This window comes from Leiobunum rupestre, chromosome 10, assembly GCF_980474605.1.
Source record: "Leiobunum rupestre chromosome 10, qqLeiRupe1.1.hap1, whole genome shotgun sequence".
NCBI lineage: Eukaryota > Metazoa > Arthropoda > Arachnida > Opiliones > Sclerosomatidae > Leiobunum > Leiobunum rupestre.
In genome coordinates, this window is record NC_143393.1 from 12,390,164 (window position 1) to 12,534,342 (window position 144,179).

Here is a 144,179-nt window from a genome sequence, read left to right on the forward strand (position 1 = left end):
AAGGGCATCCTTGACGAAGCCCTATTCTACTCTTGACCGGTTCTTTGGTAATATCATCCAGGGTGTATGTATAGGTGCAACTACTGTACAAACTCTGGATTAATTCTACGCTGTCCTTAGTTACACCTTTAGTTTCGAGGCTCTTCCATAGTCGATTTCTATCGACACTATCATAGGCCTTGGTGATATCCAGAATGCCAAGTAAAGATTAAGTTTCCTGTGTCGGCTAATTTCTATTAGTTGAGTCAGAACGAATAAGTTGTCGGCTATCCGACGATCTTTTCGAAAACCGCCCTGCGCTTCGTGCAAAGAATTACTATTTTCAAGTTCCGCATTCAGCCGCTCTCGTACCAACATTGCGTAAATCGTGTACAGCACGGATGTGACTGCTATTGGCCTATACGAGTTCAGTTCATCTTCTGGCTTATCTTGACCTTTATAGATCAACGTCACGCGCGCTTCGGTCCAAACTTCTGGAATAACCCGATCTCTACGGAAGGCATTAAGGATTCGTAACAAGCAGCGTCTAGCAATAGGACCCAGTGTTTTCAGGCATTCCGCGTAAATTTCGTCAGGACCGGCTGCCTTTACGGAACGCAAATTTTTCAATACTAATTCCAATTCCTCCTTAGTGGCGAGGGGGGGGGGGCAGAAAAACATAGTGTAGGGAATTGGCATAGCGCTTTCCATACGAACCTTCGGGAATTGGTGTATATAGCGTAGAGCCTTCACACCAAGCGCGCCAAGGGAAAATAAAATATGTATATTAGTTTCACATCAGTGTATTCGAGTGGGCAAACCCATACACCCTTAGTAGACACAGATAGGCAAACTAATACAAAAACTGTTGAAGCTACGTGATTTCTTAACGTTTCATATACAAATTGCCATCCTAAGAGTGGGTGCCGCCCACCCTCAGGATACTAGAGTGGGCAAACCAATACAAAAGCTGTTGAGGCCATGTGATTTCCTATCATTTGATATATTAAATACCATCCTATGTTAAGGAGTGGCCACCGCCCACCCTCAGGATACGTGGGTGGGCAAACCATAACAAAAGCTGTTGAGGCCATGTGATTACCTATCATTTGATAATAATTTACCATCCTTTGTTAAAGAGTGGCCACCGCCCACCCTCAGGATACGCGGGTGGGCAAACCATAACAAAAGCTGTTGAGGCCATGTGATTACCTATCATTTGATAATAATTTACCATCCTTTGTTAAAGAGTGGCCACCGCCCACCCTCAGGATACGTGGGTGGGCAAACCATAACAAAAGCTGTTGAGGCCATGTGATTACCTATCATTTGATAATAATTTACCATCCTTTGTTAAAGAGTGGCCACCGCCCACCCTCAGGATACGCGGGTGGGCAAACCATAACAAAAGCTGTTGAGGCCATGTGATTTCCTATCTTTTGATATATAATTTACCATCCTTTGTTAAAGAGTGGCCACCGCCCACCCTCAGGATACCCGGGTGGGCAAACCAATACAAAAGCTGTTCAGGCCATGTGATTTTATATTATCTCTGTGATTAAATTAGTATTTTCTTAGAGCAGATATTTAATATGGATTATTAACAACTGCATAAATCATAAATCAAATCAAAATCAAATCAAATATATTTTATATTATTCTAAGAATGTATTTATGTACTAAGAATATGGCAAGATGGAGATTCTGTCCCCATGGTCGCATACTTTTCAGCTTAAGGGCCTGTTGCCAGGTAACTTTTTTTGGCACGTTAAGGCTTAGCAAAAAACCGATATTACGTTCGAGAAAAGTTTCCAGCTTTCTAATATTTCAACAAGCACTATATAAATAGTAACTTATGAGTCCTGGCTGTCGGAAATATTACTTCTTGGCAATTTCTGGGAAGATGTTTTATTTAAGCGCCTATTGACGCTTCAATAAAACATCTTGAAGGAAATCGCCAAGAAGTAATATATCCGGGAGCCAGAACCTGCAAGTTACTGTTTATTTGGTGCTAGTTGAAATAATGGAAACTTTTCACCTTACCCTAGAAATAACTATACTACGGTTGCGAGTGTTAATGCCAAATGGCTCTACTCAGGATGGGGCAAATGACTCTGAGTCTCTGACCACTTCTGTTATACCCGAATGCAGAGTCATAAAACTCTCACCATAGTTTCTATAAGTTTCCGTTTCCTGAGTTCGTGAATGAGGCTAGTGGCTGAGTGAGCGTGGCAAGTAATCAACACGTGCACCGCATAGTCCACCGCTCTGCACCGAGTGCTAATGTCGGAAAGGCTCAGACAAAAACGTTGCTAAAGCGCCTTAATTGGAAGCCGAAGACGAACGAGACGCGCAAGAAGTGCATCGTACAGGCGCGACACTTGGATTTTCATTAAACGACCAGAGCTAGGGTCCGGTGTAGCTTCCATGTGGGGATATGGTGGCCTGTGGGACTACCAATGGAAGGTCCAAGTCGAAGAAACCTCCCGCCCACAGACACTTTTTAACCCGTGAGTGTAGACGGGAGAAGGAAATCTATCCATGGAGGCCTGCTCGAGAGTGGTACGACCGAGGCGTAACGATAGATCTGTCGGGAGTTTACGGTTACGGGAGAAAACCATATATTAACACTTGAGAGGTTGGAAGTTGAGTCCCCAGGTAACGCCATAATCCGAGATTCGATTGTGGGCTATTCGCATCGAGCTGTAGAGTCACCGAACGGTCGGAAGAGATGTCCAGACCGCGATGTCATCGGCATGTTCCCCTTGGTCCACGCCCCTGGGACAGAGCTCCAGAATCCCAACAAGGATGACGCGGAATAGAATGTGGCTGATACAACCGCCTTGCGGGAGCCCCGCGTGGCTGAGAAAGGGGCGGTGACGGTGCAGTTAACCCTGTCTTGAGATGTACGACATCGTAGAAAATCTTTCACCCAGAGAAGAAGATTACCTTCAAGGTCAACGCTTTGGAGCTTGTATAAAAATGTTTGTACGCTGCCGAAACCATCCTTGAGATCCAAGAAGACCACCAAGCAGTTCTGATTAGTCGCCAGAGCACACTGAGATTCCGTAACAAACCCTACGACCCCGGTGAAAGCCGGATAGCTCCGGAGAAAGAATCTTGTTCGTCTCCATAAACCAAACCAACCTGGTGAGAAACAGTTTTTCATAAATCTTTCCAAGGTTAGGAAACAAAGAGATGGCTCTGTATGAAGAGGCATCCGTGAATGACTTTCCAGGTTTCAAAATAAGATGAAGAATGGCGTGTTTCCACATCGAGGGCATGAGGCCGCCATCCTAGAGGCTGTTGTAGAGCGCTAAGAGTGCCATCCGAAACGCCACAGTTGCGTTTTTAATTATGATGTTTGACTGCAGTCGCGTTATGCAGACCCAAGTTAACTTCGTAAAATCCCTCTTTAAAGCCTCACCAGACATTGTTCTGGAGAATACGATTGATCTGGACAGATAGCCGGGTAAGGATGGACCTCGATGATGGGCGATTGAGCTAGACATTTCACCACATCAACCGGATCGGTGATCACCTGCCCTCTGTGATTGAGCGTGACTATCTTTGAAGGACGAGTTCCCGACTTGAACCAAAGGACCGGAGACCGAATCGGCGTTAACGGGGTAAGGGTATGGATCCTGTTACAATAGTTTCTCCAACTGTCGCGTTTGGTCTCCCTGACCAGCCTCTTGAAACCGGAGAGTCCCCTTTTCTAGTCGACCTGTTTGGAGTCTGGCTTGCTCAGCACATGAGTTGTTACACCATTTAGGCTTCCGAGGCACTGTTAACACACCACCCTCCACCAGGGAATGCCACTTTTGCCGCCATATAGAGTAGACGTTCAGACGATTCCACCGTTAAAGGAGAAGCCCCGCGAGAGTCATCAAGGATACTGCGGAAACGTTTTCAGTTGGCCTCGGAGTAACGCCAATGGGCTGGACCCATGCGACAGTTGGGAACCCCTAAAGAATGTCCCATAAAGATGGAGAGGTGGTGGCTTGTTACCCGATTGAGGACCGTCTACGGCCGGAGGACAACGAGGTCAGAGCTGACGAATTCCAGGTCAAAAGTGACGTCGGGACCCCTATTTCGATGCCGAGTGGAGTATCCGGTGTTGAGGACGACCAAATCATCTTGAGCCTCTAACCAGTCCGGAATGAGCCGTCCCTGAGTGTCGGTGTGCTTACTACCCCAGAGGGCGTTGTGCACGTTAAAGTCTCCCAAAATTATAACGGGGTCTGAGCTCCAGCGAGAAGACGAGTGATGAGTTCTTTAGGGACCTTACCCCTGGGCCATTGAAGTTGAACAGCGTGACCCAACTGAGAGGAAGATGCAACTTGAGAATAAATGTCTCCTACCCTGCATAGGCTGGAGAGGGGAGACGAATGACTTGAATGACTTTGCAACGATATTGGCCAGACCTCCTCGGTTGACGGTTGACGGTCGCCATGGGCGAGAACACGACACGGTCGGCTAGATATCATAGAAGCCGAAATGAAGGTTAATGTTATCCGTAGGGGTGGAAAACGTTTCTTGAAACGCGAGAATGGAGTGTGTGAAATCACCAGCATCTCTACAATATCCGGAAGCTGCGCAATGGTATCCGACGATAGGAGATCAGCTCGAGAAATGGAAGAAGAGCAAGATGAAATTTTATCACGCCTTTGCAATATTTTGCAGGCCTCCCCGACAAAAACTGCCCTCTCAGTCTTTGATGAGAGTTCAGTTCAGTACGTTCCAGTTCTAAAACCGTCGGCGCGACTCGCATGAATGTACGTCAACAAACTGGCAAACATGTTTCCCGAAAATCAATAAAAAACAAAGACTACAGCCCGTTACAGGTCCCTTCCTAGAGTATATCACCTCCTAGGCAGTTCTTTTATATGGATTTGTAACGGATTAATTTTTTGATTTTAGTTGTTGAACGTATCCATTTTTAGGGAGTTTCCATTCTGAGAAGAATAACATCGTGGCAGCAAGGAACAACAGTTATCGTATATAGTTCTTAGTTACGTCTATGCGTTCTTGATTATACTGAATTAAAAATGGCCTTCACGAAAATAATCGAGTTTCTCATTAATAGAGATATTTAGATCGTTAAAAAAGTAAGTTCCGAAAAATCACCACTTTAAAGAACTCTCAGAGTCTGTCGGATTGCGGTTCCAACGATCGCCGCTTGCTGCTACTCGAGTCTACATCCATTCAGAATTTCAGAGTCTCAGAGATGAAACCGTTTTCTGAAAAAAAAATTGTTGAGCCCGTTTCTCGACGTGAAAAATAATCTCGCCGAACATTTTCTCGCTATTGCCAATAGACGCTTCGATGAAGAAAATTACCAAGAATTAATATTTCCGAAAGCCAGGACCTGCAAGTTACTGTTTATATAGTGGTGGTTGAAATAATGGAAACTTTTCTTTTGTACGGTATGCAACAAGTGTTTCCTTTTAACCGGGTAGCTGTTGTTGACATATTAAGGCTTATATAAAACACTACGTTCTGTTTATAGGTGGAAACAGAGACTTACAGGTCGTACCTATCGAAAATATTACTTCTTGGTAATTTACTCGTTTTATTGAAGCGACTATTAGAGGAAATGTTGTCTGCCTGCTGCCCTGGAGTACCTCACGTGTGCAAAGACTTCACTAAAAGTCCCCCGTATACAAATAATCTCATAAGTAATATAATAAACATAAGTATGGCACAGAACGAATTCGGTTAATGATAGGATGTCGTGCTGTGATTGCGAAATAGGAAGTTTTCGCACAGGAAACTCGTCCCTTCCGTTGGCGAAATAGTTGGTTAATTAGATAGCGAGAAATACGAGCATAAAAAAACTAGATTCTGAAATGGAGCCAGCTGTTTATAATAGTTATTTTTATCATTCCATTCAATAATTCATCATTATTGACGGATTTTGAAATGACGTTTTAGCGTGCGACACTACATGTCTTGGGCACACAGCCTTCTTTGCGTGCTTTTTGACCATAACATGTAGAGGTATTTTCACGCGCAAAATGAATTTTAAAAGCCGTCAATATTTCAAAAGTTTGCGTTATTTACACTTTTCAAAGCATTTTAAATTTCAATAGGCCTTGGCAGAAAAAACTGCCGGCGGACCATCGGCGATTTTCTGGGCATCCTCTAAACAAGGATATTATCCTTGCTCTTAAATACTAGGAGCAGTTCGTGGAGAGTTGTCAGTCCGTACTCCGTCGGTACGTAAAGGCTTACGTTGTCATTGGCAGACTATCATTAAAAAATTTGCATTGGGTGAATAAGAAGTGTCATACTCATGTCTATTATGTTACTTATGATAATCTATATAAAATATTTTCATGATACATTTTATTATTTTTTCGAAATTTACTTTGAATTTTTATACATAGAATTATCAATCAACCGTTTTGAAAAATTTAATTTAATTGTTTGCAACATCCTATGTTTGTGCTGAGCACCAACTCAATGGTGCTGACCTCACTGTACCGCTAATTAGAGCATAACTCGCCGATCGAACGCCCACTTCGCCGATATTTTCTCTGGCGCCGAAGCGCTGCCGCCGCCGACCCAAATCAAACCGGCGCTATGCTCTACCGTTGAGCAATGAAAAAAAAACTGCTCTTACAACCCTTGACCATCGTGAAATTGAAACCGTACCGCGAAAATCTGTACGGTAAGAAACCGGACTCAACTGAACTCGCCGTTGAGTAAAGGCTATCTATTTTGAAGTAGCCTAAGATTGTCTATATTCAAATATTTCCGATCGTGGGTACCAGAGATTTCGAGTATAGGTGACAGCAGAATAGTTCTTTTTATAAAATAACCTTGGCCATCTTGTTGAAATGTTGCCACCCCGCTTCGGCTGTGGATCCGTTTTCTCTCCCACTAAAGAGTTTATGAACTCATTCTTAGGCATTGGCTGAACTATTCCAGGGCAACATTTCAACAAGTTGGGCAAGCGTAAAGACATTTTATAAAATCAACAATTATATTAGGGTGACAGCTACGTGAAAAAATGTGCGGCATGATGGCTAACATCCCATAAAGCCCCATTTTCATGCTCGCTGGTAGCGGATAAAAATCGTCAAAATTCGCATCCGTCACTCGCAAGCGTGAAAATTAATCTAAAATATCTGTTTGAAACAGATCGACGCGGAAAGTGAAAAAGTGTGTAGCGGAAGCGGATTTTGTCGATTTTTACCCGCTACCAGCGAGCATGAAAATGGGGCTTAAGGAAAATTCCTCCCATTTAGTTTTATTTCAAGTTCTTAACCATTTACTTCTGATATCACCGTTTTTAGAGACAGACCCATATCTCGGTAATAAATCTATTCAATAACAATGACTGGGTAAATAAGACTATTGATGACTTTAAAAACGAAACTTTAATAATAAAAACCTGTTCTTATTAACATATAAAATTATTTGAACTGATAAATGAGATAAAATAAATGTAATTATAGGCCTAAATATAATTTATACTACGACTCACGCACGCTCACAAATACCTAATCCTGGTAATGTTCTTAATCCAGTAAAGGTAGGACGACACGCGAGTGTATAGACCTGGCAGCATTGACCTTCCACAGCCGATTCCTGCAGAGACCAGTCCGACTATGGTCACCTTCCCTCGGTTGCAAGTCACCAGTAATGGCCCACCAGAATCTCCGTAGCAAGAGTCGCGTCCACCCGTGGTGTACCCGGCGCATATTTGCGTCTTGGGGAAGTGGAACTGTTGCTGGCGAGCCACTACGTACCACGAAGAACATTCAGTGTTGCTGATGATTGGAACATTCACTTGGCGCAACGCCGGCACGAAGAAGTTGTCGGTTTCCTTGGTGAAACCCAACCCTACTGCGGTTCCCACGTAATCTGTCAAAATATATCAATGGAACCGTAAGCCACATCATCAGCGTGTCGGTTAGTTGAAATAATTACTGTTGGCAGTGATGTAAAATGAGGGAAATTCTTAAGAGCAGCTACCAATTTGATGGCGCCACCTAGGAGCAACAAACACAAGGAGAACGCAGCTAGCCTTTAAACACGCTAAGACAGTGTTGTGTACAAATTTCATTGGACGAGCCTTTACGCTCAACGTTTTACCGAAAGGGGGAATACAATTTCCGAATTTTCCCCTTCCGACGGTAGCAGGCACTGTAACCAATGAAAATTGTACACAAGAAAATGCACGACTTTTGACGGGTTGAGTTATCCTTGTGTATGGTGCTGTGTTTGTTCCTCCACTAACTTGTAAGTACTAAGGGGGTTACGCTATTTAAACCACCAAATAGATAAGAGCATCGAGCGAGATCTAAAACAAAATATCGAGAGGGGTTCTTACGCAAGCGCTCACTATGACGACGAGGCAAAGATCGCGAATAGGCTTCGTGCATAGTTAATTTTAATCATAAGTATCGCCCCCTACCGACTGAGTTTTAAATTGAATATATGAAAGCTGTCTACTCGTTCAAAATTATCTGGGCAACAGTGAAAGTTCAACCGAAAAACTTAAATTATCTGCTATTTCTTCACATATACAGTTGGCACTCGAAGCCTGTTAGGTCTAATAACTTGGTATAAAGTCCACCAAAAATGTGCGATTATTCTACAATTGCCTTAGTCGATAATTCAAAATAACGGAAAAAAATGACGCCGATCAGTTTAATAAAATATTTTCGGCGGCGTAATCGTCGGCCATTTTCGGTATGGAGATACAGACCGGAAGGCATACAAGGCTGCCAGATTTCGATAGACCGAAAATGGCCCACTCTCTCAAATGTTTTCGTTTTAAAAACGAAAATTTTGCGGCGTAGCTATCGACTAAGGCTATAGGCCTTTGAATTTAACTTATTTTTTTTGTAGCTCATTCGTCACGAAATACTTAAAAACCGGGTGCCTCCGACGTATGAAAAGCCTTGGACATCAGAGTAAATTCGACGAAGCACCCGGTTTTTAAGCATAAACTGAACTGAACCTCTACGTATTTGGTGAAGAATGCGCTACATAAAAACAAGTTCAGCAAGCGTTGCTTATTTTAAAGAAAGGTCTATTTATCCTTATGTCCAGGACTTTTCGTAGTGAAACGTCATCGACACGTCACCCGTGACGCAGCTGCAACATCAACACAAGAAAGCCAATGATACTTTAACCTAGGAGCAACCAACACAGCACCGCACACAAGGAGAAAGCAACCCGTCAAAAGTCGTGCATTTTCTTACGTGTACAGTTTTCATTGGTTAGACGCTGCCGTCGGAAGGGGAAAATTCCAAAATTATCTTCCCCCTTTCCGTAAAAAATCCAGCGTAAAGGTTAGTCCAATGAAATTTGTACACAACATCGCGTTAGCGTGTTTAAAGGCTGGCTGCTTTCTCCTTGTGTTTGTTGCTCCTAGCTTTAACTAACTTTGCCGAAGACAAGGAACTGACACAATCGTGAAACATTTATAAACTTAAGACCATACTTCTAGTTATTATATTACTTATAAAGTAAAAAAATTGTTGGGCGCAATCGTAAGTATAATCTTACTAGTGTAGGAAACTCCTTCCGTCGGCAGGCAAACTGGCAGTATGTCGGCGTTGTAATTGAGGGGATTCGCCAATTTCAACAGAGCAATGTCGTTTACGTAGAATTTCTTGCTCATGAAGCCAGGATGCACGAAAATTTGAGCCACTCTGGCCACTACCCCCGACGGGCCCAAGCCCAGGTTTAGTATAGTTCCAGCTTTCACCGAGTAACTGACGGGAGAGTAGTTAACTACGCAGTGGGCAGCGGTCAAGACGAAGTACCTGGACAGGATTGTGCCTCCGCAAGAATGGAAACCGTTGAAAGTGACGCTGACCACCCAAGGGAACTCTCCTTCGCTGGCCGGAATACCTCCCACAATTCGACTTCGACGGTAATCGACCAGTTTTCGACCACAGTGGACGACATTTCCCTGACAGGAAACTCCATTCCTTTTCAACATAAAATACGCTAAAGCTAGGACTACAATCTTGGTTAAGTACATGATTTAAATACTGGAGACGGCGGAAGCTCGTGCATAACGATAGAAAATTTCGTCTAATGAGTATCGCGTCAATTTTTAAATAAAATTATTGAAACTCCATTTTTACATTTATATAGTCATACTGTTTATAAACTTTAAAAATACACCATATTTTTTGGTAGTGTTTTAAGTGTATGAAAAAAAGTCCTAAACCAAGTGGAGAAATTTAAAAAGTGTTTTATTCTCTCAATAAAATGTAAACCTAAGATAACTATTCCAACCACAGTTAATAAGCGCTTAAATAAAACATTCCTCAAGAAAATCGCTAAGAAGTAATATTTCCGAGAGCCAGGACCTGCAAGGACTGTTTAAATAGTGCTGGTTTTAATAATGAAAACTTTTCACCAGTAAACCGAACTTCGTGTTTTTTCTAAGCCCTATTATGTCAAAATAGCTACCTTGTTGAAAGGGAAAACTGGTTGCATACCGTAAAGGTGAAAGTTTCCATTATTTTAACAAGCACTATATAAACAGTAATTGGCTTGCAGATCCTGGCTCTCGGAAATATTACTTCTTAGCAATTTCCTTGAAGAGGTTTTATTGAAGCGTCTATTAAATAATAAAAATATCGGGCAACTCAAACCAAAATATTTCAGCCCCCTTTTTTTCTGAGTGCCCTAGTCCTAGCGCCACAAATGGATAGCGGGCGGCCTTAGAATTACAGTACGCAGTAAGATAAAGCACGGCCAACTTCGATCGCACTTTAGCGGCCCCGTCAATCGCCTGAATTTAACGTGTATATATTTTCCCGCCAAAATTTAACGTTAGTCACAAATAAAAAATCAACAAAAAACCACTTTTTTTAAATAAATGTAAAAAAAGATTTAATTGAAACGAATGTAGGTTAATATTTAAATAACAGTATAATATTTTTTTAAGATTCTAATTTTTAAACGGTGTTTATGAATTAAAAAAGAGTTAAACAGAAGCCAAGAACATTCTTTAGATGCTGCCAGCAACATAGTATTATTGCGTAATAAGCGCTATAAATTATAATTTTAGGTTTAAACAAGTTTTAAGCTTTCATCTTTTTAAACCTAGAATAATATAGTCTATTTAGTAAGGGTATGTAATTTTATCTGACTGAAAATGTTTTCCATAATAAAGGTACAAACCTGAAGAGAAATCATCCTCCTTGAAATGCAGGCTGCAGATCTTCTGTGTATCTTTTGGTACAAAATAATCCCGACAAATGTTTTTTAACAATAAACTTCGAAGGCTTTCTTCGCTAGGAAACTCCTGCAAAGATAGGTCTTTCCAATTTACATGGTTTGATGTATTATATGGTACGCAACACGAAAGCATTGTGATTAATATTTCTATATCTTACCTATTTAGTTCCAAAGATGTACCTACATGATGTAAGTATCTTTTATCTACAATAAGATATCTTATTAGTTTTAAGATTCTTACTGTTAAAACTAATTAGATATACGTAAAATACTACCTAAGAACGGTTATAAACTCGTTAATTTGCTATAGATATATTATTAATGAAGATTTAATATTAATAAAGATTTATAAAGTTTAAGAGAGACATTATTTACACATCAAAACGCTCTAAACACATTTACAGCCTTCAAAAGTGTTCTAATATGGCACCTTCACGTAAAAAACGCGTCTCTTTTTCTTCGTGTATTTTTTATTAAATAATATTTTTTTTAAACTATGAATTATACATATATATATTGCGAAAAGATAGTTCAACTTACTAAACCTTGTTTTTTCTAAAAAGAATAGTGGCAAACCGAAGAAAAAACCTTTTCCCGCGATTTTGCTTGTATTCCCCGCGGTAGAAGGTTTTTGGTCGTAAGTAGCGCCCCTAGCGGGATTATTCACACACGCAAATTAACATTAGATGTGATCATGTGAGGCGATTGATGGGGCCGCTAAAGCGCGATCGAAGTTGGCCGTGGATAAAGTATAGGATGAAAAGTGCGAGCCAGCTAGTGTATACCCAAATGGACCAAGAATAAATGTTTAACATTTATTGATTGGGATCTCAAGAATAAATAACGTAAAATTTTCAAATTAATTTTAACAGTTTAATATTTAGATTTTTTGAATGTATTACCTATTTTGTTTGCATTTGACGAAAAAATATTGGTTTTCAAAACTTAAAATTATTGGGTACATTAGTTATCAGTAATCAAAAGATATATTTACGTATAGACTTGGGCTATACTGAGTGATCATCATACCTGGATGTGATTGGAGTGTTTATTATAAATATTATTTAGTGTTATTATGAAATAAATAGTGTTGTAAGTCGGAAAATTTTCCGCGGAAAATTTCCCGCTCGGAAAATTTTCCGGAAAATGACCGAGGCCTTTTTTCCGGAAAATTTTCCGTATTTTTCCGAAAAAAATAAAAAAAAGTTTTCATTCCATGATTTGTCTAATATATTGTTTGCAAATTGAAATGAAGCGGTATTTTCGCCTCATTTTTTCGAATCTGGAAGGAAAACTAAACCTATAGACTAGTTTAAAGTGATTAACAATGTAACGCCATTAATGTTTTGTAGTATGTTTACTAATATTAGACATTTTATATCTATAAAAAGTTAAAAACATTAAAAACCCTTAAAAGGTAATTTATGTTTCAAATTTTTATTTTTCCGATTTACGGAAAATTTTCCGCAATTGGGAAAATTTTCCGGAAACTTTTCTGGAAAATTTTCCGCATTTTATTTTTCCGGAAAATTAACATCCCTAGAAATAAACCACTAAAAAGTCCTATAATAGTCAAAATTGTTGCTATGAATAACAATGAAAAATATATTTCACAAAGTAAATATATTTTGGTCAAGGGCGTATCCAGGATTTTACTTCAGGGGGGATTTTGAGGGAAAATTTCAAGAGGGGGGGGTGCTGACGGAAGTTTCACTGATATTCATTAGGCACCCCCCCCCGCGGTCATCAGCATTTCGGGGGGGTTTGAACCCCCAAAACCCCCCCTTAAATACGCCCTTGATTTTGGTCGGGATTTCCGTACAAAACCTCGGTTTTCGAGAAAGTTTATATTGATTACAAGTATATTTTTCGTCTCGTAACCTTTCTTAACATATTAAAGAATTGAAGGGGCTTTCAGACTATACAACTTTTAAACGCCAATTAGTTTGAAAACTGAATTTTACCAAATAATTGGCAGTGAATTAAGTAATGTAAAATAAATAAAAGTCGCTAGATGACTTAGGCCTAAGGTGATGCCTTGGGTATTAGCCTAGCTGATTATTATTATTATTAAACGTTGGTACACTTTATCCATCTATTTGAAATTCAACCATTAACAGTTTGCTAATCCATTGAAAAAAAAAGTAAAAAAATTAAAAATATTTGTACGTACGACCATACGTTTCGGGGGGGGGCATGTGCCCCCTGTGTCCCCCTGGCTACGCCACTGATGTACACCTCTATGTAACTTGAATACCGGAAAGAGAAAAGTAGCGACGGGCATTCGTTTTGCCATGACAACCGAAAACGTTTTTGACAACATGATTTGGAAATTTTTCCATTGAAAAAAAAAACCTAGGAACCTGAAGGATTTTAAGGATCCCCCCCCTGAAAAAATAAATATAATTATTATAAAATGGGCAAATAAACAATACCTCGCGGGTCCTGGTTCTCAGAAATATTACTTCTTGGTGATTTCCTGTGAGAATGATTTATTTAAGCGCCTATTAGTTTAGGTTTTCAGTGTTTTTTAAAGAACTGATACAGTTTTCTACGTTCGTTGAGACGAGCGAAATTTATTGTATTTTCTTTGAGCTGAGGGCGAGAGAGCTTTAGCAGTATTCAATTCGAAAATGAGCGAAATAAGTAAAGAGATAAGCTATCAGTAAACGCGTTTGATATTAGCAAATATGAGAGACAGACATTATCTAAACCGCTCTTGAGAAGAGCGTGAGATACAAATATGTCAGGTTAATGTCAGGATGAATATTCAAAAAATGCCCATCACTACATTGAAGTCATAGATGAAAATAAAAATTACGGATAATCCCATTGAAAGAACCCAAATCGTTCGCTCTCTTGTGAACAATTGTCGTACCAACAAAAATTTAATATAAACCCATTTTTGGTGTGAGCAGCGTAGTGTGACCCATTATTAGTACATCGGATATGAAAATTTATTTTGGCCCGAAACCAAATGATTAGTCTGAATGTTACTTAATATTGGCAAAATTATTATCCTAGTTAAATATTTTTGGATATGTTTACTAATAATTGCACTAAGCAAGGCTTCCTATTTTTTTCTGTGTGGTACAAGAATGTGACAATTGAAATTTAGGAAATTTTCATATCGTTCGAAATTTGGAAAATCTATGGAAATTTGGGGCTCCACCTTCAATATTCTTAATTAGCAAACATATTTAATTATTGAAATTACATCGTAAATACTTTCTCATATATAAAACAAACATCATAACTTCGATAAAATGCTGAGGGGTCAAAGAGTTTTATACGGCCTTTAACCAACGCAGAGCAGGTCAGCAAAATGACTGAGAACTAAGGCATTTTCTACTAAGAGCTATTCACATCCACCATTTTTTAAGATGGCATCCAATATCAACCAGAAACAATTTCTTATGGGAAAAAAGTGGTAAGGAGGACCAGACAATTGGGCACATAAGTAATCAAAAGCAAAATGTCCCCTATGGAGTCTTACCCGTTGAAAGGTTTTTGCATGCACATACATAATGGCTAAGTCAATAGCACAGCCCAACAAGAGCTAAATGTTGAAATCCCTAGTTCAAACCCGTTTCATCTTCATAACGGTACAGGAACAAGCGCAAGTTTGGTTATGGCCAATATTCTGTAGTTTGCTCAAGACGTCGGGGTTAAGTTGCACGTAGATGACGGCGTACGTAACCGCCAGACCGGTGAAAGAGACGAAGAGGTTCTTGGTAATGACGAAGCATCCTCCTATTTTGATCCCCGTCCGCAGAGTACTAATCTGATGGTAAAGTAAAGTGATCTCCGACTGGTAACCAGCCTTGATTCCTCTTTCGACCAACAGGGGCAAGACGTCGAAGGCGTCGGCCAGAGCTTCGGGTATCTTGGAGGCGTAATAGGTGACCATCATCAACGTGAATAAGTCGGCGCAATTCAGGATGACGCTGTAGATGAAATTGAGGGTTGTGGTGTTGCCAGCTCTTTTGATGGCCTCAGTGACGCCGTAGCAAGTGTGAAGCAAGGTAATGGCGTACCAAATCAGTACAATGTACTGCAGGATCGAATTTGCCTCCTGGATGAGTGAATTTATTTTACTCAATCTATTCCTTAATCCGGCCAGAAAAATTCCCCAGTGATCCAAGTCTTCGAAAATGGCCAAGTCTCCGTTTAGCTGGTTGGCTATGCGGACTATAGCCACGCATACAAAAGAGTAGAAACTACCTATCAGCATTCCGCACCCGATGACGCAGTACGAGTAAGCGATGAAGTCCACCACCGTGACCATTCTGGACCACATCATCGTCAAGCCCTCCGGTTCGCAGCTTAAGCAGTAGAAATCGACCGTGAAAACGTACTGGTTATCCGTCGAGGCGTCCATGACATCCACGACCGCCAAACCGGCCAAAGTTGTGCAGATGGTTAAGATAATGGCGACAAAGATCTTGAATTTTCTGAAAAGACGTTTTAAACATTTGTCATCTGAGGACTCTAAATCGACGAACAGGGTGACCAATAACGCTTTCACTTGTCTTCGACGAAAGAACAGGAAGTACAGGGCTACCACTTGTCCCGTTTGACTCAAAATGTATCCCGCCTGGATGTAGAAAGCGTCTTTGCGATTCGTCTTAATCACGTAGACTATATTGGTCGTGAACGCATAGTGAATGTAGATGAAAGATAGAATCAGCCATAGTTTGATGCAGGTCCATTTCCAACGGCCGACATACGAGTGATATAGCGACGCAATATCCTGGTCGCTCATCGTTTTGAGAACGCTCACTGGGCTTCTTCGATGGAACCTGATCTTAGTCGCCCTCATTTTTACGACTTATGTCTCTTGGGCTGCTTGAACTTGAAGATAACGAAAAATGTTTCTTTCTTTTGGTAAAGATCGCCCACGTTTACGGTATATGAGTGGGCTGGGTTTTTTCATTGATTTTCTATCTCTTATTATGTTTACATTTTGGGAGTTTCGATAAATACCAGTATTGACTTATTTTCGCAACGGGGAACCTGCGAAAAAGAATTACTGTATTACACTGGCAGCTATTAAGGAGATCCCACTCCGGATTGCTAAAAATATATTGTAGATTCAACCCAGCGTAAATACTTGTCTTAGCATAGCGATTTCCAATTTTTATTTTGCTATGGAACCCTAAATTATCCACCTAATTAGGCTAATTTTGGCGGAACCTCAACTAATTTTTTTTACTTATCTTAAAGACTCCTGACACAAACAAAGATGGCCGCGCTGTGAATTTTCGGAACCCTTGTAACTCTTCCACGGAGCCCCAGGGTTCCAAGGAACACCTTTTGGGAACCGTTGTCTTAGCAGACGAATCCTTCCACCTGATTTAATGGCTTTAAACGCCACTAAATGGTTTGGCCTGAGGATCAAAAAAGATCAGTTTCGCATAAAATTGTTTTTCACTTTAGTCATGTAGCACGACTGGTTTTAAGTAGAGGAAAGGTGAGTGGCTGATCAGTGGTTCGGTTATCAGTAATTTACGCTTAATCTACTTAACCGATTTCAATTATTTCTGCACCACAAGATAGATAAAAATCTGGGTTTAATAAGAATATCGAGAATATACATATACTACCCGTATGTAAATGGAAAATAAGAGTACGAAGTTAGGATGGTTACTAAAAGCAACCTGTATTATGATAAGACCCTTGTTATTAGAGAGAGAAAAACGACTTTCCTGGAGAGCGTAGTGCCATCTATTAATGGCAAAGGAAGCTAAAATAGCGAAACGAATACCGTCGCCAGATTTATAATTATTATAATTAAACAACTTATACCCTACTTACAAGGAGACGACCCGAGGTGTTACACACCGATTTTGTTCAAGCTCGGGGGATTGATATACCTTCATGTAACTTGAAAAATCCTAAAGGGATTTTATTCAATGGGCAACGGTTTTGCCATGGCAACGAAAAATGTTTTTGACAACATAAATTGGAAATTTTCCCATTGAAAATAACATGGGATTTTGACCGATTCCAGGGGTCCCCCCTGTGAAAAGTTTAAAAAATTTAAAAAAATTTAAAATACCAAAATTATAAAAAAACTTATAAAAATTGACGAAAAAAAAATCAAAATTGATCACATTTTGATCAATTTGAACCTAATGGGTGAAAATGAACCGATATGGCTAAAATTGAAAAAAAAAATGTGAGAAAAAATACAAAAATACAAAACATTAAAAAAAATATTTCAAAATTGATTAAAATAATTGTTTTTCAAAATTGAAAAACAAATACATAAATTTGAAAAAATATTGATCAAAAACAGTAGTTTCGATCAAAATTCAACGGCATTGACGGAAATTTATAAGTTGTGTAAAATGGGATTAATGTATCGATAAATTGCGATTTTTTTAAAATCAAAGTATTTATTTTGGTCAATTTGATCAAACTTGACCAAAATTGGAAAATAATAGATCTAAATTAGCCCAATTTTAAAGTTTTGTAAAAATTATATAAAAATAAACTAAATTCGACCAACTATCTCAAAATTGTTTGAAATATTTTTTTTCAAAATTGAAAAATGTTAATAACACTGAAAAAATTATCAAAATCAATAGTTTCGATTCAAAACGATCAAAATTGATAAGAATTGATGGAAATTTATCTATATAGATAAATTGCTTTTTTTAAATTATTTTCCAAATTTGGAAAATAATAGATCAAAATTAACAAAATATTTAAATTATAATTACTATTATTATTGATTATTTTAAAAAACAGTGTAATACAAAATTGTTCTATTCGTTGTTATTAAACGTTTCTCGGTTTTTCTAATATTTTATCTCATATTTTACCTATTTAAGTACTATAATACTATATAGGAAAGAAATTAGTTCGTTATTTCTTTATTTCACCGAATTTAATGAATTTAACCCAATTTGATTTGATATAAATAATTTTTAATGAATTTAACCCAATTTGATCTGATATAAATAATTTTAATGAATTTCACCCAATTTTATTACAAATAACTCATTTTCAAAGGTTTACCCAAATTAATCCAAATATTTAATTTTTAAAAGGTTTTTAACCAATTTTATTTGATATAAATAATTACAGATTTTTTAAATTGTTTATACTTTTTTTTTTAAATTTAAGATTTTCCTAATTTTGATCTATTATTTTCCAAATTTGGAAAATAATTTGAAAAAAGCAATTTATCTATATAAATAAATTTCCATCAATTCCTATCAATTTTGATCGTTTTGGATCGATATTGATTTTGATAATTATTTCAGTGTTATTAACATTTTTCAATTTTGAAAATATATATTTCAAACAATTTTGAGAAAGTTGGTCGAATTTAGTTGATATGTATATAATTTTTCAAAACTTTAAATTTGGGCTAATTTAGATCTATTATTTTCCAATTTTGGTCAAGTTTGATCAAATTGACCAAAATAAATACTTTGTTTTTAAAAAAAATCGCAATTTATCGATACATTAGTCCAATTTTATAAAACTTATAAATTCCCGTCAATGCCTCTGAATTTTGATCGTAACTACTGTTTTGATCAATATTTTTTCAATTTTGAAAAAAAATATTTTAATCAATTTTGATTTAATCAATTTTGAAATATTTTTTCAATGATTTGTATTTTAGTATTTTTTTCTCACATTTTTTCCAATTTTAGCCATATCGGTTCATTTTCACCCATTTGGTTCAAATTGATCCAAATGTGATCAATTTTTTTAAAATTTTTCACTTGGGGGACTGGAATTGGTCAGAATCCCATGTTATTTTCAATGGGAAAATTTCAATTTTCTGTTGTCAAAAACATTTTTCGTTGCCATGGCAAAACCGTTGCCCATTGAATAAAATCCCTTTAGGATTTTTCAAGTTACATGAAGGTCTATCAATCCCCCGAGTTTGAACAAAATCGGTGTGTAACACCTCGGGTCGTCACCTTGTTAGTGAACTTTAACGTAAATTATATATCCCATATAAAATATAATGTTAAAAATTAATATAATTTAAGTTATTGTCAAATTTACAAACGAGCCAATCAAAGCGAGGGGTACTTCTACGTCCCGCCTTTTGGGTCGAAATGTAGCGTAAGCATCTTGTTTGGATTTCGACGCTAGCGACATCTGTTGAAAAAAAGAGCTACTTCACGTCGAGCCGACACTTGCTACAAACGTTTACAAATTTACACGCTGCTAATGAGTTCAATTATCGACATTGCTCGATTATTTCATACCTACTTGGCTGGCAACTGTGATACGAACTGCGCATTATTCAAAGCCCACCGCATTTCACTATGGAGAAATAATACTTGAATCTAATATTTCTGTATTATATCGATAAATAAAATCTATTATCAATAACTGTTTTGTTTACTTCAATATACGTATTAGGAAATTTATTGTTGTCAAAATAAAATTTTAGTGGCTTTAGTGTATAGATCAATTGTACTTAACTTAAATACTAAGCTACATAAAGGCTATCCCTCAACAGATGGAAATCATACCAGTTTTCTACTCCATTCAGACAGTTCTAAAACCTTTAACTAAAAATATGAACTACCAAATTGTAGACAAAAATATCGCGGTATGCACTCTACGATATACTTTGAAACCTAATTTAATGGCTGGAAATCCCGGAAAAAGTGTGAACTTTGGCGTTTTAAATGCCGTAGTCAAAAGAATCCACGCCAACAAATATTACACGGAATACGTACAGAACGAGGTGGCCCACCTAATCGATGTTCATGCTACATTCAACGCCGTAAGGCCAAATTGGAGATAAAAATTGGGCCTGGCGACTTCATATATACAGGAACTATCTACGTTATTAATAACGTAAGTAGTGATATAGGTATATATTGATATATATAACTATTTTTAAGTCATGAGGGTTTTTAATATCGGCTTCATATTTGTGTTGCGTTTTGTGGTTTTAGTTTTGGCTAATGTTTGAATATTTTAATAAAATATTCTATAATTTTGTCATGTTCAGGTGGATAAAATTTATTTATATCAATGGATATTTGAATACAGTTGAAATAAATACGCTTATTTTCAAGTGTTATGATGGATAAAGGATTGGTACATTGCCCTTAATTAGAACAATATTTTTAATAAGGCAAAAGGCATGTTTTAAGAAGTATAGAACCACGTCAAAATTGTGGGAATCTCATTTCCGAGGATGGCGAGGAGACTCTATCATATTTCCATGTGACATTTGCTCCAAACGGTTTGATAGAAAATGTACTCTTAATCGAAATATTCGTGAAGTTCACGAAGAGAATAAGCACTAAGGCGAGTCTTGTATATAATCGTTCGTGCGCCGGGATCGACTTTTAAAACATTTAAGTGTTCACGCGCGCAGGAATCCATATCTCTACTTGGAATGGTTATCGCGGCAGATTTTCGTCTCGATGTGGCTGACGGTTTATTTGACGTCACTATGTTAACTTAACAAACAACAACGTAAGAGGGGAGCGCGCGCAGAGGGGATTTTTTTCTCTCGTAGGCGGGGCCAAAGCCGTCAGAGTTATTTTACCATACGAAGTAAGGCAGGATAAGCATTCCAAGTAGAGGTATGGATTCCTGACGCGCGTCATACTGAATTTACTACCCCAGATGTACCAACTATAACTACCGAACGACCACCCTCAGAAATCAGAGATATTTGTGAACCTGCCGATAATTTTCATGATAATATTGAAGAACTTTCAGTTTTGAAAAACGCTGTAGTAAGTACACGGTATTCTTCAAAGTGTACACCCGCGGACTTTAATTTATTGATTGCGGAAATTAAATATGGATTAATAAGATATTTATAAAAACAGAATTTATAGCCCGGTGTACCTAGTAACAAAGACCATACCACCGGAGGCCTATCATCATAGTGCCCTACGCCAGCGTCCACCTAGCCCGGACAGGTGACAAATCCAGCATGGGTAGCAGAGCCCTACTACTGATGGTCGCACCTTTAACGCAAGCCACGCAACCCAGCAGAAGGTGCAGCAATGGGTGGAACAATCCCCACTTCGCACACAGCAGTGGGATTAAGAGTGGATGCTATAGCAACTCCAGCCGACACCCTAGGTATACCTACGTAGGTAAAGAGTCAAACCCTTTGGAGAGAGCTCCTAAAGGGGAACGACGAGCACGCAGCAGTCCAAGTAACCCGGCACAGCTGGCACCGGAGATCCCGGTGTGACTCCAAAAGGCCGGGAAACAGGATCGCCGTGCCCTCATACGGAGGCCCGCCGCCCCACAGCAGGCTACCCAATCCGCCGAGGCGGCCAGCTTGCACGGACCCTCTCCATTAGCCTGAGCCGAAGTTCAGTATCCAGCCCAAACCTGACCGAAGTCGGAGGTGGAAATAGGACCATTTGATCAGAGCTAACATCTCCCAGTGCGCCACCGCCCTTTTGGGTTACAAGAGCCGGACCCCGACTCCCCGGTAACACCACCAGTTATTGCACACTCTGACCCATTTAGGGCCAGAACATAATAACAAGGCAATGGAGGTATTTCAAGATGTCGGTAGTGGTTGGATAATAAATTGCATTCTGTTTTTGTAAGTGGATCTAATAAAGTACCGGCCGCTTGTAGGTGGATCCATAATTGTTGTTCCCCTTGTTTTTTCCGCAATTGCAAGGGAATCTTCAGTATAAAATGCACGGTTAAAAAGTGCTTTTTGTGGTGTATTCTCGCGTAACTGCACCCCACCAAATACCACAGTGAAAGTACCAATCAATATAAATCATTTGAAATGGAATTAGATTGCTCAGATATATTACTTTCCCATTTCAACTTAACTCGTCTAAGCTGAAATAAATTGAAAAAATAACAATCTGTCAATTAATATGGTTGGGGAAAAAGTGAGGTTTTCCTCTTCACGTTAGTGATAGTAAAGTTCCAGAAATTCGACAAATTGACCTCCTATATATTGTCTCCGAAAAAAAACATCATTTTGTTTGATTCAGAATGTGAGCAGATTGCTATGCAATTTTACTAAGGTCTTTGGCCGACACCATAAGTTTGCTCTAAAAAAACTAAGGGTAATGGCCACATATACGTATGCCGTTATTGTCTTCACCGATTTAATGCAGTTAATTCCAAAGAAAACCACAAAGAACATATTGAAAACTGTAATATTCATGGACCGCAACGCATTAAAATGCCCCTGAAATAGCCAATTTTTAAATTTGACCAATTCGGATGGTTACAGAAAGTAGGTGGAATATTCGATTTTTTGGGGAATTATTTAATGTGGTATAATATTTTAGGTTCCCTACGTTATAATTGCCGACTTTGAATCAATTATCGTGAAAATTACGACAAAACTGGCGAAACACGAAGCGTGTGGTTTTAGCTACGTAGTTCTCACCCCAGATAGTAATGAGTCCTTATTTTTGTTTCCCCTGTAATAAATATTATATTAGTTAAATTAAATTATATATTATTTACAGATGCTATCGACGTGTTTTTGGAGAGTCTTCTAGCGGAACCGGAAATCATTCTCGAGTTACTGAAGAAGATACCGATAGACCTCACACCGACAGAAATTGAAGCGTGTACTCATTGCTGTGTTTGCTCTGAAATCCTGACATTTCCGGATCCACCGGTCAAAGATCATTGTTATTATCCAGGTAAATATAGCGATATATTTATGGGTATATTATATTATTAATGATTTAACAACCTTTACGACGTTTCCGGGGAATTGCACATAACTCTTGCAACCTAAAGCTACGAGTTGGAAAGTTCATTCAGTTATTATGCACTTCGGTAATAGTTAGTGTAGGCTCGCGTGGCCACCACCCTCCTACGCATTGTAACCCGGCCACCTGAATTAATGGCTTTAAAAGTCGCTTGATGACTTAAGCCTAAGGTGGTGCCAAGGTATATTAGCCTACATGTAGCTGATTATTAATTTATCGCGGTACGTTTATAGAATAAAAATTTAATGATTTTACAATGGGTTACATTTTTTAGGGGTTAAATACATATTTACAGTTATGATGCTCACCTCAACATGCAGAGGATTGTCTAAAGAAGGAAGAAGCATTTACTTGCATCCCTTTTAACGCTGAAACTAATTAGTTTTACTTTTGGATGACTTCATTTTATAGATTCATCCCCGCATCTCTGGAAACACTTGTCTCAAATTCAGCGAAGGGTGGACCTGACAAGTTCACTATTCTTGACTCTATTTATTCACCAATGAAGTTGCACATTTACTTAAAAAATTAGCGTACCCTTATGATTACATGTGTGATATAGAACAAGTTGGCAAGCCAAAATATACCTATCCTCGGAAGAGTTTTTAATTTTCAGTGAAGCGTAAGTGTATCCGTGGTTCTGCGGTAGAACGCTCACCTGTCGAGCAAGAGGGCTCGGGTTCGAATCCCGGCCGATTACCAAATTATACTACACCCAATGACAAAAAGAGGGCGCTTTTGGAAAAACCTTTTCCCTGATTCTAAGAAACTGGGTACGCAGTGATTACCCTTTGCCCGAAAATTCGAAAGCAGGTCTGACAGACAGACAGACAAGGTGATTGTACAACCCCTCCTAGGGGACTTTAGGGACAAAGTCCCCTAGGAGGGGTTATACAATCTGGGAGGCTTTTAATATTCAAACATTAGGTTTTTGAACAGACATCCTTTTTACCTCTCCGAGGGGACAAAGTCCCCTAGGAGGGGTTATACGTTCACCGTGTCTGTCTGTCTGTCTGTGTGTCTTCCTTGCGAACGCGTTCGCATTTTCCGTGCAAAGGTTAATCATTGCTTACGCAGTTTCTCGAAGGGTTGGCAAAACCACCGTGTGACGGTGAGAATTAACGGATTCATTTGCGGTTTGGTTTTGATGGTGTTTTTTCGCTCACCGTCGTGACGGTTTGGTGTATTACGTTTTTGTAATGTTTATGCGTAGGTTGTGAATGTTGAGTTCGTGTTATGACGGTTGTGAGTGTTGAGTTTGTTGTGTTTGTGTTTTGATGGTTGGGTATGTTGAGTTCGTGACGTGTTTGTACGGGCGTTTTATCTCCAAATTCTTCTTAATGACTTTGGGACGGACCGAGTGCTGAGTGTAATGCTACCTCTCAACGTCCAATGGCAGGGTTTCCACCAATTGTACACGGTATTCGTCTTAGTATCAATTTGCGATTTATTAGCGCCGGCCGGGAATCGAAACCGGGTCTGCCTTGTGCAAGAGATTTACTCTAACCACTCAGCCACCAACGCTTATTAAGTTACGGTGTTTTTCTAAAAAACAGCTTAGGCGAATGTCATTTACAAAGTTATAACGTTAGGTACTATAATTTATTCTACATCATTTTAAATATTTATAAATTATATTAATCTTATATTTAATGAAATATTTATAAATTAAATTAATCTTATATTTAATGAAATATTTATAAATTATATTAATCTTATATTTAATGAAATATTTATAAATTATATTAATCTTATATTTAATGAAATATTTATAATTATATTAATCTTATATTTATAATTATATTAATCTTATATTTAATGAAATATTTATAATTATATTAATCTTATATTTATAATTATATTAATCTTATATTTAATTAAATATTAATCTTATATTTAATTAAATATTAATCTTATATTTAATTAAATATTAATCTTATATTTAATTAAATATTTATAAATTATATTAATCTTATATTTAATTAAATATTTATAAATTATATTAATATTATACTTATAAATTATATTAATATTATACTTATAAATTATATTAATATTATACTTATAAATTATATTAATATTATACTTATAAATTATATTAATATTATACTTATAAATTATATTAATATTATACTTATAAATTATATTAATATTATACTTATAAATTATATTAATATTATACTTATAAATTATATTAATATTATACTTATAAATTATATTAATATTATACTTATAAATTATATTAATATTATACTTATAAATTATATTAATATTATACTTATAAATTATATTAATATTATACTTATAAATTATATTAATATTATACTTATAAATTATATTAATATTATGCTTATAAATTATATTAATATTATACTTATAAATTATATTAATATTATACTTATAAATTATATTAATATTATACTTATAAATTATATTAATATTATACTTATAAATTATATTAATATTATACTTATAAATTATATTAATATTATACTTATAAATTATATTAATATTATACTTATAAATTATATTAATATTATACTTATAAATTATATTAATATTATACTTATAAATTATATTAATATTATATTTAATTAAATATCTGAGTATTTTACTTTATTTGATCGTGTTCAGGAATTGAACTCGGGTCACATCGTTACAATGCAGATAGTTTACCGCCGAGCCATTGACTTCCTTTAAGAATATAAAAAGTAAAGAAACCATTATGATAAGGCGGGTCTGTCTGTCTGTCTGTGGGTGGGTCTGTCTGTCTGTCAGGCCCGCGAACGCGTTCGCATTTTCGGGGCAAAGGTTAATCATTGCGTACGCAGTTTCTCGAAATTTCTGCGTTCGCAGTTTCTCGAAGGATTGGCAAAACCATCGTGTAACGGTGAGCGTTAACGGATTAATTTGCGGTTGGGTTTGGTTTGGATTGTCTTTTTTTCGTCAACGCTCACCGTCGCGACAGTTTTAATTCAGTTTGATTGGATATTTCTTTATTGTAATGTTTATGTGTAGGTTGTGAATGTTGAGTTCGTGTTGTGGGTGTTGAGTTTTGTGTGATGAAGGTTGTGGATGTTGAGTCTGTTGTGTTTGTACGGGCGTTTTCTCTCCAACTTCTTCTTAATGACTTTGGGACGGACCGAGTGCTGAGTGTTATGCAACCTCTCAACGTCCAATGGCAGGGTTTCCACCAATTGTACACGGTATTCGTCTTAGTATCAATTTGCGATTCATTAGCGCCGGCCGGCCTCGTGCAAGAGATTTACTCAAACCACTCAGCCACCAACGCTTGCTAAGTTGCGGTGTTTTTCTAAATAACAGCTTTGGCGAAAGTGTTTTAAGCAGTTTTAAAGTTATTAACGTCAATATTCCCTGTGCCATTTTATTTTTTTGATATGTATAAAATTTTCAATTGTGGAAATTGATCAATTTGTAGTTAAATACGATCATCGTCAGGAGTCGAACCCGGGGCACATTTTTAAAACGCGGACGTTAAATACTAGTAAAACCGGGATAAAAATAAACGTAATATTTGTTTGGGTGGGAAGATTATAAACACCTTACGTAGATGTTTATTTTGTTTTTAAAGTCTACATTTTTTACGTATGAAAATTTAAAGGTCAAATCTTGTTTTAGCGCAGTTAGTAGATAAGATAAAAGGTAAAAACCCGTTAGTTTTTTTTTAAATTTATTTAGTTTTTTCAGTCGTATATTCTTATCTATTGTGTTTAGCGTATTTGTTTTCAAGCTTAATAGTTCATTCTTGGACGAAGAAACACAGGGACGTCTCGCGCGTCTACAGCGCTTTTTTTAGCGGCGGAACTTTGTTACGGCTGCTGTGAAAAAAGGGGAAGAAAAAGAGGGAAAAGTGATACAGATAGCAATTAGGCGCCATCAGTGGGAGAGAGATAAAATACACTCTTTTTTAAAGCACGTGACCAAACACCATCTTCTAATTTAAGCTAAAGGGTCAAAGTTTAGGAAGTTATTCAGCTGCAGTAACTTAGTTTTTCTTTTAAATTAACGTTCGTTATTTACATGTAAGAAATTAATTTTAGGCCTTGGCCAATGCCTAAGAGATCTCTAAAATAATGTTAAAATTGGATAAAATGGCTGAACCAAGCTGATTTTAATATTGTACGCGTATCCAAAAACACATTCAGACTTGAATTTCTGATAATAATTACATATTTTCAGCCATAAAGCAAATTAAAACTTACGAGAACTTTCTTTATTGGAGCCATGCGTTTTTCTCACGTTAATTAAACCTTCACAAACCTAGAGCAGACCGGCTCGGATTGGTCTAATCATGTGACCGTAAATAGCCAATAATAACTGACTCACTTTGGTCGCTAGCGACACCGCGCGAGATAATTAGGAAATAGGCAACCCGCAACAAAGCTTCGCCGCGAAATATTCGCCGTGAGACGTCCCTGTGTTTCTTCGTCCATTATTCATTTATGAAGAAAATATCGAGTTGCTCTGGTTTTCAACTCGGTCGTCATTACTTCGTAATTTATTTTAAACGTTTTCTCGACTTATTAAGATGTGTTTAATGCAGTTCATCATTTATTTTAAACGTTTTCTCGACTTATTAAGATGTGTTTAATGCAGTTCATCAATTGGGTTCGTTTGTGTTTATTTATAAAGAACCCTAACTATTCCGTCTTCGGTCATTTATTGATATACGTTTAGTCAAGTGGCTTTCTGTGCTTTGTGAATGGTAAGTTTTTCGCTTCTTGTTAATAAATTTTTTGTTGGTGTGGACATTTGGATATCTACGATTCCTAATGCAGTCATTGATTTCCTGGGTGTGCGAGTCATTATATGATATTGGAAATTGGACGGTATTGGTCGTTTTCATGCGGTATGTGTCACAACGTCAACAGGACGTCTACGAGTCGTACACAACCAGATATCGATATTCTACGGTATCTTCATCAAGGGCGAACGTTGAAATAAAATGAGCGTTAACGATGCGGCAAATATTTCGTAAGCGAGAAAAATACAAATACCCTCTGTAGCTATTTCTTTCATTAAAATTGGCTTCGTATTATATTTAACTGCTAAACTTGTACCGTAAATAGGGTTAAATTCAATTGTGCATTGTTTTAGTACGTCTAACTCACTGTTGTAACTACTTAATTTATAATATTCTGAATAAATTAATCTCGGTTGTTTCGTCTCAATTATTTTAATTATAATTAAAATTTTATTCCGGGCGGGATTGAACCGGGATTACGTTTTTAGTAAATAACTCTGAATTGGGGAGATTTATCTTTAAGGGTCATCTCGAGAAATTAATACCGCTAGGGACAATTCTTCCGAGGAGAGGTATATTTTAGCTTGCCAACTTGTTATTTTTAATATAATAAATTTGATTGTTCTACTTAATAGAGGAATTTCACGACTTTTATGTACGCTTAGACCCACTACAAATAGCAGAGCTTCCGTAAAATGTGCATGGAATTTATAAACTTAACTGTGCACGCTTACACTGAACCGGGTCTAGCCTGGGAAGCTGCGCTTTACATGACAAAAGTCCGACTAGAAGTTATACAAGATATAGACATTCATTTGTTTATTGAGCGTGGAATAAGAGGAGGTGTTTCGATGATAAGTCATGGGTTTGCCCAAGCGAACAATAAGTGTATCCTTAAAACTTATGACCCCCAAAAGCCGAGTAATTTTATAATATACTTGGACATGAATAATGTATATGGTTATTCCATGGTAGATTATCTCCCAATGAGTAAGTTCTCTTGGGTACCGGACAATGTCCTTTTCCAATACTCATGTGATAAATTTATCGAACGAATAAACCTACGGCTAACTTCATCAAGATCATAATTGCTATCCGCTCGCCCCCGAATCGCGGAGTGTAAGTATAGATATGTTTTCACCATATTTTAAATAATACTAAAGGACCTAGATCTCTCGGAAAAAAGACACTCTCTCCAAGTTGGTTCCCAGTTTCATGAACAAGGATAAATACGTCATGCACTAAAGAAATCTAAAATAAAACGTTTGCAAAGACATAAAAATAATCAGAGTTCGTAAGATATTATCGTTTAACCAGGGGTCATGGCTGCGTCCATTCATAGAGTTCAATACTGAAAAGAGGAAACAAGCCAAAAACGATTTTGAGCGAGATCTATTCAAGCTCCAAAACAACAGCGTTTTTGGTTTAACATTTAAATATTAAAATTTTTTAAATATTAACCTAGGTAAAACGATGCAGAACTTACAAAACAGAATAGTTTTCCAACAAGTTCAAACACCAGAACGGGCAATTAAAAATGCTTCATCTCCTTATTTTGAACGAACTCGTAAGCATCCATATGAAAAAAGGACTCTGAGGTTTAAAAGACCAATGTACACGGGTTTTACCATTTTGGAGCTGTCTAAGCTAAGCATGTATGAATTTCATTACGATTTCACCATGAAGACCAAGACCTACCAAGGAAACTCGCGACTGCTTTTCACTGACACTGATAGCCTTACTTACGCCATCAGAACCGAGGATGTCTACTCCGATTTAAAGAACAATTATAATCTTTTCGACTTCTCTCACTGATCACATTATAGCAAAAATAAAAGCGTCATTTGGGAAGATGAAGGATGAATAGAATATAAAGTGGATATTTTTTTTTGTTTGAGATACACACACATCGGTGTCGACCCGAGGCCTTAGACACCAGCACACACACAATAACTGATTAATCAGGGCAAGATATGTGTAACGGCCACGCCAACGGGGGGATACGTGGGGACAGGGGTGGGGACACCCGTGGCGGAAATATCCCGACCACCCGTTGGGGGATTGGTAGTCGTCCTCACAAGGCCTTCCACAAACTCTGCCTCCCGGACGCCTGGGATTACAGGATATAAAGTGGATATGACTTCATACAAAAAGTCTCGCTCTCGCTTGATTTCATACCTTTGGAATAGTAGACAACTAATAATTTTTATTATCCAATAAGAACTCGAATAGCTAAACCACGTGATTTTCAAAGAAAAGTAGTACAGTCAGAAGGTCAACCCGGTTTTATTAATTATTATAGCGAAAATTGGGAGGTTGTAACTGTTTGGCGTGAGTTTAATTAAGTTTTAGTTAATTTAGATACGAATTTAAATGCCGCGAAAGAAAACTGCAGCCCAGTTAACTTGGCTGAACTGACTTTTCACTGAAAAGTCACTTCAGCCAAGCCTTGGCCCAATATTGCATTAAGAGATCAAATTGTTATTCTTAAATACAAATTGAACTAATAATTATTTACATAATAAATAAAACTGAATTATTGAGATAACAATTAATTTTAGAAAGCAAATCCTAAAGATATCGTGAATTTTACAACTGAAATTCATTGAACTCCTTTTAATCACGGGAGAACGCCTATATAAGTACGTATGTACCTGCGATAGTCGGCTTCAACTCTAGTGGGAAAATAGTATTCATCCGCCTTTGAGGGGGGAGCCCTAGAAATAACACGGTTGTTGGGCGACGGCGAGAGCGAGACTTTTAGTATGAGGTCATATCTACTTTTGATAGAATATGGAATACCAATTCAGGAATTCTGTGGTCTCAGACCTAAAATGTACAGTTTCGTTTACTTTGTCATACGGTCATTACTGGATAAATGTTTTGAAAAATGCATGTACATAAAAATGTTTGAAAATGGTTATTTTACCCGTACGATAGAATTAATGAGTTAAAATAATAAATTGGTTTGACCTTTTGAAATAGCATGCAAACAAAAACAAAACATTATTATCCGAGCACTTTGATTTTGTAGGAGTAAAAAATAATGAAAAGCTTTTTATAATATCTCTACGTTTATTGATATTTTTAAATTAATATTAGTTTTATTTCTTAAAAATCCAATCTAGTTCTGAACATATTTCAGTTCCCCTTAAATAAGATTTTAAGAAATATGTCACTTTCTATGATTTATTGTTCGTAATTAAAAGCAAGTTTCGATAAGATTGAGTTTATTGTTGTTAAAAGTTCTATAGTGCTTTGCCTAACAATATTTTGAATAACAGGTAATAAAGTATACTTCAATTAACTCAATTAACTCAATGAAGGACAAATCTTGTACATAAATTAGAAATTTAATTAGCCTGACGACGACGCTGGTGTTTGGCGTCGAACGGCCGTAGCTGTTTTTTAATAAAACATTTTAAATTGTACAACAGTGGTTTTTTCTTATTTTTAAATTTCCAAAGTATACTTCGGTAAGTTATTCGATATTTATTGAATATTTTGAATACATTTTCTTTGAACATTTTATCATTGACAGTTTTATTTTTCGAAAATCTAGTCACAATATTAAACATTTCTACACCTCTACTGTGATTTTCTTATAGTTGTAACGAATTAAAAGTAATAGTTTTACTGTTTCTTTCAACGAAGTCCCATTAAAGTGGAACCGTGTATGGCCAGAAGTAATAAATAAGTGTGGAACTTACTTATCGAAGCCATGACCCCCTTGGCGTAGCGGCCGTCATCTTGCCGCCATTTACACGACTTACAAGGATGCTGGCGCGTTCATTCCACCTACTTCGCCTTCCTTCCTATCCTCGTTAACCGAAACTAGACTAGGTGGCAGGGTGGAAATAAGGATTTTTTTGAAAGTGGACATGTGACCCCCCCTGGCTTAGAATAAATAAACTGGACCTTGACCAACGGGGTCTCGATCGAGAAACGGTTTGAAAGAATTATTAGATTGCCTCAAAAATTCGTCTGTTGCTGACGTCACCCAGATGAGATCCCAGTGATTTTCATCTCAGTGACGTAGCGATTTTCATTAGCAACGAAGTAGCCAGCCTTAGCCCTTAGCAGCCAGAGCGTATCTAGGCAACCTTTTATTACTAAAATTTACTAACCTTGGACCAGTGAACGCCGTCTACTACATTAGAATATCGTGTTTTAACTTTTAACCGTTTTCAATAGGGTGAATTCAAATTGAAGTGTACAAACTTATAACTTAGTATTTTACAAATTACTAACAAAAATATAAAAAACCTCGAATTAACTAACCCCCCTCCGATTTAATTTATAAACTGCTCCGAGCAATTTTTAAACTGGTCATTTGCCCACTGCTACCGACTTATTTCCGACGCTGCTAGGTGGCGCAGCGACGCTGTAGTTATAGCGTCTGCTAAGGGGGTACACTGCGTATCAGTTGTCTGTTAAGCCTATGCTTAAGCATTACTCTAGTGATTGTTATGCAATAATTATTTTATATTTCGGTTTGTAGTAATGGATAAAAAACCATAGGTCAAGGTCATTCCGTCAAACTTTCTACAACCCGTTTACATTCCTTTTCCCATAGTGTCACAAATGACTGGAATTCTCTCCCTCATTCTAATATCCCAGCCTAATTATTCTAAATTTAAAGTATACTTAAATTGGTACTTCTTAATTCCTTGGATTTGTAATTTTGTTAAAATTTTAAATAAATTTCTGGATTATTTTACCCAATGTGTCCAAGGGCGTATCCAGGATTTAATTTTAGGGGGGGGGGTTGAGGGAAAATTTCTAGGGGGGGGGCGCTGACGGAAGTTTCACTGTTTTTTTTTATTAGGCGCCCCCCCCCCCCAGTCATCAGCCCAACCCCCCCCTTAAATACGCCCTTGCATGTGTCCTTTTTTTAAAATCTATTTTGCATTTTGTGTTGCAATTTCCATGTATCAACCAGTGGCGTAGCTGAGAACTCAGAACCTTCCCCCCCCCCCGTAAAAATCTGAATGGGGCCCCCTTTTCAATTTTTTTTTATGGTGAGGGACCGCTAAAGCTCGGGCCATCAGCTACGCCACTGCATGGTATCAACCTTATTTTCTTTCAGTTTGATCTCATTTATTGTATTATTATGGTGTATCTTTTTGGTATGTCTGTAAAAACACTTGCAATATACCTAGTAATAGCAAAACGCGTATCCCACAAAAAGTCAGACTCCCCCCATCTATCTGAGCAGATAAAATAACCAAACAAATGTGGGGTCGATTAGTTATGAAAATAGTTTCACAAAATTTATTTAGAAAATAGCTAAATATTTATTTAAAATTGTCTATCTTTACTCAATATAATTAATAAATTTAATAAATAGGGCAACTATATAGTGCTTCTGTACAATAATGATAGAAGAGGGGGAATTTGGGGGAAGTCTGACTAATGGACGCCAACCTTCAAAAGTTGAATAACACAGGGGCGCGTTAAAATTATAGATAGTGAGAAATCTCACTTCACGAAACAAATAACGAAATACGTGGAATTTTTGGCGTTAAATAAGCTTAGAACGTTTTTCGTTATTTCTTTCTTATTACAAGGAGCGTTCGCCATCATTAAACCAAGATTTAACGATAGTAATCGGGTTTTTCCGTTTCAAAATACGCAGTAGATTAAACCGAGGCTTAAGACTGGGCAAGATTCCGCGCCTTAAAATTTTCGTCTACTTTAAAGATACATTCTGAACGAACCAATGGATGAAAAGTTATGAAACTAGCTTTTAAATAAACCTTGAAACTTATTTCAAGTCATATTTATAATTCACCGATGACAAAATTCGTGAAAAGTATTAATATCGTTCCGAATTACAACCTACTTTCTAAAATCTCATTTTTCTTTCTAATACGCGCGTTGACAACACAAACTTTACCTAGACGAGCAGATGCTCGGTTATCTACATGGTGCGGGAAAAATATTATTTTTGAATGTTATAAAGCGATAAACGATTTTTCAAGACGATTTTATATTACATTTAAGTTCATATAAACTGGAAAAATTTTCAGTGGAATATTTCTTATATCATTTGGTAGGTTAATTAACGTTTAATTATCGCCAACTTTACATTAATTTCAATGGGGTGGGGGAAAACGTTTAACCAAGTTTAGGCAGCGCAGATGGCGTTACTGTCGTTTTAGCCAAGAATCTAATCGGTACTTTGTCAGCCATTCGATTAAGCGTTCTAGTTTGTTATCCGATTTCTATGGTACGGTCACCGTATGCAACAACTTCCAACAAGTGTTTCCTTTTAAGTTTTAACCAGGACAAGGTAGCTTTTTTTATATATTAAGGATTTGCAAAAACACGACGTTCTTTTTACAGGTGAAAAGCTTCCATTATTTCAACAAGCACTATATAAACAGTAACTTTCAGGTCCTGGCTTTCGGAATTATTACTTCTTGGCGATTTACTTGAAGATATTTTATTTAAGCACCTATACCGTTTTCTGAGTTTTTTTGATATCAGCAGTTGAAAACGACTGTTTACACCAAGGTTTACAGATTGAATAGCACATGTTTACTGATCTGAACAAGCAAATGAAACATGAAATGTTGATCGATGCGATCTTGAGAGTAGTAAAATAGAAAACGCTACGAGGCGCTTGGCTGATATCCAGAGTTAATTTTAAAAAATATGGTAGCTCTGTTTAATTTGTCCTCTGCTACTAACTACTTCCGGGATTGTGGTTAACTTTTTTCGCGGACGTTGAACGTTTCGGGATTTTCTTTATAGTTTAAATGTAAAATTAAAAATTTCGTTAAAATATTTTGTCAATTTTTAAAAAAAAACGATATGTTTTTTATATTTATATGAAGTTATGTCTGTATCAAGAATCGCTTTACGTTTGGAGATAGCTAAAGATTATCCAGTTTTGTCTCATCTTCATTTCAGTGGTAAGCCTTAGCTAGTTTTGCTGCGCACTTTTTCCAAGAATCCCACTCCTAGACTACTCCATATGTCTTTTTGTTCTATATATATTATATATTATTTAACAACGGTTTTATTCAGGTTTCATATAATCATATTGAGTAATAATTAAAAAAATTATCAGTTTTATATAACCTCTCACTTGAATAATTAATGCATTATTAAATGACAAGAGTGAAGAGTCAGCTACCTATTATAATTGCATTAGGTCTAGAAATAATGTTAACACAATGATGTTTTTTGGCATAAAACTATGCATTATATGGTTTAGCAGCCAAGCCAGATCACTTAAGTAGGTCATGTGTACAAACTGAAATTGGGGTTTTTTTATTTTAAAATAGCTCGTAGACTTTTGAAACCAATGGCTGATTCTGGTGACCTACTCCAGAAAGATAGTGCATCTGCGTTTAATGAGCACTCTGAAACTGAGGTAAGAGTGTCTGAAGTTCATTTTAACATTTATGCATATAATTATTCTAAAACTATGAATGAATAGATTGAAAAAAAGCCTTGTTCCAAGAAAAAAGAACTAACTGGATGTAGAGTCATGAGTGATATTTCGATTGAAAATTTAGAAAGCAAAGGTAAATTTGTTTTTAGGAAACATTTTTGAATGATGTTGAGTGAGCAAGCAATGTTTTCTATGAGGGTGCATTCCATTTCTTATTGAAAAGCATATAAAAACACAAAATAATTATTTACGATTTTAGCTTACATTAAAATAACTAATGTTGTTTTGCCTAAATACTTTGAAATTGCGAACCTAAAGAACCCAACCATAAAGAGATTATATATATTGGTTAATTAATCAAAGCAAAGTTTGGTGATTTTGGGGTAAATGAAACATTTTATTCAGCTTCATGGTTAAGAGTTCTTTTTATAACCTGAAAGATAAGCATAGTTTAAAATTTTGAATCATTTTGCGATTTTAATAATATAAATTAAATTAAAAAATTTCCATATTTTTAAAAACTAAGGCTTGCTTGGCTTCATATTTTTGCATAGCTGAATAAATTAAATCTTACTATACTGAACTTGACATTTTTACAGATGAATCTGGAACATTTCTACAAAGCTACGCCCAAGTAGTTGACTCTAAAGCTAGTGATAAAAATCTTTCCGGCGCTGAAGGCGGTAAACACGGAGAATTATATAAAATGCTTGAAAAAGAATCGTCACCGGCGTTAAGTGAAAGTAGCTGTAGCAGCTATGAAAAAAAAAACAAAACTGTGATGCAAGTTCCATATTTTTCTGGGAATCACTTTATAGAATCAACTAAGGGTATTCTTCACCTTTATAAAGAAAAGTACGTTACTTTTAAAGGATTAAAGGGGCTTGTAGACTTTGTTTAAAATTTCTTGAATTATCAGCCTAATAATTAAATTCCAACTATAGTCCATGACTAATAAATTTTAGATGACAGAGTTGAATTCACTGGGTTTTTGAATTTTTTTTATTGAAATGTGGGCAAAATACCAATTATACTAACTTTAGACAATACTGAACATTTCTGTGTCAAAATTATTTTGCGGAAATGAAAATACGCAGAGATATTTATTTTGTAAAATTAATGTGCTTTAGCGTTTCTTTCGTAAAAATTTGGCCCACTTAATTGTCTTAGGTGAAGTAGGATACGTGATGGGCATAAAAGAAATAAGAAATAAAAGTAAAGCATTTCCCAATGTTAATTGCGGAAATGTTTAACTTGCGTAAACTAAGTGTTGCCACCACACGTTCATTAAGCTTTCGTGCTTGGTGGGGCGCAGTACCACCCCAACCCCATTCCTGCTAATTACAATGGGCCATATAGCATCGCGACTTAGAGGACATATTACCAAGAAAAAATATAATATATTTTGTCTCCGCCCCATAAAAAAATCACTTTATTTAGTGTATTCTACTATACCACAAACAGTATAAAAAAATTAATATCTCCATATGTTTTCATTTCCGCAAAATAATTTTGACACAGAAATGTTCAGTATCATCTAAAGTGTTCAAAAAAATAAAAATAAAAAAATCGGAGTGTGCATTAAAAATTTAAAACCTTTTATAAAACTAAATTTACCTAAATATTTTTTATGCAGAGGCAAAATGTTTCAAAACTGTTGTAAACAACAAACTGTGAAAATTATCTACCAAATAAAATTTATTGTCATCGACATAATCTGGTAGTTATTCTGCCAAAAAAAGAGATAAACTAGCTTGTAGACTAAGTTTAAGACCCTTTAAGCGAGAGAGAAATTCTGATATAATTATAATGTTTTTTTTTAGTCAAAGAACTTCCTTGGATGAAGAAGCCGAAAGGAGTGAAATGCTTTGCATACTCGCTGTGCCTGGAGGAATGACAACTCACGATCTCTTACAATTTACCGCCGCCGTTAGGTATGATTCTAATGAAATTAGAAAATGCAAATTTAATTGCATTTAGAATATTGAATTTTTCCTTCCAGTAATAACATTGAACAAATGCGAATTATAAGAAATTCAAAACCTAATCAGTACATGGTACTGGTGAAATTTAAAAATCAAGTAAGCAGAGGTTTGATTTGATGAAATTTCTCTGATAAATTAATTGAGAGAATTTTAAGAAATCAGCCGATGAGTTTTATGAAAACTTCAATGGGATGAGATTCAACTCTATTGAACCAGAAATTTGTCACTTAGTGTATGTTGCCAAAGTTGAAAGTGTTAAAGAATCCGAAGTTAATATCATTTCGATTAAACTATGAGGAATTCATAACGCTACTTGAATCGATTATCTATCCATATCTCCTATGGTGATTAGTGGGTTGCATATAACTGTTATAAAGAGTATGAAATTGGCTTAGCCATAGCTGCCGCTGATAGAAATATGAACACCTCAGGCTCTGAAAATGAATCTATGAAGCACCTATTAGTTTTCATTACGAAGATCTTGGATCACTTTAAGGTTCCTAATTTGATCAGCTGCTTATTAATTAACATTATTTTTATAATTCAAATTTAAAACAGTTTTCCAAAAAGCTACAAACACATAACCTTTCAGTAGGCAGTTTAAAAAATGTTCATTTAAATATTTGAAAGCAAACTTCAAGATATTTATCTTGATTGGGTTTTACTATTGGGTGATGGAGTGAGGTTTATAAGGTATTGATTTGAGCCAAAGCTTAAATCTGTTTTTCTTGAGTCATGTGCCTTGTCTGTCATATTAGCTATGCCTAAAAGTGCCATCAATATGATATTAAAAATATACCAGATAATCATTCCAAGTTGCATTATGGAATCTTGCCTCTATTTATTACGTTTGACAATTTACTTAAAAATTAAATTTTTTGTGGTTTCTTAGGAATCTTGTTTGCCTCTTTACGGTCATACTGAACTTCCTACTTGCCCAGTTTGCCTAGAAAGAATGGTTCGAATATTTTGATATTATTTATCAAAATACTGTCAGTATAATTTCCTTTAATTCTTTATTTTTAGGATGAATCGGTCGAAGGAATTTTAACTATATTATGTAATCATTCCTTTCATGGAAATTGCCTTGCAAAATGGGGTGATACGAGGTATTTATATTTTATATTTATAAAAATTACAATGTTGAGTCTCTTTTGATTTCATTTTTCCTTCGTTGCTTTCAGTTGTCCAGTTTGTCGCTATAGTCAAACTCCGGAGCTAGTACCTGATAATCATTGTTTTACTTGCGGATGTTGTGATGTACATTACCCTATTTCATTTTGCCAAATTAGACGCTGTTGTTGACACTATTTTTTTTTGGTTAGAACTTATGGATTTGCCTTATTTGCGGTAACGTTGGTTGTGGTCGTTACGAAGAAGGCCATGCCTTCAAGCATTACTTGGACACTCAACATACTTACGCTATGCAATTAGGAAATAACAGGGTTTGGGATTACGCGGGAGATAATTATGTTCATCGTTTAGTCCAAAATAAGGCTGATGGAAAGCCTGTAGAACTAATGAGTATCCACGGAGAGGTATTTACATCACTTAGTTTTTGATAAGCTTTAATGTTAGATTTAACAAATGTGTGTGTTTTTTTTTTTTTAAAAGATTCAAAATGAAGAAAAATTAGATTCAATTCAGCTAGAGTATACCTATTTGCTTACGAGTCAGTTAGAAACACAGAGGCACTTTTTCGAAGGAGAAATCGCCAGAATCGAGAAAGAAACTTCTAGCCAAGTTGGTTTTTGAATTTTTGTAGAATTTTTTAAGTGTCAGCGTTGCCAGAACATCATACTAGCAGAGTATTATTATTACTAAATACGAAATTTATAATTTTAGTGTAAAATCAGTATTATTAGAAGTGTATAATACTTCTTTTAAGAGAGAAGTATCCATCTAGGATATTAAAATGAAACATGCACCTACGCAGGAGATGCCGCTTCTGTTGGTCCTAAAATGTGTATAACGCATCAGAGTTAAAAAATTAGTCTATTACATGACTTAAAGATGTGGATTTTACCAATGAACTAAGAAAATCAAAATAAGACATTCTTGACCCGCATTATTTTTTCTTCCCAAATGTTTTGTGAAAAATCACCGAGAACCTGCATAGGTACTTGTTTCAAATGAATAACATTAGTAAGTGAAGATAAATTCTTCTAAGAGATATTATATACTTCTAGTATTATACTATTAGTATAGTAAATCTGGCAGTGTTGTTTATTATTACAATGGTAAAAAATTCAAAAATTTTAAATTTTGATCAAGATTGAAGAATTAAAGGAACTTACGAAAGTTGCCTTGGAAGGCCGTCAAAAGATAGAAGAAGATTTACTTAGGGTGTCTCGTGAGAAAAACTCTCAGGAGAAGAAACTTCACCAGGTATATTTCTGAGATATTAATTATATTGGTAAATTTCTTTAAATCATAAATATAATACCAAGGAGGTATTTAGGTTATTGAGTGTTGGAGTCTACCTTCCAGGTTAACTTTTAATACTGAAATGCATATGGAATTGGTTTAATAAGCCAGATTTTATGGGCCTTGTTTGAAAAGATTATTAGCATGATATACTACTTAAGATCCTCTATTGAACGCAAACCCTATATTGGTCTAATTTTTTTTAGTTTATGAAAAAGTTAAATTTAACTAAATTAAATATCCCATATAAAATATATTGTTAAAAATTACTATAATTTAAGTTATTGACAAATTTACCAAAGAGCCCTTCAACGTTCAAGGTACTTTTACGTCCCGCCTTTTGGGTTGGTTGAAAAAAGAGCTACTTCACGTCGAGGCCAACATTTGCCTTAAGACAAGATCATAAGGAATTTTTTGTAGCTTTTCCCGCAATTTGTAAATGCTCGAAAGTAGTTGTCTTTGTAAGAATAATAGCTTAGGTCTTGATTTGAGGCTTGAACCATTTTCGAGCTTTTTAACTAAGGCTTTTCGAGCTTCAAGCCGATTATTTACCAATCACAAAGAAGTATGATATTGTGTTACTTATGATAAAATGAACAAATTATTTGTAACAGGTGACACAGAAATTAAATAAAGCTTTAAACGAATTGAAGGAGGAGAAAGAGGTAAATTTAACTGCTTTGTTTAGAATACCACATTTATACAACAGTTTAAAATTGCAGTTGAATGACTGTCTACGTAAAAACCAACAATTATGGCAAGAGAAGTTAAATGAAACCCAAACGCAGTTCAAAGAATTTAAAGAGGCTAAAGAAAAGGTGAGTTTGTATTATTTATACTAAACCAGTTTTTTTGTCAATGTTTACATTTTCTTTTTACTCCACAATGTTTGACAGGAAATCATCGAACTTAAAGAACAAGTTCGTGACTTGATGTTTTACTTGGAGGCTCAACAGAAGATACAAACGATTTCCGAGGAGGATCGTCAAGACATTCAAGAGGGTCAAATCGTTGTTGAATCTCCCTCATCATCTTCTTCAGTGAGGGGGCGACAAAGTCGAAGGAAAAATCGCTAAAAGCGTTTTTACCTTTTGATTTTTGCTTTTTTTGAGCTGGCTCACACTGAACAGTTTATAAATGATTCAACTACTCCCTACTATCCTACTGTGATTCAAAATCGGAAAAAAATCAAAGCCTAGCCATTATGGTTCGTTTTTTTTACTGTTGAATTATTGCAATTACTTTTCTAATTAGCATTAATAGCCTGTTTTGTGGTTAAAATGGCCTTGTCTATTTTTATTAAAAGTTAGTTGACCTTATTCCCAGTAGACGCGGCAAGGCTTATAAATTTATAATAGGGGAAATTTAGTGTTATCTGCAACATACATTTGGCGTGATCAAGAATCGAGGTAGGGTAGCTAGTGTAGTTTTTGACGTTATTGTACTCGAATTCTGCCCTTAACGAATAGTTCAGAGTAGAAATATGAATAAGTGGATATTTGCCCATTCTGGGACTTCTTTTTGAGAACAAACTTATGGTGTTGGTCAAAGGCCTTAGACACCAAACGATCTGGTACTAAAAATGTACGCTTTTTACTCTAAACATAATTATAGGTCCAATGCCAGAAAAATTATCAGTTCAATGAAAAAAGTATCCCACACTTGAAGAAAAATTTTAAAAAGTGTTTGTTTCAGATTAGGGGAAAGTATTCACAGTTCTTCCATTATTAAACAGAAATCGTAGCAGACAACGCGAGGCAATTGAATAATTATCTCCTATTTGAACTTGTTAAGCCTTGCATTGGGAATAAGGTGTATTGGTTATTGTTTAGAAATTAAAAACTCAGAGAAATGTATATATTTTTAGGTTCACTGTATTTTTTAAGTGTATTGTTTCTTTGCAACTTTTTGTATAAACGGACTGTGGTCCTGTAAGTATTTTTAATTTATTAAAAGATTTTATCGCTAAAAGATATAGTTTTTGAACTTTTTTACTTAAAACGGCAAGTTGGCAACCAAAGTGATTCTTTAATTCCACGCGATTCCGAATTTTTTTGCATTTCTTATTAGAATTTCGAAATTCCCGATCAGGTTTCGAAGATTCGAATGGAATAATTAGGTGGTTTCTTTTCGCTTTTTCAGGTATTTCAAAGTAGGGTAAGAAGAGTAAGACTATGACGAGTTTAAATTATCTTTGGTTTGAGTCTGAGTAAGAAATGGTTGCCTGTGGCCTTTTCAGCGATTCAGCCAAGGTTGGTAAAATGTTTTTCAGCAGATAAATTTCGGCTAGCAGACGACAAAATCGGATTTACTCCTTTACACCAGTCTTGGAAAAAAGGAATTTTTTAAAACTAGTCCTTAGGATTAGTGACCCCTATTGTCTTCAAAAATAAACTGGTCCTTAGGACCAGTGACCCTTACAATGGGACCAATAGAAAAAAAATCATGGTAAATTATTTTTTATGGAATGTGAAATGTGGATAGGTCTAGACTCTAGAAACCATATAAATGTTTATAATTCAAGAAGGCGTGAATCGTGAATCGCGCCGCGCGCGTGGTGTTTTACTTCATTATTCATTGTAACTTAATACCACTACTAAAGGTTGCTGGTAACTTTGTAAGCCCTTCATCTCTAGTGTGACGTTTATTGTGTTAGAAAGAAAAAAGTCGGAGTAGAAATTGGAAGAAAGCTTGAATTTTTAAACTGGTCCCGCCTCAATGCCCATAAAAAAAGTGAATTATTAAACTGGTCCGTGACCCCCAGTATTTTAATTAAAAAACTGGTCCAAGCAATTAATAAACTGGTTTTGGACCAGTGGACGTGTGTTATTTCCAAGACTGCTTTACACCTCCTTTTCAGAAGGAGTAAAAAGTGTATCTCTAATACTCCGGAACAAGCAAATAGTTTCTGGGGCGGAGTAATTCTCATCCCCGGAGCAGGCGAATAAAACGTTTTAAGGTAAAAAGAGTACACTTTTAGTCCGAGAACAGGCGAAAAGAAACCACATAGAGAATCTAGACCTGGACACGATTCTTGCCAGTGACGGACCCTTCGTTTTTTAGCCGGCGTTACCCCCAAGATTTGAATGCTTGGGTCAGGCCCCGGATTACTGCGTATTTGAACTATTTTTTCCATTGTCGGTCAAAGTTTGGAATAAGATAGCTTTAATGAGGTGTTATTTTTGGTGCCTCCATCAATGAAATTGATTTTTCGCAGGGTGGTTGGCATTGTTCTTAATGCACTGGGTTGTTTTGAAATCGCTGCTTTTGGTAAAAATTCCCCTCAGAACTTAGGTAATTGTTACAGTGTGCTAGTGAACACTATGAATAGAGAAAAAATTCCGCAAAATTTTCCGCAAATCGGAAAATTAAAAAATGACATAAATTACTTTTTAAGGGTTTTTATTTTTTTACCTTTTTAACGAAATAAAATGTCTAATACCAATAAACATTCTACAAAACATTAATAGTGTTACATTGTTAATAAGTTTAAAGCTAGTCTATAGGTTTAGTTTTACTTTTAGATTCGAAAAAATTAGGTGAAAATGCCGCGTTATTTAAATTTCCAAACAATATTAGACTAATCATGGAATGCAAACTTTTTTTTAAATTTTTTCAGAAAAAGGCCTCGGTCATGTTCCGACTTACAACACTAGTATTAGCTTAGCTGATAATTATTATTTAAAAAAAAAATTCGTAATTAATGGACAGGGTGGGTAATAAAGCGTTGTAATTAATGTTTCTTAGAGTTAAAATTACACTTCGATCGCTAAGGCTTAGTGCGTTAATTATGTTAAACAACAGGGTGATTGAGATATGGTTTTTAATATACAGGTGGTTGGGAAAAGGCCACTTCCTTTTAGGTTATTATAGTGCGCTTATGAAGTTAATGTACTAGGTGATGGAAAATTGTTTCATCTTTAAATTTAATTTTGTTACTTTTATGATCAGTTGAAAATTAAAATTTATGAAATAAAGATATTAAACTACCGCAGGAATCCATACCTCTACTTGGAATGCTTATCCTGGCGTATCGCGTATGGTAAGATCACTCTGACGGCTTTGGCCCCGCCTACGAGAGAAAAAATCCCCTTTGCGCGCGCTCCCCTCTCACGTAGTTGTTTGTTAAGTTAACATCGAGGCGAAAATCTGCCGCGATAAGCATTCCAAGTAGAGGTATGGATACCTGACTACGGTCATTAATTTTATTAAGAAATATTTCTTTTGTATCAAAATAAACTGGAAACTTACTAAAATCTCTTCTATTTTTCTGTTAATTATAAATTTAAATTCATCTAAAAAATTTCCAAATGAAAAAAATAGTGAGTCGGGTCCGTTTTTGGTACTCCGACCACCACCGGGTTTAAACTGATTTTCCCCTACGACACTGAAATCTGTACGTAATTTAGCATCGTCAACGCTACAGGCTTGTACCCCGATTACAGGGGCTAAGTAGGGCTAAGCCACAAGGCGCCTCGCTCCTTGGGGGCGCTATTTGGCCCTTAATATATTTTTATAATTTAATTTTAATGTATTCAATAAAGTACTGGCAATATGAAAAAGGGTGCCTGATATTATTAGCCCAGGGGCGCCTGAAACAAGTATTTTGCCTATTGTGACCCTCTTGTTTTTTATTGTCAAGTTTTTTCAAAAGTTTACATTCTAAGAAAAACGATGGGAAGGGAAAATAGGTCAATATATTGGCGCCGTTAACTCCCCGCACTTTATTGTCGTAGCTTATGCGATCGGTTCAAATGGGTGACGGTGTACTCGAAATTTTTAAAACAATGAAAAGTAAACTATCATTTTTTTAAACAATATATTTTTTAAATATTAAATTAAATCAACAAATGTATGTATCTATGTATGAAAATGTGCAAATATACTCTTTGTGGTAATGTGAATCTAAAGCAAATTAAATTACAAGCAGAAATTGAATTTAATTAAAAGTAATTTAAATATTTATTTTTATCGATGTGTGAAAACTATGCGGAATAAATATTCATAAAATATTTACAAATGAATAAAATACAGATATTGAAATTAAATGTTTATATAAAAATATTTAATTTAAATATTAGTGTCGTACTTCTTATTTGAGTAATATGTGAGCATTTTATAGCAATATAAAATTATTTGATTTAAATATGATGTTTATATTTTATTTGATTAATTTGTAAACATTCTGTTACTCTTTTTTTGGAAAATTGACTTATAAAAATTGAAAAGAAAAATATCAATTAATCTAAAAAGGGTGGGCCTACAACTGAAACGTACTCGCTACGACTTGTTTTCTCTTTTTGAAGGTCTAGGTCAGATTTTCATTTGTCCCATTTTAATTTATTTTTGGTGAGAAGTTAGCATCATTTTGGAAAATCGCATTTCTTAGGAACACCGTCGATATCGCGTCAAATAACAAATTTCCCAGATCGTTTTTAGAACACTGTTCGACACGATGAATAGCCTTTCGGCCCTCCGAATTATTTTAATACCTTTTGCTCTAGGAAGCTCCGCAATTGGCGTCAAAGTGGACATACTAGTAAGTGCTATTTATGTTTTTACATAAGTAACGTAATAACTATAAGTGTGACAACTGTAGCCTTGTTCATACATTTGATAATATATATTATATTAAAATGTAGTTTCCCCAAGATGTTCTTTTTTCCCTTTTTCGCGAAGTTTATTGCCACACATTTTTTAAAGATTAATTTCAACTGATTTAAAAAAATCATAGATTTAAATCGCCTGTTGTATTTACGAATCTGGGCAAAAGTATAGTTTCTGTAGCAATAACCACTCAAAGCAAACTAATTTGCAAGTGGTAATTAAATTTAATTAGGATTAATTTAAATGTTATTTATAAGAAAAAGAAATAAAAAACGTAATAAAATTAATTAAAATAAAAAATTGAATATCATAAATAAATTAATTGAAGTATAAAATTAATTAAAATCAAAAAGTAATTAAAATATAAAATTATTTAAAATCAAAAAGTAATTGATATATAAAATTAATTAAATCAAAAAGTTATTAAAATATCAAATTAATTAAAATCAAAAACAATAAAACTTTAAAATTAATTAAAATCAAAAACAATAAAACTATAAAATTAATTAAAATCAAAAACAATAAAACTATAAAATTAATTAAAAACAAAAACAATAAAACTATAAAATTAATTAAAAACAAAACAATAAAACTATAAAATTAATTAAAATCAAAAACAATAAAACTATAAAATTAATTAAAATCAAAAACAATAAAACTATAAAATTAATTAAAATCAAAAACAATAAAACTATAAAATTAATTAAAATCAAAAACAATAAAACTATAAAATTAAAGAATTAAATAAAATGAAAAAATTATAAAATTAAAGAATGAAATAAAATGAAAAATTATAAAATTAAAGAATGAAATAAAATTAAAAAATTATAAAATTAAAGAATGAAATAACATGAAAAAAATATAAAATTAATTGTATAATTATATTAATTTATATAAATATAAATTTATTACAATCAAAACAATTAAATTAAAAAAATATTTCGATTTAAAAAAATAAAAAATAAAAAGCCCTAGTATTCCATAAATTAAACCTAAATTAGGTTTCATTAAAGAAAATTTAATATTAAAAATAGTATTACAAAAGGAAGTTTAAAATTGGTAAAAAAATTAATAACTTTGAAACGATATTAACACGTTTTTTAATATATTTATCAAATGTACAGAAATAATAAGCTAGCGTACTGACCAATTAGTAGAACGATTAGCAAAATTAATAATAATCCGGAAATTTAGAAGTCTATGCAGTTTTTTTGGTCAGTAAATTAAATTAACCCAAAGCAAAAGTTAATTTTCGTTGTGGTAATTAAGAAAAGAAGCACACATATTAACTGAGTGGTGCTATTTCGATATTTGTAATTCTAATTCCTATGTTTATATTACCAAGATAGTATGTGCGTTACTGAGAACGTACGAGTCTACCTTCGAAGTCCGCTAACATGATCCACCCTCAAAACTATTTTCCGCTATTTCTTAATAGCTCCATCTAGTATCCGTAGTAAGAACGGGTTCTTTTCTCTTTCGAGAATATAATTCGTGTAACTTTAATTAAACTGAATTTAACGATTTCATTAATTTAAGGCATGAAATTAAAGGGTCCTCAAATTAATGATAAAATCATCTACAAATTGAATAATTAATTTCTTTTTTTATGGGTATAATTTACCACAAAGTTTTCTTATCAAAGCTGACTGATAAATGGTCACACTGGAAAGTATTATTTATAGGTAATATTTTAGTTTTTTATTAATTTTATTTACTTTTAATGTACAATTTTATTATTTTTAAAAATCTGAGGATAATTGTGGACCATTGTATTTTTTGTGGAAAAAACTACCCGTGGTTAAAATCATTCATTTTAAATTAGACATTTTTAGGGTAAAATGTAATTATAGCCTTAATTTAATTAATTGATTAATTCTCAATAATTGTGTGAAGACAAGAATGTTTTAAAACCGAATTTCACGCTTGATGACGTAAAAGCGTGTGTCAAATATGAACTTGGGCTGTCAGCACGGTTATTAAGTTAATAAGAACCACCTTTTCAACTGCATTGCTAATTTGGTCCGAGATTCGCGTCTTTATATTTGCTCGAAGACCTATTGGTACGATCTATTTGCAAGTATTTAAATTTCTTCAAATTTGTTTAGGGTTTCTACTTATTCACGTAATTTTTCACTCTGTCATCACGAGGACGTGGTTAAATTGTTTTATAGGCTTCGAACTTATAAATATAGCACCATCTGTCTTAATACGCGTCAGATAAATATGCGAGGAAATAGCGGACAACTTTTGGATTTAGATGTTTCTATGCTTAATCTTTCAGCTGTTGTACATAAATAATTTTGAACAAGCAAATACATTTCACTCATTCTATTTAGGTAGGTGGCGATACTTGCCACAAATAATTAAAATACGCACGAAGCCTTTAGTATCACTCCACTTTTCTCCATGGTAGTATTTCTGGCTTCTCTACCAGAGTTGATTCTTACGTTCTCAGATAACCTAAGCACGTTCTTGATGTTATTTATGATATTAAGTGGTTTCAAGAATATATTTATTTCGACTTAATAATAATAATCAGCTAAACTAATACCCAAGGCACCACCTTAGGCCCAAGTCATCAAGCGACTTTTAAAGCCATTAAACAGGTGGCCGGGTTAGATTGCGTAGGAGGGTGGTGGCAAGCCCTTCGTGCCACATGAGCCTACAGCTCCCTACACACACTATTACCGTTCACCTCTACAAGTTTTTATGGAAAGGGGAAACCGAAGAACTCGGGGAAAACCCCTTAAACTTCGGGAGAATTACTTAGTTAGCGTGGCTGCCAATCCCTCCTTCCACCTAAATCAATCAAATCAGCTTAGTATCTCTTTAGTTCCCTAAAAATGACGTCTTAAAGCGCACGCCGGTGACACTCTCCCTTCCCCCCTCTCGTGTTGACTGAAAACCAGTGGCGTAGCCAGGGGGGGGAGCACAGGGGGCACATGCATCAGCCCGAAACGTATGGTCGTACATACAAATATTTTTATTTTCATACATTTTTTCTCAATGGTGTGTCTCTCCCCCCGAAATTAAATCCTGGCTACGCCACTGCTGAAAACTACACTATATTCGCCTCGCAGAAAGAGGAGCAGGGTTCGATCCCAATTAACTTGTAGCACTAGAACTACTGCCTCCGCGTACTGTTTGTAAGTTAGAGGGATTCGATTTCCCCTTTCCATAAAAACTCATGGAAGTTAACTGTAATAGTGAGTGAAGGAAGCTGTGGGCTCACGAGTATGAATGGTTTGTAACAGGCTTGGCGGATTTAAATTAATTTGATTAAATAATACAATGTTTTTCAATGGCGGAATAAAAAATGGCAAAAAATACGTAGAAAATCTGATCAAACTAAAATATTAAATTGTAGTTAAATTTAATTTAGATTTCATTTAATTCAAGATGAGCTAACTGAGAAAAGTAAAATATCCGTTATTTAAACAGCTAAAGAGCCATAAAAATCCGATTTAAATCAAAACAATCGATTGATTTGATTTTAATTTCAAAAGTCAAAAAATTGCCCGCGCAATTTAACCTGGCCAGTTGGGATAAAGCCATTAAAAGCAGGGTTAGCAAAAAATTCGATTTATACGATAATTATCGGATATTTTAATAATTATCCGATTTTTTGGATAACTACCGGATTGTTTGGATACATATCGGATTATTTGGATACACATCGGATTATTTGGATACATATCGGATTATTTGGATACATATCGGATTTTTTTAATAATTATGAATATTTGGAATTTAAGTTGTAAAATTTAACGATGATTCAGATGAATGATTATGAACAAATCAACATTGCCTTTTCAAGTTTCATTCATTTTGGATAGTTGTAAACATTACATAAATGTCATAAATACTCAATACTGCTGTATATTGCTTTCAAAATAATTAAATTAAACTTTAAAAACTGTTTTCAGAGATTTTAATTTAATACGATAATTATCATGATTTTTTCATCGGATAAATATCGATAATTGTCGTGATAATTATCATTGATAATTATCCATCGATAATTATCGACCAACCCCGATTAAATGACTTTGGGCCTAGGGTGGTGCTGATTATTATAATTATTATTATCCCTAAGTAGAAATAAAAATAATAATGAAAATTCCAAATGTTTAGCCGAATTCGACAATTTTGGAACGGCAGGGCCCGATTGTTCCTTTCGTGCAGTACTCATGTCCTCGACCGTTTCGATATTTGGCGACTTGCAGAACGAACTTGGACTGCACAACCGGATGCTGCGCTACATTTAGTTTAAGGTACGAAATTAATAAAGAAGTGCGCGAATACCTCATCTTTTATCAAATATTTTAATCAAATAGAAAATAATGGTTTTCTAGCGATATCAAATACTGTTTTAAATACTTATTTATTAGCGACGTCAAATACTAAATCCTATATTTTAAACGTCGAATAGTTTGGTCGAATATTTTTAATGAAAAAACAGGGCCAGTTAACTGATCAAATTTCGAATACCAAATAATTTGACGTATATGGCTTTAAGGTTTTAGTTATAGTTTGCTGCTCATTGATCAAGACAATACGACCATAAGAAACCTAACGGATAACTGAGCATATTCATTGACAAATTAAAGATTCTACAGGACAATGTCCACTACTAGGCCCACATTTTGAAAAAATGTTGCTAACCCAGAATTACGTCACTTTGGGTACAGCTTTGGTCATAGACATTTGAATGATATTTTAGATCGTCGAATACCGACCAGAAAAACAAGCCGGATGATGCACCAAATTCGGTTTCACTCCCTTTTCCATATTAATAGACGACAATTTTAGGGGTACGTTCAGTAATGCTCATCAAAAACATCGCTGAGTAATCGATGCCAACATTTTTTTACTGTACGATTTATCACGTTTCCGATTTGACGTCACGATGGGCATCCGATGCTCATCAAAAAAATCATTTCGGAGAAAAGTTTTTTTTGATGTCTTGACATCAAAGGCGTCGGTGTTTACAGTTTAGCTGGCAGAGGAGGATTCCCAAGAAATTATTCGACAATATAACAATTCTGATGGTTTGCTTTACGAAACGATAGTATCAATAAATGATCACGACAAAATGTTAACAGCGCTGACTAGAAATAGCACCGTTCAGTAACTTCCTACGTCACTACGACCAGATTTGCGTTACTGAACGTACCCTAAAATACGCGAAAAAGTAGATTATAGTCCATAATTAAAAGGGATAATAAATTAAAAGGTACGAGTTATTAGTAAGTTTTTTAATTTCTTCAAATTTGTTTAGGATTTAGATATATTATCCCTTTTAATTATGGACTAATCTACTTTTTCGCGTATTTTATCATCCTTCTCATAGTCCATAGGTGGCCTCTTCTAACTTAACTTATCGTATATACTATTCACCACCACACTCCCCCCTTTTCGGCTTTCCGTTGCTATGCAACGCGTTTTGAAATTTTTAATGTTTAGGCTTAGTTTCTCTTTTCGATATAACAGTCACCAGCCAGATTTCCCGCACGGTACTGATGAGTTCCAAATAGAACGAAACCGGTCTACCGTTGGAATATCTGGCTATTTTATTTAGTTTTTATGTAGTTTATTACTCGAAGATCTATTTGATCCGAGATTCGCTCGAAGACCTATCGGTACGAGTTATTAGTAAGTTTTTTAATTTCTTCAAATTTGTTTAGGATTTAGATATATTATCCCTTTTAATTATGGACTAATCTACTTTTTCGCGTATTTTATCATCCTTCTCACAGTCCATAGGTGGTCTCTTCTAACTTAACTGAACGTACCCTAGTACAACAGTGCTTGATAATCCTTTATTTGTCTATGCAAAAGCGACATAAGACCCAAAAGTGTGCCAGATCGTAATATCTTCCACTGAGAGCTTTTTGAGAAATAAGAAAAAGAGTGTAGGAGAATGGGGTAAATAATACTTCATTCAAATCGGCAATTTTCGCCACTCCAGCGACTAAAGGGCGCCAAGACAAATTAGCCGATAGTCCAAAGAGAACACTTCCCATAGATAGCCATCTAGTTCGCTTTGTAGTCGATGGTGAGACCGTGGATATTTCAAAATGCGCACAGGTAGGGCTGACACACATTTGGGTCTTACGTCGCTTTTGGTCTGTGGTATATTTACAGGTCTTAAAAGTAACGGCCCAGAAAAGACGATTGAAGCGCCAATATTGTTAAGTAATTATTTCCAATAGCTTCTCCTTTGATGTCCTTAAAACTCAAAAATCAAGAAAAACCTATCGGTTATTCGACCAGTTTTGGCAAACTATTCGAAATAGCAAATATTGGCTATTACCTTTTCCGAATACTTGACTATTTGATCAGAAATAAGAATATTAGAAAACTTTATTAAGAATAAAGAATATTCGATTTAGTATTTGATCGAATTATTTGGTTAAACTAAATGTTTTGCACTGAAGAGAGAGTAATGTTTATACATTTTAATGTAAATTTTCTTTTTTTAGACCCATTCGAGAATGGTCAGCCGAATGTTGTGTGCCCCGCGCGTTGGTCAGGTTAGAAGAAAAACGATCAATTAAAAGTAACGCTCTGCTCGCTTCGTCAAAGGAGAAGATATTTTTACGGGGGTAACGCCATTAAAGACCGAATTCTAAATATCCCAACAGTCTGAAACGTTGAAAATTTAAAATATTTTAAAACCGCATCTTTGCGTTTATGTTTGTTTCGTTGCCGCCTAAAAGCTGAGGGTGTGGGACTCTTAGGAGGGGGAGCCAAAATATGGAAATGGCGAGCACAAAATTCAACGTTCAAAATTTACAATAGGCTGTAAGTAGGGCTGTGCGAGTAGTGGATTTAGGCTATCGATTCGGGTACCGAGTATCTGAAAAAATTTCCGTCGAGTATCGAGTCGGGTAGTATTTTTGAGGGTTGTATACTATTGGACCGAATCCCGTTTGACCGAATCCCATTGAACCGAAAAGTATTTTCGTTTATAGCCCAACATGGCGGGATTCAGTTGAATGGGAAATTTAAATCTGGTTCGTTTTCACTTCGGGTAGGTTAGTACAGGTTGGGTTAGGTTAGGTTAGGTTAGGTTGGGTTAGGTTAGGTTAGGTTAGGTTAGGTTAGGTTGGGTTGTGTTAGGTTAGGTTAGGTTAGTTCAGGTTGGGTTAGGTTAGATATGGTCTTATCAAGGTTATTTTCCAAAATTAAACCCGGAAAACATCAAATTTCAAGGGAAAAAGGTCTAAAAATACACGTCGGTACGAAATAATAAATATTTAAGACATAGTTTAGTCCAAATTAGATATACTATCGTCACGTAACCTACGATATATAAAAATGTATCACTAACGGTATATTGAATGAAAACCGCGCAAAACGCGGTTTTCGGTCGATTGGAATTCGGTTGAATGGTACATTCGGACGAATGGGATTTCGGTCCAATGGTCTACAATCTTTTTGAGGTGTAGATTAAGCCAAAAAATTATATATTCGAGTAGTCGAGTAGTTAAGAAAAACGTTCGGATACTCGATCGAGTTTTTTTTTCGGGTAATTTTCTTTAATTATTAATAACGGTATTCTTGATTATTCATAACTGTATTAAACTTGATATATGATAATTCATAACGAATTAACGAATTAAAACTTAAACATTTTAACTACTAAATTGATACCGAAGTAACCTAAGCCTAATAGCGCCGTAACCACCAAAGCGCCATCCGAACTCAAGGAGAAGAAAAGCCATATAGTTATATCAGAGCGTCGCGTTGAAATTATTGCAGCGGAAACAGCAAATTTACTAAAATACTCATCTAATAGTCGAGTACCCTAACATGATGACGAATTCAGCAAGGCGGCTTATTCGAGTATTCGAGTACACGAATAAGCAAATTTTCGATACTTGATAATCGACGAGTATTGCATTTTTCTTAATCGAGTTACGAGTTCGGGTAGCCGACCTAAAAATATGTCGGGTATTCGATGCTGATCGAGTACTCGCACAGCCCTAGCTTTAAGGTATTTAGGTGACGGAGAGCCTAGGAGTCTACAAGCGAGCTCTTCCTTTTTAGCGGAGTGGTTAGAACCATTGAGTTGGGAATATTAATCTAGAGGTCCAATCAAAACGTAGGATTTCAGTATTTCGCGAAACAAGTTTTTTAAAAATAAGAATACTGCCGTCTGCTCCCAAATGACGAGAAAACTTTATCATTCTACAAGTGGCGCAGTCTATCTCTCAATGGTTTGTTCAAATAAGACGCGTTTTCCGGCAAAAAGATTTTTTTTTCAAAAATAATGGATGGCGCTACAGTTCATATGATAACGTTCTCTTGTCATTTTAGAGGAGACGACACATTCGTAATTTTCAAAAACTTGTTTCGCGGGGAGCAGATTTGATTGGATCTCTAGATTCATATTCACAACTCAATGGTTAGCACTTTCGCCTCGCAGCAAGAGGAGCCGGGTTCGATCCCAGCTTGTGGCACTGGGTGAAAACTCGGAACAAATCCTTCCGCGTTGAGTTTGCAAGTTCTTTCCCCACTGGTTTAAGGGGTTTTCCTCCGAGCTCTTCGGTTTCCCCTTCCATTAAAAACTTGTTGAGGTTAACGGTAATAGTGAGTGTAGGGAGTTGTTGGCTCGCGTGGCGTGAATAGCTTGCCACCACCCTCCTACGCATTGTAACCCGGCCAAAAAAATTAAAGGCTTCAAAAGTCACTTGATGACTTAGGCCTAAGGTGGTGCCTTGGGTATTAGCCTTGAATGGGAAATATCGTGCAAATTTAAGGCATATTGCCCTGTTTAAATGGTACACGGGCAACAAATAATAAAATGCTAAATTAACACAGTAAAATTATTCAATTCACTAATATATCAGTAATAACTTAATAGCATTAAAATCTCCCCTTTAAGTCTTCGCCTTAATGATAATTTCTGAGTTTTCTCTATAAACAACTTAAGAAATTGGTGCTAGGTGGCGTAGCATTCTCAGTTAACAGGGAAATATGAACCGCCATTATTGCGAGGGAGCTTTCGTCGAGCAGAGATTTGCTTTTAATCGTGTCGAGAATGAATTTATTTATAATGTAGGTAAAATGACACCAGGGTCTAGAAAACCTCCCCCAGCGCGTTTCAATCACGTCGGAATACGTAGGTTTTAGGGAGCCAATGAAATACCAGACCGATTTGATTGACTTTCAAGGGGAGGAGCAAACTAGCAGACCATTTGGGGGATTGTTAGAAAAGCTAAAACTCGTCTTAACGTCGTCATTCTACCGAAGTTATAAAATAAGTACATTCTTTTCGTGATAGTTATGTAAAAACTAAACTTCCGAATATTGCAGATTCGTGAACGCGCGCAGTTGGTGCCTTCAGGAACCGATTAAAATGAACGAGTTGGGTTTCAAAAACAGCACGAGCCACGGGAACGACATTCAAGCCGGTGAGTCTCGTTTGTTTCATTTTACACTTAAAGAGAGTATATACATCCCAGGCAGTGACCATGGGAAATTTAAAGTCATTTTATAGGAAATTACAGGAGTAATGTTTAGGTAAATATAGGAAATAATATGAACGTTCGTGTGAATTTATAGGAAATTATATGGACGTTCGCGTGAATTTATAGGAAATTATATGGACGTTCATGTGAATTTATAGGAAATTATATGAACTGTCGTGTGAATTTATAGGAAATTATATGGACGTTCGTGTGAATTTATAGGAAATTATATGGACGTTCATGTGAATTTATAGGAAATTATATGAACTGTCCTGTGAATTTATAGGAAATTATATGGACGTTCGTGTGAATTTATAGGAAATTATATGGACGTTCATGTGAATTTATAGGAAATTATATGAACTGTCGTGTGAATTTATAGGAAATTATATGAACGTTCGTGTGAATTTATAGGAAATTATATGAACGTTCATGTTAATTTATAGGAAATTATATGAACGTTCGTATGAATTTATAGGACATTATATGAACGTTCGTGTGATTTTATAGGAAATTATATGCACGTTCATGTTAATTTATAGGAAATTATATGAACGTTCGTGTGAATTTATAGGAAATTATATGAACTGTCGTGTGAATTTATAGGAAATTATATGAACGTTGGTGTGATTTTATAGGAAATTATATGCACGTTCATGTGAATTTATAGGAAATTATATGAACGTTCGTATGAATTTATAGGAAATTATATGAACGTTCGTGTGATTTTATAGGAAATTATATGAACGTTCGAGTGATTTTATAGGAAATTATATGAACGTTCGTGTGAATTTATAGGAAATTAAATGGACGTTCGTGTGAATTTATAGGAAATTATATGGACGTTCGTGTGAATTTATAGGAAATTATATGGACGTTCGTGTGAATTTATAGGAAATTATATGGACGTTCGTGTGAATTTATAGGAAATTATATGAACGTTCGTGTGAATTTATAGGAAATTATATGAACGTTCGTGAATTTATAGGAAATTATATGGACGTTCATGTGAATTTATAGGAAATTATGCGGACGTTCGTGTGAATTTATAGGAAATTATATGGACGTTCGTGTGAATTTATAGGAAATTATAGGAATAATTTTATTAAAGATAAAACAAATGCTTTTAAATTGAATATAACCTCAGGTATTTGGTTTGCAGATTTGGCCACTCTTGCCTTTGTCTTTAGAAATGTTTGGCGCCACTGCAAAGGTTAATTTTAAAATTTTAAAGGGTCTTCCGTAAATATTGCTTTGCAGGTTATATTCCCTTTAAAGAAACTTTAATTTAATAATAATATTACATTAAATATGAAACCATCACAGACTTTGTGACTAAATAAATATATTTAAGTATTATTACATTTTCATTTTAAAACACCAGCCAGCTGTAAGGCCAATGATAGTGTTTTAGCAAACGGCTGGCACTTTTTGAGCTCCTTCTATCGAACTTTAAAACTATATGGAAAGCAAAGTACGAAAAATATATCGGAAAATATAGGAAAATTGGTCCGGATTTTTTTTAGTGCAAGAATTAAAAATAAAAAACTACATTGTAAATATCGTTGTTTGTTCCAGTTGTTTTTTCTTAATTGCTGTTGTGGATATTTTAGGTTAGGTTAGGATAGGTTAAGTTAGGTTCACGTTAATGTTACTATTTTCTTATATTAGAAATATTTAAAAAAAAACAATTCCTAATGTTCGAAAAAACGGACAAACGATTATTCGAACAAATGAAATTCGCCAGTAAAGTTAACATAAATTGAACGACTAAATCACCAACAAAAGTTGTGATAAATTTTTCGGGCAATGACATACGGACATACGATCCTGTTTTCCGGCATTCGGACAAATGATCATTCGGACATTTGTACCACCGTTGGAACGAATAAAATTCGAACAAATGTATCCAAATCGCTATTTTACGTAGAGAAATTTTAAATTTGATTTGTGAAAAACATTTTTGGTGTCATGGCAAAACGAATGGCCATTGAAACCTTTCCCTTTAGGAGCTTTCAATGTACATGAAGGTCTACTTAACCCCCGAGTTTGAACAAAATCGGGGAGAAACACCTCGGGATGTCTCGACCTTGTCAGTGTAATTATAGCCAAGGCTACTATTTTATTTTAGTCTGTTAAAAATCCCGATAGTTCACGAAAATTGTTTACATAACTAAGATACTTATAACAAATTTTAGTGTAATTGTAAGAAAGTCTTCACTTTTGTTTTAGTCTGAAGTCTGTTAAAAATACCGATAGTTAAAGGGAATATAACCGGCAAAGCAATCTTTATGGAAGACCCCTTCAATTTATCAAATTACCCTGTACAGTGGCGCCAAACATTTCTAAAGCCAGAGGCAAGAGCGGCCAGAGCTGCAAACGTTGGTGTTCCACACCAAATACCTGAGGTTATATTCCCTTTAATGAAAATTAGTTTATTAAAGGTCCCACTTCCCAAAACACGTGATTATGTGGCCCTTTAAAGGGAGTATAAACTAAATCAAAAAATCGTCTGCTAACACTCGGTACTATTTGTGGTTTAACGTAACTAGCGACAATCATCCCTAGCTTCTGTTAAACCTAGTGACAGTTCACACTTCCCTTAAAGGGAATATAACCTGCAAAGCCATCTTTATGGAAGACCCCTTCAATATTTCAAATTTCCCTGCACAGTGGCGCCAAACATTTCTAATGCCAAAGGCAAGAGCGGCCAAAGCTGCAAGCGTTGGTGTTCCACACCAAATACCTGAGGTTATATTCCCTTTAAGGGGGAAGACTACAGTGGTCATTGTCTACTTTCGCGCTATTTCAAGCTGAACTCTTTTAATTTTGTATTTACATTATAAAATTAATATTTAAGTGTAGGACAGCCTCTTGTTTAGTGCTTAAAATACTTTTGACAATTTTAAATTTAATAGTAATTAAGTTATTAAATTGGACCCCCGGAGCTTAACAAGTCGGGCAAGCGCCCAAACTAGCCTTTAGTTAGGACCTTATATCTCGTTAACTATTAATATTATAATTATTTTAAGCACTAGAGGAAGGTTCAGCCTAATAAGAAAAATATAACACAATTATGTAATTGTTAAAACAGAAACGTTTAGCTTGAACGAAAAAGAGGCTTTTACTGTATTCTTCCCCCTTAACTACCATGATATTTATATGAAAATGCATTTAATATATAGTAAATATAACTTTCTGATAACTACGACTCATTTACTTTTGGTTTAAGCCGCTTCCTGGATTTCAATACAGTTAAAACACGCCTTCGTAGACACAAATATAAAGTTAAAAGTGGATTGAAAAATTAGCAACCGCAAACGAAAGTGGGCGAAATTCCAAATATATGATGGTTGGAAGACGATGAAAAATGCGTTAGACGAAAAAACACATTTAAAATACTCTCAAGGGCAAGTTAAGAAAAAGGTGCCAATAAGTTGTCACCGCAATAATACGATACAAAGCATCCTATCGCGTCGATTTGACAAAAGACTCTAAAACAGGGAACGGGTTGAAGGGCGGGGTGTTGCCAATTCCGAAGAACACGCGCCATTATTTATTTAACGGCGGCTTCTGTTGTATCGAACCTGAACCCTCGAGCCGAGTCCTAGCTCCGTTATGTCGTCACCCTACGAAAATTTACTAATTAACTTTTGAAAAGGGTTAGATATACCCCCTGCTATGAGGCACCGGTACAGGCCATTTTGACGCGTTATTCATCTTTAATATGCCGGAATCAGTCGAGCGAAAGATTTCTTATCAAAGATTCACTCTACGCGTAATAAAAGCGTCGGGTTACAGCGTTGCCAGATCGAAAATCTGAAATTATCGTCTCTAGGCCAAAAAATTGTCGTTTTTTTCTGGAAAATTACATTTCTTTTTTACCCTAAATTTGAATTCATGCATAAAAGCGTTGAATTTAGTTGATTTTGTTTAAAGCACTACAGGAGTTTTATTTCAGGGAAATAAACCAAATGCCTATTATCAATATTAACTGAACTTAATATTGTTTAAAAATGTTAAAAAAAAATGTTTGGCAACTAGGAGAAATAAACTCACTCTCAGTACTACGCAGCACTAATGAATGATATACAAATGAATAATAAAATTTAAATCGTTCGTAGGTTTTTCAAAAAAATTTAAAAATTATCGTACGCCATTAAAATTATAGTACATCCTAAAAATTTCGATGGAATTATCTCACTGTGCGATAATTATCGTACGTCTGGCAACGCTGGTCGCGTATGAAAAATTGCATTTTCATCTCGAAAATTCCCTTTCCCATCCATTCCCATTCCATTTGAGATAAAGTTTTCCATTCCCTTTCATCCCCGAACCGAAAAATTGCATTTCCATCCCGAAAGTTCCCTTTCCCATCCATTCCCATTCCATTTGAGATAAAGTTTTCCATTCCCTTTCATCCCCGAACCGAAAAATTGCATTTCCATCCCGAAAGTTCCCTTTCCCATCCATTCCCATTCCATTTGAGATAAAGTTTTCCATTCCCTTTCATCCCCGAACCGAAAAATTGCATTTCCATCCCGAAAGTTCCCTTTCCCATCCATTCCCATTCCATTTGAGATAAAGTTTTCCATTCCCTTTCATCCCCGAACCGAAAAATTGCATTTCCATCCCGAAAGTTCCCTTTCCCATCCATTCCCATTCCATTTGAGATAAAAAAAATCCATTCCTGCGAGAATTCGGCGGTAACTGCGGGAAATAGGCGAAACTATAAAGTAAATTTGGTCATAACCAACTTGTTAAATGGGAAAACGAAATCACGTGACAACCATATCACAGCCAACATGCATTCGGTAACTCCTATTCATAGTTGGCCGTGCGACGGAAAATAAAAAAATATTCCTTTCAGATACTGCAGACAGCAAATTAATTTTAACCTTTCTATTAAGATGGTTTAAATAATAATAATAATACTTTAAATTAGATAATTTAGATTTTATTACTCAAAATTTAAACCGCCATTAGCAAAATAAAATGAATAGTGGTTCGTATTTCTTAGGATAGATGGCGCTTCAGTTCTCCACAAAAATTCACGTGACTACCATCTTTTCAGCCCCCCTAGACTTTATAGTTTCGCCTATTGAAAAAAAAAACCATTCCCACGCAACTTTCTAAACCAAGTTACTTACAGACTTTGTTACGCTCAAAAACGCCATTTTGGCTCACCAAGCAGTGATTGTAGGTGGTGATCTTGGCATATTCTTCCCTAAACAGTCATCCCACACGTTTATGCTAAAGTGCTTTCTCCCTTTGAGGTATTTAAGGGCCAGATTTTAAATATAATGCAGATTAGAGTTCGAAACCTTTTCATTTATCTGTTAAAATTTTAAACAAACCATTTAATACAGTGGAATAGCAATATCTCATCGATTGTGTAAATATTCCATTTATAATATTGATATATTTTGCAAAGATTATATGTTCACGTAGGCTACCTGAGCTATACCCCAAAAAATTACCTTATATATTCAATTGCAGCACGGAAAGTGTATTCTAAATAGTTATGCACTTCTGGTACTACACTCTACAAACGAAATTCATAATTATGCACTTCTGGTACTACACTCTACAAACGAAATCAATAATTATGCACTTCTGGTACTACACTCTACTGACGAAATAACTAATTATGCACTTCTGGTACTACACTCTACTGACGAAATAACTAATTATACACTTCTGGTACTACACTTTACTGACGAAATAACTAATTATACACTTCTAGTACTATATTCCACAGACGATATAAACAATTATTAACTTCTGGTACTACACACTACAAACGAAATTAATAAAGAGGCACTTCTGGTACTACACTCTACAAACGAAATTTATAATTATGCACTTCTGGTACTACACGCTACAAACAAAATTAGTAATTAGGCACTTCTGGTACTACACACTACAAACGAAATTAATAAAGAGGCACTTCTGGTACTACACTCTACAAACGAAATTTATAATTATGCACTTCTGGTACTACACGCTACAAACAAAATTAGTAATTAGGCACTTCTGGTACTACACACTACAAAGGAAATTAATAAAGAGGCACTTCTGGTACTACACTCTACAAACGAAATTTATAATTATGCACTTCTGGTACTACACGCTACAAACAAAATTAGTAATTAGGCACTTCTGGTACTACACACTACAAACGAAATTAATAAAGAGGCACTTCTGGTACTACACTCTACAAACGAAATTTATAATTATGCACTTCTGGTACTACACGCTACAAACAAAATTAGTAATTAGGCAGTTCTGGTACTACACACTACAAACGAAATTAATAAAGAGGCACTTCTGGTACTACACTCTACAAACGAAATTTATAATTATGCACTTCTGGTACTACACGCTACAAACAAAATTAGTAATTAGGCACTTCTGGTACTACACACTACAAACGAAATTAATAAAGAGGCACTTCTGGTACTACACTCTACAAACGAAATTTATAATTATGCACTTCTGGTACTACACGCTACAAACAAAATTAGTAATTAGGCACTTCTGGTACTACACTCTACAAACGAAATTAATAATTAGGCACTTCTGGTACTACACTCTACTGACGAAATAACTAATTATACACTTCTGGTACTACACTTTACTGATGAAATAACTAATTATACACTTCTAGTACTATATTCCACAGACGATATAAACAATTATTAACTTCTGGTACTACACTCTACAAACGAAATTAATAATTAGGCACTTCTGGTACTACACTCTACAAAATAAATTAATAATTACCGGTGATTATACACTTTTGGTACAACACTCTATAGACGAAATATATAATTATACACTTCTGTATACGCAAATTTCGTCAAGGCTATTTTGAATGTGTACGTAATTAATTTGGGGTGGATGTGCGTTTTGGTTCATTTACAAGGCTTACGCTCATTATTTCATTCTTCGCGTGTCATTAAAAGAATGCCCATCGATCGAGACTGTCAAAAATTGCGAGCTTAGCTGCGAGGACAACATGGGCTGTTCTCCGGAAGAAATTTGTTGCCCCAACTCGTGCGGGAAGTCATCGTGCATAAGTTCATTCCACGCCGCCAGATTCGGCCTTCAAAAATCCATTAAGAATTTAAAATAATAAAATTCATTTTATTTATTATTTCATTCTCTTATTTAAACTTTTGAAATCTACTTAGGCCGACTGACTATCTTCGGACAATATTTTTACAGCTCGTTTGTCATTGGCTTAGCTTAAGATGATGTCTTCCCCGCGCTGGGAGGGAAACTGGGCGAAGATGTACCATCATGGATTCATGGGTCGAGTCAAAGTCTTTCTTTACATTCTTCTAATGTAGTTCTACATCGCGATTATCAAGTTCAATCAAACTTATCAAATCTATCAACGCGTGACTCACTAAACTCGAAAGTTCGGTTTAAGTGTAGGTCACGAGCGTTTCTATATTTTTAGGCCTTTCGGAAATTAAAGGGTTGAACGATGTCTCGGTATTTGTAATTTAAAAACAGTTATCCTCGTTTTAGCCTCCGGGAATAATCGTTCTTTTAACGGGAAATCATTTTCCTGTCCTTTTTTTTTCGAATGAATTTTAACTGTGTCAGGTTCTAAAGTTCCAATAACCCTTTCTCAAATAAATACCAGACATAGAGGTCGGTAACGGTTAATCATTATCCATGATTAAATTGATTTTTTTGGGGAAAAAATGTAAACAAAGAAATTTACCGGTTAATATTTCGGAAAATGATTAAAAAACATGTATTATTCGTAAATTTTGAGCTTTTTATCGAAAAAAACGTCGTTTTTCCGATTAATTTTACAAATTTATCGAAACAGTTAATCGGATAATACAGAAATATAAATTACTTGATCAAAACATTTTTCGAATAATTTTGAGAGCTTTATCTATTGAATAAAAGTTAACCATCCCCGACCTCTAACCAGACACCTGGGAGTTGCTACGGCAGCGTTGCCAGATTTTTCTGACCAAATTATTGTACAATGGGTAAAAATGTATAGTACAACAATAGAAATTATGGTATAGTACAACAATAGAAATTATGGTATAGTACAACAATAGAAATTATGGTATAGTACAACAATAGAAATTATGGTATAGTACAACAATAGAAATTATGGTATAGTACAACAATAGAAATTATGGTGCCAATATAAAATAGTATTAATTACTTTTAATTTAGAGTGTTTGTTAATATTTCGTCACTTGAAAGCCAAAACAAGGTAACTTTAACTACACTTTTAATTAGTATTAAGTTACGTAGTTTTTGCTTTCAGGCGACGATTTTATGTATAGTTAATAAGAAATTCTTATTTTTTTAGTAGTAGAAATAATGTAAATATAAAAATAGTACCATTATAGTACAATAGGTTGGAAATATGGTACATTTTGGATTTTGGTACTATAGAGTACGGTCTCAAAATGATAATACCATTTATAATATGATGCCAAATTATGGTATTTTTACCATGATTATAGTACGTATGGCAACCAGGGTTGGACATAAGGATATTTATTTTAGTAGTCAGCCTGACTAGTGAGCCTCCTATCTTAATTTATTTTAGAAGTCACTGACTAGTGGGGGTAAAAATGGGGGTATAAAAACAAAAAGGACAGGCAACATTTCGCTTTACCCGTCAGAATTAAAATAGTAATTTATTATCACTTGAGTTACATGACTTTGGCCGATCACAGTTTTTTTATTGATTGATGAATGATGAATTTATGATACGCCATATTCGCCCTTATTTATGAATATTTACGTAAATTTTTCACTAGTCAAATTGACTAGTGAGCCCCCAGATTTCTATTAAGTTTAGTAGTCAGAGCATTTATTTTAGTAGTCAAATGCCGTGACTAGTGCCTTATATCCAACCCTGATGGCTACGGCTACCCGAATTAAAAAGCAATAAAAGTTGCTAGATGACTTGGGAATAGGGTGGTGCCTTGGGTATTAGCCTAGCTGATTATTTATTATTATACCCTAAAGGAACCCTATAAATTAAATCGCTCTGTTAAAGCAATTTACTTATTTGGCATACCTGATTTTTGGAACTCAAGCTACATTGTACATGTACTTAAGTTGTAGGATTCATTTTTGAAGGCGTAAACAACGGCCATTTTCGGTGTAGAGAAACAGCGCTGCCAGTAAAGGGTTTCTCAAATAAGATAACATTGTTGCCATATTCCGATTAGAGTCCGACGCTGATGAAAAAGGACCAGCGGCGGCGTAACCTATTTTTAGGCTGCTTGATGGCGGCGCGCCAACAATTTTGTTGCGGCGGTTGCTTTGTAATTTAATCAGCGGCGGCGGCGTTTTCCGGCGTTAGCATTAAAAATGAGTTGAAGAATATAAAAAATTAAAAAATAATTAACAAAAGGATTAGTAACAAACGTGTGCATTCTTCGTTATAGAAGAAGTTAACAGTGCTTCTGTTTCCATACCTTACAGATAAAGTTTGAGAACTATGTACTCATTAGAGTTAGAAAGAAAAATACTCGTGTTTGGCCAACTTCGATAAATAAATATAGCAGCGCGCCGCAAAATTGAAATTATATCAACGGCAGTGTCGGGCTCTAAATGCCGACCCACCCAGCAAAATTTGAACTTATATGAAAGGCCAATAAGCAACTGCTCCTTCGTTACAAGTCGTCTGAAACGCAGATTTTAAACCGAAAACACGAAACTACGCAAGACCGGAAATTCGTCTTCATATATATTCAAATTTCGCAGGGTGGGTGGACATTTTTACTATAGGCGTATACAGTGGCGTAGCCAGGATTTTGTTTCGGGGGGGGGGGCACACAATTAAATAAAAAGTAAAAAAATAAAAATATTTGTACGTACGACCATACGTTTCGGGGGGCATGTGTCCCCTGTGCCCCCCCCCCCCGGCTACGCCACTGGGCGTATAGATTTCCAGAAATTTGGGCGGCTCGGCCGGAAGCGAGTCTAGGTGGCGTAACGGCGCTAGATTCTCCGAGGTAGAGCCTATGCCCTATGATCTAGCGTCTGCTACAGATAAATTAAAAAGTCATAAGAACGTTTTTTCGGCTATTTTTAACAATAGGTACTTTTGTTTTTCTTGGGTTTTGTTTATTTTTTTAGATGTATTATTTGTCAAGGATTACAATAATGCAAAAAGTTTTAACCGCAATTTATTATTTAGAAAGATATGATAAATTTAAAATTGTTACTTGCCATCAATTTTTACCTCGGAAAATATGACATATTTCGAGATTTTTGTACGTGTTGGATGAGGTAGGACTGAGGACGAATTAGATTTAACGACAAGATATTACTAAATTTTTAAAACGTGTGCAAACCGAAAATGTGTTTTCTACTTTAATACGGCTTTTTTTGGGTTTGTTTATTAATGGTCAAGGATTACAGTAATGCGAAAAGTTTTAACCGCAATTTATTATTTAGAAAGATATGATAAATTTAAAATTGTTACTTGAAAGCAATTTTGGGTTACGTGTAGAAAGCTGCCCCCACCTGATGTTTTTATATATTTTTTTGGATAGAGGGCAAGATGGGGATTATTTTAATTTTATTTTATTTTTTGGCGGAAATGAATATTAACAAAGATATGAATTTTTAAACATTGGCCTTTTGCAGTGAATTTTCCCTAGGACGATTCTTTAAATTCCTAGATTTTAATGCGTTGTGGATAACGTGGGGCTGATGACGAAAAATAAAATGTGGAAATGCAAAACATACTAACTTACTTTTTTATTTTCGGTATTTTCGCCGTATTTCAATGCATTTTAGGGGTTTTGGCGCGGATAATAGATTAGGTTATTTATATTATTAGGTTAGTTGGATTAATATCGGGTTGACGATACTTGATGCGTCAGGCTTGGTACTGTCATCTAGGTTGCGTTATAGATGGCCCATAGCTTTTTTTAGTATGGGGTTGGGGAGGCGCCGCGCGCCCCCAGCGCTTGAGCGAAGTGAGTGCGCGGCGCCGTCAGGCGCCAATACTTAGAATAAATTCTCCGTTGTATAAGTCAACATCACACAGAAGACATATAATATGACATAGTATGGTTAAAAAAAGGCAAAAATGCGTTGAAATACGGGAAAAATTGCCAACCCTTAAAAGTTAGTACTGTTTTGCAATTGAGCCTTTTTATTTTTCGTCATCAGTCCTACTTTATCCAACACGTACAGAAATCTCGAAATATGTCGTATTTTCCGTTGTAAAAATTGTTAGCAAGTAGCAATTTTACATTGATCATATCTTTTTAAATAATAACTTGCGGTTAAAACTTTTTGCATTACTGTAATCCTTGACAAATAACAAACCAAAAAAAAACAAAACAAAACACAAAAAAAAACAAAAGTACCTATTGTTAAAAAAATCCCGTTTTTTCTTAAATAAACTTATCAAAATATAAACAAACGATGTAAAAATTGTATTAAAATGCAAGTATCATAACTTATTAAGTCAAATTAACCAAATAACGACGATGAAAAACTAATCTAAATTTCAATAGTGAACCGATAGGGGCGTAGCGAAAGATTTCGAACGCGAATAATAATATTTTTTAAACAACATTTCTTCTGGAGGCGGTGGCGCGCCGAATAGTGAATAACTAGTCTCGGCGTCGGTACTATGACCTAGCAATAGAAACTTGTCATTGTGAGCAAGTGGAGCCGGGTTCGATACCAGCTTGTGGCACTAGGTGAAAACTCGGAACCACTCTTTCTGCTTAGAGTTTGCAAGTTCTCTCCACACTGACTGAAGGTGTTTTCCCTCGAATTTTTCGGTTTCCCCTTTTCATAAAAACTTAATGGTAATAGTAAGTGTTGGGAGTTGTTGACTTGCGTGGTATGAAGTGCTTGCCACCAGGCCCACCACCCTCTTCAGCATTGTAACCCGGCCACCTGTTTTAAGGCATTATAAGTCGCCTAAGGTGGTGCCTAGGGTATTAGCCTAGCTGATTATTATTATTATTGTAACGTCTCTATGGCGTTAAAAGGATCTATATTTTTCAAAAGCTCTTTTATTTTGCTTGATAAACTTAAGGAAAATATTTGCGGCGGCGCCTAGCGGCGCAGACATAAATCATCTTGGATTAAAAATAGTAGTGTCTACCTGGATATATCACTCTAGGGTTCCGCGTTCATTTCTGTATGTTCTTATACATTTTATTAATACGTTTAGACTTTTTTGTTGAAAGAAAGTTATTATTTATTTGTTCATGGCAGGAATCCATACCCCAACTTGGAATGCTTATCCCGCCGTATCGCGTATGATCATGAATGTGTTCATTTTAAACATGAATATCGAACTGCTATAGGCAGTCTGGCCTCATTCGCTAGGATGGGAGGGGCTTACAAGGAGACTACCCGAGGTGGTTATCACAGATTTTGTTGAAACTAGGTGAGTATGTAGACCTTATGGTAACATAATATTTCACCAAGGGAAAAGTTGCAATGGGCATTAGTTTTGCCATGGCAACCGAAAATGTTTTTGACAACACAATATGTATATTTTCTCATTGAAAATAACATGGGAATCTGAGCACTTCTAAGGGTACCTGTGAAAAATTTTAAAAAAATTTAAAATTTCAAAACCAAAAAAAAAATAGATCAAAATTGACAAATGAAATGAATTTTATGATATTTTGATGAATTTTGCTCAATTTGATCAAAATATGTAAAAATTGATCAATTGTTATTTTCAATGGGACAATATACAGACTGTGTTGTCAAAAACATTTTCGGTTACCATGGCAAAACTAATGCCCATTGCAACTTTTCCCTTGGTGAAATTTCATGTTACCATAAGGTCTACATACCCACCTAGTTTCAACCAAATCAGTGATTATCACCTCGGGTAGTCTCCTTGTTAGTTATTATGACGTTGGTCACGCGCCGAAACTCAAAAATTGCATTGAAGGGAATCGTTTCAAAACTTGACTTAAGCTTCAGTGCCAAGGCTTAGCACGAAATTCAATTTCTAAAATTTAAATACACATCTTTTTGATTGAACGTAAATAGGTAAGAATATTATTAATAAATTCCTTTATTTATGATTATTAAAGAATTTGGTTAAAGCACAGATATTTTCGAAGAATCACCAGTCATTTTCTTCGCCGGTTAAATCGTGCAATTCCTGAAACGTTTTGTGGATCGAGGCCTGTTACGTAAAGAGCAGAAAGGCACCACCCATCTCAGCCTCAGATGCTAGAAAGGGTAATGATATAGTTAGATATTCATGGTTGAAATGAATACATTCATGGTATGGTAAGGTCACTCTGACGGCTTTGGCCCCGCCTACGAGAGAAAAAATCCCCTCTGCGCGCGCTCCCCTCTCACGTTGTTGTTTGTTAAGTTAACATAGTGACGTCAAAAAAACCGTCAGCCACATTGAGACGAAAATCTGCCGCGATAAGCATTCCAAGTAGAGGTATGGATTCCTGTTCATGGTTATATATTTTTACCTCTATGCTGACTCCACGTCGCACACAAGGAACTAGGGGAATATGTTCAAGAACTTTGTTTTTGATTACTCAAGTCGGTGATATAGCTCGAAATCGCATTTCATTTCCCTGTTTTGCTCCTGGTTGCAATTACAATAGCAACAATCAAGGCTTATGTTCTAACATTACCGGAAATAAGTAAGCCGAACGTATGGCCCAAGAGATAAAATTTCTATTTTCACTAGTCCGACAGTCCGACTAGTCGGGAATTATAAACAGCGTTGCCAGATATTTCTAACCGAATTATTGTACTTTTAATTTAAAGTGTTTGTTGCAAAACATGCAGGTAACTGTTATCGTGTGTCGTTTCTTTATGTGGAGTGGATCGATACTATCAACCATAGAAATCGGAATAACTAGCTAGAATGATTTTTGAAATTTTGCCGCGCGCGTCGATTAAAAATTCAGATTTCTATGGTATGAACTATTTAGTGATCTGGCAACACTTGAACGTGGGCTTAATATTTCGTCGTCTGAAAGCCAAAACTACGTAATCTTAACTATAATTTTAATTAATATACAGTTACGCGCGACGATTTTATTAAGACGAGTTATTAAGAAATTATTTTTATTTTAGTAGTCGATAATATTGTTTCATAAGTTTGTCACTTTGGGGAATATTTTACTGAGAGCTAGTGGCGAAGTGACGTCATCACAATAGGAAAATCTCCCCCTAGCGAGGCGCTGTCAAAGGCCACGTGTGACGCGGAAGCGAGCGGACGGCAAACGGTGACGAAGTCCTGACAGCAGTCTGTCTTGTGAATAGCTCTCAGTAAAACTTTTGCATGTGAAGAATAGGACGGGTCACACTTATGTTACAATATTATACACTTATGGTAGTAGAAATAATGTAAATATAAAAATAGTACCATTATGGCTTGGAAATATGCTACATTTTGGTACTATATAGGTGTTACGCTCTCAAAATAATAGTACCATTTATAATATGATGCAAAAATATGGTATTTGTACCATAATTATAGTACGTATGGCAACGCTGATTGTAAACGCGTGTTCGTGTTGTTCTTATTTACCCGGTTAGTGTTTTAGAGGTCGAGGTCGCACTTCCGCGACTATATTTAATTGGGGGAAAACAAGGGAACTGGAAAATGAGAGGCGCTGCTCGCAAGGACGCGTCTATAAAAGTGGAAGAATCATTTTCGGGAGGGAAACGAGCGTTTGAACTCAGTCCCCCGTTGAAATTTACGAGTCCCCGTTTGCGATATCGGATTTAAAACATCTCCGAAATTCTCCGAGTGAGCGGTTGTTTTCCTTCGTAGCAATTTGAAAGGGTTTTTAAAAAGTCTCTTCGCTGCCATGTGGTCCTCTCGTTCCTCGTCGACGTCGTCTTTGACCAGGGCGCTTATTTTGACTGTTCTCGTCACGTGCGTCTCTAGGATCTTAGCGCAGCAGGTGGGTTTTCTCTTCCTTTGTTTCATTCTACAGTGTTAAGTGTACGTGTTAAGTTTCATTGTCCGGTCTTCAATTGGAATTGAAATGATTCAATTGGGATTAAAAAATTTCCATTGGGGTTGAAATTATTCAATTGGGATTGAAATGATTCAACTTCAGATTGTAATGATTCAAATTCATATTGAAATTATTCAATTGGGATTGAAATGATTCAACTTCCGATTGTAATGATTCAAATTCATATTGAAATGATTCAATTGGGATTGAAATTATTCAAATTCAGATTGAAATTATTCAATTGGGATTGAAATTAATCGATTGGGGTTGAAATGATTCGGTTGGGGTTGAAATGATTCGATTGGGGTTGAAATGATTCAATTGGGATGGAAATTATTCAATTGGCATTGAAAATTTTAAATGATTCAATTGGGATTGAAATGTATCAATTAGCATTAAAATGATTCAATTGGGATTGAAATGTATCAATTAGCATTAAAATGATTCAATTGGGACTGAAATTATTCCATTGTGATTGAAATTATTCAATTGGGATTGAAATTATTCCATTGGGATTGAAATTATTCCATTGGGATTGAAATTATTCCATTGGGATTGAAATTATTCCATTGGGATTGAAATTATTCAATTGGGATTGAAATTATTCAATTGGGATTGAAATTATTCCATTGGGATTGAAATTATTCTATTGGGATTGAAATTATTCAATTGGGATTGAAATTATTCTATTGGGATTGAAATTATTCAATTGGGATTGAAATTATTCCATTGGGATTGAAATTATTCAATCGCGATACAAACTATGTATTAACTTTTTTAATAATTGAATCGCGATTATTCAAACACTCAATAGCTTAGTGATTTGCCTTTAACGGTGAATGTTTGATGTAGTATTCTTTATTTATTTTGGTGTTAAAGAAAAGCTGAAGCACGTAGACTGGAACGCGAAGGGATAATGTGAAACCTTTTCACTTTCAATGGCGCCACGTAGTGGCCAACACGAGAAGCTCATAAAGTATTGGATTTTCGTTTGTTAAGCAGACGATTGACTATTACAAAACACAAAAGCGTCTGCTTAGTAGACGAAAATTCAGCAGTTTGTGAGCTTCTTGCGTGGATTTATCTTCTAAATAGTCAGTTCTAAAAGGAGTTTAAGTCCCACGTTTATGATGGATCAACGTATTTCACATTTAAAATAAGTCGTTGCAAGAGTTAATTTATTTCACACTCCCTTCAATAATTAATAAAAAAATTCACGTAACTTTCATAAACTGCTCAGTAGATGGCGTAAATTGTTAAATAAGAATACACACACTTACGGTCTTGGTAATCAAGCTGTAATCAAGCTCAGAAAGAAAAATTGACATATTTATATAGACATTTTAAGCGTTTTCTGTCCAATATATTATCAGAAGTATGAATACTTCTTTCGTGTGAGAGTTATTTTTTAAACTTCTTATATTATTGAAAAGTAAACTCGTTGCCATGACGACGGTTTAAATAGAGACGTCACTGTGGTACCTTAAATTTGAATTTCAAATTCTAATATAAAGGATTTAAAAACAGTCTTAAAACGTTTTACTCCATATTAGTGTCAGCGTAAGTAACATAATAACATAAGTAAGTCAATTAGAAAAAATTATCACCGAACTTTATTTTCAGAGCTATTGCGCAATCTAGGTTTAGTTCTCAGCACATAGCCCCCTAGTGTCTAAATATGCCTAAGGCGAAATACATTACTATCAAGAACGAACACCCTATTCAGATAGAATGATAATCTAAGCGAGAATGTCAGTGTTGAAAAAAGGGTTCGATTAGAAAATTAGTATTAAAACAATTGGAAGTGTCATACTTATTGGTTTTATGTACTTATGGTGTCAGACAATACATTAAACCTCTCTCTAATCTAATATTAAAACGATGCAACTTATCTAGCGGACTACATTTCCGGCGAAGGCTGAGAAATTCCTGCCTTCGGCAAACAATAGTAATTTAAAGAATAGACATTTGTTAAACGTGGGCGCCTCCATTGCCGCCATTACTTCGCACATACGTAACTAAACCAGTCATAAGTATGCCTTTGTATTACATTTCCATAGAAAACATTTCAATGAGACCTAATTGTTTCTGACACGAAAAAGCCGACGAGGATGGTACTTTTACGTCAGCGTGACCTCGATGACCTATGACTTCAGTTTAGGCTTCCCTTTGTTGTGACAAGTGCCATCCTAATAGTTATTTTTAAAGCCGATGGATGGCGGTGAAGTTATTGAAACTAGCTTATTATTATACTCCTTGCTCTATTGAAAAAGGTTGCCATGGAAACAAAATCTGGTGATCGCGAGGCACGAGCTAAAATTTACTGTAGATTTCTAGATACAGAAGCGCGCGCGAGGAATTCTGCGCGTTTTAAAAATCCGCTACCTTCCGTTTTCCGTCGATAAAGTCAATGCCTACGTCATTAATATAGGCCCGTTCGAGCGATTTTTTTTTGTATTTTTTGGGGTCTATTGAGTTTGTCAAGATTTGCCACCAGAGGTGCTCTTCGCTACAGCGTTTTATGTCTATCTCTCTCCAATTTGAAATTTTTTTGTACTTGATAATATTTAAAATGTCAAATAATTCCTATAGATAAATTTTCGTTTAATAAACGCTGAATTTAGCGTTGTGATTTAAGTTGTTCAAAATATCTTCAAACAAAATGTAATATCATTTAAATATAATACTAGTTTAAAAAAGTTCTAAGTATTTAATTGTCAGAGTTTTAAGTGATAAATTTTCGGTTAATTAACGCTTAATTTAGCGTTGTGATTTAAGTTGTTCAAAATATCTTCAAGCCAAATGTAATATCATTTAAATATAATGCTAGTTTCAAAAATATTCTAACTATTTAAATGTCAGAGGGATAAATTTTAGTTTAATTTAATTAATAACGTAGGCATTGATAAAGTCGATGACGCGTATTTCACCCGAGGGGCTGATCACTCCGCGTAATCGGTGTACAGAGCCGTACCTTTGACTGTACTAATGGGATTACGCGTAATCTTTGAAGTCCCTGCCTTTGGCAAAGGTAATCTAAGTGTAATCCGGTGTACAGACTTTCTAAGAGTGGTTAGCCCCTCGATTTCACCACGAATCTGGAAGTGACGTAATAAACGTCATATCCCGTGAACAAAGTTTCGTTAAAGAAAATACTTACATGGCATTCTTATACCCTATTCAGACGAGGCTAATAAAACTGGGTTCAGTAAACCAAAGTTAAATTTTTATAGCACATTTCAGTATAGCTAAATAAGTTCTGGTTTCAAAAACGGGATTTAAACCCGGGTTTATAAGCCTCGTCTGTAAAGAGTATTATGAGGTCCGTATATTCAGAAATTAATCGTTAATTGAAGTTCTACTTGAGTTTATTTAAAAACCATAGGCATTTATATATAAATTAACATTGGCCTTTTGGTTTTGATGATGCTACTGCGTCACGGATGACGTATCGATGACGTTTTACTACGAAAAGCCCTGGTCATAAGAGTAAATTCGACGGGGCACCCTGTTTTTAAGCCTAAGCTGAACTGAATGAGCTACATAAAAACAAGTAGCTTATTTTATGCATGGATAAAAATTAAGAAATAAGTAGTGTTTGATAGTTTTCCGGAAAAATAAAATACGGGAAAATTTTCCGCAAATCGGAAAAATAAAAAATTGAAACATAAATTACTTTTTAAGGGTTTGTAATATTTTTAACTTTTTATCGACATAAAATGTCCAATATCAGTAAACATACTACCAAGAATGTATTTATTTATACCTAGGGAGAATGTCTATGTCGAGACGGTTTTTAGCCTTTCTCTCAATCGACCCGTTGGTCCCCCCAGTACGCTCCTCCCCTTAAAATAAAACGAATAGTCCCGGTATTTCATTGGCTGCTTAAAATTTACGTCACCTAACGCGATGGAAATCAAACGCCGGTGACGTTTTGTCTTTCCCCCGGCGATTGTCGCAACATAATCATTCTTCCTAAATATAAATAAATACATTCTTGATACTACAAAACATGAAAAGTGTTACATTGTTAATTAGTATAAACTAGTCTAGAGGTTTAAATAGTTTTAATTTCAGATTCGAAAAAAGTAGGCGAAAATGCCGCTTTATTTAAATTTGCAAACAATATATTAGACTAATCATGGAATGAAAACTTTTTTAAATTTTTTTCGGAAAATAAACAATTTCACGTGCTATTTTCTGTGTGCTGTAAAAAACCCGCGTCCCTTTTGAGACACCTTTTTTTGAGGTTGATGCAAGTCCTTCTCGGGGTAGGTGGTCTGTGATTTGGTATGGTGAGGGATTTGAAGAAACGCCGGGAAATCGTCTCAATAGAGTCATTCTTCCAGAATGTAAATAAATATATTCTTGGTCAAGACCTTCACCCGAAACACTTTTTCTAACTCTTTAAATTTACATACACCCGATGAACCGTAACAAGAAGCAGAAACTCTTTCCACCCGTTGCGAAATTGCGTAATTTTAGGACAGCCGAACTATATACGTCTGTATTGTCTCACGGACTTTGAATTCTAAGTCCGTGATTGTCTGTTTCCGAAGAGAATTGTTGGTACACGTATTATCATAAGTAAATGATTACGTTAAACATAAGTGTATCACATTCCTACCTTCGGCGTGATAACTTTTTTTTACTCAGAGCTATTTCTAGAATGACCACATTTTCGATGGACTGCAGGCGTAGGACCGGCGAGTTATAATTTTTAATTTAAATTAAATTAAATTTTAAGTTGCGTATATTTATTGCTAGAGACCGGAAGTTTAAAATATATATCTCAGAAAGAAATAGCTATATCTATATAGTACTTATCATGTTATTAACTTGATTTCGGAGGTGAAATTCATCAAAAACTAACTTTCTAAATCTATTACAGACTAAACTATGTTTCACAAATAAATAAATATCTATATGTCACACTTAAAGAGATTTTGCTATACACTTATGGTAACGCGTATTATTGCATAAAGGGAGGATCCTTGCAAAACGGCTTTCCGAAACTTTCAAATCGCCTTTTTATTTGTTTTATCTTCAAACTGTCTGACTTAACTTTGATTTGAAGATTAAGTAAATACAGTCGTGTAAATAGGCTTAAAGGTTTTTTAAACTTCATCTACATAGACGAAACACTATTCTTTGGGTACCAAGGACAAGCTAGTAGTTAGCGAGTATTTATAATAGTCAATTTGCGTTCCAATTCAGAAATTTACCATTATTTCGCGTTATTTTTTAATTATTGGAAGCGTTTTATTTTGTACAGTCCTTGGTCTTGAATAAAAATAATCTGGTGAAGGAGATCTGTAAGTTAGGATGTGGAATGACGTCTCTTCGGTGGAGGATGCGGGTGCAATAATTTTTGTAAAATGACGACCTTAATTTGATAAAAAAAATTGCCAAATGACACGGAATTCGACAACATTAGATACGCCCTTTTATGTGAACTTAATCCGGTTGATAATTTACATATTCCAAAGAAGATTATGGGATTTTAAGAGCTACTTCAATCGAGCCGACACTTGCTTTAAGAAAGGCCAAATATCTTGTACATTGGACGGAAAGATACTAGCACGAATTTTCGGTAAATCGGGAATTTGGAATTTCACCTATTTTCTGTTGAATTCCTAAAGGTTCCTACGCGTGTATTAATCCATTTTAGAAATGTCTATTGCGTAATTTTCCAAGTGTTCAATAAATATTTAATGTAGATTATTATTTTTAAACTTCATTACAGCGTATTATTAGTATTATACTCCTAAACAATCATCAAATCGTACGTTTATGTACGTCAACGTGGTAATCTCGGCAATACCCGTTCTATACTTACCCTGGACTCGCTTTCAAATATAAAGCAATAGACGATATTTTCTACTGTTGTAAGTCGGAAAATTTCCCGCTCGGAAAATTTTCCGGAAAATGACCGAGGCCTTTTTTCCGGAAACTTTTCCGTATTTTTCCGAAAAAAATAAAAAACTTTTCATTCCATGATTAGTCTAATATATTATTTGCAAATTTAAATAAAGCGGCATTTTCGCCTCATTTTTTCTAATCTAAAAGTAAAACTAAACCTCTAGACTAGTTTAAACTGATTTACTGATATTAGACATTTTACATCGATAAAAAATTAAAAACCCTTAAAAAGTAATTTATGTTTCAATTTTTTATTTTTCCGATTTGCGGAAAATTTTCCAGGAAATTTTCTGGAAATTTTTCCGCATTTTATTTTTCCGGAAAATTAACAACACTAATTATTTTCCAAAATTATATAATGAGCGCGGGTATACTTAAAAATTCAACCGTAAACGGGCCAAATTCGAATTTCCCGCCGCCGATTTACCGGAAAATGTTTCTAGTATCTTTCCGCCAAATTTACTAGATATTTTGCCTTTCTTAACCTGCAACTGAGCCAAAGACTATATAAGCTATTCGCTACATAGACTGGACTCTCAGGCCTTCAAAAAGGTTGACGACTTTAACCCCCAGTGCCACCTAGATTCAAGGCAAAGAACTGACAATCCTAACATCTGTTGGTCGCTATTGACAATTTTAAAACGCCAGCGCCACGTAGTTTCGAAGCAAGAAACTAAAATAAAAATTTCTGACACCATTTAGGCAAATTAGAATCAACATCATAAGTAACATAGAATTTGTGTTTAAGGCCTTGTAAAAGTACGTTTAAATTATATTATATAATATATAACAATCTGAAATATTTCAACTTTTAACAATGAGTTATTTTATTCGAAAAATATTTTTTATGCATTATGGTTTCATGCGAGTACAAAATTAATTTACTACTTTTATGCAATTTACGCATAAATTATTCAAAAAGAAACTTTAAAGGAGATATAATTATATAATTTGAGATTGTTCTTGTAATTGTTTGGTTAAATAATAATATTCTTTCGCTGAAATCTTTCATAAAAACTCCCAAACGCTAAGTGTATTATGATATTTGTTGTTAGTTTTTCTTTGATCTTTCCGGTATTGGAGAGTGCAGTTAATTCCCTCCGAAGTTTTTCATTTTGATTGTTTTCTTTACTTTATTCCAATGATTTGAAATGGGCAGGGTAAAATCCATGACGTTATGGGTAGCAAACACTCATTTGTACGATATTTCATAACCAACTGTAATGTCTTACTTCAATTAAAAAGGTCTACGGTTCAACGATAAACAAATACTTTTTATTAGCTTGGTTACAACTTGGTTCGGTCCATAACCCGCACTCTGATTGCCATAGTGTACAGGTTATATTTCGGAAGTCACACGATCTAAATATTTGAAAGTAGATGGCGCAAGTTAAGTTATGCACGAAATTTAAATGTTGCACCAACTGTCAAAGATTAATTGACTCAGATGACTGCCTTTCAAAGACTTCTCATTTCAGTAAGTTCCGCTAAATCTCTGGCGGTGCCAAATTAAGGACTAGGCCTACTAGGCACAGGCCTATGGGCCCCCACCAACGGCAAAAAAAATGGTGTACTTAAAAATCAGTGGACTTTTACTGTTTCACTGGTTTTGAAGATAAAAATTGCACTCACTGATGAAATAAATGGATTTTTCACTGATTCGGTTTAAGAGAAAAACATATCAGGCTTGTTGCTTTATTATTTGAAAAATCATTATTCTCAGCTTCGGGGCACGCGAGTTTTGCATTTTTAGGCTTTCCTTACATAGGCCCCCAACATACAAGAATAGTGCCTATGACCCCAATTTCAGTAAATGCGGCACTGATCTCTGGTGGTTCATTCCTCCTACCAGTTTATGAACAGTTTATGAACAGTTTATGAACAGTTGGTTAGTTTTGGTTGGTTAGGTTAAGTAGGTTAGTTTAGTTAAGTTCAGTAAATTAGGTAAGGGCAGGTATACTATTGTTAGTGTTATTAGGCTTCCGTAGGAGCTGAATGGCTTAGGAGACCAATTGGACAAATGAATTGTTCGAGACAAGGTGCTGAATGAATAGTTGGCCTTATGCGCAGTTGGACAAATGAGACTATCACACAATGATAAACTCCCTTCATTATCATTTTCTAAATATATGATTAACTAGCCCTAAAATTCAGTATTAATATAATTTGTTTTTTTATGCATAATAGAGTTACTTGTTAAATCAATGGATGATTTTAAAGGTGTAGATGACATCGGGATTTCTTCATGAGAAATTTCCTGGATGTTATCTATATCATTGAAAAATTATAAAGGGATATTATAATACCTCTATGATATAATGGGAAAAGGTCTCTTCCACTCAATCCATTGGCCAGTTTAACCTTACTGGCTGGTGAATACTTGGTCACAGAATCTGTAGTTAAGCTTCTTTTCACATCAAGTGATGCTGAAATCCCTTCATTACCATTGTCAAGTTACAAAAAGATAATAAATTATAACTATATACTCAATTATTTCGGAAGAAATACCTGTCAAATTGGCACTCACAAGAATAACATTTCCCTCTAAAGTTGGAACAGCGATCCAAACAACACGTTTTTTACCGTCATTCATGAAACAGGTAGTTTCAAAATATTTGGCACACACAGTGTATGACTTATTTAACGAGACATAACTTTTCTCTTTTAAGTCAACCCAAGACTTAGATCTATAAATTAACGCGGCTACATTAGTTGTTGAATAGAGCAATTTAATATCTCAACAAATAACAAGCTTACCTTTGTTCATCTTAAGGAAATTTAAAAAATGACAAAGATTCCCTATAACACCTGGCATTTTTACAATTTATAAAAGCGCAGAAAGAGCTACTACTGTAGGGTTCTAAAAAGTTCTTAGCCATTAAAAATTTTGTTTTAATTTCAAACTTGAATTTATCTTGGAGCTTCACAAAAGAAAACCGTTAAAGTTCAAGAATTTTGAATCATGAAGAGCTGAGTGACTGACAACCAATTCATTTTTTAAATGAATATTTCTTTGCCTCGATACTTGATGGCGCTGATGCTTGAAAAAAAGCCACCAACTTATACTCCAAAGACCATGCCAGTCTATTATAAGAATTTATATAGTCTTTGAACTGAGCATAGAAATCTCCTCAACATAGTCATTTTTCCAAAGTATTAGTAATTATTAACTAGGCTAATACCCCAGTCATTAAGTGACTTTTAAAGCCATTAATTCAGGTGGCCGAGTTAAACCACTTAAGAGGGTGGTGGCAAGCCTGTCATTCCACTAGAGCCAACAGCTCCCTATACACTCACTATTACAGTTAACTTCACGAGTGTTTATTGAAAGGGGAAATCGAATCCCTCTAACTTACAAACTCTACGCGGAGGCAGTAGTTCCGAATTTCATCCAGTGCCACAAGTTGGGATCGAACCGTGCTCCTATTGCTATCCACTCAACCACCCCAGAATGACCATGTCTACGTGATGTGCGGGCATCATGGTATAGTTTTCAGCAGCTCGGATTTTGTTTCGGACAAAGGGTGGGGCACACCATTGGAAAAAAAGTATGAAAATAAAAATATTTGTATGTACGACCATACGTTTCGGGCTGGGTCAGGTGCCCCCTGTGCCCCCCCTGGCTACGCCACTGGTTTTCAGTCGTCACGAGAGGGGGAAGGGAAATCGTCACCGGCGTGCGCTTCAAGACGTCATTTTTAGGGAACTAATGAGATACTAAGATGTTTTGATTGCTTTAGGTATAATGTTAGCTCTATTGGAAGACGCATACTTATCATTAAGATAATAGTTAATTTACTTCTGGCTTAACTTATTCTCCGTGCTTAGTTCTCACTCGAACAGGGTTCTTTGGGAGATAAATTATCATTGTTTTACATTTTTCGCGCCGGTCTATTCAACTATGAAATCGAGGCTTTAGCGAATTTAAATTCCGGAATTCACTGGAAAGGAACCCATTAACGAAACAGAAACCTTTCCGTTATGAAACGGTATTTTGGCCAAAAAGGAAATTTAGATTTGCCGTTTACCCAAGGTGACAATCTCGGATTCGTTGAGGAAATATATTTTAAAACCAACAACGTACGGCGTCGTGAATTACAACATTATATACCGATAACAGTAATCCTATTATCCCAACCTTGGACAGGCTTATGGGATGCGCTGTACTTAAGAAGCGTAACTTCGATAAATTCTCATTAAAGGGAATATAAGCTATAGTATTTCTGTCAGCCAATTTTCGCTTTGACTTTATGTTTTCAATATTGACCTATGATTTTGGATATTTGAGGTGCGGCTTAGCGGTTTGTTTGCGATAATATGCTGAAGATGGCGCCACAAAACTCTACGGACTTTCCCGCTTTATATTTAATAACGGCGCGCGACGCACGCTCGGTGGTACGCGAGGTTCCTGGAAAACGTTCCAATTAACACGTGACACCGAACGTGCTGGCGCGCCGATTTTAAATAAAAAGCGTGGAACCCCCCCCCCTAGTGTTGTGTAGCGCCATCTGTAGTCTATCCGGAGTAAAATTCTTCTTCATTATACCTTAGACCAAGAAACACAGGGATGTCTCGCTCATAGCATAATCAACGCTTTATTTTTTGGCGGGGCTTTTTTGCGGTAGGGAGAGGGGGGTTAGGTGATACAGATAGTCAATAGGCGCCATCCATGAGAGATATAAATAACGTTTTTTAATGAACTTGACAAAAAAATAATCAGCTAAGAGTTACATATTTTTAAATTATTTTATATTTTTTTTATATTTTAGGGACACAAATATTAAAAAACATCCCAGAAATTTCGTTTTTTGGAGCCACGCTGTTGCAGGCCACGTGCTGACAGATTGCAGGGCTGCGCACGTGACTCAAATAGCCAATAAAAATTGACTCACCTTCGCTACTAGCGACACAGCGCGAGATAAATAGGAAACAGGCAGCCGCAACGAAGCTTCGGGCGCGAAATATCTACCGTGCGACGTCCGTGTTTCTTGGTCTAACATTATACCAACTGTTTTTAAAGCAACATTACTGTCGGCTCTATCATTGCCACCTATATTATGATAAGGCCCTTGTTATTACAGATGGTAATTAATCTATCTGATTCTTCGAAAAAACTACTTTACTGGAGAGATTGGTGCCATCTATTAATTTCAGGGTTGGCTGATTTAAATCAATTTTTATATAGTATTTTGATAAAAAAAACTAGTGTTGTTAATTTTCCGGAAAAATAAAAAATTGAAACATAAATTACTTTGTAAGGGTTTTTGATGTTTTTAACTTTTTATCGATATAAAATTTCTAATATCAGTAAACATACTACAAAACATTAATAGTGTTACATTGTTAATTAGTTTAAACTAGTCTAGAGGTTTAGTTTTACTTTCAGATTCGAAAAAAATAGGCGAAAATGGACCTTTATTTAAATTTGCAAACAATATATTAGACTAATTATGGAATAAAAACGTTTTAAATTGTTTTCGGAAAAATACGGAAAATTTTCCGGAAAAAAGACCTCGGTCCGACTTACAACACTAGAAAAAACCTTACCAATTGCTATAATTTAGGTTTAAATATAATCTTTCTTGTACTTCCCCCCCCCCTAATGTTAAATTGGATTCTACCTGTGAGTGGGGATTCCGCCGAATTGTTTTTGTAAAGTACCAAAATAGGTTTTAAATAATAAAAACTTCTAAATGACTATTAGCTTAAATTGAATAAATTGATTCATTACAAGAAAATATTGAAGTTACTAAGAATATTTGAGCATAGCATTAACCCCTGGTACCATCCTTACAGCTTTTGTGGAGAAAGTTAGTCTGCATTTAAAGGGAATATAACCTGCAAAGCAATCTTTATGGAAGACCCCTTTAATTTTTCAAGTTTCCCTGTACAGTGGCGCCAAACATTTTTTAAGCCAAAGGCAAGAGCAGCCAGAGCTTCAAACGTTGGTGTTCCACACCAAATACCTGAGGTTATATTCCCTTTAAGGCGCATTCAAGGTTATACCATATAGCAAACTTGAATGGGAAAGCAGACGAATTTAAGCTCCAAAGGTTGCGAGGATGCGAATCAGAATCCTGTTCCAATATTCTTAGTAGCTTCAATACATTCTTGATATATATACCTAGATTAAGTCTTGAAAATTAAAACATATTTATTTTGGCTAAAATTATGATACTAAATTACATAAAACTTTGAAATTTTAATGAAAATAAAAAAATACTATAAAAATAAAAAAAATCAATAAAAATCCGATTTAAATAAAAAATCGATTTATTTGATTTAAAAAAAAATAAAAAAATAGCCAATCCTGATTAATGGCAATAATGGAAATGGAAGCTAAAATTCAAAATAGCGAAACAATACCGTCATCAGATAACCTGGATAGAGGTCGGTGACGGTTAATCATTATCCATGATTAAATTGATTTTTTTCGGGAAAAAATGTAAACAAAGAAATTTAACGGTTAATATTTCGGAAAATAATTAAAAAATATGTATTATTCGTCAAATTTGAGCTTTTTATCGAAAAAAACGTCGATTTTCCGATTAATTTTACAAATTTATCAAAAAAATTAATCGGATAATACAGGAATATAAATTCAATGGTGTGCCCCCCCCCCCCCCGAAACAAAATCCTGGCTACGCTACTGTATACATTACTTGATCAAAACGTTTTACGAATAATTTTGAGAGCTTTATCTATTGAATAAAAGTTAACCATCCCCGACCTCATCATAACCATTTATAATTATTATAATTAGACAACTTATACGATACTTAGTGGACTTTAACCTAAATTAAACATCCCATATAAAATATATTGTTAAAAATTACTATAATTTAAGTTATTGAAAAATTTACAAAAAGAGCCAATCAACGCGAGGGGTACATTTACGTCCCGCCTTTTGGGTCGAAATGTAGCGTAAGCATCTTGTTTGGATTTCGACGCTAGCGACATCTGTTGAAAAAACAGCTCCTTCACGTTGAGTCGACACTTGCTTTAAATTATTGTTTGCTATTACCTTAACAGGATAGTAATGAACTTGGACGATGCCCCAAACCATTTGGAAAATACGGCGTTTGTCGACAGAGCTCCGACTGTCCGACATTTTGTTGCGTTGTAAGTCGTGGTTTTTTTCTTCTTACGAATTTATTCGATTATTAATATATTTTTTTTTATTATTGGACAGAGAATAAATCGTGAACCGACTGTTGGCTGGTCTGGAAAATGCTGCGTTCCGAGGTAAACATTAATAATTATAATAGTCAGCTAGGCTAATACCTAAGGCACCACCTTAGGCCCAAGTCATCTACCGACTTATAATGCCCATAAACAGGTGGCCGGATTATATTGCGTAGGAGGGTGGTGGCATCTAGGAGCAACAAACACAGCACTGCCCACACAAGGAGAGCGCAACCCGTCAAAAGTCGTGCATTTTCTTGTGTACATTTTTCATTGGTTAAATGCTTTAGCGCCTGCTGCCATCAGAAGGGAAAAATTCGGAAATTGTATTATCCCCGCCCGTAAAACATTCATCTTAAAGGTTCGTCCAATGAAATTTGTACACAACACAGCGTTAGCTTGTTTAAAGGCCAGCTGCGTTCTCCTTGTGTCTGTTGCTCCTAGGTGGCATTATTTCCCATTACACCGATAATGTATTTATTTGAACTTCGGGCAGGGGCGTAGGAACCAGGGGGGGCAAGGGGGGCAATGCCCCTCCCTAGAATTTTGCTGGGAGGGGCAACTAATGTTATTGCCCCCTCCAACTTTTTGGTCAGTAGAAATCTTCACAAGTCTCAAATTCTCATTTTAAAAGCATAAATAACTTATAGAACCTCAACTGTGTTTAAATTTCAGTCTTTTCCCGCCAATTTACATAGTAGTAAAAGGTACACATGCATTCGGAGAAGCTACACTCGATTAAAAATTCAAAACAATTCTCCAGACCCCTTTTGGTTTCTCTTTGCCCCCTCCAACATCTAAAACGTTCCTACGCCCCTGACTTCGGGGGAATGAAACAACAATGTTGAGGCGATTTTTAGTTAGCTCCCAATAGGCGCTCAATCTTCATGGAAATTACCAAGATGTAATATTTCCGAGAGCCAGGACCTGCGAATGTCTGTTTATTTAGTGCTTATTAACATAATATAAACTTTTCAACTGTAAATAGAACGTCGTGTTTTTGTTAACCCTTAATTAATACGTCAAAAAAGGTACCTGGTTAAAAGTAAACACTTTTTGCTTACCGCACAAGTGAAACGTTTGCATTATTTCAAGATTATATAAACAGTAACATGCAGGTCCGTTTCCTAAAACTGAAGTCTTAATCTGACGAGAGTGAACCGGGGTGAAAACACCAACGTTTGCAGCTCTGCCCGCTCTTGCCTTTGGCTTTAAAAATGTTTGGCGCCCCTGTACAGGGAAATTTGAAAAATTGAAGGGGTCTTCCGTAAAGATTGCTTTGCAGGTTATATTCCCTTTAAGTATAAACACAAACCTATCATAAGGTCTAGGCCGAATTTTTGACGATCACATACCCAGGGTGACCATGGAAAGGTTTGGCAATTTTTGTAGGAAAAATAGGAATTTTAGAGGCGAATTATAGGAAAATATAGGAATAGAAATAAGCGAATTATAGGAAAATATAGGAATATAAATAAGCGAATTATAGGAAAATATAGGAATAGAAATAAGCGAATTATAGGAAAATATAGGAATAAAAATAAGCGAATTATAGGAAAATATAGAAAACTAAATAGAAAAATAATAAGGTAATTATCGCATATCGGTATACTTTGACTCGAATCACCTAGAATATTGTTAATTTTTTGTACACTGCTTTCTTGCATTATTGGATCACTACATGTTCTATGACACGTACTTAAAAAATTATCTCATTTTCAAAAGATAGTGAAATTATAGGAAAATAGGTGAAAATATAGGAATTTATAGGAAGGCATTAAAAATATAGGAAAATATAGGAAATATAGGAAGTATGGTCACCCTGCATACCCGTTATTAAGAGGTATGTATTCAAAATCTGCACCTCCTAGTGGCTACGTCCTCATCTATACATTTCTGTCAGTAACTTAAAATAATTCCCTAAGCCTTTGTCCCTTTTGAGATTGATCCGTCGTCTGCTTTTCCAACTGCTGGACGTGAAACATGTCCAATTTATAATTGAAGTTTGCATTAAAGCATATCCGTTGCTAAAACGTCTAATTTTCCACCCTAACAAACCGAATTCATTATTTCAATAGATTTCTGACTCCGATTGCCAGGGTCAAAAATTGGTGTATCGACAAAGAGGATCAATGGGATCTGTTGGAGAAATCTGGAAGCATCACTGCGGGTGAGTTTATCTTTACACTCCTACCGAGAGAATCATAATAAATTTCGACCCTAATATATACCACGTACGTGAAAGCTGAAGATATTAGGCCTAACGTTCTTCGCTTATATTGCGCAAGTGTTTCAAGCAAATGTCGGCTCGCGTGTAGTAACTCTTTATTCAATAGATATCGCTAGCGTCGAAATCAAATAGGCGGTACTTATAAGTACCCTTCGCGTTGATTGGATCGTTTGTAAATTGGTCAATAACATAAATTACAACAATATTTTTACATGGGATATATAATTTAGGTTTAAGTTGTCTAACTATAATACTCTACAATGGCTCTCTGACGACGTTATCATTTGTATATTTTAAATCTTAGTTTCATTTGCCATAAATAAACGCACCGCGCTCTCCTTGTGGTAACTTTACATATGCGCAGAGTGTGCTACGCATTTTTTTGTCGGGTGAGGGATGAGTAAGTGTTTTTGCGTTTAAGAGAGCCGAAACGTCAGTGTATTTAGTCCAAGGCAAAATCGTCCTGTACCAAGCGCGGTTTTAAAAAATGATTCTTAGGTGGGCCCATACTTCAGGAAATAATAAGGGGTGGGGTAGGAAATCGAATGGAAGTTTATATAAATCATACATTTTTGGGTGGCCCATTGGGCCACCCCTTAGAACCGCGCCTGACATCTACGCGGTAATTAGATTTTTCAGTCGTGTTAGCCTAGAGCCAATTTGAGCGGCGCCCTGCAGGATTTGCGTTTACTAAGTACGCTTTGTATTGAAATGGCTAATTATCTGCGAATACGCTAAATAACTGGAATAACGTGTAAAATTTTAAAACTGGAATGACGTGTAAAATTTAAAAACTGGAATAAGGTGGAAAGTACCCAAACTAGAGTACGTGGAAAGTTAAGAAGGTGGAATAACGTGGAAAATTGAGAGGGGTACTATCCACATTCTTCCGGTTCCACGTATTAGTTTTTAAATTTTCCACTGTATTCCAGTTCCACGTATTCCAGTTCTTAAATATTCCACGTTATTATAGTTTTTACATTTTCCACGTTATTCCGGTTCCACGTATTCAAGTTTTTACACTTTCCACGTTATTCTAGTTTTTACATTTTCCACGTTATTCCGGTTCCACGTATTCAAGTTTTTACATTTTCCACGTTATTCTAGTTTTTACATTTTCCACGTTATTCCGGTTCCACGTATTCAAGTTTTTACATTTTCCACGTTATTCTAGTTTTTACATTTTCCACGTTATTCCAGTTTTGAAATTATCTACGTTACTCTAGTTTTTATATTTTTCACGTTATTCAGGCGATCCTTATTTGCTCAGCAGACCGAATTCCAGCAGTTAATGAACTTCTCGTACATCTATATAAACTGGATATCCGTGGCTTGGTCAGTGAATTCCTGAAAACCTCGGGTAGAGATAGTGATATGGAATTGTTAAAAAGCTTATCGCCTTGACTTAATGCTACACCTACCAGGCCAAAAAACCAAGGAAAGAGGACCCCTCAGATTCTTACTTCATGAATAAATTGTTACCTCAAGAGAAACAACATCATGAGATTCTGGCAGTGTCGTAGTGGTTTTGGTGTCGAAACTCCCCTTTGTCCAAGCTTTAATTATACTAAATTGTAACCCTTCCTCGACCCCACAATCCCCACTTAGTTATTATGACTTTTAAAAATGTAATCAAACGCTCCCGTTTTTTTTATTAACAGTGTGTCCACACCCAGATGATGTTCTTTCGTGCGGACCAACATGTTCAAACAGCACAGAATGCGCTCCTGAACAAGCTTGCTGTACGAACGCTTGCGGGTCAACATCTTGCATTCGTAAAATTCAAGGAAATACTTTACAGTGATTGTAATTTGTTCCAGCAAAAAACTCACATGTACATAAGCATATTTCTAAACTTTTTACACATTGTAATTTATTTAAAACGATAGCATCATGTATAAAAGAAAAAAATATATTTATTTTAATAATCAACTAATTTCATTTTTGTCTTTTTAAATTATGTAAATATTGCAATTTACTCCAAACACCCTTTGACATATTAATGAGTTTGCGATCTTCGTCCTGCGATTTTGCAAATTCAAACTCTTTTCTAGAAAGAAAGAATCTTAATTTTGAGGGAGTTATTTTTAGAGAAAGTAACATAATACACATAAGTAGACACTGAAAGGTTTTCGTTAAAACTCATTACTTTGTTTCCTTCGTGGGCAGAATTACTGTCATGTTAGTTTGATGGCTATAAATATGAACGATACGCGTTTGGGTAATGAAGCGAGTGCTAATAATCATTTTATGTTCCAATTCAATAATTCGTCATAATTTTCTCAAAGTTAGTATTACTTTTCGTATAAGTTAAAATTTTTATTTACCATGGTTTAAAATATTAATTTAATAGTTGTTTAAAGCATGACTGATACTTCATGGTTTTTACCATGAAGTATCAGTCATGCTTTAAACAACTATTAAATTAGTATTACTTTTACTTTAAAATACTTCAATGTTTGTTAACCCTTGGCTGATATGTTAAGATAAGGCTGCTGGCTAAGTTCTAAAGGCTAGTTATTAATTATCACTCATTAGTGAAACAGACTATCTTTAAAAAAATTGCGCTAAAAGAAAAAAATGTTATAATTTAGATGCCGAGATATTGGAAATATCTCTCATTTCCAACATGTGCATACTTAGATGCTTAAACCTTTGGGCTGCATAAAAATCGCAGACACAAAGGACATGAGAGGAAGTTTCCTTCTCTGCAAGGCATGCCCTGCACATAGGATTCTCACTAATGCCTATTCAGCTGGCAATGATCTAAGAGTAGGCAATCATCAGTTTCTCTCTTCTTAGAAGGGCCAGGGATAAACTCTTAGGCCTGCCTCTGACCATCCATCTCAAGCCAAAGCCTGACCTTTCTCTCAGCCATCGAACCATCCGCATGGCTGCGAACCAGACCATTGGTTATTGGAATGGCGGCCTTTGGCAGATTCAGCACAAAAGAACCTTTCCTCCGCCAGAGTGTCGGCTATCTCATTACAAGACACCCAATATAGTTGAACCCTACTATGGGTGCCCAGTTCTGAAAGGAGATCCAGACAGCTAAGAACGAGCTTAGATGTAATACTAAACGGCTAATTAAGGGCAACCTGGCAGTCCGAGTAAATCTGAACAGTCTTGCCCCGATACTTCTTCTTAAGACAGAAGTCTACACAGAAGCAAATGGCAGAAATCTCTGCCTTAAAAACTGTGGGTAAAACACCAAGGCTCTCAAAAAAGCTCAACTTCTTAGTTTGGCAATAAACCCCAGCTCCTAATACTGAGTGAGTCTTGGAGCCATACTTCAACCTAACAATTTCACCTTGGGTTCCGAAAACTGTGTTGCCAGTCCAGTCTAAGCGACTCGGAAAGTAAACACTAAACCGATTCTCAAAGTGGAACTTTGCAATCATGTTGTCAGATCCCATTAACCAGATCGATAATTGACTAGAGTATGGCCAAAACAATTTGGTGTAGCTACATTCTCAATTAGCCGCGCTGAGAATTCTCGGAACCCCTGTGACCCTTCCACGGAACACCTTTTGGGAACCGCTGCAATAAATAACCCTTGGGCTAAGACCCCAAGACTTGCTTATGATACCCCTAACCCTCCAAAATAACATTTTACCTTCCTGATACTAAGATCAAAATGGGGCTTCTATGTTAGCTTACTGTCGAGAATGACACCCGAGGTATTTTACCTCAGTCGACTTGACCACGATGGTCCCAAAGAAATAAATATCTTATCTCGATTGGCGGAAGGCCTACCTCCCTACACCAGCATTCCACAGAGACGAGAACTCTTCTCATAGTCGAAGTAGTTCTTGGTATCGGTTACTGATATTGTGAGTTCACTAAACTGCAGATATTTAGCGATAAATTGGTTGACGTCAAACCTAGGAGCAGCAAACACAAGGCGAACGCAGCTAGCCATTAAAAACACGCTAATGCAGTGTTGTACAGGGCCGTGCTTAGGGGGTGGCGAGCCGGGCGGTCGCCCAGGGCCGCTAAAATTTTCCCATAGGGATGTATATACCGGAGGGCCGCTACACTCACAATTGTCAGTTTCACCCATGCATTTCGCCCGGGGCCGCGAGACCTCTAAGCACGGCCCTGGTGTTGTGTACGAATTTCATTGGACCAGCCTTTACGCTGAACGTTTTACGGAAATGGGAAGACAATATCCGAATTTTCCTCTTCTGACGGCAGCAGTCGCTAAAACGTCTAACCAATGAAAAATGTACACAAGAAAATGCACGACTTTTGACGGGTTGCATTCTCCTTGTGTGGGGTTCTGTGTTTGTTGCTCCTGGGTCAAACTGCCAATTTTTAACCATGATTTTTACCAATTAATCGATTTACGTCAAACTTCCGATATTTACCGAATAATCGATTTACATGAAACTGCCGATTTTTACCAATTAATCGATTTACGTCAAACTTCCGATATTTACCGAATAATCGATTTACATGAAACTGCCGATTTTTACCAATTAATCGATTTACGTCAAACTTCCGATATTTACCGAATAATCGATTTACATGAAACTGCCGATTTTTACCAATTAATCGATTTATGTAAAAATGCCGATTTTTACCAATTAATCGATTTACGTCAAACTGCCGAGTTTTACCAATTAATCGATTTACGTCAAACTGCCGAGTTTTACCGATTAATCAGGTCACTTGAAAACATCAATTTTCATCGATTAATCCATAAACGTCAAAACTGATGTTTACTGATTAATAGGTCTTCGTTTAGTAATTGCTTCGAAGGCATATTCTGCTGAAGGTACTGCGCTTCTTACAATTAACGGTTTTATTACCATTGTTTTCCTTTATTCAATGTCCTTCTCCTTAAAATAACATCCAAACTACTTGATAACTAATGATAACGTTTTCGTTTCGGTAACCGATTTCAAGAAAGTGCCCCCAGCCATAAAATACCAATTTTGGCTCTACTATATTCCCAACCAGGAATCCATAACTCTACTTGGAATGCTTGGTAAGATCACTCTGACGGCTTTGGCCCCGCCTCCCATCGAGACGAAAATCTGCCGCGATAAGCTTTCCAATTAGAGGTATGGAATCCTGTCCCAACCCAATGGATTCGTCATTTTGGTGGAATGGTAGGAAAATCAAGTCAAAGGCTTATTTTTTTTAGACAAATGTTTCTACTAATATTTAAAAAATGTCACTAGAGAGTTTCTAGTGACTTTTTTTAATACTAATCTTGGCCTGAAATGTCGCCTTTATGAGAGATTTTACACCTTGGTTGTTTATCAAATGCATATTCCAAAAAACGTAGTTGTTCTTTGGTCGTTATGATTTTAAAACACTCTAAACAACAGACTCACCATCTTAAAAATACTCGACGACTCTAATAGAATTATACCAGGTAAATATTTTCAAATATCTTATTGTTAATATGTCTCCCTATAGTCATTTAATTAAATTTCGTTTTTACTTGATTAATTTTTTCGCAGATTTTAAGTATCCCCTCTGAAGAAGACTGATGGCAATCCAAATGTAACATCTTGATATTGTGGCTGGATCTCCCATCTTTAGGGCCAGTTTCAGTTGACGAAATGAAATTTCCTCCGCCTTTTCCGCCCAGGTCATTTCGTTTTCAGCTAAAGATGAATAGCCACCTCCTAAGGTTGAGAGCCAGTACTAAAATACTTAAATAATAAGTTTCTAGCAAATATGATTTGTTGCGATTACAATTTTTACCATTGCATTTTGTAACTCGCAATTTTCACGCACAAGTATGTGCATCCTACGATCCCTATAAAAATAAAGAGAATAATTACGTCGAAGCCTTTGTAGAACATCTACTAATATGGCACTTATGAAATTGTTTATGCTATATTCCTTAGTACCATCTTTCTTCATCACTGACAAATTAGTAAAAGAACTAGCAAATAAATATTTTCTTAATTTACTGGGTTTCTCTTTTTCCTATTGATCACCTAAATTTAAAACCACTAGAAAAATGTAGATTTGTGTTGATAAACTCCACCAAAATGCATTTAAATATCACATTCTAAGGGACAGTTTCAAATAATCAGTTTTCCTTTCCCGATACAAATAGTGTTACATTACTTATAGTGACACACGTTTTGCTCTTTTCTTTAGGAAATGAATGCATGCGTTAATTTATTTTAATTTCAAAAGATCGTTGTTATATTTAATATTGTATCCTGCCAAATTAGCTCTATTTTACAATCAAAAGTAGTCTTTTATTCCATTCTGTTGTTTATCAAGTTATTTTCTATAGACTTAGTTTTAAATAAATCCACTTACCAATCGTAATCTATTCTATAATTTTTAGGAAAAGTAATATTGATTGTCAGATGCAATTTGTGTTCATAGTCAAGGTGAGATTTATGAATTTCATTCGACTTCTTCATCACTGCTTCACGGAATTTGGGTGATGAAGAAAGTAAGGTGATGAAATGGCTGGCATCTTCCATATCCATGGTTAGCGATATATTTTCGTGGACATTATTGGTTTTCTTGGTGTAAGTTGGGTTTGAACTATCTATAGATAATGACCCATCTAATGTTCCAATCAAAAATAAATCTTCCTGGTGTAAATTTTCCATAGTGTCAACTTCACGATCACAATAGATAATAATTTAAAATCTACTCATGTTTCTCTGATGAAATGGTAAATTTCTACATATGCAAGTTGAAATTTATTGACACAAAAATGCTTTCTGCATGTAACATGTTCATCATCCACGGCCAATTTTGATAAAGGGCATTCTGCTACTAAATCCTCTCTGCTGCTACGCTTCCTGCAAGTGTTCCTGTGACCTTTCATGTTTAATTTTAATTGGACGTAGTAGGTGAAACATAGATGGCGACTACGTATCTGAGGGAAATGAAATGTTGTTACCCCTTCACATCAGGCGCGGCATTTGAAATTTTACACAGAAATTCAGAAAAGCACAATGAAACAAACGATACTAAAAAATAATACAAAATAAGAAAAAGTCACCGAGGTAAAGCTTTTGTAATGTAATGTAATGTAATAAAACTAATCCTTCTTGATGAAACCAAATTCGCGACCCGATCGCTCCTCCGTCCTCCCTCAACGGGGTCTCGATCGAGAAACGGTTTGAAAGAATTTTTGGATTTCCTCCAAAATTCGTCTGTTGCTGACGTCACCCAGATAAGATCCCATTGATTTTCAATAGGTTCTCATCTCAGTGACATCACGATGTTCGTTAACAACGAAGTTACCAACCTTAGCCCTTAGCAACCACAGCGCATCGAGGCAACCTTTTATAGCCTAAAATTTACTAACCTTGGTCCTCCCTGACTTTATTCCTACAAGTCAAAGGCTTTAAAAGTCACTAGTTGACTTGGGTGGTGCCTTAGGTATTAGCCTAGCTGATTATTATTATTAGCATAAGTCTACAATATTGTTCTATACACTTATGTTATTAGTGATCAAAGGGTTAGTAGAGCGCTTTAAAAGCTAGGTAATTGATTACAGTCTGTGCAAATAATCAAATTCAAATGTCCTTGAAGACGGCTCGACTAGTAGATATGAATTTTGCTTAGTTGCGACATTGAAAGATTGATGGCAAATAATGTCTCTAATAAAGAAAATTTATAAGCCTGTAATTAAAGGTAATAAAGCTTGAAATATGAATTACTGTCATTATAAACCAACTGAACTCACTCAAAATTGAAATTAATTTTTCTATTTGCGAGTTAAAGTTTCTAATTAAAACACTTAACTGCAATCATAGAGGAATAGCCCTGGAGTGGTATTGATAGTTCTGATTGGGCTAAGCACTGACATTCCTCTTCAGAAATCGCGTAAAGGGGGATGTAGAAACTGGCGGTATGTCGAGGTAGACTTTTATCTATTCATACATTCCAACAAAGGCAGCGCGATCTACCGGTTAGGGTTTGAATTCTTTAAAAAGTCTACCTCGACTTTCCCCCCTTTTTTCCACCGCCTCGAACTGGCACTACGCTGTCGGATTTAGCGCCTTCTTTCCTTTCCCCTCCTCTACTATTCCTCCATGCTGCAATGCAACGAATAATAAAACACGAGAAAAGTTAGAAATGTTCATAATAATTTCAGTTAGAGTATTAATTCCAGAGATAAATATAAACTAATCAACGAATAGTTTTTTTTGTCTCGAAATTAAACTACTTAATAGGCCCGTCAATAAAACATCTCCAAGGAAATTGCCAGGAATTAATGTTTCCGAGAGCCAGGACCTGCAACTCACTATATATAGTGCTTGCAGAGTTGCCATTATTTTTTGAGGTTCGAAAGCCCAAATGATAACAAAAGTAGCCCAAAATAGCGCCTAACACTAAAAAGTACTTTTCGGAAATAGCCCAAATTCTAGCATAATAAATATAGGAAAAAAAAACAAAACGGAATATAGTTAATTGCACTTTATTATTAAAAACAAAGTTATCAGCCAAAAATAATTATTTACAGTATTTAAAAATCTATTCATATATCGACATATTAAAACTATTAATTAGTTTTTTTGGAGGTACAAATTCCGAGCTCCTTCCTGTAATCCCAAGCGTCTGGGAGGCAGAGTTTGTGGATGGCCGTGTGAGGACGACTACCATTCCCCCAAAGGATGGTCGGAATGCTTCCGCCACGGGTGTCCCCACCCCTGTCCCCCCGTGGATAAAGTCGCACACGGGCTGTGCAGGGAATGAAAGGGCTGACTTTCTTGCAAAGTCAGCAACCGAAATTCCAGAGGAGAAGGAAATGAAGCCAAATAAGTTGGTGATTAAAAGGTGGCTCAACGAAGTGACGACTCAAAGGTGGCAGGAGTCATGGAATGTAAGTGAGAAAGGTAAGGTAACTAAGAAGTACTTTCCTCAAGTCAAAAGTAGTTTCAATACGAACTACTATTAAAAGGCAAATCCTAAGTGGACACGGTAAGTTCCCACTTTACCTGTTCAACTTGGGGCATATTGCATCCCCCAAATGCATATGCGGTGCTCTGGAAGCAGACTCAGAGCACTATGTTCGTAATTGTCCCAAAACGAACCATTTGATAAGATGACCACTCCAGGTGGATGGTCTTCGAAATCTAGATAACGAAACGATCAATAGGCGCTTAAATAAAACATCTTCCCAGAAATTGCCAAGAAGTAATATTTCCGACAGCCAGGACTCATAAGTTATTATTTATATAGTGCTTGGTGAATAGAAAGCTGGAAACTTTCTCGAACGTAACATCAGTTTTTTGCTAAGCCTTAACATGCCAAAAAAGTTACCTGGTTAAAAGGAAACACTTGTTGCATACCGTACCGCAAAAGTAATATGTTTAGTTCTAAATGAATGAGTTTTCATCTTTTTCCAAAAGATAATTTTATACGAAATGAATTAACTCTGCCTACATGAGAAGCTTTAAAATTGCCTGGTATTATAAAAATATTGCATATAATTTTAATTATTTATACCATAAGAGGATGATAATAATAATAATATTATCTTCTTATACTTAGTTTTAAAAGCATTATATATGTTACCTTAAAATATATTATCGAAAATAAACATTAGTATGTTCCTTATACACGTGAGCTGACGCGTTTTTTATCTGACGCAAAATTCTCATGAGGGCAAAAACGCGTCTCCAATTGGCTTAAATATGACTTTGTGGCTAGCCATTCTAACCGTTTAACCGACCGACCGGAAATAGGTCCTTCCCAGAAGAATTTGGAGAGGGGAGTAGAAACCGAGTATCTTTTATTGAAGCGTCCATTAAGGGCTTCAAAAGTCGCATGATGACTTAGGCCTAAGGTGGTGCCTTGGGTATTAGCCTAGCTGATTAAAAAAACGCGTAATGCCTTATATCGTTGTGAATTTTGACGAACTCACGAGTGAGTCGTGAGTAGGTGGTACAAATATACGGGTGTATATTTGTTTTGTGTACGTCTTTTAGGAAGTGATTCCTAATTTTGTATACAGGTCGACGGCTCGGCCGGGACAAATGATGAAAAAGCCCTGTAATGCTTAGGTGGTGCATGGGGTATATAAATACAATAGTCTGATGTCCCCCCGTTGGCGTGGCCGTTACACTTATCCAAAGATAATTTAAACTCGTACCCTAGATTCGAAATCACTCTCTCGCGCGTTGCCGATAGCGTTTACCCACTTCCCTCTGGAACTCAGAACAAAATCGCTCAATGGTTTGCGCCTTACCGCAACCGATGGAGCCCGATTTTTCTGAGGTCACGTGCCGGAAAAGGGTAAACGCTTCGTAACAAAACTGTCAATGGGAAAGCTCTCAGTATTCGAATCTAGGGTACGAGTTTAAATTATCTTTGACTTATCTCACCCTGATTAATCAGCTATTGGTGCCTTGGGTCAAAAGAAAAAAAAACTGTGCTTGTTAAAATAATGGAAACTTTCAATCTGTAAAAAGAACGTCGTATTTTTGCTTAGCCTTAATATGTAAAAAAAGCTCCCTGGTTAAAGGGAAAAACTTTTAGCATACCATACAAGTTAAACGTTTACATTATTTCAACAACCACCATATAAACAGTAATTTGGAGTTCCTGGCTCTCGAAAATATTACTCCGTATAGTATCTTTTACGCGCATATTTCATGGGAGTCGCCATTACCGTGCTACAGGCGAGAGAACGGGTTTTGGGGGAAAGAACTTTCCACGGTAGAGCTTCGTGCAGTACGTCTATGGCAGCTGCCTGTGGAGCCAATCGTGGGAGGGTCCTTGATGGGGGGAAAGACGCGCGTAAAAGAGTGTATAGGCCCTTAAATAAAACATCTTTCCTAAATCATAGACAGTAGATACTGTCCTTGCCTAAATCACCAAGAAGTAAATCACGATTAATTTTAGTTCAATGTGGACAAACTTGGCGTCGCTGAAGTCGATTACCGGCGTAGTTTCGTAGAGAAGCTGGAGCGTTCACGTTCAATAGACCCCATCGACCATAAAAAAAAGAGGGGCAGCAGACGAGGCTTAAAGGGCAACGCAAGTGAGCTGGCATTTGTGTGACTGTGTATGCAAAATGCGAAATTTACGGTAAACTCTGCGTGGTCTCGGGAATACCGAGTGGGGGTGTAGGGGGTTAAAAAGCACGGTGCTTTTCTTTTTTTTTGCCACAGAGCTTGCGTTGCCCTTTAAGTGAGACCTATGGACTTAGCATCCTGTTTGTGACGTTTTGAGCCACTGAAATATACAGGCAGAAGTAAGGAAACGGATGTTCCGTCGAAATGCTGAGTTGCCAGGTAAAAATGTTAATTTTCGGCCCCCCCAACCTTCATCATGGGTCTATTTTGTTGTCGGTTAAATGATTAGGCTTAGTAAATTTTTGACCTTTTATTTTTGAAATTTGGCCTTTAAAAGTTTAAGTAATGGTAATTAACCATTGTGTTAAGTAAAAATAACCGGTAAGCGGCGTATGGCTGAGGTTTTTAATCAAATTTATTGGAATCCATTTAAAGGGATCCCTCACTCACAACAGGGGTCACAAAAAAACTGGTTTTGATTCTTTTGAAGCACACTGCAAGTCTGGATTTTATGTTACCCCTATGCCTCCCCCTGTTGTGAGTGATGGATCCCTTTAATTTCTAAACTTAAAAAATTTAATGAACTAAGCCTGACCCATAGAAATTTCATAGGTTACCCAATGAGGTAGAATAAATAGAGATCCAAACAAATCTGGGACTCGCGGGACACGTAATATTTGAGTAGGAGAATTAGGCTTAAGTTTCAACTTTATCCAATCGTGTTGGCGCCATCTGTTTCTATAAGCAGACACTTTTGCAAAATATGTTAAGGGTTAGTTTTCCAATAACACGATCGATGGCGCCAACATGATTTGATTAAATTCATTTACTAGACCTAACCATTGGCCTAACTCTCCAACTCAAAAAATACTGTCCCGCGAAACGGTAGGTCCTGGAAGCAAAGAGTATGGAGGAAATCTAAATAAAACAACCGGGAGAGGTCCACAACGAAACTTTCACCACCGAGGGGGTTGACAATGGGGAAAAACATCTGTAAACCGAGCTTCAAAATAGCGATGTGGTAGGTAATTTGATGCTAGGTTTACATATGTTTTTCCCCATGATTGTCAACCCCCTCTACCATCAATTTTGGGTTACCTATGAGATTTCTATGGCCTAACCATGGAGCAGCTGAAAAACACGTGGGACTGGCTCAATTTGTAAAACGTTTGTTTTAATGTTTTAATGTGCGAAGTACATTAATTAGTCCACGGTCCTTCAGAGGTAGGCCACTGGCTTGACGTCAAACGACATCCAAAATTATTTGCAGTTATGCCGGATCGAAATTCGGATGAAGGCTCGATATTGGCTTTTTATTTTTTTGGTCGTGCTCCACGATAACGCTCTGCAGTGGCGTAGACAAGGAGGGTTCAATGTCAACCCCCTGGGCCTACCTTGACTATACTAAATTGCACCCCCTTCTCGACACCCCTCTTAATATACACATTCTTAGACCCCTTCGACGAAATTCTGGCTACGCCACTGACGCTCTGAGCCTTCCAATCAGAAATAAATCCGAGTTACGAATAATATCATTTTTGCTCCCGAAGGTTATCATCGCACGGTGAACATACATACGAGGGGCAGTTCACTCCTTTTTGGAGCGCAGATTTAATCGGATTAAATCCGATTAAATGTATTAAATCGAGTTAATCACGATTAAATTTTTAATCCGATTTAATCATGATTAAACTTTTTAATCATGATTTAATACAGATTTAATCGGCTTAATCATGATTAAACTTTTTAATCGTGATTTAATCCAGATTTAATCGGCTTAATCACGACCTAATTTTTTTAATCACGATTTAATCGGCTTAGTCATGATTTAATCGGCTTAATCACGATTTAATCGGCTTAATCATGATCTAATTTTTTAATCATGATTTAATCAACCAAATCATGATCTAATCTTTTTAATCATGATTTAATCAACCAAATTATGATCTAATCTTTTTAATCACGATTTAATAGACTTAATCATTATCTAATCTTTTTAATCACGATTTAATAGACTTAATCATGATCTAATCTTTTTAATCACGATTTAATAGACTTAATCATGATTAAATCTAGTTAATCATGATCAGGTTTTAATAATTTTTTTGTATCGCCATCTAATCTTACATCGATAAAATTAAACCAATTAACTTTACTGACGTTTATAATTTGGAGTATTTAAATCTAAAAATAATATGCCCCAATTCCGCGAGAAAATTGAAATATTGCGGTTAAACAATTATAAAAACAGGTGTTAATCATAAAAATCGTCATAAAAGCTCGCATAAAAGGCTTCATTACATATAAATTAACGAATATAAATTTAAGTCTTAGTCGATAGCTACGCCGCAAAATTTTCGTTTTGAAAACGAAAACATTTGAGAGAGTTGGCCGTTTTCGATCTATCGAAATCTGGCAGCCTTGCCTGCCTTCCGGCCTGTATCTCCCATAGAAATCTCATAGGTAACTAGAATGCTGCCGTGTAACTGGAAAATGGCCCAAACGCCGTGGCAGACGACGCCAGATCTCAGCCAATCAGAGCTCAAAGAGCGGTTCTGCCAAGAATTTAATGTCACTGGAGAGAATGACGTCACCTATCTCCCGCTATAGTAACGGAACCCAGGAGGATTATTATCCTCCTTGGCGGAACCACTCTACGGCCTCTCATTGGCTGAAGGTTCAAGGCGAACTGGCGTCAAGCTCGGCTGTAGGCGGCAGCATTCTAGTTACCTATGAGATTTCTATGGTATCTCCATACCGAAAATGGCCGACGATTACGCCACCGAAAATATTTTACAAAACTGATCGGCGGCATTTTTGACCGTTATTTTGAATTATCGACTAGGACTATATAAACTTACCCAAACAATATAATAATGTATCGATGGATGCCGAACTAAGCTCCTCAAGGTTTAAAATCGGAATGCCGCTTTTTTTCTGGAATTTTCTAACTTATCATTCCGTTGACGCGAACGATCGAATGTAAAGTTCTAAAACCGAGCCGTCTAAAATTCAGAGGGACACGTAAAGTAGAAATGTAATAAACTATATTTTATTTTAGACGAAACTACGATTTTTTATAAGAAATGATATTAATTTTTCCGAGTACTTTTATTCTCAAAACGTAATTTAATCAGCTTAATCGAGATTTAATCTTTTTAATCACGATTTAATCGGCTTAATCACGATTTAATCGGCTTAATCGCGATTTAATCGGCTTAATCGTGATTTAATCGTATTAATCGCGATTTAATCAACATAATCACAATCGTGATTTAATCCTGATTTTATCACGATTTAATCCATTTAATCATTTTAATCGTGATTTAATCCTGATTTAATCCATTTAATCATTTTAATCATGATTTAATCGGCCAAGAGCGCAGATTTAATCATGGGAGTGAACTGCCCCTCGCATACATATTGCTATTTTGATATGTTATTTTCCATTTAAATATAATTTAAGGTATCATGATGTGATTTTATAAACGTATTGGACGCCTAAAATGCAGTATATCAAATGCTTCATTTATTGAATTTAAAGTAAAAAATTATTATCAGTCTCGGATTGGCCATAGAGGTAACCTGCCCGATGGCGTGGATCCCATGGACCGTTCATGAAGTGGGCCTCCGTATACATGGTAGCGTTATAGTTGTTAAAGCTGGGACCCTTAGTCCCCTAGCAACCCAAAAAATATTAGACCCAGTCCGCCACTGATTATTATAATGTAATTTTCGAAAACATATCGATAAACCAAGCAACATTTAAATTTAAAGATAATTAAAATGTGGATAAGCCTTGGTTATATTAGTGACTCTCTCTATAGCCAAGATAGCAATGCTCGAATCTATTGACGCTAAGTGAAAATGCTATTACTCTGCGTCGACCGAAATCCGAAAAACAAAATTTGACGTTCGACGTCGTGTTCAAATGTAGTTATTTTCGCGTAAATGAAAACCAAGCTTAATATACAAAAAAAAGTGTATAAAGAAAAAAAAGAAATTGCGGCGCGCCGTTCTTAGTATCGGCGGCGGCGGCTGCGGCGGCGTGCGCCGATTTTTGAGCAATCGACGGCGGCGCGATCGGCGCGTTCAAATTTATCGGCGGCGGCGGCGTTTAGCGGCGGCGCAAGCCTCTAATTAAAACCCATATCAAGCCTAGAAGAGTTAGGCCTAGCATGGACTAATTAATGTTGTTAATTAGTCCATGGTCCTAGGCTCAAAAGAATCTGCAAAGATTCCAACCTTGTAGATGCGCAAGAAAAGCTAAATCTGAATTTCAACTATTTTTTCCAATAAACCTGCTTCTTTTATTTGACAATGCAAATTTATTTTAGAACGTGAGTCTCCGAGAACTTTATTAATTGCATTAACAGCACTTGACAGTATATTGTAATTCATTTAAGTTCCTAACCCTTGGTTGTTCAAACCGGTTTGTTTACTAAAATAATGGCCGTCGATTTATCAGAAGTAGAGCTAATTGAGCGACGGCATTATCGGCATTTGAGATTCGATGACGTCAAATATTACGTAGGGTACGGATGACGCAATATCTGTGAAACAAACCGTTAGTGAAAAAATAGAGCTAGTGGCATACTTATGAGTAATTATGTTACATATGCACACAGTGATAGTTGAACATAATTCTGGAGGCGCTTCAAAGCTGCGGCTGATGTACTAGTCTTCAGATTTAGGCCGTGTCAAAATATCGGTAAAAGAAAAGTGAGTACCCTTAAATTCTTGGTCCATGGTCTATTTAAAGGCTGTATTGTGCTTTCAAATTTCCCGGCAAATGACAGACTGAAGATGTCCCACCAGAGGTCATTGAGGTCGAGATGACCTTGTACGTCATTTAGCCTACTCTTGATAGGCAAAATAGAAGTTGGGTTCGTGCCGTGTCAGTTAAAAGGTAAATAAATCTTAGAATTAGAGTATTATTATTGAAATTTTTATATTTTTGAAAATGTAAGTCAATGTATTAAATGTCAAAGGCGAAGTGTTATTACTGGTTCTTACTGGGAACATTTAAGTCATATAACTCTTAAGCCTTTGTATTAGGATCCAAGGACCACCATATTCAGATTCCTACTTTTCCATAACCCATGCTCAGCCTGCGGCACTGGGTATTCTTGTTGTTTTTAATAAAGTTTTGATAAGAAATTTACAATCAGAAACATGTTTCGGATCACTATAAAGAAGGCTCTGACTAGTCCTTTGACTGGCAGTCCAATTCGAGCTGCCGGTGCTGTTCAACCTGTTAATAATCGAGCAAATACCACAGTGGCTAAAGCACCAGAGAAAATTGAAGTATTCATAGATGATACACCGGTATTGGTTGAACCTGGAACAACAGTTCTTCAAGTATGGATTTAGCTTTTTGTTTAACTTTGTCACTTGATATAATTTTGAAATATATCTTTGTTTCTGTTAAGGCAGCTGCATTGGCTGGGGTAGAGATCCCCAGATTTTGTTATCATGAAAGACTATCCGTAGCTGGTAATTGCAGAATGTGTTTGGTGGAAGTTGAAAAGGCTGCGAAGCCTGTAGCAGCGTGTGCAATGCCAGTTATGAAGGGATGGAAAATTAAAACGAACTCAGAAATGACTCGAAAAGCAAGGTTGTTTAGTTTAAATATTTTTTTAATTCATTGAATTGACTGTAAATCATCATTAGAGAGGGAGTCATGGAGTTTTTACTCATGAATCACCCATTAGACTGCCCTATTTGCGATCAAGGAGGAGAATGCGATTTGCAAGTACATGACTTTGAAATAATACTCTTTTTCTCAAAGAGTTATGTTTCTATTTGGTTTTGTAGGATCAATCAATGGCATTTGGAAGCGATCGTTCTCGGTTTGAAGATGTTAATTTCAGTGGTAAAAGGGCTGTTGAAGATAAAGACATCGGGCCTTTAGTTAAAACAATTATGACAAGATGCATTCATTGCACACGCTGTATTCGCTTCGGGAGTGAAGTAGCTGGTGTTGATGACCTTGGAACCACTGGACGAGGCAGTGACATGCAAGTTGGAACTTACGTCGAAAAAATGTTGATGTCAGAGCTGAGTGGAAATATCATTGACTTGTGCCCGGTTGGGGCTTTAACATCTAAACCGTACGCATTCACAGCTAGACCCTGGGAAACTCGGTTCGTTTCAATTTATTGATTGTTGAACATGTAATATGTATATCTCAAGTCATTTAAAAAGGAATTTTTGGTTATAACTATGGTTATCAACTAGGGGTGTGCGAGTCCTGTTTATTGGGTTTCGAGTCGAGTCTTGAGTTCTTGAAAATTGGGCTCATTCAAGACTCTAGTCCTTAAGTCTTGAAAAATGGTTTTGAGCCCAATTAGAGTCCCTATTTATCCCTAAGTGGTTTAAATAATGAAAACCAGTATAATTTTTAAACTAATAAATGATAATTGATAATTTTAGACAATTTAATTGCCTACTTTAAAAATTATCAGTTAAGCTCCATCAATTAGATCCAAATTTTGGAATGAAGGTTTTCATTTAAAAATTTGTGTCCAGTTTGGGTAATTTCTCAGCCTTGGTAAAGTATTTAGGTACTCGTTTGGGTTCTAGAAATAGCTATTTCGAGTACTTCGCACACCTCTATTAATAACCTCTCATTAATAATTATAAATGATAAATCTTTTCTAGTAAAACTGAAAGTGTGGATGTGTTGGATGCTGTTGGAAGTAATATTGTGGTCAGTCACCGAACTGGGGAGGTTTTGAGGGTTTTGCCACGAATGAATGAAGTACGCTTTAATTAATAACTGCACATCTTTACAATTGTTTATTTTTTGATTGTTTTGAAGGAAATCAACGAAGAATGGTTGTCTGACAAAAGTCGGTTCGCATGTGACGGATTGAAACGCCAGAGACTTACTAACCCAATGAGAAAAAACAAAAATGGAGAACTTGAAGTTTGCGATTGGGAAGATGCTTTATTAACTGTGGCTCATAGAGTAAAATAAAACTTTAAACTTTCTATAACAAGAGCAGAAGTATATAATTACCTTCTTGGGGAAGTATGAAAACAGTCAAATTGAGTAACAATTGAGCTCCAGTGTGGAAGAGAAGTAATGCTATTATTACACTGTAACGTAATCTTACACAATAGTAAGTGTAGCTTACACTTTTGTTGATTTAGTTCCAATCAAAGCTCTGACGCAACTAAATAATTAACATATTAAATTTTTTAAAAGTGCATAAATTTTGTTATAAGCTACTTAAGAGTTTTTTTTTTTGGATTTTATCTAGTTACCCTTTTAAATTTTGTAAATATATAGGTTCTGTTTGTGACCGTTATTTGAACCATCGGCCTGACTACAATGCGCAACGGCGCCATGAGATAGGCACTTAAAACAACTGTACTTATTGCTAATTCTATCTTCAGAGCTTTTATTCTGTAATTAATTTGTTGTTTGTGATGTATAACAAAGCGGGTATTGGATCTTTCATACTTACCTCAAAAAGGGCTTTATAGAATTCTGTCAAAGGTCATTACTACTAATTCCTTTTATTTTTAGCTTGTAAATACAAATGGTTCAGAAATTGCGGCTATTGCTGGAGGACTTGTTGATGCTGAAGTAAGCCTTTTTATTGCTAATTTTAAATAATTTAAATGATCCCATTGAAATTTTTCAGAGTTTAGTTGCGTTAAAAGATTTGTTAAATCGTAATGGAAGTGAAGGATTATGTACAGAAGAAATTTTTCCAATGGATGGATCTGGGTAAATTTTTATACGAACATGGTGTGTGTATTGAATATAAATATTAAATTTAATGTAATTCTTTATATTCCAGAACGGATTTCAGATCCAACTACATTATGAATTCAAAAATAAGTGGAGTTGAAGAGGCTGATTTAATTCTTCTAGTCGGTACCAATCCCAGATTTGAAGCTCCACTCTTTAATGCCCGTATTCGAAAAGCTTTCATTCATAATGAGTTAGACGTGGCCTTGATCGGCACTCCCATTGACTTGCGCTATGATTATGAAGTAATTAATTTCTGAGAGCTGCAATTTGGTAACCGAAATAATGGTTGTTATACTTCAGCATTTAGGAGAATCGCCTTCCATTTTGAAGGATATTGCTTCTGGACAGCACGAATTTAGCAAAGTAAATTCAAATTCATAAAATTTTAATATTTTACAGTGAAAAAAATTGTTCTTATTATAGCGCTTAGCCAATGCCAAAAATCCACTCATAGTTGTGGGAAGCGTGATTCTTCAACGAGGTGATGGGGCATCTATTTACAGTGCAGTTAATCAATTGGCACAGAAACTAAGGGCTAGTCGTTCTGACAACTGGCGAATTTTGAATATTCTACATAGAGTAAGTATTGATAGATTTTCTGATTAGCGCAATTCTGGTGATTTATGTAATTAACTGAGTGAAGCCAGATTAGACTATTAATTCCTTTTTGTCTGCTTGTGTTAGTAATAAATTTTGGAGGCGCAACTGTAGATTAGTCTGATAATTTTGAAATCGTAACTTTATTAAGGATGCACTGATATGGGTACAGGCGATATATCAGCTATTCATGGCCGATATATCTGCTGATATTAACAAAGTCATCAATCATAACAGTAGTGTATATGATTAAAATCATTGTAAAAGACGGTTTTTTTCTTTAAAAAAGTTTGCAAGAGCATATCTGAATATGTTTCTTTTCATTTTACGTGATACATATTTTCTATCACAAATTGAATATCGTTGTTTTTATTTGTTTACACTCATAACCCCGTGTCTAAAAAAAGGTAGGATCTATAGCTTATGAAGTTAGTTAATCGAGAATTTTCGTATTTTTAAATGTTTTTCTAAAAATATTTTTCTATCGGCCAATAACGGCTTAACCAAAGCTGATATTGGCCGATACTGGTATTAGAAAAATATTCCGATATATCTGTGCATCCTTAAACTGTAGATCAATTGATACACATTTGCAATATTATATTATATATATTTTGGTGTTATTCTAAACAGAAGGGTTTCGTAGAACCGCCTTCCCATCTGCATTTTATTCCTAACAGTGATTTCCAGAAGAATAAACAAATTAAACATGCAAGTGTAATCTTTCCCACTTTTTCTCGGTAAGGTGGGAAAACACTTTGTTAAGATTGGATTATCTCTCTGTGCAGGCTGAGATTATCTTCTGGCAATCATGAAAACTGAGTAGACTATAGTTGTGGATTCATATTCTTTGTTAACTTGAATAATAAATGTATATATTCTTGGTATGGTAGATTCAATTAATTCCTTGTCTTTTTCCTTATATTTGGCAGGTTGCCAGTCAAGTTGCGGCTCTGGATGTGGGATATAAACCTGGTGTGGAACACATCCGCAACAACCCACCTAAATTGTTGTATTTGTTGGATGCCGATGAGGAGTGTATCACCAGAGCTGATTTGCCCCCAGATTGCTTCGTTGTTTATCAAGGTCATCACGGTGACAAAGGAGCGGAAATGGCTGATGTTGTGTTACCAGGATTTGCTTATACGGAGAAACAAGGCACTTATGTAAATACAGAAGGACGGGCGCAACAAACATTCGTTGCAATTACGGGACCTGGCTTGTCAAGGGAAGACTGGAAAATTATCAGAGCCCTTTCTGAAGTAATTATATATACTAACCGGGTTAAGTGTGGCAAGTGACATAATGATATTAGTTAACAGTTTTGGGGCAGAGTAATTACACAACTGTAAGTTTCATAACAAGTAACTCTTAATCACCGAATTATTGCATTAGAAAAATACTTTGGGGGTTGGTTTGATAGTGATATATATATGGGCCAAAATGAATTTCAGATTTGAGAATGATGTTAGGATGCAATAACTCATCATTATTTAACAAATACAAGATTAATGTTTAGGTTTGGAAGGGTTTCAATTTTTGATAAGTCATGGCTGCTGAGATATCTAGAGATATCTCAAGCAACAAAACTTGGCAATTAAAAAAATTATTAATAATTTCCTAAAAATAGCTTAGTTTTTCCACAATTTGTTGGTTATTTTTAAATCTCCGAGATTGGTCATTGTTGTAACCATGGAAAAGACTGGTAGTACAAAAATTAGCATGGTAACCATGAAAAAGACTGATAATACAAAAATTAGCCGTATGGGATTTGCATATGTTTCTTAGAAAACTTTGAACACTTAACTCTTAACTATATTTGCCAAATTATTTTTTTATTTAGTTTGCTGGCACAATTCTTCCCTATGACACATTAGATGATGTTAGGGATAGAATGAATGAAATTGCGCCTCATTTAACAAGGTACGGCACTGTTGAAGAAGCTAACTACTTTGCTCAGAGTTCAGAGTTATTTAAGGTAGGTTACTTGGAATGATTAATTTTTGAAATCACCCTGTACAATCTTTCTTATTTCAAATGTTTATTTTCAAAGAACATTCAATTACAATTCAGCGGTGAGCCCTTACAGCCCCAATTACTTGAGTTACAAGATTTCTACATGACTGATTCGATAAGCCGTGCTTCTCCGACAATGGCTAAATGCGTTCAAGCAGTCAAAAAACAGGCTCAAAAGGAAGCCTAAGAAAGTTATAATCTATTATATTTTCCTCCAATCAAAGTTCAGTGTATTTGTACAGTTAGGATAGGAAATAGTGTACATATTTTTAATTTAATTTAAAACCGAGTGATTTCTTTTTTAAGTTAAAAATAAATAACTTGGTTGTAAAGGAAATTTTTTTTAACTATACAATAAGCTTATTGCGCCCCGTCATAGTGACTAGCGGCTGACAGCAAATAAAAAAGATGTTTTTGTAACATTAAGATGAATTCGAATTCTGATAGCTTTCTGATTGACACTTTTGTAAATAAGCCTTTACCCTTTTTCCGGCACGTGACCTCCGAAAAATCGGCCTCCAGCGTCGCTTCCATAGTCCTATTATGGCCATTTTTGATGACGCGCTTTTGCACGAACAGCTCATCATCAAAGTTGGCCGTAGTCTTATCTTTAGTTGGTTACCATGGTAACAATGTAGCTCATTTTTTCGGTGTTCCGGCAGGAAGTGGGTAAACGCTATTGACTACGCGTGAGGCCGTGATTTCGAATCTAGGATACGAGGTTTATATAATCTTTGACACGACAGACTCCTACATTTTTAGTTAATTACCCATACCTAGAAATGTGCATGATACTTGGTTACAGCAAATCGTTCGATCGAATACCAAAGCGAATATTCGGTTCGTCCATTCGTATAGACCTTGAAAACTTCTGCGACTTTCAAATACTCGAATATTCCTAAATGGCGGTAGAAAATATTGGATATTTCAAATAGTGGGCAGAACTGTTCGAATAACCGCAGTTGGTGTCTTTACTTTTGACTTTCAGGACCATAAAAAGAGAACGCGATGGATAGTGACGCATGTTGCGGCGTTGCACAGTCGACTGTAACGTTCTCTTCGGTTTTCCCTTTCATAAAAACTTGTTGAGGTTAACGGTAATAGTTAGTGTAGGGATCGCGTGGCATGCAGAGCTTGCCACCACCCTCCTACGCAGTGTAACCCGGCCACCTGAATTAAAGGCTTCAAAAGTCGCCTTAAAGGCGGATGCACACATAGCCTTCGCGCGCGAAAATTCGCAGGCTAAATCGCTTGCGAACCGTATGTGTGCTTGGGCCTTTAGGCCTAATGTAAGGTGGTGCCTTGGGTATTAGCCTAGCTGATTATTATTATTAGCTAAAGTATCGAGCCTTAACTTGGTTTAGAATTTACTAGAGCAGCAAACTAAAACTAAGAATGTAAAACCAAATACGTTAATTATATAGTATTCGAAACACTATTGGAAATTGAATCAGTAATTAGCTGGAACTGTTTTTCATGAAAAACTTTTCGATTTTGTACTTGACGTGGACATATTAACATTCGATTCTATCCCCAAAAAATGCAATTTGGTGGTCTGAAGAGAGCGTATTGGTCCATATAGGTGAACAATAATCAAATATAGGTAGTACGAGGGAGTTGTACTGCCGTGATTTGCACAAAGGCATTAACGACCATTTTTGACATTTTAATGTTTTAGTTTTATCTGGGTAAGTTGGTGGTGCTGATTCTGAATCTGAAATTAGTTTGTTTCTAGCCCTCTTAGGTTTTAAGATATACGCTTGTCACAAAAGCATTATTTCGGTACTTTCACGGAACTACTTCGCAAATAGGCATTAAGCGCCATCCTTTACTTAGCACAAAAGCATTTTATGGGTTTATCCAATCAGCATTAAATGCTTTTGTGCGAATAATTTAAGTAATATGAGATTACCTTTAAATAATTTGCGCAAAAGCATTATTGCCTTTGTGAACATTTAAAACTCAAAAAATACCATGCACATCGGAATTTAACTTAAAAAGCGGGATAAAGGAACCGCTAGTTTCAATCAGGAACTATAAATTTAAAAAGAGCAGAAAAAATACTACTAGATAGGATATTTTCCAGAAAATTCTGAGGGAAAGTTTTTCATTGATAAAAAAAAGCAACAAAACTGAGTTTTTCTTAAAATGACGTTTTGGTTGTTAATGCCTTTGTGCAAATCACGGCAGTGTAAAGGACTCTAATTAACTTGGGGGACCGAAAGTTTAACTTGCGACTAATCAACCCCACAACTGACCGAACGTGTTTGACAACCTTGTTAGTTTGAGCCGAATATTTGAGGGACGTATTAACCATAACACTCAGATCCCGTTCAGAGAGACTGATATTGATCCGGACACCATTTATTTGATCAATAAAGTTGGGGATTTGTGTCCAAGCATATTTAGAAATATTAAAGAAAAGACCATGGTTGTACCCCAGAGAGACAAGGCATCAAGGTCAGTCTGTAGAGCAAGACAGTGGATATTGCTTTTAATTTTGCCCGAGAGCTTCGAGTGGTCTGCAATTAGCATTAGAAGGCTATTAAAGGACAATAAACAGGAGTGTCCCTAGGACTGAGCCCTGGGGAACCCCCCTCCTCACAGCGCTCCTGTCCGTGCATGACAACCCTTTGCTCGCGATCACCCAGATAATTTTTGAGCCACTCCTAGGCATCTCCATCCACACCGGCTTTGCGCAGGGCATCAAGTAGACAGGAGTGCGGGATGGAATCAAAAGCTTTTGAGAAGTCCAAAAATATAACATCCATGGTTTAGATTACTAATGGGTGGATTGGCGTTAGATTGGCTTCTTTCCATGAGGGCGGAATTTCATTGTCACAGAAAGACCTAGCTAACAACAAGTAGACAGGAAAAGAAAGCGTGGGTGCAAGGGATTTCAGTGGTTAGCACTTTCGCCTCGCAGCAAGAGGAGCCGGGTTCGATCCCAGCTAGTGGCACTGGGTGAAAATTTCGGAACCACTCCTTCTGCTTAGGGTTTGTATGATCTCCCCACTGGTTAAAGGGGTTTTTCCCTGAGATCTTCGGTTTCCCCTTCCCGTAAAAACTTGCTGAGGTTAACGGTAATAGTAACTTAGTGCATTGTAACCCGGACACCAGTCCTGTTATCACGCACAAGCAACATTGCTTATGTGGTCGAAGGTGGTGCCTTGGGTATTAGCTCTATTTTAAGAAAAAAATTACTGCAAGTTAATTGGCTATAATTAAAATAATTAATTAATTTTAATTGAATTTATAAATATTAAAAAGTTATAGAATAAATTGACGTTAATAAGTTTAAAAAAGCGTAATGGAACACGGACTTTCTCAAAGGCTGTTTGTCTAAACATCACTGTAGCGTATTTTCAACCTTTTGACGTAAAGGTCAATAGTTTAGTGGTAAAACATCCGCCTGCTAAAAATATGAATTGGGTTCGATAAATTTAATCTATAAATTATAAAAATCTTACATAAAAATTTTATTTTTTTAACTTATTAACGTAAATTTATTATAGAATAAATTGATCATCGTGTGTCGGTGGTTCTGTGGTAGAAACCACGCTTGTCATGCAAGAAAGCTCGAGTTCGGTTGATACTATCGCAAGTGACAAAAAGACGTAGGCCTATATAAATGAATAGCTTAAATCATAAGGTCCCCATAAGCAAAGGTCTAGGCCAAATTTTGGGCGATCACATACCCGTTATTAAGAGGTAGGTAATCAAAATCTGCACCTCCTAGTGGCTACGTCCTCAACTATGCATTTCTGAAATAAATTTCGCGAAATGCATTATGAATGCGCACACGCCGTGCGCCAACGTTTTTAGAACCACTCGAGATAAATCCATTGGATAAATCTACACCGCGAGCTCTTAGCACCGTAGCCAAGGCTTATTCACAAGTTTATCGCTTTAAAACTTAAAATTAACACTTATCTTTGCAAAATTATTCATCAGGACCTAAAACTGGCTTTTGGAAATAAGAGTTAGGTTTCTGAAGGTATTTATTTTCCAAACGTGAGGTTTAGACGCGTTTTGTGTGGCATTTATCAAGCCGAGCGTGGCTGCTCTACCAAGTTAGGGCCCGGTGCAGAGACGTTTTTAAGAATCGAAAAAAAGCGATTCCTCGCCAAATTAACAGAAAGGGGGCGTGGTTTCGGAAAATCGCGAGCTTCGCGTCAAATCGGTGTGTAGAGACGGGTGGGGTGCATTTGGCCGACTCCGCATTTGGCCGAATCCTCATTTGACCGACTTTTCATTTGGCCGACTGCTCATATGTCCGAATGCCCATTTGGCCGACAGCTCATTTGGTCGACTTTTCGGTCGGCCAAATGAGCAGACCATATGGCCGACTACTCATTAGGCCGACTACTCATTTGGCCGACTACTCTTTTAGCTGAAATTCTGGTCGGCCAAATGAGTAGCCCGTTTGACCGACTGTTCATTTGTCCGACTACTCATTTGACCGACTGCTCGTTTGGCCATCTGCTCGTTTGACCGACTGCTCGTTTGGCCGACTACTCATTTGACCGACTGCTCATTTGGCCGACTGCTCATTTGAACGACTGCTCATTTGAACGACTGCTCATTTGAACGACTGCTCATTTGACCGACTGCTCATTTCACTGACTCTTATACTATAGCCTGTCCTTATCTATGTCTTTAGTGTTAGGTTGACTTATAGAACGGGCAATGTATTCTAAGTATTGGCGCCTGACGGCGCCGCGCACTCGCTTCGCTCGAGCGCTGGGGGGCCGGACCGGCGCCCCCCAGCCCCGTTCTTTATAACCAAGCTGGGCCTTCTAAAACGCGACCTAGAGGACAGTACCTAGCCAAACGCACCTAGTATCGTCTAAATTACATATGAGCAGTCGGCGAAATGAGTAGTCGGCGAAATGAGTAGTCGGCCAAATGAGTAGTCGGCCAAACGAGCAGTCGGCCAAACGAGCAGTCGGCCAAACGAGCAGTCGGCCAAACGAGCAGTCGGCCAAACGAGCAGTCGGCTAAATGAGTAGTCGGAAAAATGAGCAGTCGGTCTAATGCACTGTCCATTTGGCCGACTGCCCATTTGGCCGACTGCCCATTTGGCCGAATTCTCAGTCGGCCAAATGGACAGTCGGACAAATGTTCAGTCGGTCAAATGAGCAGTCCATTTGGCCGACTGTCCATATGACCGACTTCTCAGTCGGACAAATGTGCAGTCGGCCAAATGGACAGTCGGCGTAACGTGTATTTTGTGGTCGGCCAAATGAGAAGTCGGCCAAACGAAACTCTCCCGTAGAGACAGGGAGTACAGAACGGGAGTCGTTTTGCCAGATATTTTAGGGTTCTCAACCAAGAAGCCAGAGAATCGAGGTGGGTGGGTTGAAAGGGGGTGGAAAGGTTGGCAAAATACGGGACAACACGGCTTTTTGCGCCATCTACCTAATTTATGTGGCTTTGTTGTTTATGGAGGAAGTGGATGCTGCCGTCTTTCATTAGATAACGTAGATCCTAATTGTAAATATTTAAATTATCTTACGACTGGCAATATTCCATGTTTCTTGAGTAAAGCGTATCATTTTTAGGATACAATATAACTTAAATCAGAGTACTAAATCAATGTAAATATAATTTTGTATCATATTTCAAACCTTAAGCCTTTGCAATGATTGGCTTATATATTTCCCATTTTTGCCTTTAACATGGCTTTTTTAAACACATTCCCTAAAATAGAACAATAAATTTTATAAAATGATATAAAATAATTATAAGATCGGTTAAAATAATAACAATTTTTTTTCTTTTGACTTTTGAAAGTCGATTTATGTAACAATGGTCCATGCTTATTTTCACCACGTGTGTAAAATTCGAATTTCTCAACAAAAACCGCATGGCCGCTGATAATAGATGGCGTTAAATAGTCGAGGTGTCCCGTATTTTGCAGAGGCGCCTGCTGAAGTGTAGCTCATTGCAGCAGAACCAAAAAACCACCCTCTTTTCATCTCCCGTTCTGTACTCCCTGGTAGAGACATCGCGATCGCCAAATAAACAGGAATACGTTCTGTTTATTTTGCGAGAGGTCTACGGCAGTCGCTAGCCGCCGAAAAGCTCGCTAAAACCATTTTTCCGCGATTTCGCTTGTATTCCCCGCCTTTGGTGATAGTAGTTTTTTGGTCGTATGTAGCGCCCCTATCGGGATTATTCATACACGCAAATTAACATTATATGCGAGGCGATTGACGGGGCCGCTAAAGCGCGGTACGCGCGATCTAAGTTGGCCGTGGTTCAGTGTATCAAAGATCTTGAGCTATCAACTAGCGTTTATACCAATTCATCTACCGAGAAGAAACCTTTCCTCAGGTAGACTAGGGAGTTGCGATAAAAGATGAATTGGAATATTCAAATTTATTTGGCATGCATCAAGAGCTTACCGAGCCAATTTGATGTATTACCCGAGGGGTCGGACACTTGCCATTATTTTGAACAATAATTTTGTAGAGATTTTGGCGATTTTATCATTAAATTTTGAAGTGATTTTGGGATTTCAATGTTAATTTACCATAGAGAGAGTTAAAAGATTTTGCGATTTTAGACAAAGTACGGAATTTTGGTAAAGTCCGACCCCTCGGTATTACCTTAAAAGTGTTTGTCAGTTAATTCTACACGCTTATATCATTTGTTACAATTTATACCTGGACTAGGCTATGTAAATGCCAAGTTAGAAGAAACCACCTATGGTCTGTGAGAAGGATGATAAAATACGCGAAAAAGTAGATAAGTCCATAATTAAAAGGGATAATATAGCTAAATCCTAAACAAATTTGAAGAAATTAAAAAACTTACTAATAACTCGTACCGATAGGTCTTCGAGCAACGCGAAACTCGGATCAAATAGATCTTCGAGTAATAAACTAAGTATCGGTACGAGTTATTAGTAAGTTTTTTAATTTCTTCAAATTTGTTTAGGATTTAGCTATATTATCCCTTTTAATTATGGACTTATCTACTTTTTCGCGTATTTTATGTAAATGCCAGATAATTAAAAAACAACTTATATGAAAAAGCAGGACAATTGTTTTACGTGTGATAAATATAGAATATTTCGCTAGAAATTGCTTTAGACAATTACCAATTTTTGTACACTCGTGAAATTGCTGTTTTTTATTTATTGATGTATGTTATAACTAAATTTATTTTAATTGCTATCAGCTAAGTTTTGAAATAAATATTTTCCTAAAAACCAAATGATACGGCTCATTTTCTAACAGAGAATCAAAATGTTGGCTTTTAATAGTAATGAATCTTATTTTCTTTCGTTATTTTATTGGTGTACAAATTATATTATAAAAATATATTTTTACAAGTTGGCAAGCCAAAATATAACTCTCCTCGGAAGAATTGTCCCTAGTGGTATTAATTTCTCGAGATAACCCTTAAAGATATATCTCCGCAATTTAGAGTTATTTGTTAAAAATGTTATCGCAGTTCTATCCCGCCCGGTATAAAATTTTAATTATAATTAAAATAATTGAGACGAAACGACCAATTTTAATTTATTCAGAATATCATAAGTTAAGTAGTTACAACAGTGAGTTAGACGTACTATAACATTGTACAATTGAATTAAACCCTTTTTACAGTACAAGTTTATCAGTTGAATATAATACGAAGCAAATTTCAATGAAAGAAATATCTACAGAGGGTATTATAACGACCGTTCGCTTTTTGGTTTATAATCGGAATCGGGCCGATTTTAATTAAACGATAGTTTATCGAAATTTTGTTAAAAGAATATTCCCTAAGGCCGCGCGATAAATTTACGAGAATAATTTCCCGTCGCCGTTATATCGAAAATTTATTTGATTCGGGATTGCCAGAACTGTAATGTTGTGGGCGAGTGATTAGAATATAAAATGGCAACCAGAATTATGCAAAATTATAAATGTTTATTTTTATTCAGAACAGTCTATGGAACGTTCTAGATTTAACTTTCATCAATAACCCAACAATATATATCCCTTCTACGTAATTGTACAGAACTGGTACTCAAGTGTCTAAGACTAGATTTGTCTTAGTTCATCGTGATTGAAAAATAAACCAAAACACACTTACATTTAAGTAAATATCATAAATTATACTGAGTAATTTAACTAAAATCAAACTACCTAACTATAAACTGTCTTAATTAACAGCTGAGAGCTGTTCGCTACTAATTACTTCCAATCTACTTAATTAGCCTCACAGGTTGAGTTGATAATTTCAATGGTATAATTAGGTTATTCCAATTCAAAAATAATAACAATCAATTTTATCTTACAGCTGACTTGAGTTAGTTCACAATTACTTTAACACTTTCAGTCTTAAACACGCACTGTTCTTACACTTAAGTCCATTCACTCACGTTCCAAACGCGAAACACAATTTAACTTTTTTCTTGACCGAAGACCGAACATACTAATTAAAACCGCAAAGTTACCTCATAACTTTTGACCGACACCAGGACGCCGTCCTGTAGTAGTTCGTCTGACAGCCAAGAACTAAGAAAGACTATATCTTCTATATTGACGGCAACGGCCTTATATACTTTTATTTTGTGTCTTTTTGACCCGTCGAGATTTGACTAAAGTTCGAAAAATTGAAGAGATTATATTTTTTACCCGGTTTGATTGATAGTTCTCCACACGGTGGCGCTATATTATTACTTTGATATAGTTTCCGCGGGAGTTTTGTATAATTATCCTTTTTCTAAGCGTTATTAAAAGGTAACAATTAACTACTTTTTGTGTTTTAACGAAATTTTGTTAAGAATTAAACAAAAATTTAAAACAAAACAAAAAACCGTACCAAAGAATAAACAAAGAAAGTTCAATAAACAATATATACAGATATTGTATTAATCCGTCTAGTAAAAAAACCCGCCTTATCATAATGGTTCCTTTACTTTAATATTTTCCTTAAGGAAGTCAATGGCTCGGAGTCGGCGGTGAACTATCCGCATTGTTACAATGCGACCCGAGTTCAATTCCTGATCACGATCGAATTTTACATTAAAATACTAAAATATTTAATTAAATATAAGATTAATATAATCTATAAATATTTAATTAAATATAAGATTAATATAATTTATAAATATTTAATTAAATATAAGATTAATATAATTTATAAATATTTAATTAAATATAAGATTAATATAATTTATAAATATTTAATTAAATATAAGATTAATATAATTTACAAATATTTAAAATGATGTAGAATAAGTTATAGTACCTAACGTTATAACTTTGTAAAGGACATCCGCCAAAGCTGTTTTTTAGAAAAACACCGTAACTTAGCAAGCGTTGGTGGCTGAGTGGTTAGAGTAAATCTCTTGCACGAGGTAGACCCGGGTTCGATTCCCGGCCGGCGCCAATGAATCGCAAATTGATATTAAGACGAATACCGTGTACAATTGGTGGAAACCCTGCCATTGGACGTTGGGAGGTTGCATGACAATCAGCACTCGGTCCGTCCCAAAGTCATTAAAACCAAGTTGGAGAGAACACGTCCGTACAAACACAACAGACTCAAATCCACAACCATCATCAGATAAACACAACAAACTCAACACCCACAACCGTCATAACACGAACTCAACATCCGCAACCATCATAACACAAATACAACACTAGGCCGTAAGATAATATTTTAGATGTAGAAATTTTGAAAAAGAAGAGGTCACTACTGCCTATCGTCGTATGTTAATCTTCTTCTCGCATGGACAATGCCGTAAACATGGGGCTCTATGCTAGACCTTTACTTACGGGGACCTTATGATAGGCTTATGCTTAAATGGAAATCAGAGAATCTCTGGTAGGCAAGCGTGGCCGAGTGATTAAACGTGTTTTAAATTGAATATTGAGATTTAGGGATTTAACTTAGGATTAGATCTAACTTAAAAAGATTCATTTGATAATCTATATATATTATAGGAACGTTCTTTTAGGAAATATCTATGAATTATATTAACTTGAATTAAAATTAAGCTCTAGAAAAGAAGTTATCAAAATTATTTTTTTGTAACAGATGGCGATACCGCTATCCAGTGCAAATAATTTTACGGTACTACTAAAAACAAGCTTCTGCTACGGCAATTAAGAGCTGGTTTATTTAAAATGAAATGCCTGCGGCATTTGTAAAACCAGATGGAAAACCAAAAAAGTTGCTCTTCTCGTACGAATGCGAGTTCATCAAGCGGCAAATTATCTCGGGCTCTATTTAAGTACACGCATCGTCTACTAGATTCGGTTTTATGTCCGGCACGAATGTATTCTTTTCCACCCAAGATTAGGTTTATTTTTCGCTTATATTAAATTCGTTCTTATGCCTATAAATTTCTTTGCATCGTGCGAGGTGGCTGTGGTTCGGTTGTAAAACACTAGCCTATCAATCTAAAAAACAGGTTCGTTTCTCGAGCCATTGAGATCTAAAAAATGTGATTATATTACAGGCACTCATATTCAGAAATTATAAATTAGTGAAGCGTCGGTGGCTCAGTTGCCTAACATGTTATAGAAACGGGTTCGATTACCGTCCGGCACGAATACATTCTTTATTAAACTTATTTTTCACTTTCCAATTCCTGAATTTATCTACCGAGTAAGAAGCTTCGGTGTTTCAATGGTTGAACACGAGATTGCCATGCAGGTGACCCGGGTTCGAATCCTATCCGATGCTGTAGGATTTGACAATAAGACGTCCCTTGTAATGAATGTCACTTGGTAGGAATGATTAATTCATTAGACTAGTCTAGCCGGCCCGAACGAAACGTCAGTTATTGTTATTGAGAAGCGCGGTGCAGTATTGATTGTTTATATTATATTTGATAAAGTTTAACGTGCAACTTTGTTAGTGTAAATATTACACGAAATAACAAGTTTATTTGTTGAAAAATACCATAAGTGTATAATAATATTACATAAGTGTGACACTTCATATTCTTCACATGCAACAGTTTTACTAACAAAGAGAGCTATTCACAAGACAGACTACATTTCGGGCTTCGTCGCCGTTTTGCGTCCTCTTGCTAACGCGTCACACGTAGCCTTTGACAGCGCCTCACTAGGGGCAAAGGTAATTTAAACTAGTACCCTAGATTCGAATACTGAGAGCTATCCCCTTGACGGTTTTGTTACGAAGCGTTTACCCTTTTCTGACACGTGACCTCAGAAAAATCGGGCTCCATCGGTTGCGGTAAGGCGCAAACCATGGAGCGAATTTTTTCTGAGTTCCCGCGGGAAGTGGGTAAACGCTATCGGCAACGCGCGAGAGAGTGATTTCGAATCTAGGATTCGAGTTTAAATTATCTTTGCTAGGGCATATTTTCTTTTTGTGATGACGTCACTCCGTAACTAGCTCTCAGTAAAATATTCCCTAAAGTGACAAACTTATGGAACAATATTATAGATTTATGGTATTACTTAATAAAAATGTAATCATGCCTGAAAACAAGCGACCATTTTTATTTAAGTCATTTACCTTATAATCAGAGGGGACGAAAGTCCCCACAGCAAGGTCCGGGAAAGTGACTAGCTTTTCGAGACCGAGCTAGTATTATCCCGAAGCAACTAAGGGCCGATTTCAGCCCCTTGTATCTCTTCAACCACTCAGAGTAGCGAGACAAGCAATACACCATTGGAAAGACCATAAATCTAGGGCTGTTGTGCTAATAATGCCACGTAGTTCAAAGATAGCCAAAATGTCAAAAAAAACTTTCATAATCTTCTTCTTCTTGCAGACCGCTCTAGAGCAAAAACTACTTATCCGATTTGCATTAAAATTGGTGACCACATTCCACTCGCTTTCCCATTGTGTCGTTCCAAAGGATAAGTCTCAGTGCCTAACCGTCGTCGAGATGATGAGGAAAAACTTTAGCCCCACCACAATATTTTATCAAATTTTTGAATTGCGTCCAAACAGAACCTGTTTGTTTCCGTGGTTTCGTGTCTCCGCTATATCTACAAATGTATTATCATCACGATTTAGACCTAAACTATAGAACGCTTCGTCACGTTTCAATTTAAAATAGTATTTACGATTTTTATTTAATATACATTTTCATATAATAAGAAAAGCTTGTCATAACATTTTAACGATACTGTGATGGGCCTCGGTCTACAACAAACAGTGACTTCGCCGACACGAGGAGACAATTTACTTGACCTGGTTTTTATAAATGACCACCGTTTTCTTAATGAAGTTTGCACCAGAGATAACCTACCTGGCTGTGATCACTTTGCAATTTCTGGCATCCTCAATTTCCCACTGCCATTTGTTCAGAGGATCAGTCGTACTATTCTCAAGTACAAGGATCTAACTCCGGAAAACCTAGTAGCGACCGCACACTACGCGTTTTCTTCAAGTACTATTGATGAAACTTGGGAGCTTTGGCTCGATATCTTTTGGACGTGCGTTAAAGACAATATTCCTTCTGTTGCCATTCGAGGGAAGAAGCGTGCGCCCTGGATTACGGGCGAGCTCGTTCACGATAGCCACGTTAAGAATTCGCTGTTCACGAAAGCTAAAAAAACCCGGAAAGATTCCGACTGGAAACGTTATAAGGACTTCAACAACGTCCTACGAAGAAAGACTAGAGAAGCTTATGATCGGTTTGTGTCACATTTACACGATACTGTAGTTACATATCCGAAGCTGTTTTGGAGTTTCGTTCGGTTGAAGTCCCAGCTTCCACCTCCATCGTCTTTTCTAGTCCAGGACAGACAACTATCGTGTCCTTTGTCCATAGCGAGGGCTTGTGGCGATTTCTTCTACAGACGCTTTACCAAACCTGACCCTGATTTAACTCTTCCTAGTCTTGGACCGAAGGCGAATAGTTTCACTCTCAACTCGATTGACTCTTCGGATGTTGCAAAAGCGTTAAAGGGTTTAAAGCCTGGATCCGCCTGTGGCCCTGACGGTATAACTCCCAGGCTAGCTTCTCCAGATAATGTCTCCGGCTATAATTGACCCGTTGGTCAAATTGTTTAATTTTGTCGCTGGCAACGTCGTCTCTCCCTTCGGCCTGGAAATTGGCTAACGTCGTTCCTGTTTACAAAGGGTCGGGCAAGCGAAATGAGACATCGAATTATCGCCCTGTTGTTGGTAAACTACTGGAGACGATAATTTACGTGAAGATGAACAAGTACCTAGACGACAATTCTGTTATACCTGCCTCGCAGTATGGTTTCCGAAAGGGTCTGTCGTGTACGCACCAGCTCCTGCAACCTTTTCACGAATGGTCGACATTACCAGATGAGGGCAATCCGAAAGACATTCACGTGGTTTCTTTTGACTGGTCAAAAGCATTCGACTCTGTTTGCCACAGGCGGCTGTTGTTTAAGCTGAAAAGAGCTGGTATCGGCGGGGTGCTTTTGGAGTGGATTCAAGATTTTTTACACAACCGCATCCAACGCGTTGTGTATCGCGGCGAATTCACCGGTCCTTTCTGGGGTGCCTCAAGGGTCCACACTTGGACCGTTATTATTTAACGTTTTCGTCTCCGATCTTCCGTCGGTTCCGACTAACGATTGCTCTCTTTACCAATACGCTGATGACAGCTATATTTCTCTCGCGATCCGTTCAGCGGCTGACCGTTTGTCATTGCAAGATAATGTCTCTCATGTCTTCCAATGGGGAGTTTCTAATAGCATTTCCCTGAACATCAAGAAATGCAACTTAATGGTAATTACGAGAAGGAAATCTCACGAAGACGTCTCCTATGAGATCAATGGCGTGGCTATTACTCGTGTTTATGCTATTGAAGATCCTCGGCGTTTTCGTCTCGAGGGACCTTAAATGGGCGTCTCACGTCAACCACGCTTGTAATCGAGCCCGTCGTTTAAGTGGTCTTATTCGTTGAACTACTGGTTCCACTCGTGCGTCTGTCACCGTGGTACCCACCTTCCCCTTTGTCCATGTTATAATTACCGTGGTACCCACCTCCCCCCTTTTCCCATGTGATAATTACCGTGGTACCCACCTCCCCCCTTTTCCCATGTGATAATTACCGTGGTACCCTTTTCCCATAGTAGAAGTACCCCAGTAAGGCCCTTCCTCCCCCTTTTCCCCATGTGATAATTGCTGAGGTACCCCTCACCCTTTTTCTCATATGATAATTACCGTGGTACCCACTTCCCGCTTTTCCCCATGTGATAATTACCGTTCCTCACCAGTTTGGAATCCTTATCTCAAAAAGGACGTTGCTGCGTTGGAACGTGTTCAGCCTTCGTTCACTAGATTTTACCTGAAGTCACCGCGCGCAAACTTACCCGGCCATGTCCCATATGATCAACGACTGGCGTACATTCCTCTTTTACCACTATCTGTTCGCAAGGACGTTTGGATATTACGCTCTTGAAATTGGCCAGGTCGGAGACCTTCAACCTTAGCGATTATTTGACCCTACGTACTATATCAAGTTTGCGCGATGTTTGGCTTTGGAGCACTCTTTTTTCATCCGGAGCGCTAGAACCTGGAACACGCTATTTCGTTCGCTTGTGTCGGAATTCTTTTTTAAAATTTGGCTTTCTAATCATTCTTAACTTTTGTGTTTTTAATCATATCTTAAATTTTTCATATCGATTTAATCATTTTTGTCGCGCTTTCAAATCACTCCTTAAATTTAATTTCTTTGTTTGTATTGTCCTGGTAACCACCACGGAATTTGCGTTTTTTCAACTAAATTTCCCGACACAAATAGGCTTATAACTATAGTATAATTTTAACTATAAATCTACCGGGGTGGAATAGTGGTTAAGGTGGGGTGGCAGAGTGGTTAGTAGTTCTGGAGCTACAAAAATATATGCAATCTGGCCAAAAACCTTAAGGTTAAAATTCGCAAGGTCCTCTGCCCAACACTACGTCTTAATGTCTCAGCCTATGAACGTAGTAAAATCAATCCATGGGCAAGGTCTTCAATTAGAAATATGGACTAGTTCTATTAAAATAGATCTTGCAAATCATGAAAAAAAAAGGCCGCGCAATGTCTAGCGTATTTGATGTCAAGTAGCGTGATATGCGGGCTTTTCTTTGCCAAGAGTTATGAACAGGCCAATATAGAACTAGTCCATATTTCTAACTGAAGACCTTGCCCACGGTTTGATTTCACTACGTTCATGGGCTGAGGCATTAGGACGTAGTGTTGGGCAGAGGACCTTGCGAATTTTAACCTTCAGGTTTTTGGCCAGATTTACTATATTGTTCTGAAACTAAAGCGTGAAGAAATGTGCTCTAGACATTTTAACTACAACTTCGGAAAGACCTTGTTCACTGAGGATTTCATTTGAAAGTCTAAAGAAAACGTTTATGGCTTCAGCTCTTGTTTTTAAACTTTAATAAAAGTTTCATAAATCTACAAAATTAATGTATTGGTATTACAATTTTCTTTTTAAGTACCTCTGACAATTATTCCACTTAGAAACGTTTTTCAAGGCTGTATCTGCAATAAGGCAATGTGACTGGGCCCTATTAAGAATTTTAATTATATTATTGGCCTTAATGAGGTTGGTTTAAATCTACATGTAAAAAGACCGCTATATATGCATATTAAAGTTCTGCTTCTATTTCACGTATTTTTATTCCAAAATAGGCCAATTATTTTGAAACAAAAAATAATTTCCCTGAAAAGGAACTTCGTTAAGAAAAAATAATTAAATAAGGAATTTTATTAATGAGACAGTCATTTTAATTGACAGATTTTCGGAGCGCTAAAGGTGCACTAGCCAACTAAAATCCGCTGTTAATTATTTGACAGCTTTTGTTTGTGGAAGTATCCCGTCTTGTCGCCTATAAATAGCTTTATTTTCCGTCTAGTCTTAAAGGGAGTATAAAATATTTCGAAATTGGGGGTAGCAATTGTTGGGGCAGTGCAACCTTTTTAGAAAATAGTCATACAATTGATGGACGGAAATATTCCTAGCCCTTGCTCAAAGATATTAATTCACTAAGGCGGGGAAAAATAATGATAAAATGCGAGTCGTGGCCTTATCGTGGAGTGAATTAAATCTGAGAGAGGGGGTTACATACGGGGGAAAGAAAAATAAATAAAAGTGGGGGAGATTCGAATTCTGAATGGAAACCCTTTGTCGTTAATCAATCACAAAATCTTTATTTAACACTCATAGACAAACACTGCATACAAGTAATGAAATGGGGGGGGGGAGTCAGATATTATATGGTTCTTTTGATTAGTAGGATAGTTAGGCTATCACTATTAATAATTTATTATTTTTACTTTTAAGCGGGGGATAACATGCATAATAGACACAAAAAATTAAAACACTCTTGACTAATTGGTTAATTAAACGTTTTTCCTACGAAAAGTACGAGTTAGCAAAACTAAAAAAAACGAAGATTCGCTACAATTTGATGACGTTACTGTGGGCGATTATGTATCCGCGATTTACGACAAAGAATGGTATGTATCTCAAGTTTGCGAAACAGTTGAGGCAGAAAATGACTTTCTGCTTCGATTTATGAAATGCAACAAAAAACGATGTCTACTGTCATTGCCATTAAAAGAAGACAAGTGCTTCGTTCCCTTAGAGAATATTTAGTGTATAATAATATAATAATAATCAGCTAGGCTAATACCCAAGGCACCACCTTAGGCCCAAGTCATCTACCGACTTACAATGCCTTTAAACAGGTGGCCGGGTTACAATGCGTAGGAGGGTAGTGGCAAGCCCTACATGCCACGCGAGCCAACAGCTCCCTACACTAACTATTACCGTTAACCTCTACAAGTTTTTATAGAAGGGGAAACCGAAGAACTCGGGGGAAAACCCCTTTAACCAGTGGGGAGAGAACTTGCAAACTCAACGCGGAAGGAGTAGTTCCGAGTTTTCACCCAGTGCCACAAGCTGGGATCGAACCCGACTCCTCTTGCTGCGAGGCGAAAGCGCTAACCACTCCGCCACCCCACCTGCCGGAGACCGAAACGAATGAAAAATTACGTTCAAATCTGAAAATGAACAAAATATCCTTAGATAGCGTACAGGCAGCGTTTGATAATCGTTCCCGTAAATAGTTTATCTAATCTAGTGTTTCCAACGGTCAACAGATCAGGTCATTCGTGTAAAATTTTCCAGATGTTACCTGAACAGTTATCTGACTCGCCCGTTTAGTATTAAATCCTATGTAAACCAAATCTAAATTCAAATTTCGTTATTTTGATACAGTACTTTTTTATTTATCCAACCTTAACATTTCTACCAGGTTTTCCGAGGGGCTGATCACTCCACGTAATCGGTGTACAGAGCCGTAACTTTGACTGTACTAATGGGATTACGCGTAATCTTTGAAGTCCCTGCCTTTGGCAGTGGTAATCTAAGCGTAATCCGGTGTACAGATTTTCTAAGAGTGGTTAGCCCCTCGAGGTTTTCATATTTTTATTTCTAAAAAACGAATAAATAGATACCGATCTGATCTGTTCTTTTCCCCCATATCAGATATCGCAACTGGTATCTGGGAGTCGGTTGGAAGCACTAGTCTAATCGAGTGTTATATTTTTAATTTTTTTTAAATAAAATCTTTTTGAAAATTACGAGAATTTATTACTGACTTTTGACCTAATATTTCGCTAATTAGAAATAGTTTAGACATAAAGTGTTGTACATCAAATTTAAGCTTATTTTAAGATAATTTTTATGAATGTCTAAATTCCAAAATCGAAGTTTGCCCTCATCGCGAAATTGGCCGTCGAAAATGACCCCCCGTTGAATAAAAATCACGAAGTTTTAACTTAGTATAATAAAAAGGTAATATTTAGAAAATAATAATCAATGTTTTAGAAATCAGCGCTATGTGTTACCCTAAAATCGAGAGTTTCATAGTAATCATCGAAATATTCTTCAATTTATTATATAAAATGTTTGAGGGTGCGAAAATGAACTGTTATTTTCGAAAGGCTCTAGTTACGCAACCGCTGCATCGATTTCACCCAAAATTTCAATTTCCCCATGGTTTTGCTCGGAGCAAACTCCAGAGAGAAAATATTTCGGCGGAGGCGCCACCGAGTAGTCAAGACGGCAACTACAAGGGTGTTTATTGAACAAAACTCTTCCCCTTGGATCTGAAACTGACCTTGAACAAATATGGTATAGGTTTTTTGGGGGGAAAAATTCGATGAGCCAAACCCCAAAATTTATCTCTCTCGGGCACTCGAGACACGTTTCAGACGTGAAACGTACCATAAGAGATGTAAGAAACTTTAGATTCGGCGGTATCAATTCAGAGTGAATTTGAGGTGATACACAGTATAGGGTGGTTGTAAAGGGCTGCCAGACCGACCCGAGCGGACCGACCCCGACAAAGAATCTAGTCATAGGTAGCATAGCGTTTTGTCTACTTAGAGAGAATGATCCACTTATGATAACATTTATGCTATTCGACAAATATTTGATTTCACTATCATAAAAAAGGTGAAAAGGGTATTGTTCATTTTTAGAAAACCTACAATCCTTATTTAATATACTCTGAAGACGAAAATTTGCTTCAGTCAACAAAACAAAGGTCTTTCCGAGTATTTTCCGAAATCATCAGTGGGGTATAGATCAAGGTTATTCTCAGGGGGAATATTTAATTAATCCATAGTCTTCTACCAAGAACGTAATTATTTATACTCAGGGAGAATGAATCAGCCCTAACCCCGTCACGCTAAGAGGGGGGGGGGGAGGAAAAAAGCAGCGGTAGCGTTAATCACGTCGAAAAACGTAATTTTTAAGAACCAATGAGATTGCAGTATTATTTGATTTTATTAAAGCGGAGGAGCATACCGGGGGCACCAACGGGTGGAATTGGAGAAACGCTAAAACTAATCTCGACATATTCATTCTCCCTGAGTATAAATAAATACATTCTTCGTTTTACATATTAACATTTTATTTAAATTTAAGTAATAAAGTAAGTAAATTAAGGTTCAATTATAACAAATATGTTATCGTAATGAAACCCATCCAAAACAAATTCATCCAAACTAGATTCGATCCCACCTCGTTAGGACGAAATGGCTATAGAATATTAACACCTATAACCATTACACCACACTTCACCGCGCTGATAGCATTTTTTTATACGACACATTTATTTTCTAGAAGACCAAGGCTTAAGAAACTCCAGCTAACGCATCCCATGGACGCCATTTTATTTCATTTTTCATGGACCAAAGTCATTTCAAAAGAGGCTAGCGCAACAACGTCAATTTTTTTTAAAACCTAGATGCTATCGCCACCTGGTGTAAAATGAAAATCAGCAAAATTTTTTAAAAATTATTTATAACCTTTCTTTTCAAATTTAATAGAAATAATAAGGCTAGGAAATTAATTTAAACTATAAACGAAAATCCCTTTAAAAAAGTTTCATCACAAACCAAGCCGTTTTACCTGTACAAGTGTCTAAAAGTTACTTATACTTATGGGTACCACAGCACCAAAATGTCCACTTTTTAAGTTAACTTTCCCATAGCGTGAAGGCATCGAGCCTAATCGATTTTAATGTTAAAACGCTGTTAACCTATATATACCTTAGGAACACCTCGCCGGCTATGCCGGCTCGTCCCCAAGGTATAATAAATCTGATCTTTAAATATATGGAAATTACGACCAAGGAGGATAGGAAGGGAGGCGAAGTAGGAGGGATGAACGCGCCAGCATCCTTGTAAGAAGCTTAGCGCGCACTCGGCGGGAAAATTTCGGAAAAATGGCGGCAACACGTAGCGTAGCGGACGCAATCTTACCGCCATTTTTCTTACAAGGATGCTGGCGCGTTCATCCCTCCTACTTGAGCACTAACTGCGGAAAAACAGCCAATTTTATAATTTCGTTGCTTCGCTGGTGAATCTATAGAATTTAATTATTATACTTTTATTCTTTCGAAGAAAATGAAAGTTTGTAATTTCTGTTAACTCGTCATTATCGTAAATCCTTACAATTAAATTAATTTAACATCGAGGTAACAAACTTACTCTTCGATTAGTACTCCAATATCTTAGGGACTCTCCTTTGCTCATTTCCCGAGAGAAGCAATTTAGAAAGTCAAGGAAATCGAGGTCCGAGTTCGCACTGAACGCCCAACGAAACCAGCCTCATTTTCATTCGTGGGTGGAATATATATGACTAACATCATAAGTAACAGAAAATTCGTAATTGTGACACTGAACAATTTTGGTATATGATAATCTGTAGTCCAGATAACATTTTCCGATAAAGTTAGGACCATAGGGTGCCAGATGAAAATGGTTTGGCCGAACCAGGGCCAGATATACAGGGTGTTTCAAAAGGTTATGCAAAACTTTTAAGGAGTTGTAGGGGTGAGTTGAGAAGTATGCCTGTTTTTTCCCATTTTCCTACGATGAGTGAAAAGAGCGCCAGAGAGCTTCAAAGTGTGGCCTACTAGCCCCTGTAAATAGGCTGCGACACGCTCCAAACCAAGCAGCAGGGACTTTAAATACTGTTTAAGTTTACTTTTTTACGCTGCTTACCTCGATTTGTTTACAAAGTCCTTTTTTACCTATCACAGGAACCCAAACCTTAATGTTCGCGTTTCCCTGCTGCTTGGTTTTTCGCTTGTTGCAGCCTTCTTCCAGGGGTTAGTAGGGCACACTTTGAAGCTCTCTGGCGCTCTTTTAACTCATCGTAGGAAAATGGATAAAAAACAGGCATATTTCTCAACTCACCCCCTACAACTCCTTAAAATTTTTGCATAACCTTTTGAAACACCCTGTATACGAGAGCACCAAATTTTTAGGGGCATCTAAAAGTCTCAATCAGGCCCTGTCTGTACTCTATTCGTTGGACAAGCTAGTGTGATGCTGTAACTATCTTCAGAAGTAAATGGGATGTTAATAATAGTCAATTTCGTGTTCATGTTCAGTAATTTATCATTATTTTGCACAAAATAAACGTTATTTTTATCGTAGAATGCGTTACAATTTGCATGAAGCCTTGACTATAGTAACAGTTCTCGATCGAGAGTTCTTAATTATTAGGAGTGGCAAAAACGATTATCATTAAAACAAATAGGAAGTGTCATACTGATAATTATTAGGTTACGTATGTTGTCAAACAATATATTTCTCCTATTTATAATCCAGGGTTGCCATTTATATAGTCATTGGCGAAACCGACTACAATTAAAACATTAGTGTGGGAGAATATAAAGGGTCATACTCATGTTTATTACATTACTTATTGTTATGCTGTAAATATACACATGAAGTACTTAACTTAAAAATTAGATAAAACCCTTGGTATAATCAAAATTGGATTAGAATTTGATACGCATATATTTTTAAATTAGTTCTATAAATCTTTTTATTTTAATTACTTCAAGATTTTGAGAAAGCACTATAGATGGCACCACAACACCACAATAAATACTGAACTGGTGTGATTTCGGTGGACGTCTTTCCTCTCGAGCGAACAGGGCCTTGTGGCCGTTATGAGAAATTTTTGGTTTATGAGAGAATATTTTTCTCATCTTGTTCGACCTCGATGTTTTTGCAGTCGAGATCAGAAATGCAATTAAGATTTGTTGGGAAAATAACCTTGCTTCGGCCAGTGAGAAGAATCCCTAAATACGGTCTTTTCACGTAACCTCTCTTGGATTAGTTGCTTTTTTAATCAACCTTTAAGCCTCTTCGATAGGCTCGAGTCGGAAATTCTACCAATTAAATAGATTGAAAAAGCCTGCCGCGAAATTAAATATTTCTTGTGGCCATGGACGGAAGATACCGCGAAGGGACAAGCGGGTGCCACATTTCTAACGGTTTCGGCGAGGGGGTAGTCACTTAAGAAATCTGGTGTACAAATAGTGAGAAATCGAAATATTATTTCCGGAAATCTAGAAATACAGGAGAAATATTTTAAATATTTCTGGAAATCTAGAAATACAGGAGAAATATTTTAAATATTTCTGGAAATCTAGAAATACAGGAGAAATATTAGAAATATTTTAGATATTTCTGGAAATCTAGAAATACAGAAGAAATATTAGAAATCTAGAGAAATAAACAGAAATATTTTCGATATTTCTGGAAATCGGGAAATCCAAAGAAATATAAGGAAATCTCGAGAAATAAACGGAAATATTTTTGATAATTCTGGAAATATTTGGAAATATTTAAGAAAAATCGGAAATATTTAAGAAATATCGGAAATATTTAAGAAAAATCGGAAATATTTAAGAAATATCGGAAATATTTGGAAATAAGAAATCTGGTGTATAATTATAAGTGGCTAACCCACAAACCACGTTCATTCCCCCTTTGTTCTTCTCTGATGAAATAAACTTTCTTATCCCCATATGATCTGGTTTCTAATTTAGAAATTTTCTATATTCAAACAGCTACCTGATACAGATCTTAGAATAATATTTTCTCTTATTCAAGGTTAGATAAAGGCCTTCAAACCCTCATAAAATCAGGTTTACTAAACTAAAGTAGTTATCAGAGATTGTAACAGTTAACCTCAGCTATCTCACTTTTACGTAATCAAAATTTTGAAAGGAATTTAGTAGGTTTATATGTAAAATCGGTGACTGTGGGACAGCTAGCCTGTTTGAAAGCCTACGCAAAAACCTAAAATTAGGCTAACTATTATTACAAACAGGTCCGACCAGAGAGTGAAGCCGGTACAAATTACCGGGGGCCGTGGAGCCTAGAGCCCGGGAACAAACTAGGTATATTTTTCCCGGGTTTATCTCCTAAAAAGTATCGATATATCTCCAGTAATAACACTTCTCTTGTAGCCAGTCCCGTACACAGCCGCCAACACTCGGCGGCACTCAAATTATTTTTGGGGGTGCCAATGCCTTGAGTCATTTTTATCTCCCCACCTATGAAATTAGTAAATACATTGGTTTATTGTGTTATTTTTTAAACTATAAATTTCGATTTCTTTGAAAACATAATATTTTATTAAAAATATTTAAATAAATTTTATATACAAAAATGCATGTAACAGATGTTATATCAGTTTTCATTACTTTTTAATATAATTTAAGGATTCGCTTTTTTTCATTGAATTTTTTCATAAATAAATCCAAATTTAAAGATTTTGCATTTTGCATTTTCACTTTCAGGTGGGGTGGCTGAGTGGTTAGCACTTTAGCCTCGCAGCAAGAGGAGCCGGGTTCGATCCCAGCTAGTGGCACTGGGTGAAAATCCGGGACCACTCCTTCTGCGTAGAGTTTGTAAGTTCTCTCCCCACTGGTTAAAGGGGTTTTCCACCGAGATCTTCGGTTTCCCCTTCCCATAAAACTTGTTGAGGTTAACGGTAATAGTTAGTGTAGGGAGCTGTTGGCTCGCGTGGCATGAAGGGCTTGCCACCCCCCTCATACGCATTGTAACCCGGCCACCTGTTACTTGATCACGCACAAGCAACATTGCTTATGTGGTCGAAGGTGGTGCCTTGGGTATTAGCTCTATTAAAAAAAAAAGGGCGATTTATTTTTGTTAAAACTGAAAAAGTAGATTCACATGTAGCAGTACTACATCCATAGGTTGCAACGGTTGCCAATACACTATAGGTGTCCTTAAAAGCAACACGCTATTTGAAGATCTCGCAGAAAAGTTTTCAGGAGCTGCACCTAAATATTTTTTTGCCACAACTAGTTCTTCGGTCGAAGGTATATGTAATCCTAAATCTGTAAATGGCTTAATTTTATTGGAATCAAGTTCATCGACACAGGCTACAGCTTTTAAAAGATCGTTGTTGTTTTTAAAACGTCTATTAATTTCGAACAAAACTACGTCAAGAACTTCGAAGAAAATTGGTTCGAAAGGGAGATCTGATGTGGTTTCCCCGATGTTTTCCATGACGATTGAATCTTTTATACGTTCACTTAACCGTTTTTTCCTCTGAGGCCGTTTGTTATCTTCAGTTTCGCAAATAGAAAGAATTCCTTTCGCATCGTCTAGCAATTTGTCGACTGTCTCAGGTGATCGCATTTCTTCGAGAGATTTTTGTGTGGCTTCAATGACGTCTAAACCTATTCCTAACGACGCTTCGCGAAGCTGCAACACTTTATCAGCTGGTTCTATTGTTTCGAGTATCGCTTTCATTGTAATTAGAGCGTACTGAAAGTCCGATCTCTTAATGACAGCCTCTAAGCCAGCTGCTTGAGCAATGTCTTCACCATCGAATTTGTGACCTTTTTCCTTTGACAAACGAGCTACTTCATATAAAACCCTCAAAATTTCGATGTAGTTATTGAAAATTGCCCTTGTAATTGCCCAGTGTCCGGACCACCTTTGTTCTAACAGACGACAAATATTCTTTTCTGCTGCAATTTTGCTGCGACTAAAATATCGGTGAAGAGTCTCGCAGAGATCAAAATAGTAACGTATTGGAACAATTGACGAAACAGCATTCTGTACTACAAGGTGTAATCGATGATTAAAACAATGGATATATGGTACTTCTCTACCTATTCTCTGTTGGATTATAGCTTGTACACCGCCATCTTTGCCGCTCATTACGCTCGCGCCGTCGTAACATTGGCTTAAAATGTTGTTTTTGTTCAGGCCATAGCGGTCGAGAGCAGAAAGAATGGTATCAGCAAAAGAAACAGCAGAAAGGGCAGATGCTTTTTCAATTGAGAGAAGGGATTCCTTCGCCTTACCCTGCAGCACATACCTTATTCCAATGGCTACGTTTTCAACGTGATTTTAGTCTTTAGTTCCATCTGCTAATATTGTGAACCAAGGAACATCGGAAGAAATAATATCTCTCACTATACCCTCTCGTACAATAGTGGCCATAATTTCAATGACTTCATTTTGTATCCTCGGAGATAAATAGTTTGCATTCTGAGGAATCTGCTTTGTACATTCTTTAAGCCAATCGTCTTTTCCTAGAGTGAATTGAAACAGACTTCGGAACAAACTTTGCTCTTCCCCTTCCGTTACGCTATATGTTCCACGCAAAGCAAGTTCGTTGACTACCAAAAATTGGATAACCTCTACCACTGACTTAATATAGTATCTATTTTTTTCCAAAACAGTATCGTTCACAAGTGTGGTGATTGATAAACCTTCTGTAATACGTTTTTGTCTTTCATTCCACGATGCCATGGCGGTAAGATGCGCCATAGTTTGTTCGTGCTTAACTAAACCTTTTCCCTTTGAAAGGGCGCATTTCCAGTTTTTAAATCCTGGTGCTATGAATGTCTGATCTTTCGCGTTAGTTCTAAAGTGAATACGATAAGCAAAACAAAACGCTGCATCTCGTTCAGTCGAATATTCTAACCAAGGAAAACGTACATACCAGTCAGATTGAAAGCAACGGCCATCCTTATTAATTGGAAAAGACAGTTTTGGTTGGACGATAGTATTTCCAGGTATGTCGGAAGGAATAGTGATACTTTCGCTAATGGATGAGTTAATTCTGGTCGATGGCGACTGTACCAACTGTGAATCTCTGACTGAGACTGTAGCTTTCACAAGATACTTGTCCATTTACAAACACTTTTCCGTTTGTTATAAATTTAAGTTAAATCTGAATATGTAACTATCTTAAGACTTAGTCGCACAACAGCACAAAACCCTAATAATCCGATTATGGCGTCACATCAGTGTTTCCACTCTGCGGTAGAGATTTTCGTCTATTTTAGGGGCAATTTTACCAGTTTTCGCCGGTTCTATAGTTAATTTTTTTTAGTGAGTGTCACTGCATATTTTACTTCTCTTTATTTCCAATTTTAGATTTAGGCAATATTTTTTTATATAAAAAAATACATTTTATTTCTTTAAATGTTACACATTTTTTATTGGTATATATAAAAATTGAATGGGCGGTCATAGGGGTCAGAGTAGAGGGACTACAGAGACGACGATTTTTTAGTTTTTCTGACTGAAAATATCGAAAAATATTTTCGCCGCAATTTACGCCGTTTTCAATGGTTTTCGCCGCTTATTCGCCTTTTCGCCGGTTTTAAAATTTATTGTGCTCACCGAGACAGTTTTCGCCGAAAACGCCCTTTTTCGCCGCAAAGTGGAAACACTGCGTCACATAGGCGTGCTGATTCGCGATTCAATGCGAGGCCGAAAAAGCATTGGTTTTTTACATTTCGTGATAAAGTAGGATATACGAAGATGAAAGAGCTAACAGGCTTATTCTACAACAACGGTAAAATCTCGAAGCACTACATTACATGGACACGGTCACGCACACGCGACCGTTTAAAACTAGCTATTAAAAACGGTTGCAATGCTAGTTTATTTTAAATAGATAATACTAGCAGTGCCGTATTTCCGTCTAGGCAAACCTAGGCAGCTGCCTAGGGCCCATCCTTGGAAGGGGCCCTCCAGTGAGTATTAATTTAATTATAATTTAAATTGGAGAGATTGCTAGGTAAAAGATTTTGTTTTAAAATTACCAAACTTTCTGCTTGGCAGTGAACATACGCAGCCTTTAATAGGAATGTTGCATAATTATCGCATATTTAGTCGACGCTTTTATTTAGTAATACACCCGAAGAGCTCCGACTTCTAGGGAAATTCAGGCACAGCCTAGTTCCAGGGATCAGAGTAAGTGCAGCTCGTGAAAGGTAGCCCGGTAGTCGTCGCTAATTTAAACGAAAGCCTGTCTTCGCTTCTCGATTTAGAGGGTAAGAGACCAGCTGAACTATATTCGAGGGGTCGGACATTTGCCTGTTTTGTGTACGGGATTTTGGATTTTTTAAAAATTCAGGATTTTTTATTGTGGATTTGTCATACAAAGTCTATGAGAGCAAAATTCTTGGATTTTGGATTTGTGGATTTTTTTACAAATTTTGTACGGGATTTGGCCAAATGTCCGACCCCTCAACTATATTTATTATCCTCGTCATCTGCATAGAGGTCCAGGATCTCTATGTCCGGCCCTGCACACTAGCCTTTAAAGGAATTATTAATCTTAAAGACGATATTGCTAATCAGTTTTCTATTATATTAGGATAAACGACAATGTAATAGTAAGCATAAACTACGTGCATGGACGTCTTAGCTTTATAATATTGTCTAATCACTTTCCTCTCTTTCGTGTATCCGGTCGAGTTTGAACAAAATCGGTGGGTTAGTACACATAGACGAAACACTATGCTTCAGCTGCTGAAGACCAGCTAGTACTTAATATCTAATTGCCTCAAATTTTAACATGAATACATTCCAGTAAAGAAGCGAGTGTTTAGCAGATTCAAATTTAAATCTCGATTCCATGTTTTGATATCATTTCGCCAAAGTAAGCGTTATTATTTTTTCTCGAGCGAAAATCATCTGCCAAAGGAGATTTATCACCATCTTTACCTGGAAGTTACATACAGCGCCAAATTCTCTCGCGACGTATGTGTGAATTAGGTAATCAGCTCGATAATAGTTTTTAATGTCAACGAGGTTTCTTGGGCATTCTAATTATCTCAAGTAGTTTGAAACGAAGAGAGGTTATTAAAATAGAAGATTTAGAAGTATAATCTCCTGCCGGAGATAATGATAAGTAGAGGAAAGCTTTTCTGTCTAAACCGAGATCAAGAACCTATTTAGATTACTGAGAACGTAGTAGTCTACCTTCCATATGCAATACATGATAGACTGTACTGATGGCTCGGTGCAAGCTCATAAATATAACCAAGAATGTATTTAGGTAACTGAGAACGTAGGAGCCTACTTTACACATGCACAACATGGTTAACGGTACTGATGACGCCGATTAAGCTCATAAAAATAATCAAGAACGTATTTAGGTTACTGAGAACGTAGGTGTCTACCTTCGATATGGACAACATGGTGGACTGTACTGATGACGAGAGCAAGCTCATAAAAATAATCAAGAACATATTTACGTTACCAACAACGTAGGAGTCTACCTTCCATATAGACAACATGGTGGACTGTACTGACACGCAGAGCAAGCTCATAAATATATTAAATAACGGATTTAGGTATCTGAAAATTTAAGGGCTTATCTTTAAAAGGGACTCAAGTGACTAATTAACGTCGTAGCTCGTGAAAAGGTCTTTCTATAAAATGCGGTGATTTGACGCAGAGTAAGCTGATAAAAATAACCAAGAACATATTTATGTTACTGAGAACGTAGGAGTCTACCTTCCATATAGACAACATGATGAAAATTGAATGGCTTATCTTTAACCAAGAACATTCTAAAATATCTGAGAACGTAGGCGTTTACTTTAACTCTATCTAAGTGGGATATAGATTACATGGTTGATTATACTTTTGACGCAGAGGAAGCCCATAAATATAATAACGAGCGTATTTAGGTTGGGCAAGTCAAAAGAACTGCAATTAAGGTTGGGTAGATTGTATTATAGCAGATTGGAACGTTTATATGGACTTGTTTCAGACCATCGCTGCATGTTCCACCTTTGCTGAGTTTCCTGCCTTCTAAGGCCGCTAGCATGATCTAATGATCTACTACCTAAGCTCCTCCCTCCCACGGAAATGTTCCATTTTCTAGTGTCGATAGTAATAATTTATAACGACCAGGTTTAATAAAAGCCTAATTTAACGATTTATTTTATTTTATTAAACATAAATAGTAATTGGTAGATTCCCAACAGATGCCACTACAATTTCAATTTCAATTTCATTTTCAGTCGGGGTAGGTAATACTTTAAATTTACGTAACACGTGAATATTCAACTCTATCATTGAACTTACCCTATGCAATGGTCCTCATTTTAAAAGCGAAAGCGGTGCCTCGTGCCACGTTTTTCCAAAGAGAAGAAAAATAATTAGGAAATTTACGATTATATTAAATATAATTAACATAAATAGTATAATAATTGATATTTTAAAATTGTTTTACGAAAGAAATATTTAAAACCTAGTCCCCTACAGATGGCGTTACCCTAACATAAGTATGACAATTAAAACACATTATCACGAACAGATTTTCAGAATAGTTCTTTTTAAAGTAACTTGGCCTTCTTGTTTAAATGTTGCACTTACGTCACAGGCTCTTACTTTTTCAAGCCTACTAGCGTTACAGTCGGTAGAGAAATATAGCTTTTTATAGCGAGCGTGCAAATCGCTCGTGCGAAGAATATACTAATAAAGCTGGGTCTTGTGACGTAAGAGCAACATTTTAACAAGTTGGGCAAGACCACTTTTTATTTTATAAATTCATCTATTATTCTGCATTGAAGGTTTAGTTCAACACAGAGCCCCCTAGTATCTAAATGAACGAAATATGCTACTACCAAGGACGATAAAATGCTACTCAGTTTTTTTGTAGATCGGAGTCGGAGCGGGGCAGTGGGCAAGAGTGTCAGTGTCGGAAAAGGTTTTGGACGGATAATTAAAATTAAAGGAAGGTTCCTACTTACTATGGTACTTATGTTTATACTGTAGTGGTAATGAAAAGTGTTATGAAAAGACTCCCAATCTATAAGATGGGAGTCGTCAACATTGCAAATGTTGGCAAGTTGAAGGTTGTCGGTGTCACCATCGACAACAAGCTTACCTTTCTTCCTCACCTCGAGGAAGTCAGTGTGGTGTTTGGTGGAAGAGCACGCAGAATAGTGCTATGGTGAGGAAGTTGAGCTCAATACAGAGGATTGCTGCCCTTCGTATCACTTGTGCCTACCGGACTGTCTCTAGCGATGCACTGAGGGTCCTTGCTGGTATACAACCGTTGCACCTGGTGGTGAGCCAGGAAGCTGCTGTTTTCAGGTCTTTCTCTTTCAGAGAAGACAGCAAGCACTGTGAGGTGGAGTTACGAGGTGGTAACTACCTCTACCCAGAAGACCCATGGGAGGACCACCCAGCGGTCAGGGGTATTATAAAAATCGTAGAGCAACTATCCAATGGCAATGGGGTAGAGATGTTTACTGACGGTTCGTTGTCCAGTAGAGGTGCCGGGGTTGCATTTGCTGTGTACAGGGATGGTGTAGAAGTGTATAACGAGGTCACTCGCATTAATGGTAGGGTGGATGCGTTTTCTCTTGAGCTTTTAGCAATACATGAGAGTATTTGCTGGTTAAGGACGCATGGTCAACGTCCTGGTGATGGTGCAACGGTTTTTACGGATTGTCTTTTTGCTATAAATGCAATAAGCAATTATAAAAAAACTCATGGCCTATGCCATAAAATCCACAAGGTGTTGAAACGGATGGTGACGCGGGTCACTTTTACTTGGATAAAGTCGCCCACGGGTTGTGCAGGGAATGAAAGGGCTGACTTTCTTGCAAAGTCAGGAACCGAAATTCCAGAGGAGAAGGAAATGAAGCCAACTAAGTTGGTGATTAAAAGGTGGCTCAAAGGTGGTAGGAGTCGTGGAATGTCAGTGAGAAACGCAAAGTAACTAAGAAGTACTTTCTTCAGGTCAAAAGTAGTTTCAATACGAACTACTATTTGACTTTACCTGTTCAACTTGGGGCATATTGCATCCCCCAAATGCATATGCGGTGCTCTGGAAGTAGATTCAGAGCACTATGTTCGTAATTGTCCCAAAACGAACCATTTGATAAGAAGACCACTCCAAGCGGATGGTCTTCGAAATCGGGATAACGAAACGATCAACGATCTTGAACGCGTAATGCTCTATATCTTTGTGAATTTTGGCGAACTCACGAGTGAGTCGTGAGTAGGTGTTACAAATATACGGGTGTATATTTGTTTTGTGTACGTCGTTTAGGAAGCGTTTCCTAATTTTGTATACAGGTCGACGGCTCAGCCGGGACAAATGATGAAAAACCCCTGTAATGCTTAGGCGGTGCACGGGGTATATAAATACATTAGTCTGATGTAGTGATAATGACTATGTTGAGACGTTCGGCGGGCACCATGATCTAGTTTTCCCACGTCACGAAGAGGGGACGACGTACGTTATAGGGAGCCAATGAGATTCAGAGGCAATTTTTTAAGGCTTAAGGCAAGGAGCATACTGGCAGACCTTGATTACTTCTTAAGGGGAGTGGCATACTGGTAGACCTTGATTACATCTAAAGGGGAGGAGTATACTGTCAGACCGTGCTTGGCCCTTAAGGGGAGGAGCATACTGGTAGACCTGGATTTCCTCTTAAGGGGAGTAGCATACTGGCAGATCGTGCTTGACCCTTAAGGGGAGGAGCATACTGGCAGACCGTGCTTGACGGTTAAGGGGAGGAACATACTGTCAGGCCTGGATTGCCTCTTAAGGGGAGGAGCATACTGGCAGACCGTGCTTGACCCTTAAGGGGAGGAGCATACTGGCAGACCGTGCTTAACGGTTAAGGGGAGGAGCATACTGGCAGACCGTGCTTGACGGTTAAGGGGAGGAGCATACTGGCAGACCGTGCTTGACGGTTAAGGGGAGGAACATACTGTCAGGCCTGGATTGCCTCTTTAGGGGAGGAGCATACTGTCACACCGTGCTTGACGGTTAAGGGGAGGAACATACTTTCAGGCCTGGATTGCCTCTTAAGGGGAGGAGCATACTGTCAGACCATGCTTGACCCTTAAGGGGAGGAGCATACTGGTAGACCTTGATTGGCACTTTCGGGGAGGAGCATACTGGAAGATCGTGATGGAGGCTTAAAGGGAGGAGCATCTAGCAGACCGTGATTGCGTTTAAGGGGAGTATTTTACAGCATAGGTTTGGTTAGGATAAGTTAGGCTTAAGGATAGGGCTAAGGTGCATTCGGAACTTGCTAGTACATCTAGCTTCTGTAAAAGATTCAACTCGTACGTTCTAGTAACCTAAATAGGTTCTTGAAGCCATTGAGGAAGAAATGTGGGCGTGTAGGAGGGTGCTTTCACTCAAGGTTCACTTACAAGGAAAGAGGCCGACGGGGAAAATGATCGAATCCTTTTCAGCCCGAGGATTTTGTCTCACAGGAAGATCCACAACACACGCGGGAGGCAGAATGGATTCTGGCAGCACTGTCTTCTACATGGACGTCTTGACATGTTGCCTACTTAGCTCGAGATACCCCTCGTATAGATTGTACCAGAGTCTGGTGCCCAAATATGCTAACGACCAAAAATGCTGTTTTGGATGCGAAAATGAGACTTGTAAGCTCCGAAAAATCTATCGAATATTTAGAAAAAATCGATTACTTAACTTCTTAAAATAAAAAATCCTATAAGTAATCGAAAATAATCAGAAAAATCCATAGAAATCGAAAATCTTTAAAAATCTTAAAAATCCAAGATGGTTTTCGAAATTATTAAATCACCGAAAATCGAAAGAAATCTTTAGAAATCAACGGAAATCTTTGGCAATCAGAAATCTGGTGTAAAATTTTATTTGTTTAAATTCATATACCAACGGTGACTATTACTAATTTCCTTATTAATTTCGTATTTTCATCGCATACCTACCAGTAATATTAAGTATTTATTAAGACTAACTCTGGAATTGGTATTACTCTGTTCAACCTCTGGCGCATTCAAAGGTTTTAACTAAACCGTAAGTTAACCAAGCTTCCAAAACACTTCCACCCCTCTGAATTCCACCTAGCATTAAAAGTCGCTAGATAACTTGGGTCGAAGGTGGTGCCTTGGGCATTAGCCAAGCTGATTATTTATATTATTATTAATTAATCAAATCTATGTCTTATCTGAATACGTTAACTGATCTGTATGTAAGTTAAAAATAAGCTAATTAAACACTTACCTGATACAGTTTTTGGAATAAAATTGCGTTTTCTTACTGTGTAAAATAAAAAAATTGATAAACGTGAGTAAAATTAAGAAAACAACGATAGTTAAAAGTGCACAAAAAATATTTTTATTATTAAAAGTTTAAGCCCGACAAGTTTCGGTCGAGTTATTACCCCTGATGACGGCGTAATAACTTGACCGAAACTAGTCGGGCTTAAACTTTTAATAATAAAAATATTTTTTGTGCACTTTTAACTATCGTTGTTTTCTTAATTTTACTCAGTATTTTTGCACAAGTAGCTAAATTTTAATTATTGATAAACGTTTTTATAATTTATGCTAAAATGATTTTAACATTTACTTTCTTATTTGATAACTCGATCAAAACAGATTGTAAATTCAATTAATTTTAATATTTTCATTTTTATTTAGCTTTAGTATGAATTAGCTAACTGATATTTGGTAAAAATTATGGTTAATTCGATTCTGATACAGTTGAAAAAACCTTAAAATAACCGCGGATGGAAGCGATAATTTTTCCTAAAACTGCAGTTACAATATATTTGCTCAGTGGAGAACGTTTGATAGAGGCCATTGACTATATCAAATCGGGGATAAAATTACTCTCGCTATTAGCTTCTGGATTAAGCGTCTGCGCTGCCTCCTGGTGGCTGAGTGTGGTGACGAGCCTTTGAAAGAGTTAAAAATATTTTTAATGATGGGGGGGGGGGGGGGCACTTTCCCTGAACAAACAGAGATGGCGGATAGAAGGGGACAGCGCTGAGGGACGTTAAAGAGGTTAAGCGACTTGAACGCGAACCGATAAGCCTTCCACGGCGGTAGAGCTGGGGCTTAGGCGTGCTAAAGAAGACGTTCACACTAAACTACGGTTAATAGACTTGAATTGAAATTCCCGAATCCATAGAGGCCTTTTACTTTAGGTTAGGTTTGGTAACGATAGGGTTAGGTTAGGTTAGGTTAGGTTTGGGAAAGGCTAAAATAAGGTTTGCATACTTATGGCTAAGGCTAGGCTAAGGTAACTTATTTTACGTAAGGTTAGGGCTAGCCTAATGATATGGTAAAGATATGGTTAGTTTACTTTAGGTTAGGGCTAGGCTAAGGTTACCTTAGGGTAAATATAAGGTTAGTTTATGATAGATTAGGGCTAGACTAAGGTTACGTTAGGCTGAGTTTAGGTTACGGTCAAGCTAAGAATAGGCTAGGTTAAATTAAGTTACGTTATAAACCAGGTTATCTTATTTCGTTTGACGGGTTTCTGTATTTCACGAACCGATTTTTATTTTGATAATTTAAGTTTTGTGAGTAACAAATAGTTTTGAATGTTATTTGGATTAAATTAACCCTTAATTTTGTTTATTGGAAATTAAAAACTGTTTGCTAAGTAGATGATTTGGTATTATATAATGAAAAGCGCCTTCTTCGCAGACGACAAATCAATAGCGTTGTCCGCTACGCGTCTTTATGTGAAGTGAAAATGTTAGTTCAAAGGCCAGTACATTTAAAAAAACATTCTTTAAAAACCAAGATTTTTTCAATCCTAAAATAAAATAATAAGAAGCCTTAATAATTATATGATAAAATACGCGAAAAAGTAGATTAGTCCATAATTAAAAGGGATAATATATCTAAATCCTAAACAAATTTTAAGAAATTAAAAAACTTCTTAATAACTCGTACCGATAGGTCTTCGAGCGAATCTCGGATCAAATAGATCTTCGAGTAATAAACTACATAAAAACTAAATAAAATAGCCAGAAATTCCAACGGTAGACCGGTTTCGTTCTATTTGGAACTCATCAGTACCGTGCGGGAAATCTGGCTGGCGACTGTTATATCGAAAAGAGAAACTAAGCCTAAACATTAAAAATTTCAAAACGTGTTGCATAGCAACGGAAAGCCGAAAAGGGGGGAGTGTGGTGGAGAATAGTATATACGATAAGTTAAGTTAGAAGAGACCACCTATGGACTGTGAGAAGGATGATAAAATACGCAAAAAAGTAGATTAGTCCATAATTAAAATGGATAATATATCTAAATCCTAAACAAATTTGAAGAAATTAAAAAACTTACTAATATCTCGTACCGATAATTATATGAAATCTTTTGTAATCAGTAAACATGGTTTCGACTAAAATCTGGAAATCTTTCATGGAAATCTGAAAAATTCAAGAACATTTTTTAAATTATAAAATCACTGAAAATCAATAGGAATCTTAGTTTTAGAAAATATTTGGTAATCAGTAAAAAGTTTAGAAACCTTTTTTTCAATAAAAAATTTGGAAATCTTTAATAGAAATCCTTAAATTCTTTGATCATTCATGAGCTCCTGAAATATCTGTGAACTCTAAAAATTCTTAATAAATCTGGGAAATCTTTTGTAATCAGTAAATAACTCTAGAAATCATGATTTAAAAAAAATAATTAGAAAATCTTAAATATCCAATATTATTTTTGAAATCATAAAATCACTGGGAATCAAAAGAAATCTTTAGAAATCGACGTAAATCCTCACGTAAGTGGCGGGTCCATCGTGTTAATTGTCCAATCTGAACGGTCCTTAGTTTTCAATGAGACGTAAGCGTTTCGAGGCTAAGCTCTTTCGCTTAACCTCTTTCCTACAAAGGCGGGTGGGGCGGGGGTTTCCGATAAAACCCCGTTGAAGGGTTGACAAGTTGAAAAGCCTCTAATTTTTGAAGACTACAAAAGGCGGGGGGTTTAATTAGCCCTGGCGTGACTTTTAGGCAACGGCCGGAGTTAGCGCTTGATGGGCGTCTAATATTCTAATATAAGGCTGATCACGGTGTTCCGTTTAATAGAAATCGCCATCGAAATTTCATATTTGCGTAATACGATCAAGATACCCGAGGACGGAAATGTCAGCGGAGGGACTCACCTCTTTCTTAAAACGAGATGGAACGGCTAAGATCCATAATAATAATAATAATCAGCTAGGCCAATACCCAAGGCACCACCTTAGGCCTAAGTCATCAAGCGACTTTTAAAGCCATGAACTCAGGCATGGCAGGGTTACAATGCGTAGGAGGGTGGTGGAAGGCCCTTCACGCCACGCGAGCCAACGGCTCCTTACACTCACTATTACCGTTAACCTCTACAAGTTTTTATGGAAGGGGAAATCGAGCAATTCGGAGGAAAACCCCTTAAACCAGAGGGAAGAGAACTTGCAAGCTCAACGCGGAAGGAGGTGTTCCGAGTTTTCACCCAGTGCCACAAGCTGGGATCGAACCCGACTCCTCTGGTGCAAGTGCTAACCCCTTCACCACCATACTTTACTCCAGCACCCCACTTTATTTATAACCTTACTAGCCATATTGAATTCCATAGACACATCCTTTTAATTAAACTTAAATTTAAATCGTAACCACTAGACATTTTCTTTTCTTTAAACGGTAAGTCTTCCCATAGACGTTTTTCTCATCTCGTTAATCCTGAACTTCACGCGAGCTTCTCGATATAGCGGTTGGCTTTTAATGTAAACCTAAAGCGTAAAGTTAGTAATAATAAATTAATAATATGAAATGGGATCATCATGTCAACGCAATTTTGCTACAAATTTCCAAGACAATCCTCAGTGATCTATAATGTTGATGACAAAAATATTACACTTAGGTCTTAGCCAATTACAGAATTACACCAAAACATATACAGCAAAGAAAGGTATCTCGGTTCACTCCGTAGCTTTGGCCATGGCCGCCATTTTGGTCGCAAATTTTTTATCTATAGGAAAGAGCATGGGTGACGTACTAGGACGACACAGTGCCATTACTCTATTGGTAGAATTGAAAGCTTTTTGGAGTCATCTGGTGTCAGGAATTCAGTTTGTTTTAACATAAAAATTTGTAGGAAGTAATGAATTGAACACAAAAAGGTAAATCTTATCCAAATTTATTGTTTAAAAAGAAATATTGTTATATCTTTGGGTCCATAAGATATATTTGTAATTGATTTAAAAATATTTGGTAAAAATGTATTACATGGTACCTAAAATTCATTATTTAAGGATAACCGTCACCAGCTTGAACTTCAATAGCGGTAGACCAATCTATACATTATACAATCATGTAATGAACGACATTTAAATCAAACAATCATAAAATCTTCCAAAAATAATAAATTAATTTATCAATTTAAAATTAAAATTAAATAAATTAATTTATCAATGAAAAATAAAATTAAATCAATTAATTTAATTTATCAATTAAAATTAAAATTAAAATTAAATCAATTAATTTATCAATTAAAAATTAAAATTAAATAAATTAATTTATCAATTAAAAATTAAAATTAAATCAATTAATTTATCAATTAAAAATTAAAATTAAATCAATTAATTTATCAATTAAAATTAAAATTAAATCAATTAATTTATCAATTAAAAATTAAAATTAAATCAATTAATTTATCAATTAAAAATTAAATAAATTAATTTACCAATTAAAAATTAAATAAATTAATTTATCAATTAAAAATTAAAATTAAATCAATTAATTTATCAATAGATAATTTCCATTCACATTGGTAAAGAAATTAGAGACCAATTTTGAAACACCCGAAGACTTTGCAGATGGAGCCAGCGGTCCAAAATGATACTCTAAAAATAGCAAGAAATATCTATTTTTTCTGATCTCTATTTTAGTGTGAATTTTTGGTTTATACTTTTTAACATAAAGTTAAACGTTTTTTTTGTGGTAATAAATCAGTAAGTATTTATTTACCGCCAAAATGATTAAATTGGTGCCATTTACAATAAATATAAACGTAAAGGGTTTCCTTTCAAATGTTTGTTTCCTTGTAAGCAATTTCTGAATCGATCTGTTCTGAAATAATCGATAGCGGATCCACTGAAATCTTACAGAACTTTTCCTGCCGCCTAAAATTTCGGTATTCTAAGTGTCCCGTTCTTAACAAACACACAAAAAGGAAAAATGGAATAAGTTGCCAAGAGGCAAATGTAGTCCGGCACTAAAGTAATTTAATATTAATTTGAGTAATTTAATATTAATTTGAGTAATTTAATATTAATTTGAGTAATTTAATATTAATTTGAGTAATTTAATATTAATTTGAGTAATTTAATATTAATTTGAGTAATTTAATATTAATTTGAGTAATTTAATATTAATTTGAGTAATTTAATATTAATTTGAGTAATTTAATATTAATTTGAGTAATTTAATATTAATTTGAGTAATTTAATATTAATTTGAGTAATTTAATATTAA

General features: G+C 36.2%; 9 protein-coding genes and 2 long non-coding RNA genes across 12 annotated transcripts; 5 read left to right on the plus strand and 6 right to left on the minus strand.

Moving 5' to 3' along the window:
• Window positions 1-7,348: 7,348 nt before the first annotated feature.
• Window positions 7,349-10,084, minus strand: LOC149923720 (uncharacterized). The gene is made up of 2 exons (XM_090160154.1): window positions 9,508-10,084; window positions 7,349-7,854 (listed from the first exon to the last, which is right to left on the minus strand). The coding sequence occupies exons 1-2, from the start codon at window positions 9,986-9,988 to the stop codon at window positions 7,481-7,483; spliced, it is 855 nt and encodes a 284-aa protein (XP_090016280.1). The 5' UTR covers window positions 9,989-10,084; the 3' UTR covers window positions 7,349-7,480.
• A 776-nt stretch (window positions 10,085-10,860) lies between these two features.
• On the minus strand, window positions 10,861-13,773 carry LOC149923721 (uncharacterized). The gene is made up of 4 exons (XR_016476873.1): window positions 13,635-13,773; window positions 11,358-11,403; window positions 11,143-11,266; window positions 10,861-11,064 (listed from the first exon to the last, which is right to left on the minus strand). It is a non-coding gene; the product is annotated as an uncharacterized LOC149923721 (long non-coding RNA).
• A 600-nt stretch (window positions 13,774-14,373) lies between these two features.
• Window positions 14,374-16,697, minus strand: LOC149923722 (uncharacterized). Its single transcript, XM_090160880.1, has 2 exons — window positions 15,424-16,697; window positions 14,374-15,345 (listed from the first exon to the last, which is right to left on the minus strand). The coding sequence occupies exons 1-2, from the start codon at window positions 16,019-16,021 to the stop codon at window positions 14,780-14,782; spliced, it is 1,164 nt and encodes a 387-aa protein (XP_090017006.1). The 5' UTR covers window positions 16,022-16,697; the 3' UTR covers window positions 14,374-14,779.
• A 17,702-nt stretch (window positions 16,698-34,399) lies between these two features.
• LOC149923723 (BRCA1-associated protein) lies at window positions 34,400-40,814 on the plus strand. The gene is made up of 16 exons (XM_090160436.1): window positions 34,400-34,598; window positions 34,974-35,062; window positions 35,129-35,216; window positions 35,683-35,938; window positions 36,907-37,017; window positions 37,086-37,164; window positions 37,224-37,337; window positions 37,961-38,026; window positions 38,095-38,177; window positions 38,253-38,328; window positions 38,394-38,606; window positions 38,683-38,811; window positions 39,343-39,456; window positions 40,110-40,160; window positions 40,218-40,313; window positions 40,392-40,814. Exons 1-16 carry the CDS (start codon window positions 34,523-34,525, stop codon window positions 40,569-40,571), a joined length of 1,821 nt encoding a protein of 606 aa, XP_090016562.1. The 5' UTR covers window positions 34,400-34,522; the 3' UTR covers window positions 40,572-40,814.
• Window positions 40,815-41,669: 855 nt separating this feature from the next.
• Window positions 41,670-61,722, plus strand: LOC149923724 (uncharacterized). The gene is made up of 5 exons (XM_090161649.1): window positions 41,670-41,747; window positions 49,240-49,379; window positions 51,591-51,641; window positions 54,430-54,527; window positions 61,553-61,722. The coding sequence occupies exons 1-5, from the start codon at window positions 41,712-41,714 to the stop codon at window positions 61,720-61,722; spliced, it is 495 nt and encodes a 164-aa protein (XP_090017775.1). The 5' UTR covers window positions 41,670-41,711.
• A 7,731-nt stretch (window positions 61,723-69,453) lies between these two features.
• On the plus strand, window positions 69,454-86,849 carry LOC149923725 (uncharacterized). Its single transcript, XR_016476864.1, has 5 exons — window positions 69,454-69,523; window positions 82,535-82,624; window positions 82,695-82,747; window positions 84,766-84,857; window positions 86,579-86,849. It is a non-coding gene; the product is annotated as an uncharacterized LOC149923725 (long non-coding RNA).
• LOC149923726 (uncharacterized protein F58A4.6) lies at window positions 86,816-91,717 on the minus strand. Of its 2 annotated transcripts, XM_090160036.1 has the most exons (5): window positions 91,558-91,717; window positions 91,212-91,467; window positions 90,639-90,693; window positions 90,373-90,578; window positions 86,816-86,967 (listed from the first exon to the last, which is right to left on the minus strand). In XM_090160036.1, the coding sequence occupies exons 1-5, from the start codon at window positions 91,559-91,561 to the stop codon at window positions 86,856-86,858; spliced, it is 633 nt and encodes a 210-aa protein (XP_090016162.1). In that variant the 5' UTR covers window positions 91,562-91,717; the 3' UTR covers window positions 86,816-86,855. The 2 variants fall into 2 exon arrangements, with proteins under 2 accessions (XP_090016162.1, XP_090016161.1); XM_090160035.1 differs by having other exon boundaries at window positions 91,212-91,717.
• Window positions 91,718-100,737: 9,020 nt separating this feature from the next.
• ND-75 (NADH dehydrogenase (ubiquinone) 75 kDa subunit) lies at window positions 100,738-106,656 on the plus strand. The gene is made up of 15 exons (XM_090160076.1): window positions 100,738-100,847; window positions 101,110-101,299; window positions 101,371-101,555; window positions 101,612-101,693; window positions 101,756-102,084; window positions 102,602-102,701; window positions 102,762-102,911; window positions 103,476-103,535; window positions 103,594-103,679; window positions 103,753-103,948; window positions 104,007-104,069; window positions 104,130-104,285; window positions 105,236-105,565; window positions 106,147-106,281; window positions 106,357-106,656. Exons 2-15 carry the CDS (start codon window positions 101,114-101,116, stop codon window positions 106,504-106,506), a joined length of 2,208 nt encoding a protein of 735 aa, XP_090016202.1. The 5' UTR covers window positions 100,738-100,847; window positions 101,110-101,113; the 3' UTR covers window positions 106,507-106,656.
• Window positions 106,657-119,473: 12,817 nt separating this feature from the next.
• LOC149923728 (uncharacterized) lies at window positions 119,474-119,827 on the plus strand. Its single transcript, XM_090161650.1, has one exon. The coding sequence runs from the start codon at window positions 119,474-119,476 to the stop codon at window positions 119,825-119,827; it is 354 nt and encodes a 117-aa protein (XP_090017776.1).
• Window positions 119,828-129,789: 9,962 nt separating this feature from the next.
• LOC149923729 (uncharacterized) lies at window positions 129,790-130,812 on the minus strand. The gene has a single exon (XM_090161651.1). It carries the CDS (start codon window positions 130,810-130,812, stop codon window positions 129,790-129,792), a length of 1,023 nt encoding a protein of 340 aa, XP_090017777.1.
• Window positions 130,813-131,004: 192 nt separating this feature from the next.
• Window positions 131,005-131,793, minus strand: LOC149923730 (zinc finger MYM-type protein 1-like). The gene has a single exon (XM_090161652.1). It carries the CDS (start codon window positions 131,791-131,793, stop codon window positions 131,005-131,007), a length of 789 nt encoding a protein of 262 aa, XP_090017778.1.
• Window positions 131,794-144,179: the final 12,386 nt, after the last annotated feature.

What these genes read in the sequence shown, in the direction of transcription:
- LOC149923720 (XM_090160154.1), bottom strand. Translation starts at nt 9,988, where the DNA reads ATGTACTTAACCAAGATTGTAGTCCTAGCTTTAGCGTATTTTATGTTG. An exon ending in GGAAGGAGTTTCCTACACTA is followed by an intron (nt 7,855 to 9,507) that starts GTAAGATTATAC and finishes ATATTTTGACAG; the next exon opens with ATTACGTGGGAACCGCAGTA.
- LOC149923722 (XM_090160880.1), bottom strand. Translation starts at nt 16,021, where the DNA reads ATGAGGGCGACTAAGATCAGGTTCCATCGAAGAAGCCCAGTGAGCGTT. An exon ending in CGGGTGCGGAATGCTGATAG is followed by an intron (nt 15,346 to 15,423) that starts GTAGTTTCTACT and finishes CCATTTTCGAAG; the next exon opens with ACTTGGATCACTGGGGAATT.
- LOC149923723 (XM_090160436.1), top strand. Translation starts at nt 34,523, where the DNA reads ATGTCTGTATCAAGAATCGCTTTACGTTTGGAGATAGCTAAAGATTAT. An exon ending in TGAAAATTTAGAAAGCAAAG is followed by an intron (nt 35,217 to 35,682) that starts GTAAATTTGTTT and finishes ACATTTTTACAG; the next exon opens with ATGAATCTGGAACATTTCTA. An exon ending in TGGTGAAATTTAAAAATCAA is followed by an intron (nt 37,165 to 37,223) that starts GTAAGCAGAGGT and finishes GAGAATTTTAAG; the next exon opens with AAATCAGCCGATGAGTTTTA.
- LOC149923724 (XM_090161649.1), top strand. Translation starts at nt 41,712, where the DNA reads ATGGTTGCCTGTGGCCTTTTCAGCGATTCAGCCAAG. An exon ending in GTGCCCCGCGCGTTGGTCAG is followed by an intron (nt 51,642 to 54,429) that starts GTTAGAAGAAAA and finishes CGAATATTGCAG; the next exon opens with ATTCGTGAACGCGCGCAGTT. An exon ending in CGGGAACGACATTCAAGCCG is followed by an intron (nt 54,528 to 61,552) that starts GTGAGTCTCGTT and finishes TGTCATTAAAAG; the next exon opens with AATGCCCATCGATCGAGACT.
- LOC149923726 (XM_090160035.1), bottom strand. Translation starts at nt 91,513, where the DNA reads ATGGAAAATTTACACCAGGAAGATTTATTTTTGATTGGAACATTAGAT. An exon ending in GCGAGTTACAAAATGCAATG is followed by an intron (nt 90,579 to 90,638) that starts GTAAAAATTGTA and finishes TAAGTATTTTAG; the next exon opens with TACTGGCTCTCAACCTTAGG. An exon ending in TCTGCGAAAAAATTAATCAA is followed by an intron (nt 86,968 to 90,372) that starts GTAAAAACGAAA and finishes CTTTCTTTCTAG; the next exon opens with AAAAGAGTTTGAATTTGCAA.
- ND-75 (XM_090160076.1), top strand. Translation starts at nt 101,114, where the DNA reads ATGTTTCGGATCACTATAAAGAAGGCTCTGACTAGTCCTTTGACTGGC. An exon ending in GACAGCACGAATTTAGCAAA is followed by an intron (nt 104,070 to 104,129) that starts GTAAATTCAAAT and finishes TTCTTATTATAG; the next exon opens with CGCTTAGCCAATGCCAAAAA. An exon ending in AGAGTTCAGAGTTATTTAAG is followed by an intron (nt 106,282 to 106,356) that starts GTAGGTTACTTG and finishes TTATTTTCAAAG; the next exon opens with AACATTCAATTACAATTCAG.
- LOC149923728 (XM_090161650.1), top strand. Translation starts at nt 119,474, where the DNA reads ATGAACAAGTACCTAGACGACAATTCTGTTATACCTGCCTCGCAGTAT.
- LOC149923729 (XM_090161651.1), bottom strand. Translation starts at nt 130,812, where the DNA reads ATGAGCGGCAAAGATGGCGGTGTACAAGCTATAATCCAACAGAGAATA.
- LOC149923730 (XM_090161652.1), bottom strand. Translation starts at nt 131,793, where the DNA reads ATGGACAAGTATCTTGTGAAAGCTACAGTCTCAGTCAGAGATTCACAG.